This window comes from Hyperolius riggenbachi, chromosome 1, assembly GCF_040937935.1.
Source record: "Hyperolius riggenbachi isolate aHypRig1 chromosome 1, aHypRig1.pri, whole genome shotgun sequence".
NCBI classification, from domain to species: domain Eukaryota; kingdom Metazoa; phylum Chordata; class Amphibia; order Anura; family Hyperoliidae; genus Hyperolius; species Hyperolius riggenbachi.
The window spans coordinates 195747401-195891579 of NC_090646.1; the positions used below are offsets into that span (position 1 = coordinate 195747401).

At 43.3% G+C, this 144179-nt stretch overlaps 1 protein-coding gene across 3 annotated transcripts; it reads left to right on the forward strand.

The window, feature by feature from the left end:
* Nucleotides 1–3082: 3082 nt before the first annotated feature.
* GAB1 (GRB2 associated binding protein 1) lies at nucleotides 3083–119262 on the forward strand. Of its 3 annotated transcripts, none has more exons than XM_068279535.1 (11): nucleotides 3084–3685; nucleotides 71008–71302; nucleotides 85008–85218; nucleotides 90874–91463; nucleotides 93840–93925; nucleotides 94021–94324; nucleotides 109961–110050; nucleotides 110411–110498; nucleotides 112354–112474; nucleotides 115737–115859; nucleotides 118393–119262. In XM_068279535.1, the coding sequence occupies exons 1-11, from the start codon at nucleotides 3602–3604 to the stop codon at nucleotides 118549–118551; spliced, it is 2151 nt and encodes a 716-aa protein (XP_068135636.1). In that variant the 5' UTR covers nucleotides 3084–3601; the 3' UTR covers nucleotides 118552–119262. The 3 variants fall into 3 exon arrangements, with proteins under 3 accessions (XP_068135650.1, XP_068135636.1, XP_068135643.1); XM_068279542.1 differs by lacking the exon at nucleotides 3084–3685 and adding an exon at nucleotides 4354–4372; XM_068279549.1 differs by lacking the exon at nucleotides 109961–110050 and having other exon boundaries at nucleotides 3083–3685.
* The last annotated feature ends 24917 nt before the right edge of the window (nucleotides 119263–144179 follow it).

A 144179-nucleotide genomic window follows, 5' to 3' on the forward strand; every position in this document is an offset into this window, starting at 1 on the left:
ATGGGGCCCCCGGGCAATAGGAGATTATGGGGCCCTGTACACCCTCAAGCAACACACGCCCATCCTCAAGCCCCACCCACACACAGCCCCATCCATATAACCTACACGTTACAAAATTTCTCTTCACTGTGTTCAAATAAATGTTTAGTAATTAAAATGCAACCAATACCTCCGACACATGAAATGCAAGAAACGGTTACCTCCGACATATGCAATGCAAGAACCGTTACCTTCAACAAATGAAATGCAACAATCCTTCCCTCCGACACATGAAATGCAAGAACAGTTAGCCCCCACACATGAAATCCTTTGGGTTGTTTGGGTGCTGGGTGGGTGGTTTGGGTGCTGGGAGGGTGGTTTGGGTGCATCGGAGGGTGGTTTGGGTGCATCGGAGGGTGGTTTGGGTGCTGCTTGGCTTGCGTGGGGTTTTGGGTGCTGCTTGGTTTGGGTGCCAGCTGTGGTGCCGGAGGGCCCCCCTCCCACCCTGCAGAGTTGCAAGCGGACTAGTTGGCTTGTCACAGGTACTTACAGTGGCTTGCAAAACTATTCGGCCCCTTTTGAAGTTTTCCACATTTTGTCACATTACTGCCACAAACATGAATCAATTTTATTGGAAATCCACATGAAAGACCAATACAAAGGGCTCTATTCTCAAAGAGCCAAATTTTCCGCAAAATTTTACCGCTATATTCCCGCCAGCGGTAAACTCCGCATTTTTTCCACATTCACTAATATTTTCCGCATGTTTTCCGCATGCGGGAAAAAAGATGCGGAAACAGCCATTATTCATGCGGGAATCATGCGGTAAAAAGGTCGCATGAAAAAGTGTTTAAAAAAAAAAGAAAGTCCAGCAAGCACAGCCCTTAAAGAGAACCCGAGGTGTGTTTAAAGAATGTTATCTGCATACAGAGGCTGGATCTGCCTATACAGCCCAGCCTCTGTTGCTATCCCAAACCCCACTAAGGTCCCTCTGCACTCTGCAATCCCTCATAAATCACAGCCATGCTGTGAGGCTGTGTTTACATCTGTAGTGTCAGTCTCAGCTGCTCCCCCGCCTCCTGCAGAGCTCCAGTCCCTGCCCCCGTCCCTTCCCTCCAATCAGCAGGGAGGGAAGGGATGCAGGCGGGGACTGGAGTTCTGCAGGAGGCGGGGAGAGCAGCAGTGACACTATAGAGATAAACACAGCCAGCTCTGACAAGCTGTTTGTCAGCAGCGTGGCTGTGATTTATGAGGGATTGCAGAGTGCAGGGGGACCTTAGGGGGGTTTGGGATAGCAACAGAGGCTGGGCTGTATAGGCAGATCCAGCCTCTGTATGCAGATAATATTCTTCAAACCCACCTCGGGTTCTCTTTAAGCCTCCACACTTCATTAAAGTCAATGGGATGCGGAATATATCACCTACTACTTGTAGGTGATAAAAAAAATCGGTAATTAACAACGAAATGATGCGCCTGAACATTTTTGAGCATTGATCTTTTATTGCGGAAAATACCGACTTTTGCGGAAATTTTTTCGCATGAATCCCGCACTTTTACCACACTTTTTCCGCATGCGGAAAAAACATGCGGAACATTTTGAGAATTCCAACTTGACGGTATTTTGGTGCAAACTTCCCGCATGTACTTTACCGCATGCGGGAAGTCTTTGAGAATAGAGCCCATTGTGGTGTACACGAGAGAAGTGGAACAAAAATCATACATGATTCCAAACATTTTTTACAAATAACTGCAAAGTGGGGGTGTGCGTAATTATTCAACCCCCCTTTGGTCTGAGTGCACTCAGTTGCCCATAGACATTGCCTGATGAGTGCTAATGACTAAATAGAGTGGAAAACTTCAAGGGGGGCCGAATACTTTTGCAAGCCACTGTATGTGCTCCAGGGCAGGCTCCAGCAATCAGCAGACCTGACTGCTCTCTGTTTGCTGCTAGCTTCCCATCTTTCGGCTGATGGCGCCTCTTATGGCGTCATAGGAGGAGCCGCCAAAAACATGGGACAGGACGCCAGAGGCAGAAAGAGCGGGGCAGTGCTGGAGCCTGTAAGTACTAAAAGTATCTGTGTCAACTAGCTCTGCTCGCTAGTGATGGGTCGTTCGCGAACGAGCCGGTGCATTGCTGTGAACGACAAGAGCCCGCTCTCAGTTTTAAAACAGCCGATGCCTCAGCCGCCCCACACAGCTCTGCTTTGCTATGTAATAAAGGGCGCTGAGGCATGCTGGGAGATGTAGTCCTGTAGTTGCAGCTTGTAGGACTGTATGGGGCAGAGCAGAGCAGTAGGGATTGCCCGAGTCAGAGAAGCAGTCTGGAGTTGTCATGGAGACAGGGGCCGGGGCTTTTACTCCGATTCTGAGTGGTGTCCAGTGTGTTTAATGAAGAGCCGATTGAGAGCCGTAAGAGCCGGCTCTTTAATGGGAGCCGATTCTCTGAGAAGAGCCGGAATTCCCATCACTACTGCTCGCAAATCGGTAGGGCGGGGGGGGGGGGGGGGCTTAGGCAGCACCACAGCCAGTGCCCAAACCAAGCAGCATGGCACCCAAACCTTCGGATCGGAGGGGCGCCAGGGGCGGGTCCCCTACTGACCACGGGTCCTCGGTTCATGCCCGAGTGGTCAGTCCACCTATCTCATGGTATGTAAGAAATTAGATCATGCAAAGAAAATTGGTTCTCAAAATACACACAACATTTATATTGCACTTTTCTCCAGGCGGACTCAAAGAGCCAGAGCTGCAGCCACTAAGGTGCACTCTACAGGCAGTAGCAGTTTAATGGAGTCTTGTCCAAGGTCTCTTACTTAATAGGTGCTGGCTTACTAAACAGGAAGAGTAGAAATAGGAATGTCAAATTCTAACTTCTACCATTTGTTATGAGTCATTATGAAACGCAAGAGTGGAACAACGTATCGGTTATAAATACCACTCTGCAATCCTTTTATCACAACTTCATCTTGGACAGGCTGTGTGGAAAAAATTGCAGGCGAGCTCAAGCGAATCAAGTTTCTTCGGTGAGAGACTTCTGAGATTGGAGGCGTGAGAGGACAAAAGGGAGGAACATCAGGAGGACGACGCTCGCATGGATGGGCGGAGGAGAAGAAGAGGAGGGAAGAAGAGGGGAGAAAAAAAAAGAGACAAGGAGGAGGGAGAAAGAAATATTCACTGTTTGGGGAAAAATGTGTCTCCCGCACATGAATCTATCAGCTGCTAGATCGGAAGGAGACTGGACATAGGGCGGCTCCAGCAACAGCAGGAACTCCCCTTTCCCAAACTACTCCTGGAGCCTTCTCAGCCACACAGAGCAGCTTCTCATCTGGAAAGGGGGAAACTTGCGGTGAAGCAAGAAGCGGAAGAGCCCAAACAAGCGTCCAGCGACTCCTGCCGGGGAAAGGGGCGAACTAAGCGAAGAGGGTGGGGGTCGCGGGCTGATTCACTCGCCCCATCCCAGGAGCGTAATTCCTATTAATAACAGCGGAGCGGGGCTGAAAGTTTCTGCGAAGTTTGCCAGTGGCCTGCGCTGCTCGGCAGGAGGAGATCTGCCCTGGAGTCCGTGTCTCTCAGCCTGCTCTCCGAGTCCAGGAGGGGTCACCCCGCCGGGCTGAGCAGGAGAAGCATGATGAGCTCGGGGGGCGGCGGAGAAGTGGTCTGCTCGGGATGGCTGCGGAAATCGCCGCCGGAGAAGAAGTTGAAGCGTTTCGTAAGTATCGGGACTCCTTGTTCAGAAGCCTGGCTGAAGTTGCAGGGAGTGGGCCGCAGCGTGCCTGGGCTCACCGGCTGACGCCAGGACTAGCAAAACAACTGCACGGGGGGAGGTGGCTCCGATCGCTAAGCAGGGGGATCAGACGTTACCGCTGCTGCACAAGTGTGTTGTGACGTCACACGCTGCCTCTTCTGGGACAAGAGTTGGCTCAGGCTTGGGAAGTGTCACTGCACAGGTTTACCTTTCAGGAACAATCACCTTAGTTTTACTGTTGAGGGAAAGTAGTTAGAACATTTTTTCTTTTTTGGGGGGTTGTGTTTTAAGTGTACCTGTGAGAAGGAAAAACAAACAAACAAGATAGTTACCTCAGTAGAGGGAAGGCTTTGGATAGTCCAGAGACTTCCAGCATCCACTTTCACGCCACCTATCCAGGGCTTGAAGCCCTCTGAACATTGGACAGGTCCTCGTTGAATATGTTCATGTGGATGCGCTCCCGTCTGTGTATGTTGTATGGAGTAGCATACGGTAGCATGGAGCCACTCGTGCAAGGCTATTTCCTCCGAATAGCTCCGGCATTGCGCTTGCGCTCATATACGGTTGGGAGCACAGCTGTGAAGAGGGTCCCAGCAGCGGTGGTGTGCCAACTCCATGGGGTCACCTGTCCACTACTCATGCTGAGCAATGGTAAGCACCTTGCCAGTAGGCGGGAGTAACTGACAGTCTGTGAATTAACTGTCTTCAGCTGCTTGTGGATATGAGGCCTAATTCTATGTAAACGTTGCCACTTCCTGTTCATGGGATGGTCATGGCCTTAAAGGACAACTGAAGTGAGAAGAACATGAATGCTGCCTTATTTATTTCCTTTTAACCACCCTGGCGTTCTATTAAGATCGCCAGGGCGGCTGCCTGAGGGTTTTTTTTAAATAAAAAAAAAAACTATTTCATGCAGCCAACTGAAAGTTGGCTGCATGAAAGCCCACTAGATGGCGCTCCGGAGGCGTTCTTCTGATCGCCTCCGGCGGCCAAAAGTAACACGGAAGGCCGCAATGAGCAGCCTTCCGTGTTTGGCTTCTCCTGTCGCCATGGCGACGAGCGGAGTGACGTCATGGACGTCAGCCGACGTCTTGACGTCAGCCGCCTCCGATCCAGCCCTTAGCGCTGGCCGGAACTATTTGTTCCGGCTGCGCAGGGCTCAGGCGGCTGGGGGGACCCTCTTTCGCCGCTGCTCGCGGCGGATCGCCGCAGAGCGGTGGCGATCGGGCAGCACACGCGGCTGGCAAAGTTCCGGCTGCGTGTGCTGCTCTTTATTTCATCTAAATCGGCCCAGCAGGGCCTGAGCGGCACCCTCTGGCGGTAATGGACGAGCTGAGCTCGTCCATACCGCTAAGGTGGTTAAGCAATACCAGTTGCCTGGTAGTCCTTCTGGTCTATTTGGCTGCAGTCATATCTGAATAACACCAGAAACGAGCAATCTTGTCAAATCTGACAATGTCAGAAACGCCTGATTTGCTGCATGCTTGTTCAGGGGCTATGACAAAGTATTGGAGGCAGAGAGCAGGATGCCAGGCAACTGGTATTGCTTAAAAGGAAATAAATATGGCAGCCTCCATATGCTTCTCGTCCCAGTCGTCCTTTAATATTGAACCTACACACAGACGTCCAATTGGTGTTGCCCAAAATGACAGCTTAGGTGAGAGATTTGCAACAGTCAGTGTACAGGTACTATTCTATGGAGAGAGAATATGGGTAATATGAGCGAGGGGAAGTGCTCTGGGAGGACAGTAGCATTTCAATATTGGGTTTCCAGCTCCCTGGATCAATAAGGTGTCATGGAACACCTGTGCTGCTGCTAGATTTTCACCTGTGATGATCAGAGAATTCTCTTAGATGAAAATACAGAGTATATAGCTTTATGTTTTATGACTGTATGAATATAATATTTTGTTGCGGTTTGTGTCACTGGTGTGGGAAATGAACACAAATGAATGTGCCAACAGTTGTAAAAACTGTCAAGGTGTTCTATCACCCAGTGACAGCATCAGCTATTAAAGTGTTTGTTTTCACAGTATTGGACTTGCAAGTGCTCCTGTGGCTTCTGTATATTCATTTGTTATATAAGTGTACTGTGATGAATAGGAAAAGTTGTTGTTTGTGTTTTTGTTTTTTTTCTGCATGGTGTCACTTATTGGCTAAATTAATAGATAGAAAAAGGATGACTATGAAAGCTTGCATCAACTTAACCAATAAATTGTATCATTCATACTCAAAACTTTTGCTGATGATTAATGTGGTACAATGGAATGTTGTGTGTAATGTCATACCCCTGGTCTCTTTTCAATTACTTTGAACATACTTTTTTATCCTCTGGAGATGCCGCCCCCCCCCCCCCCCCCCCCCCATGAACTGCTAATGCACTGCACCCCTATCCCACCCCATCCCATGACTCCCATTCCCCCTGCTTTGGCAATGCCTGTATTGAAGATTGGCCATGCCAATAAAGTTATCTTTGATTTGATTTGATCTGTGTGTATTGATGTTGTTTTTCTTTATTTTTTAAAGTGCTAACCTCATTAGGCAACAGTGATTGAGGAGAGACATTACAACATGAAACAATGTTGCACAGTGGCAGTACTTTTTGAGGCTACCGCTTACAGTGTAGCAGTTGTAATACTTCGTATCAAAGCCAGTTTTAGAGTATCAGTTTGTGTTGTTTGGATTCCTCATTACCCAGACAGACATGCATTGCATTCCTACAGGGACACTTGACACCTATGCAGGGGGTTGGGTGCTATCTGTGCCAGTTGTTGCTGCAGGGAGAGGGTGAGAGAGAGCAGGGCTTGCTGTGTTTGTAGTAAGCACTGCTTGTTATTCACATGGACGAATTCCATTTCAAAACAGTGTGCTGTTGTGAGTAGTAGCCTGTGTGGGAATTTGGCTGGCAGGGTTGTTGTCAGGAGGAGGCTTCACGTAATACTGGCTGTTTGCTGAGAGGGCAGATTCCGGCATTCAGTGGGAAGGCTGAAAGTTGAGCACTGGTTTCAGGCAGCATGACTCGACCTTTTCTGTACATAATATACCACTTTTATGACAACAGAGTATAGGCGGTATTCTCTGGCTGCATCATGCCATGTGTCAGCATTCCTTGTAATGTGTTTACCTGTATTTCCACTGGCCTGAAAATCTAAATGAAGGGATCTGAAACAGACGTTGTTAGTATAGTTCAGCTGGAACCTTCATGTCAAAGCCATGTCACTGTTGAGATACAAAAACTTGCTTATAAATGTGGGTCAGAGAAAGAAAGATCATGAAGCACTCCACACCAAAACGAAGTACAGGAAGGGCTTGTTCACACTATGTGTTTGCGGATATTTTAAGTGCTGGCGATTTTTGGAAATTGCTCTAAAAGATCTTGTGCAATGATTTCCTATGGGAGTGTTCATATATGAGCACTCGGCTTTCTATTGAATAGTAAACGCGGCTACTGTACCATTTTTCTGAGCATTTGTGTTCAATAGAAAGTATAAGGAAATCGCAAAGCGTCAAGCGCTTTAATGACTAAATACATTTTATTTATTCATTTCCTGACTTCAATTCATTGTTAAGCAGAAGCGCTTTTCTAAGCGCAAAGTGCAGGGAAAAGCACTTTTTTAAAATCGCTCAACAAATCGAAATCGTTCAGCGCTTGCGCTTTGTAATGTGAACAAGGCTGAAGATGACATTTAGTCACCTGAAATTGTCGATCAAGATAATATCTCCCCTGGCTCCTTATTAATTCATCTAGTTGGATCTTGAAGCAAGATGCTGGTACACACTTTTAAATATGGTTGGCCAACCACTGACCAATTTTGCCACCTCCAGTATGAAGGTTTACCTAGATAATCTGCTCATAGTATTTAATATATGTTGACTCTCAGGCAGGAAGCACACTTAGCAGTATCACATGCAGTTTCCCCATAGCACATAGGGTAAAACGCGTGTTGGTAAAATTGGTCAGTGATTGACCAATAGTAAAGTGTTGCAGGCTTTAGTGACTGGAGAAATGTTACCTGATATGATGCTTAAAGCGGAATGAAACCAAGCATTTCTACTTTGCTCTAATAGATTATTTACAGCATTTTTTTTTTTTTTAACTAGAACAGCATTCAAAGGGTTGACACAGGCTTTTGAAGCTTCCCTTGGCCGCTTCCGAACTTTACATAATGTTATCTTGTTTAATTGTATCAAGTGAGATATGTAAACAAAGCCTTCTCTCACACTGCCGGGTCCCCCTGAACCAGGTCAGACAAGCATAAATGCTTTCTGATTAAGTTAGAGGATGAATAAAGCAGGTATAAATAAAATGCAAAGTCAGCTCTCAGAGTAAAATAAGTGTACTTTAGGAACGTATACTTTCTAAATTAATACTAATACTTGTGCACAAATGAAAATATGCTAACCGTATGGCATATAAAAAGGAGGAAAACATGTTTTTATTGAATATTTTGTCAGTGTTTTATACCGCTTTAAAGAAGATTTCACTTTAATGGGTCGCATACCGACCAAATCCATCTTGGGTTGTGAGGCTGTTTTTCTTGCTTGACCTTTTTCTCTTTTTTTTTTTTTTTTTCCCCTCAGTTTCTCTTCCCTTTGATTGGTTCAGAAGGTTGGGCATAAGTGCTGAAGCAGCCTGCCATGCCAGGCTGTCCCCTAAGGCCTCTTTCAGACAAGAAGCTGAACTGCATGCTTGTCGCAGACAGGAGGCTGAACGGGCACCATTTGGGTGCAATTTAAATGCAGCTAAGTGGCAGCGGTTTTAACGATACATGTCAGTGCTTGATACACAGGGACTTTATCCAGCGGGAGAGAGCTGTGACTTGTCAGGTCTGAGAGCTGCTGCGGCCTCATCCATGTCTGCAATGATCTGCTCATTGCAAGGGACAGAGGGGAATGCTCCATCCTAATCCTGTTGGATCTCTCAGCAGCTTTTGATACAGTTGACCATGAAATCTTGCTCTACAGACTGCTGGAGTACTATGACATCAATGGCTCGGTCCTCCAGTGGTTCAGATCATTCTTGACTGACAGAACATAGAGCATCCCTAGGACCTGTCATGTCCAACCCTGCTTCTCTTGGAGTGCCACAAGGATTAGTCCTATGCTGTTTGCAATCTACATGTTACCGCTTGGTACAATTATCCAACAACTTGGCCTGACGTACCACTCCTATGCCGATGACACGCAGCCGATGACTCGATGGTCCTTCAAACCTGGTGGAACAGCCCCTACTCCAAAAATAAATCTCTTGCTAAGCTACAGGCGCGGATGAATGACAACTGGTTGAAAATGAAAGCTGACAAAACTGAGGTCCTTGTTGTCCAAAGCCAGCACTTTGCATCAAAACGGCTATATCCTAAATCGACACCAATCAGTATTTGGGAATTCAGATTTAAACCGCACCAACCTTGTGCGCAGCCTTGGTGTTGTAATCGATGGGGAATTCAACTTCAGAAACCAAATTCCGTCTGTAGTCAAATCTTCCTACTTCCATCTGAAGAAAATGGCAAAAATTAAAAATGATTCCCCCAGAGGATCTTTCAACCCTAGTTCACACCTTCATCACATCACAGCTGGACTAATGCAATGCTCTCTATGCAGACCTCTCAAACAAGGACCTGTACCACCTGCAATTAGTGCAGAATGCTGTTGCCAGATTGCTTACAAAACCAGCCTCGCCACTGTCACATTACACCGATCTTTCGCTCACTGCACTGGCTACCAGTTAAATGGAGAATACTTTTCAAGATTGGACTGTTTGACATTCAAATCCCTGCACTATTTGGGCCCTGTAATCATGAAGGACTTGCTGAAGCTGCACCATGCCTCACATCAGCAGGATCCATAAACCTGGTCACTCCTAGAATGCACCTCAAAACCTTTGGAGCCAGAGCTTTCTGTCAGGCTGCCCCTACCCTTTAAGCCGCATCTACACGCGTAGATGCGGCCGCGATGCTCCTTATCAATCGAGCCGCTGATGCGGCTCGATTGATAAGATCCGACAGGACGGATCTTGCTTCCGCCGATTCCCTGCTCGCTCCCCGCTAGGGGACAATGGCAGGGAATCGAGCGGAAGATAAGCGGCGCAGGGACGAGCGGGAATCGAGCGGGTATTGATGCCGGTGCACGCGCGGCGAGCGGGGATGCGGCGGGCATGCGGAAGAGGCGATCCGGCGGCTAATCGAGCCGCCGGATCGCTGCAATGTCCCATCGTGTAGATGGGGCTTTATAACTGTCTCTACATTTACAAATGTTGTTTGTTGTTGTTCATGTTCCCTTGTAAAATGCACATTATGTGCAGTGAGTCAAAACTCGCAACTGTTGGTGTGAATGAGCCCTAATGGTATGACTGATCATTACATCACCATATAGTTTGAGTAATAATTTGTGAGTTTTATTACCACAATTCCCAAGCTTAAAGCAAAATTCTGCTGCACAATCCTGCTATACTCTTGCAAGAACACCTTCCTCATCCACAATGGGAGGTGCTTCAATTTGCTGTGGCAGAATGCTGACCAAAGTTGCATCTTATGTTAGTGTGATGTAAAGCATACAGTACCCCTGATGACGGCGTAAGGCCGAAACTAGTCGGGACGAGAGCGGGCCGGGCACCACTGATACCACTGATCGTGTTTTTCTGGCTCAGGGTACCACAAGGGTGGGAAGTGAGGTTTCCAGGAGAGGGTCCTATAAAGGCATAGGACCCTCCTTATGTGAGTGTTCGATTTTGTACCTACTGTGCCTTGTTTTGAATAAAAGGTTGTTTTATTTCCACTGAGAGAAACTTTTCTCTGCTTCCTTTTTTGAGTGCATTCAGCTGCACTATAGGACTGCAGAGTAATGCCTGGAATACACGGGTCGACCGCAACCCCAGCCGCGCCCCCCGCTCGTGGATCGATTACCGCTTTTCCCCGCCGGCGCTTCCTTATCAGTGCTCGATTCCCTGCCATTGTCCGCCGGCGGGGATTGAGCGGGCGAGGGTTGAGCGGCATGATCGGGTATATGAATATTTATCAGCTGGCCGGATCAGCTGGTCGGTACACGGTACAGAAACGTACCGTGTACCCCCAGCATTAAGGTGCATATCTCTGGAGGTGGATGGAAGCATATGCAAGCGTATAACCTCATAAGTCTTGGCGCTGTTATCCTATGAACATACAGTACCATATGCTTCACTGCCACTGTAAATGCTCTGTATGCTGCGCGGCGTTATCCCACTGATACGTCTATGTGAACTCTAGGTGCTTTTTCATTTTTTTTTTTTTTCTGTCTGTTTACATTTTCACCTTAGCTTTGTATACCATAAAAACAAAGTAAAATCTTTTTTTCGATGTACATTTTAGTTGTTATCCAGAAATTTTCAATGTAGCTACCTTTAGCATTCCCTCTGTCCTCCTGCCTGACCCTTCTCATTGTTTCTCTGGCCTCTTTGTACAGCAGAGGCAGAGCAATACATCTCTAAAGTCGCATCTGGGTGCTCTTAAGTCTAAACCTATTTCTTGCATTGTGCAGTTCTGATAACTCCTCCCAGATTGATTGGGTGAAAGATGGGATGATGAATTGGTGTTCAGGACACTCCCAAATAGAATGGGAAACTGTCCATTTACTTTTATGTCCTTGGGTGTTCTGTGTGAACTTGACTAAATGCGTGAATCCTTTCATAAAGTTAGAGCTCTTGTTAGCATAACAGCAGATGGCCCAGCCTGTTGTAGGAGAAAACAAACTGACAGCTTGCAGCTTATTGAACTTTGCCTTATACACTTATTTCATATGCTGCTGACCGTCTAGTCTTAACATTCTCATTCTAGAGATTTGGCTGTCTTCCACCACTCAGCAGGTCTTATTTTAAGTTAACAATATCCTGATAGGAAATGTAATTGCTGTGCTGGCATCTCTGTTGCCTCAGGGTGCAGTGGTGAGCAAGGACTGCATAGTTCCTCAGGCAGAGAATAACAAAACTATTCTCATAAAGGTGACTTCTAGGTAGCATGTGTCCCCTTTTGAGAGATCACTGTCGATCCTACTTTCTGGTGTGGCTTTCAGCTCGCGTATTTCCTCCTCAGATGGTTACTATTCTAGCTCTTAGCAGAAGGAAATCTCACTTTGCCTATCTGTTCTTAGTTCAGATCAAAATGATGAAAATAAATTCTGGCCATGTTCTGCAAAGAGGTTTTAATGCAAAGTGTCATGTATTGATGTATTGGAATCTTCTTTTTTTTTTTTTTTTTTTTTTTTCCCCTCTAGGCACAGATCGTTGCAGTCAAAGTGCTCAAATGGCAAAGACAGGCAAAAAGAGTTCTGGGAATTTGGGCGCACCATAATGTAAATTATGGCTATAGTGGCGCTCAGTCAGTAATTTGGGCACCATCAGAAGATTGCGCCAAAATTTGCTTTGAAAACCGCATAATCTCTCCACCATCAATAGCTGGCAGCTGAATTACGTCTGAGGGCTGGTGCACACCGAGCGGCTTTTTCAGCGTTACTGCAGCCACTTGGTCAATGTATCTCAATGGGGTGGTTCACACCAGAGCAGGAGGCGTTTTGCAGAAACACATACTCCTGGGGTGAGGCATTTTTTGGATTGTGGATGCGTTTCTGCCTCAATGTTAAGTATAGGAAAAACGCAAACCGCTCTGAAAAATGGCAGTTCAGAGCGGTTTTTGTTACAGAAGCTGTTCAGTAACAGCTTTACTGTAATAATATCTGAAATCTACTACACCAAAAACTTCACAAAACCGCAAAATGCTAACTGAAACGCTACAGAAAAATAACAAAAAGAGTTTCAAAATCTGCTAGCATTTTGTGTATCTGCTAGCGGGTTTTGGTGTGCAGCAGGCCTTCTGACTCCATGGCTGCCTGTAGTGTGAATAGTAATGAACGCCGCCTTTTGCAGGAGCAGGGTGAGCAGTTTTTCAGCTTTACCCTGCACACAAATTTCCCAGCACCTTTCTTGCATAAATGTGCTTAAATGTTAGTTTTTATCGGAAAACAAATTTGCAACTAATACTGCAGGATGTGAAGTGGCTTCGCTGAGGGAGTTGGCAGTGGTGAGTGGAGCTGCTGAACTCTGGATTACATTAACCTGCTGCTCAGTAGGGATGGTCCAGTGAGACACAAATGATGCAGAATTATGCATCTTGAAAATGGACTAATCGGATCCCATCTTGGCTTCACTCGATTGGTCTAGATTGAAATGCATACTTTTGCATTTGAATTAACTCAGAATTATTTGCATCTAATTCACCAACCCTGCTGCTTAGAAGGGTATAGGCCTAGACTGAAGATTGCAGCCTATAGCAATATAGCCTGTGGTGCAGTTAGTGGCCGTTGTTTGGGCACCTGTTTATGTACTGTAAGGGCTGGAACCCACTAGCGATTTGTGCTTTAGTGAGTTACAGGCCTTACACTGATTTTTGTTTGGGTTTAGCTAATGAAAGAATGTCTAAAAAAAAAAAAGATAAAAACTTGACACTGTGCCAGAACAGATCGAGCTAAATATTTCTGACTAGAGTGAAACAATTATTGCTTAAAATGAAATATGGCAGCCTCTATATTATTCTCATTTCAGTTGTCCTTTTTAAGTATATAAAAAAAGTCGCCCATGGAGAGGGAAGCTTTAGATCCTAAAGAGCCTTCCTGTTCCTCCCTCGGTGTCCTGGTTCCAGTGCTGTCACCGCCCCCCCCCCCCCCCCCCCCCATTTGATCAACTAGTTGAATACACCTCCATGAGCCCTCGGAAAGGCTTGAGTCCTCAGGCGCTCCTGAACACATGCTGCACATGCTCCTACCCCTGCCCCTGTTTCATCAACATTGTCCCTCTGGTCAGATCAGTAATTTTCTATGGATTTTGCTGAAATCTGCATGTTAAGGCATCCATTTCTGGCAGATTTTCAGCAGAGTGATTGATCTGCAAGTAGTTGATGGGGAAAATCAACAAGTGTATGGACTTCTTTTTGCTTTGTACTGCACCAAGCTGTAAAAAATCTGGTAGTGTAGATATTGGATCAGTATTGGGCTGACATCTGATCAAATATTAATGGTTTACCACATCAAATAGTGTATTCCTACCTTAGTGCAGTGTTCTCTCCAGGCTCTTTTAGCTGGGTGCTCTACCCGGCTAGTTTTGGTGAGCACCCGGCTGTCATCGGATCACCTCCTCCTATTCTGTAAACAGAGTTATGCACAGGCCCTGCATTCTCTCATCTCGCCCCACCCGGCAACTTTTTCATTCCACCCGGCTGGAAAAAAATTCTGGGGAGAACACTGTAGTGCTAAGCATACACTATGCAGTTGTGGTAGTTCAGGTAAATAACAACATCCTGATATTGTAATGTGTGTGATGCAAAGGCTGCAGAAAAATTTAGGTCAGGCAGTAATGACATTTGGGAAGGGAGGAGACTATAGTCAAGTAATAACTGGATTGTGCTGACTGACTCGTAGGTGTGACTGGAATAACATGAAAGACCCACACGTGATGCTGCCACAGTTAGGCCTCTTTCTGACAAGAGGCTGAACTGCGCGCTTGGCAAGCGCTCACAAGCGCCTAAATCGGACAGCTTTCTGCTACACTCTCCCATTCAAATGTATGTTGCTGCATCCCAAACATTGTAAATGAATGCAGAAAATTGCTTATAAAAGAACTGTAATTCACACGCCGAAACGCCTTGTCAGGTGTGCTCCCTGGCTTAAGGTAGCCATACATCTAACAATGTAGCTGTAAAATCGACTATTCGACTCAATCATTTTATAGATTCGAGAGAGAATCGAGTGTGTTCCAGAATTCCCAATCAGTGAAAAGTGGCTGATTTCATGTCGAATCGACCATCTTAGTCAGTCGAGCAGGATGCAAGATATCAGTCAATCGCGCAGGAATCGGCTACTGTTCACCTGTCATTCAATCGACTTTGAATCAATTTTTGCATTCAGAGCTTGGAGACATAACATCAGTCAAATCAAATGTGAAGGTGAATGGCATAGTATGTCATGTCTAGTGTGTGGGTTATTAGTCGATCAACCATGCTGAAGTTGATTCCTTAATAAAGTTGATCACTTTGTCAATTGAATCAGAATCGCTAGATGTACCTTTAGTCATTTTTGTGTAAATACTGCAATGCTCAGGGACAGTATTAGTTTAAGTGTATGGACAGATTTGCTGTTCACTGTTACCATGTTGAATGCTTCCATCAGGGCTGTGGAGTCGGTACAAAAATCCACGGACTCAGACTCCTCAGTTTAGGATTCCACCGACTCTGACTCCTCTAATTTGCATATTAAAATCTTGTTGATTGAAACTATAACATGAAATCCGTCTCTTAACTGCCACCGCTTAGGAATTTTAAAAGTCAACTGAAGTGAGGATACGTAGACTGCCATATTTATTCCCTTTAGTCATAGACTAAAACTAGTCCTTGGTAAGAGTACTTAGTAAAAGGTACAGACCAGAACAAAGAACATCTATCAGGCCCTATGCAATGTAACTGTCGGTACGAGTGATGTGCAGGTACTCTGCAGGGGAATGAGCCTTTTTTTTTTTTTTTTCTCCCCTCAAATTCCCCCCCCCCCTCCCCCCAATTACACATTCTTCATCTACAATCTGAACCATGTTTTTGGGTGATGGACAACACCTCTGTGTTCAATGTGCACAACATTCTCGGTGGATTCCCTGCAGCTCTGTCGGGAGTGCATATGTGGAGTATAGTACTACTATATAACAAAGTAAACCTGAGACAGATGATATTCAAGTTTTATACATACCTGGGGCTTCCTCCAGCCCCCCTCAGGCTAATCAGTCCCTCGCTGTCCTCCGCCACCTGAATCTTCTGCTGAGTCCCAGGTACTTGAGCCAGTCTGGCGTAGTGCGCATGCACAAACCCCCTCTGCCGAATGCAGAATGCTCCTGGCTGTAGGAGCGGCATGTGGCTGGACGGCGCTGACTGGCTGAATTATCGGGACTCCTAGCAGAAGATCCTGGTAGTGGAGGAGGACAGTGAGGGGCTGACTAGCCTGAAGGGGGCTGGAGGAATCCCCAGGTACGTATACAACTTTTTCTTTTTATCCATCTCCGGTACCCTTTAATTCGTAGTCCCCAAACTAAATTTTAGTAACGCATCAAATTATTTGATTTCATGAGCAAAGAGAGTGCATACATCAGCATCAACGGAGAATTATTTCCATCTCATTGACCATCTCTATTAATTACATGGCTACACATCAGGCTTTATTCTTACAGCATAGATGTTATTTAGTATATATGAGATTCCTGTGTACACATATATACAGTCACAATCAGATATGCATATCTTAACTTTAAAAATACAGGTGTAACGGTTGGGTGTCGTTGCTCAGATGTCTGATTATATGATGATCTGCAGAATCACCAATACAGACGCTATAACTGATTATGGGTGATCTGCAGAATCACCAATAATACTAGTATAGCAGACAAGGAGCAGAGTGTGTAGAGATTTGGTGCCACCGTAACTTTAATGGTACAATGAGACCTCACCAGAGGGGCTGGTGAGGTATAAACAGTACACTGACCGTGCACTAACGTACAACCTCCAGCAAGCTGGAGGAACAATACTGAAGAGGCTGAATCTCCCGAGGAGCGGGTGATTCAGAATATGCTGCAGGCAAATGAACACCCGAGGGGCGGGTGAGTCAGACTGTACTGCAGCCTGCGAGACACAGTAATACTACAATGACAGGTTACCTAACGAGCAGGCAATTAAAGCTGAACTATAGCCTAGCAGAACTGCTTCACCAGCGGAGCTGACGTAGTTAACACCTCACCAGTGGCGAGAGCCCACTGCTGAGTAGAATGGCCAGGTAGGCAAGGTTCGGCAACAGAGAGGTAAGTATCAGTACAGGACCGTGAGACGAGAGTAATCCGTAATCAGGCAGAGGTTCGGCAACAGGACGGTACGTATCGGTACAGAATCGTGAGACGAGAGTAATCGGTAATTGGGCAGAGGTTCAGCAACAGGTAGGCAGATTAGCGAAAGTACAGGATCGGAAAGCAGGATCAGAGTCAGGGTAATTGCAAAGAGTCATACACAGGAGATCAAAAACAGTAAGTAATATCCTAGTCTGGGTGTGAAATCCTTAGCATCAACACCAGGGAACTAGCCTAAGGTCTGAGCGCTAACACGCAAGTATTCACGACAGCAGACACCTGCAGAATGAAGCCCGAGGCTTATGAAGCAGAGGAGACCCCACTGGCATGCCCCTGCTGAATCGGCCAATCCTGGGCGCCGTGGGGCTCCTCTGACGTCAGCTGACCAGCAGGTCAGCTGACAGGCTTTCTCCCCGCATAAAGGTCCCGTCTGTGTGCGTGCCCGCATGCTAAGGCGACCCCCGGCAAGAGAGAAGGCTCCGTCCTCGGCGTCCTGGACTCTGGACGGACGGATGGCCGCATGGAGGCAGCTGCGGCGGCGGTGCTGTTCGCCGCAGCTGCCCCGTATATTACAACGGGGACTGCTTTATTGAAGCAGCACAAGTAACTAATTTTGATTGGTTTATTTCTTTTTTGTGTACTAAGCACAGCTATTACTGTGTGTATAAATTATTTATGATGACTATTATCTGAGAAATAGAACATTTTATCATGTTTTCTATTTTAATTAGTTGAAGTTCATTAGGAGTCTGAGTCGGTGCATTTTTTTTTTTTTTCCCTGACTCCAGGCACCCAAAATTAATCAGACTCCACAACTCCGACTCCTACTCCACAGCCCTGGCTTCCATAACATTTTGGTCTAAGTGGGAAGTCTTATGGATCTGCTGTTACTAATGAACGAGATAGAAGCAGAAAGCTGAATAAGATATTGGAACCACAAAGTGGCTGCCTGCTATTATATAGGCTCATGAATATCTGGGAATCTCCTGCAATCCTATGTTAATGGTTTGCCAAACCAACCACATACAGTACTTTTTGTCATTATACTCATTACTACTCTGTGTGTCATTCACTTTTGTATAGCCTTCAAAATGTATAGCTCAAAACGTAGTAGTGCAATTAGCACTGAAAGGCTCTTAGGGCCATGCTCTATAATTTAAATAATAATAAAATAAAAAAATTCAGTTCAGCTTTAAATAACAAGAATACGGACAGTATCCATCCTCTGGGTTTGTCAGTGCTGTTTGGACAGTTGCTTGCAGTTATTATGAATTACCTGAGTCTCCTGGCGGCCTGAAGTGATGGTTAGCAATAGGGGATACAGGGGTTGTGACACCAGTTTTCTGACTAGGGGATCCACTTTGGGTTCACCTTCAAGTGCTGAAACCACTCATCAGTGGTGCTGTAGTGATAAGGATCATCTCTTTGTAGTAATAATGTTCATCATAAACTGTTTCCCTTCCCCCAGTCTCCCTCACTCTGGCTGTGCTTAATGATGCATAAGGCAGATTATAAAAAAAAAAAAATGGGGCCAGGTCAGCAGCTGTTCCCGGCGGTGGCTTCAGGTTGGTGAACACTGAGGAGAGGACACAGGACATCGGGAATGAGGGACACATAGGCTTCCTGGGGCTGGAGAAACACTCAGGTAAGTAAATCTGATCTCCACCTTTTTTTATAATTAGCCTCCTTTAAAGAGAACCTGAGCCGAAGTTTGGATTAAGAAACAAACACTTACAGAATAAGCGAGAAGTATCTGGACACTGTAAAGGCTTCCTGTACTCCTCGCCAGGACCCTCCAGAATTTCGGAGTTCTCTCTTCTGGCTGGTTGCACCTGGGCAATAGCACAGAGCGGCTAGTGTTTGGTTGTACGGACAGGTTTGGTCGTACTCTCACATGAAGAGGAGCGTGGCCCAGTTGTTCCTTCATGCAAGCCCGTGTCGGAATTTTTTGGAGGGTCTGCACACAACTGTGGTCCGGAGGATGGCATATGAAGCCCTCTGTAGGATCCAGAGGGTAAGTATGTGTTTTTTTTTTGTTTTTTTTTTTGTACCTGAGGTTTGCCTTGGGTACACTTTAAAGCGGTATTGTCACCATAAAAATGAAATTTCAACAGCAACTGGTCTGAGTGTATTAAGTGATAAAGATGCTAAGCCTGCATTCAAAACTTTAAAAACTTTTTCTGCTGTTATGATTTGGAGTTATCACATACTTAAAGAGACACTGAAGTGAAAAAAAATATATGATATAGTGAATTGGTTGTGTACTATGAATAATTACTAGAAGATTAGCAGCAAAGAAAATATTCTCATCTTTTTATTTTCAGGTATATAGTGTTTTTTCTAACATTGCATCATTCTATATTATGTGCAGATTACACAACACTCAGCATTCAAAATGAGTCTTTCAGAGCAGTCTGTGAAGTAATGAACTCTCCTCTGCCAGAGGAAAAGTAAACAGTTCAATTACAGTTGAGATAATAAAAGTCAGATAACAGCCCTCTCCACGACTATTAGACTAAAGGCCCATACACACGTCGGATTTGCGCGAACGACGGGTCGTTTGAACGTTCCGTCGTTCGCACGTTTCCGCATGAAATCCGGTGTGTGTACAGACTATCGTTCGGGAGATAAGACTGGTTACCAACGATCCGCCGGGCGGATCGCTGGTAACCAGTCTTATCTCCCGAACGATAGTCTGTACACACGCCGGATTTCTTGCGGAAACGTGCGAACGACGGAACGTTCAAACGACCCGTCGTTCGCGCAAATCCGACGTGTGTATGGGCCTTTAGTCGGAGAGTTAATGGCTTGTTTACATAGAGATAACAACTGGAGTTTCTTAACTCTTCCTGTACTGGAAACAATTAGACTGATGTATCTGATCTTAATGTTTTATTTCTTAGCTGTACTACACATACAAATCATAATATCATAATTTTTTTTTTCGCTTCAGTGTCTCTTTAAGGAACACTGGCCCTTTAGTAGTCGTGCCAAAGAATTGCATGCTGGGGGTTCTTTTTATCTATAATCTATTCCTCCTCTTCCCTTTATTTCCCTGCCAGCTGCTTATCTGAAGCCTAATCCCCTACTCACTTGTGTTTACAAGCAAGGCTGAGGCGACTCAGCGATTGGAGGAGACAAGAAAAAAAGTAAAGGGCAGAAATTACATCACGAGTTAGCCTTAACTGTGGGCAAAAGACATGGCCCCCACCAGGAACAGAATTCTCGTCATTTACTATAAAACATTCACTGAAATCAAAACGTGGACAGTATAATACATGTGTTATGTAAGTAGATCAAGTATTTATCTACTTATATATGCGTTTTTTTTTTTCCCTGGCATAGTATGGCTGATCCTACTGCTTTAAAAAGCAGGTGTTGGTTCGGAAGAATGCGATAATTTTGAGATTACACAAATGCACACACTGCTGAAGAATCCCAGTGTAAATCCTGCACTAGGGCGGCGGGCCTGTGGTTCTATAGCTACGTCATATGCCTGAATCCATTGTTGGCCACCTTGAAAGTGGTGTTGTGTATAACGCTTACTCTGCGTAGCGACACAAAATATGTTGGCGCTCTATAAATGAGAACAAAAATGTCAGCTGGGGCTTCTCTTACAGTAGCACTGCAATTTTCTGTGCACTTTTTTTTTTTCTTCTTTTTTGGGTATGAATATAATTTGCCTTCTTAAAGGGAACCTCAATTGACTTAATGTTTCTTACCTGGGGCTTCTGTCAGCCGCCCTGTGCCTGTGTTCCCCTGCCGTGGCTATGTTTCTTTATCGCCAACTTTCAAGTCGATGGTCACTGTGCCTGGTCGTGCGCATCCTCTTTTGTGATACCATCGTCGGGAGCGTCCTGCGCAGTACGAGAAAACCTCATACTGCACCTGTGCAGCACGCAAACGAGGATGTGTGCTACCAGGGCTGCGCAAGCACATTGGCTATTGACTTGCAAGGCGGCAAAAAAAGAAACTTGGCGGTGGAACGGAGGATCATTTTGTGATGCGTGGGTGCAGGGGGCTGGTAGAAGCCCCAGGTAAGCCCCTCAAGCAGGAGATGCGCGCAATCTCCTGCAGTAGCCGGCTCCAGGACTTGATGCCAATTGGTGTTAGGTGGTCCTAGGGCTGCTGCCGTGGCCACGCCCATTAACGTGACACAGTCTTTAGGTAGTGTAAAAAAAAAATGCCAGTTTAACTTGCTTGGGGCTTCTACCAGCCCCTTGCAGCGAGGGAACAAACTGATCCTCAGTCCCCCGCAGTGACCTAGTTTTGTTTACTGCGACTCAGGCAGTTGATGACCACTGCACCCTGGCCACATGAATCCTCAATCACACTCCCATCGCCCTGTTCGTCCTGCACAGGCGCAGTGGCCATCGACTGACTGAAAACAAAACTGGGTCGTTGCGAGGGACTGAAACATTGGTTTGTAAAACTGGCTTGTTTTGAATCGCTTTAGGTTTCCTTTTAGCGAGCAACTGTTTCCCATGATGCATCACTCCCAAATCTGTAAATCTCTTTATGCACCTAAGCCAGGCACACATCCAAAACCGCTTGTGTATAGCAAGCCCATAGCAGGCATAGCTTATGCATTTTACAGAGCCACACCAATCTAACATGCGTACATCTTGTTTCAGATTTCTTTTTTGTAATAAGCCACTATTTTAGTACTATAGAAGGTCTCTTTTTCTCTGGTGTCTCTGCTTTCTGAATGTGGAGAAAAAAATGAGTGGTACAGAGGGGCAGATTTATAAAGCGGTGGTCAGCACAGCCCTCAGTTTTAAAATCCTTTCTGGTTTCATCATTGCTGTTTATATGATTGTCATACAGATGCATCTGAAATAAATTGGTGACCTTCAGGAGTATAATAAATACATCTGCATCCAGCTGTTTTTATGAAGTGAGACTTGAGTTGAAAACTATGCCCTCCCCTTCCTCCTGCACTAAACTGCTTCCATTGGCCAAATGTCACTAAAAGTGCCCATTAATCTTATCAGTATTGCATAACTAGAAATGTTATGCTGGATCCACCCCATACAACTTTTGGCCGATAATTTATTTCCAGCATGTATGATCTGAAGATTGATTTTTTTTTTTTTTTTTTTTTTTTTTAATTTAGCTATTTTTCTGACAGATTTCCGTTCATTTCTATGTAAATCGGTCAGAACATCGCTCCGATCAATTTTCAGATCGAACATGCTGGAAATAATCGATCGGCCAGGTCATTCGGCCAAAAAATTGTATGGTGTGGATCCAGCATTAGGAGTTGGCCAATAGGAGCTGCTTAGTGAGGGAGGTTATGGTGGACACAATTTGGAATGAGGACAGTAGTCGCTTTATACACAGGTTCACAGTTAGTATGCTGTATTTTGGATTTCAGCAACATGTATTCCCAGCATACTGTTCTCCTAGGACAGAAAGTACTTGCAGTTGGAGCAAGTCAGGCTGTTGTGAGTTGCATAGTACTGTCACTGAAGTCACATGCTTGTGAGTTGTTGCATTGTATCAGGTTGAGTATTCTTTCATGTATTGTATCTAGAAACTTCAAAGTATTTGTGGTGATTATTCATAGTGCGAGTCATTTGTCTGGCTTCTGCTACTTTTGAGGTTTGTTGGAATATGTCATTATTGCTTTATATTGCCCCAGCATCTTCTGCGCCGCTGTACAACAGAATACAGAGTATAACCATACAAAATAATTCAACAGTTAACAGTACAAGACAATGATAGAATACAGCTTATGCAGTGAATAGAGATGGCCCGAATCTCCGAATTTTAGGTTCGCGAACGTCCGCAAAAGTTTGGTTCGCGCAAACGTTTGCGAATTGCAATAGACTTCAATGGGGAGGCGAACTTTGAAAACTAGAAACGCTTATGCTGGCCAGAAAAGTGATGGAAAAGATGTTTCAAGGGGCCTAACATCTGAGTTTTTGCATGGATGAGTGGGATAGACGCCAAAAGTCCTGGGGAAAATTACGGATTTGACGCAAAGCCGTGTTTTAAGGGCAGAAATCGCATTGAATGCTAAATTGCAGACCTAAAGTGCTTTAAAACATCTTGCATGTGTATACATCATTTAGGGAGTGTAATTAAAGTACTGCTTCACACTGACACACCAAATTCACTGTGTAACACACCGCAAACAGCTGTTTGTGTTGTGATGGCCGTGCTGGACTGGTGCACACCATGGCGAGATTGCTCTTCCTCAGTGATATCAGGTAATGTCTGACTGCCTTATCAACTATCGATGGTTCTTTCTCTACCATTGTTAAAGCTTAAATCTCTTTTTTTTTTTTTTTTTTATTACATTTTCTGCTGGCTGTTTAGTACCTGTAACGAGAATCTGTTATGGAGGTCAAGTCTGCCATTGTGAGTGACCATGGGTAATGGCCAGGGAATCGGGGTTTGATTCCGGTCCGGAGTGGGAGCCTAAAACTGCTACCACCACCACACATCCAAGGAAGGCAGCAGGCACGCTGTGGGCAAAGGAGCAGGAACGGCTACCACACATCCAAGGAAGGCAGCAGGCACGCTGTGGGCAAAGGAGCAGGAACGGCTACCACACATCCAAGGAAGGCAGCAGGCATGGCATGCATGTCCCGAGATTGTGTCCTAAAATAACAATACAGGAGGACTTTCGAGGCCCTGCTGTATATGAAATGAATCAACTTTAAATCCTTTAACGAGAATCTGTTATGGAGGGCAAGTCTGCCATCCATTCAAGTGAAAGGTATGCACCGACTGCCAGATATAATACAATGTGCAGTCAAAGATGCAGTGAAAGGTATACAGTGACTGCAAACAGCTGTTTGTGTAGTGACGGCCATGCTGGACTGGTGCACCCCATGACGAGAGTGCAGGTGATGGTGACTTTCCAGCTCATATGGTCGCTGGGCCAGATGATCAAATTTGGTCTGTCCACAAATAAGCAATGACCTTATGATCATGAGTGTGCACCCCCTCCCTCCCGAGACACTCACATAGCCGGCCTTCATTGTGATACGTAAGCCCCTTCACCGCGGCAAGGTAATGATCATGAAGGGGAATTGGCACATGTACTGTACATGCCTTTTTGTTTTGTTGTTGGAGCTGCAGTGGCCTTAAAAATTCAGGAATCCACCTGGAGTCCTGCACCCTGTTGGTGGTGGCGGAGAAGGCAGTCAACCGGCCTGCGGGCAGAGATGCTGTGTGGGGAGCGACTTAGTCTTCGGGCAGGCCTGAGCGTGCTTTGCAGACCAGGCATCCGTGGTCAGGTGGACCCTGGACCCAATGCTGTGAGCCAGAGATGTCACCACTTGCCTTCAACATCAAGGTACAGTTTAGGTATCGCCTTGAGAAAAAAAAATGTGGCCTGGTATCTTCCACTGCGGTGTGTGGCTTTGCTTTTGTGTGCTGCTTTTCCTCAGGTGGTCATCCCATTGCAGTTTGTGCTTTTGTAATAATGTGCCTTCGTAAGGTAGTTGTCCCTACACGGGTCTTGGTCTTTCCACGGCTCAATTTTCGGTGGCAGAGAGTACCAATGGCATTGCTCTCATCTCAGGCAGACAAACAAAAAAATGTCCACACCGCTGAGCCCTGGGGTGATGGCACTTTGGTGGTGGCAGCCGACTGATTGTTAAGTGGAATGCCAGAATCAGAGCAGGAGGAGGAAGATATGTCACGCTTCCATGCGGAAGCTGAGAAAGATGGTGTTCTGTGTTAAATAGTCAACTACGTCCTGACAATATTGGGGGTTGATGGCACGTGCCTTCTGAACACTGTACTTTGGTCCAGGGCCGCACGAAATCACGACAGCGCGACCTCCAACAGACCTGCCAGGTGGCCTGCCTCTGCCTTTTGTTTTGTCCATATTGGGGGGATGAAGTGAAAGGCATGCACTGACTTGACTAATACAATGTGCAGTCACAGGTATGCACGGAGTGGTATATCACACTGCGTGCACTCATGTAGGAAGGTGGGTGCATTGAACACAACAGGTAGGTATATGCAGTGATGGGTATTACAAATGTGTGTGCACATCCCCCCCCCCCCCCCCCCCGCTGTGAACAGGTGCAATGACTGGTGGTACTAACAATGCGTGCGCTCACGTAGGTGCACTGTGCAGTGATTGGGATGGGATTACAAATCTGCAAAAAGCACGCACACACACACGCACACGCACACACACACACACACACACACACACACACACACACACACACACACACACACACACACACACACACACACACACACACACACACACACACACACACACACACACACACACACACACACACACACACACACACACACACACACACACACACACAGTCACTGTATGTGCTGGGCCTGGCAGTGGCACAGTAGGAATTACACCAAAGGCCAGCTGCGACTGACTGACAGGGCTGTATATAATGCAAGTGGGCCACACACAAAAAAAAAATCACAAGAACAAAGTTAGCTCTCAAAAGAGCTGTTGAATGGTGGGGGGTTTTTTTCTGTTTTTTTTTTTTCTTATAAGGGGGTGGGGGTGAGTGGCTCCAGGAGGGAGTATAGCCTGATTGGCTACAATGTGCCTGCTGACTGTGATGTAGAGGGTCTAAGTTGACCCTAATGATGCACTATGGGGCGAATTGAACTTCCGGAAGAGTTTCCGGTTGCTCCGCGAACCACGGAAGTTCGCCGGCAAACCGTTTGGGCCATCTCTAGCAGTGAACAAATAAGCTACTGATTTTTCTTTTTACCCTAAAGTAGAAGATATGTACACATATTACATAGCATTGTGAGACAAAAGGGGAAGAGAGCTTAAAAGCCCAAAAGGCCTTACAGTCTAAAGGTTTAAGGGATAGGACGGTAGGTAAAGGGAAGCTGTGTTAAACATGGTGGTCAGTGGCAAAATGTCCTAGGTAGGAGAATATGCTTGCCTGAAGAGGTGAGTTTTCAGGTTGCGCCTAAAAAATGGTAAGAGTGGGTGAGTGGCGGATATGTTGAGGAGGAAGGGTGTTCCAGAGGAAGGGAGGATAGAGAGAAGTCTTGTAAGCAGGAGTGAGGAGAGGGGACCAGAGAGACAGAAGAATATTGTTAGTAGACTGGAGATTGCGTGTAGGGTGGGATCTGGGAAAAAAAAGTTTTATTTAGATAAGGAGCTAGGTTGTAAAAGGTGTGTGTGTGTGTGTGTGTTTTTTGTTTTTGTTTTTTTTTGTTTTAGGTGAGAGTCGGGATTTTAAGTTGTACCCTTTGTGTAACTGACAACCGGTGAAGAGACTTAGGGTGCATATGGTCTACCTTCCATGTAGACCATAGTCTTTGGAAAATGAAAGATCACAGACTAATTTTACCCCCTTCCATGTAGTATGAGAGCCATACCTATACAGTCTATTCTATGGAGCTGAACTCCCCATCAGATAGAAATCTTTTCAAGATGCTGCACACAAAAATGCTGTAAACATTCAAAAGATCAGTATCTGCAAAAGATTAGTTCCTCCAAAATGCATTCATAGTCTATCTGCAGATCCTCATACACACCTTGTTTAACAGACATTCATCTGCCGATCAGACAATCATCTGCAGATCTGAGATCCATCCTGGTGGATCTGATCTGCAGATGAATGTCTGTTAAACAAGGTGTGTATGAGGATCTGCAGATATAGACTATGAATGCATTTTGCAGGAACGGATCTTTTGCAGATACTGATCTGTTACATGTGTGCAGCATCTTGAAAAGATTTTTATCTGATGGGGAGTTCCGCTCCATAGAATAGACTGTGTAGAGTATGGCTCTCATGGAAGGGGGTAAAATTGGTTTGTGACCTTTCATTTTCCAAAGACTATGGTCTGATTTGTGTATGTACCCTTAGAGGAGGGGGATAGGGCTGCAGAAGTGGGAGAGGTGGACGAGCCAAGCAACAGAGTTAATGATGGACTTTAGAGGGGCTAAACGGTTAGCAGGGAGGAAATATTTTAAGTTGTTTGTTTGTTTTTTTTTTGTTTTTTTTTAGAGTAGAAAGAATTTAGAACTTCTGTTGGGTTTTTACTGCGGTCTCTGGGGAGATGGTCTCATCACTTCTTCCTTTGGGATCTCCTATAGCTTTTACAAGAAACCTGGTAGCTCAAGTAACAGGAACGGCAATTAAAACATATAGGGCTTGCAGCTTTTTGGTTTCAGCATGGATGTTTAGTGCCGATACTTTAGAACTTCCAGGTAAGCAATGCAGCTTTTATTGATTAACCCAAGCCAGCCGTTACCCAACTGTGAGAAGGCCTTACACTTCCAATGCTAACCTTTAGATTTACATCTGACCCTAAGCCAGGAGTCTAATGGTGTGTACACACTTTAAAGATAAATGACAGATCTAATGCTGGGAATACACAGTTCGTTTGAAATTATCAATCGAGTCGCTGATGGCTCGATTGATAATTTCCGACCTGTCTGATACCCCGCCGGATCGATTCTGCGCTCGATACCGGCGGGAAGAACAAAAGAAGAAACGCATGGAAGATTAGGAAATGCCCGCGGGGACGAGCGGGAATAGATCCGCACACCCGGGGGGATGTGCCGGTATCAAGCCAGCGTCTCTATTCCGGCTCATAAACGCACCTTGTATTCCCAGCTTTAGACCAATTTTACCACCTTCCATGTAGTATGAGAGCCATACTCTACACAGTCTATTCTATTGAGCTGAACTCCCCATCAGATAAAAATCTTTGCAGGATGCTCTACACAAAGATGCTGTACACACTCAAAAGATCAGTATCTGCAAAAGATCAGTTCTTGCAAAATGCATTCATAGTCTATATCTACAGATCCTCATACACACCCTGTTTAACAGACATTCATCTGCAGATCAGATCCACCAGAATGGATTGTCAGATATGCAGATGAATGTCTGTTAAACAAGGTGTGTATGAGGATCTGTAGATATAGACTATGAATGCATTTTGCAAGAACTGATCTTTTGCAGATACTGATCTTTTGAGTGTGTACAGCATCTTTGTGTAGAGCATCTTGCAAAGATTTTTATCTGATGGGGAGTTCAGCTCAATAGAATAGACTGTGTAGAGTATGCTCTCATACTACATGGAAGGTGGTAAAATTGGTCTAAGATATTTCATTTATCTTTCAAGTGTGTACACACCATTATGAAAGATATCAGACCAATTTTACCACCTTCCATCTAGTATGAGAGCATACTCTACACAGTCTCTTCTATTGAGCTGAACTCCTCATCAGATACATTTTTTTGCAAGATGCTGCACACAAAGATGCTGTACACATTCAAAAGATTAGTATCTGCAAAAGATCAGTTCCTGCAAAATGCACTCAGCCTATATCTGCAGATCCTCATACACACCTTGTTTAACAGACATTAATCTGCATATCTGACAATCGTCTGCCGATCTGAAGATCCATCCTGGTGGATCTGATCTGCAGATTAATGTCTGTTAAACAAGGAGTGTATGATTATCTGCAGATATCATAGACTATGGATGCATTTTGCAGGAACAGATCTTTTGTAGATACTGATCTTTTGAATGTGTACAGCATCTTTGTGTGCAGCATCTTGCAAAGATTTCTATCTGATGGGGAGTTCAGCTCAATAGAATAGACTGTGTAGGTATGGCTCTCATACTACATGGATGGAAGGGGGTAAAATTGGTCTTATATCTTTCATTAATCTTTCAAGTGTGTACACACCATAACTCAAATACATAGTGGGACATAATTGAAAAATGGGATCAAGCCATGGTCCAACCTAGATGCCTCATAGACACCTCCCTCTTTATAGTGTTCCCTGCAGGGCTGTAGAGTTGGAGTCGAGGAGTCAGTCGAAGCAATTTTGGGTACCTGGAGTTGGTGGTTTCATAAACTGAGGCGTTGGAGTCAGAAGATTTTTGTACCGACTCCACAGCACTGGTTCCCTGGTGTCCAGTGGTTCCCCTCCCCATACAATTCCGCTGTGTCTAGAGGTGATCCTCCCACCCTTATACAGTTACCTGGTGTCTAGTGGTCTTCCCTATGCAGTTCCCTAGAGTCTAGTGGCACCCTCCCTACCCCTACAGTACCGCAGGCTAAAATCATTACTTCTAGCTTTGGTTATTATAAGCACACCTGAAGTAAGAGGGATATGGAGGCTGACTTATTTCCTTTTAAACAATGCAAATTGTCTTGCTTATGATGTGCCTTTTTAAGGTGGCCATACATCTGGCTATTTTGTGCCCGATTTGACCATGCAAAATCTGTTCCTCAGCAAGCATGCCCGGTCATCGATATGAAATAAGGCAATACCAGCACGCTACGAATGATATGCAATGTAGTGTACATTCCATGTGTCGTGCTTCCTGGTGCATACCTGTAATAGTAGTGGGGAGGGAATTTACCACCAATTATTTTTCAGACTTTATTTGCGAAAGTTCTCTTTTAATGTCCTAGTCCATGAATTATCTTTTAGGATGTGCAACATGTATACATATGCTCAGATGCCAGGTAAAGCCATCACACGTCAAACGTGACGCACGTAGTGTTACCAAATGCTTCCATTCGGCTGCATCTAATTGCAAGCGAATGGCGCTTATGGCTAGCAGCCAGGTGGCAGAACTGCTCGACAAATGAGCTGTTCAGCCATCCGTGAAAAACTAAAGCCAAAGAGTCTCGTAAAAAGAATAGGAACTATAAGTATGGTGTGTCTTCTGCCACTTCCACTTCATATGAACAGTTTTGGCCCCTCGAAGGTTTTGAAGATGCTTTTTCAGTCACTTTGTGTGCAAAAGATGACAAAGCAGTCCTTGAACATTTCGGGGGTAGTTCAATCCAAGTATGTATTTTTAAAGGTCAGCAGGCCTGAGAGGTATATGGAGGCTGCCATATTTATTTCCTTTTTATACAATAGGAACAGCTAGCCATCTGCATTGTTTAAATGGAAATAAATATGGCAGTCTCTATATTACTCTAAGGTTTAACTGTCCTTTAATTGGCAGGCAGGCTGTGGGACCTCCCACAATGCTCTGCATGGGGAGAGCGAGAACTTCTGTAAAGGAGGCCACTAACCATTCAATTTCTAGCAAAAATTGAGGGATCAGAAGTGAAATATCGTAATACATTGTTCACTATACCATTAACGAACCAATCTTTGTGTTCTGTCTATCACAACCAATAATAAAATCTAAATTTTGGTTTGAAAATACAATCGGACGACTGTTTTTATAATCGTTCATTATTGATTGTGTCCATCAATGGAAATTATTTACAACCAGTCCGATCACATGAGATGATTATTTCTAGCGTAAACGGTTTTCACTAGAAATTGGACTTTTAGTGGCTACCTTAAATGGAAGGTCCAAAGGTAATTAAGAAAAAAAAAATATATACTTACCCGAGGCTTCCTCAAGCCCCTTGCAGCCATCCCGTGCCCTCGTCGCAGCTCCGTTCCCAGTCAGTGGTCCAGTGGCCCCTCCGGTACAGACGACCTCGCTAGGTCGGCATCTACTGCGCCTGCACGAGAGAGCCGTTCGGGGTCGCGCTGATGTGGTCAGAACACTCCAGATGCTTTGCAAGAATCTTTCATATCACTGCTGCTTAAAAAGCACTAACCCTGTGTGAAAACCCAAGGAGGTAGGTTGCAGGTTGTGGACACCTACTTCTTAAAGGGAACCTAAACTGAGAAGGATATGGATTTTTCCTTTTAAAATAATACCAGTTGCCTGAATCGCCTGCTGATCCTGTGTCTCTAATACTTTTAGCCACAGCCCCTGAACAAGGATGCAGATCAGGTGCTCTGACTGAAGTCAGACTGGATTAGCTACATGCTTGTTTCAGGGTGTGATTCAGCCACTATTGCAGTCACAGAGATCAGCTGGACTGCCAGGCAACTGGTATTGTTTAAGAGGAAACATCCATATCACTCTCAGTTAAGGTTCCCTTTAAGGACACCTTATCTAAGTGCTCACCACTGCTCCTGTGGCCGGGAGAGTTATGCGCAGGCGCAGAAGATGCTGACCTAGCGAGGTCGGCATCTGCATGGAGGGGACCCTGAGACACCAGAGCTGCGGCAAGGAACAGATTGGCTGCCAGGGGCTGGAGGAAGCGCCTGGTAAGTAGTGTGTGTGTGTGTGTGTGTGTGTGTGTGTGTGTGTGTTTCTTCCTCTGACCTGTCCTTTAGTAGTCATTCATCTGTACTCTCTGAACTGAATGGTCGTACACTGCAGCACTATAGAACATTGTATATGTAAACAGAACAGTTGAATAAAATGAGCTTATATCTTGCAGATTGTCCAGTATTTGGTTTTGTAACCTTAGCTCATCTTTCATTTTAAATAGACTGCTAATTTTTGTCATACAGAAAACTAGTGTGAATGGATTGTAGTAGTGTATGTGTATTGGCGGTCAGAAGCGGCTGTTGTGCCCCTGTAAACCTTGGATTAGATTAGGCTTACTTTCAAATGTGGAAGCCATCTGCTGCTAATTGTAGTTTTCAGATGTTGCTACAATTGTGGCTAATGTTGGGAAACTCGCAGAGACATCTGTGTGAATTTTTACTAATCTGGCAAATGTTACAACTTGCCACAGCTTTTTGTCCTTAGACCTGTTTACATACTGTGTAATTCAAACTTGAATTTCTGGTTTAGTTTGCTTTGTGAAGGTCTAAAAAAGAAGAAAGGGGAAAAGACTGTTCACCTATTCACCTAGTCAGATATGTCAAACTTTGTGGTAAAGAAATGGCAAAATGCGGGCATTTCTTTGAAAGCTTCAGGCTAGGTTCACAGTGGTCAGTTGCATACAGCACACATTGAGTGTGAACTGCAATCCTTTACAAAGCAGAATTGTATCTCTGAGCACTGTGAACAGGGCCAAACTCCGCTATTTAAAAGCAAATGCCAGCAGTGTTGTATGCTTGTATGTTACCATCCTGTGTGGAAAGTTCCAGTGCCTGGAGTGTTTGGCTGCAGCTACCTATGCTGCTGCTTCTGTGTGGAGGGTTTGGGGAAGGTAGTGGGCACATACACAACTTCTTGAGGCCAGACTTGCACAGGAACGCTTACAGGACATTTGTAGACCGGGTCCTAGTAATCGCTCCTGGAAGCACTAAATGTGGACAGCTAATCTTTATACAGAAGTGTTGCACATGTTACTCTGCGGCGTAGCAATACATACTGTATTTTTCAGAAAATTAGATGCTCCGGCATATAAGACGCACCTAGGGTTCGAGGGCAAAAATCGGGGAGGGGGGGGGGGGTTCTGGATTGAAACTAAACCTAGACGTGTCTATAATGCAGGAGAGTCTTATGGACTTTTTATCCCAGTATAGGGGGATAGCAGTATAGAGGGCCCGGCTGTTCTCATCAGCGGTAGGCGGCTGGAGTCCCTGCCTACCGCTGGCACTGAAGAGGAGCACGCTGCTAGGAGCCAGAAGAAGAGTATGGGAGGAGGCATGCTGCAGAGGATTGCAGAAGATGCAAGATGCAGAGCCAGTGGGAGAGGATTGTGGCGCCAGGAGCAGGTAAAGCATAGCGAAAGCTTCCCTGCACACTCTGCATTCATTGTCTTCCAGATTTTTGGAATATGACGCACCCACTTTTCTCCACAAATTGTGTGGGAGAAACAGTGCGTCTTATATTCCAAAAAATATGCTAAATACCATACCATTTGTAAAACTCTTTTCTGCCATAGGACTCAAAGCGCATGTATGTGGTTACCTTTTTTGAGTTCTCTCAAGTTTTTGCTTAGAAGTAAAGATCTGTGGGACAGTTTTGTAACATGACTGTATACTTTGTAAAGTATTGTGGAAAAGATAATAATATTGCCTCTGTCATTTATGTATGCATGTAACAGTCTGTGTTTGTGGGCAGAAGATTTATGTGGTAGAATTGCCTGATGTCCTCTTGTGGTACAGACCACAAGGCAGCACTCTCTTCTATTGCCCTGCTGTGCTATAAATCCTTCTGCCATTCTATCCCCATAAATCTCTACAGACAACTACTAGAAGACAAACTTTGAGCATGCAGCTTTCAGTAATGTTGCCCACATGTATCATGGTCAGCCAGGGCAGGTGTGCACAGGCATGTGCAGCGTTCACCTGGAGGTTCAAAGACCATATGCTTTTGGCAGACACACTTGGACGATAAGGGCACAACAGGCGACCAGCAGTGAATAGGATATATGCCAAGAATTGGGTAGTCTGGGACCTAGGCCTAAAGACCCGCTAGACCTGTCAATAGTCTGTAATGTGTAGGTGACTTCTGGCATTTCCTGGTGAACTGTTTTCACTTTTTTTTTCTTCCCCCTTTCGCCTCAATGTTAATACTCAAATAGATCACAGTATTTGTGCATTGCACAATTTTTTTTTTAAAAAAAGCACAGTTGTGGCAGACACAAATGCACAAGCCTGGTCTGAGCCTGCTAGTGTTTGTCTTTACCTTTTGGTTACAATAATATTGGGAAGATCATTGAAAAAGTTTCATTTTTCAGCCATACCACTGTCTTTAGACATAGTGCTGTTGTCCTTGAAGCTGTGATGCATTCATAAAAAAAAAGCAGTTGTCTTGGTTTTAGTAGAGGTTTTTATAATCTGTGTAATCGGCTATTCAGTTTTTTGCTTATTCCTATATAGAATTCAGGTGATAACTTGAATTGTAATTTGATCTCTCCCGTGTCACATCCACAGCAGAGATGGCAGATAAGCTCATTTGAAAGCACGGAATGTCAATATGTCTGCTTCCATGAAAGAAGGAAGTAGAAACAGTGCAGATTTATTTCAGGATTTGTATCGGTTGTAATAAAGAAATCCTACATATTTTTTTTTTATTCTATATTAAATGTGTACACACACACACACACACACACACACACACACACACACACACACACACACACACACACACACACACACACACACACACACACACACACACACACACACACACACACACACACACACTGGGTGGGGAGCTTACAATGCATTGAAAATAAGCAACCCCATTCTGCACTGGCTTTTTCCATATAGCTGTTACTTTCTGGATGACTCTAGCACGCACTACAGGGGCCCCCTTCCAGAGTCTTTCTGCCAGAGGCAGGTGGTTTGCACAGTGTACGTGTGAGCAGAGGAGGCCCTATGAGATGCTGTAGAAGGTAAATCTAATGCTCTACTGTGGTGCACTACAGAAGGATGAGGAGGGGTTCCCTTAGTCCCCGGGCGCCCCATGGTTTCAGGGCGATTGTTGCACCTCTGGGGGGTGATTTGTAATATCAGGAATGAGTTTACAATAACTTGTTGCGTTAATCTTTATTTGTAGCGCAGCGCTAAACTGAAGGATTGCTTCTTTCTGAATAAAAATGGTGCTTCCCATTTACATGTGGTAAAGTAATGCATATTGCATTATTGATCAGGGTCCACTTTAACCATCCATAACTGGTACATTAAAGCTGCATTATAGATGTTTGAGCTATGTGCTGTTTCTGCTCTGAATAAGCTCACTGTACCTTTAAATGTTCCTGATGCGATGTATGAGCTTTGAGTAATAATCTAAACATGTTTCACCAGCACTGTACTTCTGTAAGCAGTGTGTGGTATAGCAGACAGTATATGAACACATTACAATGCATGTCCATTGGATGGTAAAACTTTTTTTTTTTTTCTCATGAAAAATTCTAATGCTTTCTGCCCTGGCTATCCATGGGTAATGAACTCTGTAGTGAGGGACGCACTCTCCCTGGCTATTTCTACATTTTTTACGTTTACAACTGCAGCTAAAACATTTTTGTCTCCGGAAGCAGACAAAGGAAATGAATTCCTCAAATATAGTAATTGCAACTGCAGTTAAATTTAGTTAGGAGGTGGGGAGTAGCCTCGCCATTCAAGTATTCTGTCTTCATGTGGAATTGCATGTTCTGTTGTTCTCATGTATGGTGCAAGGAGTCTAATTTTCTAAAATTCAGGTGGGACAGGAGGCTGATTTAAGCAGTTGCTGCACAGTTCAGCAGCCCAGCTACTGGGGATATGCTGTACAGGGCAGGCATCTGTGGGTATCTCCACAAGTGACTCTGACTGGTAGTGGCTGGGTGGTCCTGAATAAAGAGTTATGCTGGGAATACACGGTTCGTTTTTGCCTTCGTTTAAACCTTCGATTCGTTTGGTAAACGAATCGAGTGTTGAAAACGTATGTGAAAATAGTCATAATCTCATTATAGTTTCGATTAATAGACCCCAAAAACGAACGACTAGTGATCGAACATGTTTGATATTATCTCTCTTTATCCATCTAATCGAGCCATTGGTAGGCTTGATGGCTGTTCAGATCGATTATATATTCGTTTATGCTAGTCCGTCCCTGTAAAAAGGGATTTTCGTTTCGTTTCTTTGCAGCCTTCGATCATTGGAAAAACGAAACCATCAGAATCGAAAAAAAACCCGAAACCGTGGGTGGTGATATTAACCGTATGACCGATTATTTCGGGATCGAAAAGGACAAAAGGCACAATCGAAACGAAGGTTTAAACGAAGGCAAAAACGAACCGTGTATTCCCAGCATTACTCACATGATTCCAAATTGCTGCATGCAACATCTGCTGGACGGTACCTATGAAAATGCCATATGTAGAAATGGGCGCAAAATAATGGCAATAGAATATCGGTAATTTCACTGATGTTCTATTATCCACTATGGTAAAATATTGGAAACTTTATTATTTTACCATTTTCACACAAAACCTTCCCTCTTAACCTAAAACCAACCTTAAAAACACACACGCCTAACTCTGAAGACCCCTCCCCCCCACCCATCTAAAGCTTAAAACCCCCTCCCCAGTCTTGCGCTGTGGGCGCCCAAATGTCCCCTCTTTGCCAATATTTTAATGCTTGCACCCATAACCGGTGCTATGCGCCCAAAGAGTATGCGCCAGGATTCTCCTTATAGCACAAAAATCTCCTTGTGGCTTAATTGCCGTAACCATTAAGTGCTGCTGTGTATACACCATACCACAGTTACCTCCAGCCACCCACTGAACACACCTGGGAGCAGAGTAATTCCACTGCCTGTCAACTTCCCCTTTGAACTTGGCCTGGTAGAAATGATAGACTCAGTTGGGCAGAGACTGCTGGTCAGTGCTGTCTCCAATGTGAATCTAGCATGTGTACAGTTGTCCTGATATGATGTTCAAGGATCTGGCACACCGAATTTTAAGGTTACTTTTACACTGCCATGGGATCACTGCACTGCACTAATCAGTATTATTATTATTATTATTATTATTATTATTATTATTATTATTATTATTATTTTATAAAGCGCCAACATATTCCGTGGCGCTGTACAAAGTAAGAAACAAACATGGGGTACATAATTATACAGACAATGGTGTACACCAATATACAAGATACATAATTAGTGACAAAATACAAAGAATGATACAAAATACAAATTATAGAATTGGTAATGACAGTGATAAAATTAACATGATGAATAAAATGTATAATGGTTACCAAGACACAAAGGGGAAGAGAGCCCTGCCCTTGCGAGCTTACAATCTTTAAATGACCATGTGGCAGAGTGTGCCGACAGGGTCACATGCATAATCCCTACTGGACTTGAAGTACGTCACTGGGATTTTTGTCTGTGCGCGGTGCACTGCGCCATCACCACTTGACTGCGTTGCCATAGACTTGCATTACTGCACACCCGCACCCCTGGTAGTCACATGGAACCCAAATGCAGAAGTTTGCCAGACACTAGCGGGTGGTGTAACGCATATAAAATTTGGGGTTCTGTTGCTCGCGTTACTGCAGAGCACCCAATTGACAGTGTCGGCCTGAGATTTCCCAGTGTGTCTGATCAATACATTTGACCAATTGTGGCCCTGATTGTTGCAGCATTTTTTTTTTTTTTTTTTTTTTCAATTAGATTCGATAGCCATTATGGAATCAGATGGTGCATTGGTCGCCAATTCGCTAGATGTATGGCCACCTTAAAATGTACTGAGATGGTACACTCCCTTGCTGTCTTCCTCGGCCCCTCCATTCTAATGCCATGACTCCGGCCGAGCAAGCGCCCCTGCTGCGCTCTTGTCCCCGGTAACATTCTACACCTGCGCAGTATGCTCCCGCAAGGGGTGCACGGCCAGGCCACGCATGCGTAGAAGAGCGCGGCTGGGTGTATTGCCGGGAGGTGCGGTGCAAGGACAGGGCCGAATAGGACTGCAAGGGGGAGGCCATGGTGCTCATGGGGCTGAATGAAGCCCAGGCAAGTATAAATACACACTGTTTTTTGCATCTCAGGTTCACTTTAAGGAACACATCTGTAAAACTCTGGCGGTTTGCAGGGCCAAAATAACTTACAGATTTCCCCCAGGCCCCGTTTTTCTGTGCATCCTGCAGCTCCCTTCGGCTGTCCGCCGCCCATATGTGGTTCCCGGCATGTCTCCTGAGCCGAAGTGAGTTGGGTGACCTGCGAGGAGCCATAAACTGAGGATACAGGAAAGCCTCTGTGAGCTGTTGCATGCGTAGAAGATGGGCCCGGAAAATCAGTAAGTAGTTTTTGCTGGGTGGGGTGTGTGTGTGTTAATCTAATGCCGGTTCAAGTAATAGGCAAGTACATGCATTAGGCAATCCCTGCCTGTGCTGGATAATGGGTACTTTGCTGCACATCTTCACTTTGCAGATGCTCAGATGCTGTTGTCTGGAGATGCAAAGTGGTCACCTGAAGTTTTTTTTTTTTTTTTTTTTTTTTTCTGTGCGTTAATTAGTAAATAAATCTATTTAGAAATGTTTTTTGTTGGATAGACAGCCATGCAAACTGGATCTGCAGGGACCTCAAATACATGGAGTGCACATTCTGATGTTTCCATTCATGCATTGCAATTCACAGCAGAATTGCAACGCATAGTGCCTGCATTTCTGCTATCCCATTCATCACAAACGACTTGAATGACTAATGCTACGTACACAATTGCGATAACTATCATTTACAAGAAACGATAATTACCAGACTAACAATAATACAACGATTTGGAATGCAACCAGGGCTGTGGAGTCGGAGTCGGGGCAATTTTGGGCACCCGGAGTTGGAGTCTGAGTTGTTGATTTCATAAACTGAGGCGTCGGGGTCGGATGATCTTTGTACAAAATCCACAGCCCTGTTAAGTATTAGACTAAGGAGTCGGAGTCGTGAGTTGGAGCCGTTTTGGGTACCTGGAGTTGGAGTCGGAAATTTTTTGTACCGACTCCACAGCCCTGAATGCAACAATGGGCTACAGCAATCATCATACATATATTAACATTCGTTCTCGCAGAAAAGAACGAGAAGAGGGAAATGTTGCGTATATATTTATATAAAATATTAAACGCAAACATGGGGTTACAATTGATAAAAAAATAAGTTAACTTGAAAACAGAGTTGATTTGAAAGTAAGTACGGAAGCTGGGCAAAATCCAACGCAGGAGCATTGGCCCTTGTAACGATCGTGCTCGGCAGAGAACTGTACACACTATAGTTTTGTAACAATTGCCATTCAATATGATCTGTCCTGTTGGATTTTTTTCATCATGTTTGTATCGTTCGTTCATCATTGTACTTAATGACCGTTTGGTAAATTTCTTTACTCGATTGCCGGCAGACCGATCGTTAAGCTGCTGCTAGTAACGACCATAGACGCAAGTGTGTACATAGCTTAAAAGATGCTATGTCCCTATTTTAAGTCTAGTACACAAATCTAATCTTAAATGGCCAAAAATTGGCCATTTCTACCATTTCCAAGTAGTACGAGGGCCAACATTTTTTGAATACTACGACCAGATTGTGTAGCTAAGATGTCATACTGCACGGAGGTGGCAAATTTGGCCACTGATTGGCTAATCAAAGTTGGATGTGTGAATGCACCCTATCAAATTTTGTCTGCTGAATATCTTTAGTTTTCCAAAGACTTACGGTATATCATGTATGATGCAGCTTTACACTGGCTTCTCTTGTGTGGCACTGTATCTCCCTCTCCCCACCTATTTCCACATTGCTTGGAGGGACAGGGGAGGTGAAGACCAAATGGTCTCTTTTTACTGAAGGGTTATAGTATTACAGTACAGCTAGAAGGGATATCCTCTGACTTCCTCATTTAAAAGCTATGGAAGGAGGAATTCGGTTCGGAGTACTTCACACACAGTAACGTGAGAAATGCAAAACTGCTTTCATCAAAAATCTGACTGGAATTGGTCGAAGGGAGATCACAAACATGAATGGCAAGTAACTTTTTAATCTTTCTGGTAAAATTCTGCTATAGAAGAAATGTTTCAAATAAAAACAAATTACAGGGCAAATTGTATGTAGTTATGCATGATGGCTAGAGCATACAGGAGTACTGTATAGCCAAAAATCCTATATGGACACACCTATATCCGCACTAATATGGTGACCTAAAACTCCCTACATTACCCCAACATGGGGCTTTGTCAGAGGATACAAAGTAAAAAGGGATGAGTGCTAAGGTGCAAAATACTTTAAAAGTGACGTAAGGTACAAAGAAAACGAGTCTGTCCATTTAATATGCAGTATTTGTACATTGAGTATAGCAAGCTCATGATAAAGCTGAAATTCATCAAAGCCTTGACCCTGCTTATTTCGCTCCCTGTCTGCCAACCATAAGTTAGTAATGTTGCCAATAAGAAGAATTTATTTTATGAGAATGATCTTTTTAAATTGGACACAGAAACCGGAGATTACGATGTTGCATGGCTGCTATGCAAAGGAGAGCTACCTCAGTCCACCAATCCCGTATTCTCTAGGGCCCCTGGGGTATGGCTCCATTTGATTTATTAGTACTAAGTACCGTAGTTGAAGTCATAACTTTGACCAAGGTCAGTCTTCCATTTTCACAGCACTGCTCTAGCTGCGTGATGCGATGCTGATATCTTAGAAAAATCATGGAAAGCAGGTTTGTCTAAAGCTTTGATATCTCCTTAAACTGTGTGACTAAACTTACTACTGTTATAACATGCTAACCAGTTCATATAACAGATTTACATTACTGCTTTTCTTTATGCTTAGTTTATGGTGTCTGAAAGCTTGAAGCTCGGGTTTCCAACCTATCGTCTACTTTGAGAATATTATTGTATTGCATTTGCATGCTTTTTAGCTAGCACTTCACTTGTTGTCCAGAGCTCATAGAATTAATTGCTTTAAGGGTTTTTAATTGTAATAAGTGTTATGCTAAACTTTAAACTTTGAGATCTGGAAATATAGAAAAAAAAATGTAATGTGGTTACTTGATTTAATTAATGCATTGAAACTCTTGAAAACAGTCATGGCATGGGATGGTGATTATGGGCAATTGCCCTTGACACTTTTTTTTTTTTTTTGTAGTGATTGGTTTGTTTTTTGTTGTTGAATTTGTTTATTTTTTTCTCTGACTAATTGCTATTGGCCACTGTTATTTGCACGTGTTTTTCTCAGTGAATGAGGTTTGTATTTTTAATTTTAAACAATATTTAACTTTGAGAGGGTTCTAAGATTTTGTTATGATTTGTCCGCCTCTGATGTGTGTAAATAGACTTTTGTCTAGTTGTGCAGATTTGTATGGTAATTTAGCACAAGTGGAAATCTTTACGTTTCTGAAAAACTGTCATGTATTCCAGCAAATCACTTTAACTGTACATCTGTATATGTTTTTAGTGTTAATCATGTCTTCTGTTTGTTCGGTGTTTGCATCTGGTTGATATTTAATGCACTTTATCTCCTGGGCTGATGAGAATCTTTTTCAACCTTATACAATTTTAATGAGCATTATGGCCTTTCAAGCATCTGTAATGGCATTAGAGTGTGCTGCTGCTATGCCTGTTGAAACAATTGCTTTCACTGTTTTGATAGATTTGTGAGGTCCTGATAGATGTCTCTGTATTTTTTTTTATCCCTCCTCTTGTATTTGTTTTTTGAACAGAGGATGGCTGTCATTACCTATTTTAGCATGAAGAAACTTAGAAAAATCATTCATGTAACTAGATAGTGTTGAAGATTAAAGTGTAGTCACACCCATAATAAATCCATTATGCAGTGTATGATAAAATGTGTTCCTTTTATTCTATTCTTTCCTCTTCTCTCTCCCCCCCCTCCCATGTTACAGCATGCTATGGAGAAAGTTTAACACTAAAGCCTCAGGCTTCTTTCATGTGCACATGCAATCTGGGTCCTGGGAGAAGCCGCCAGTAGAATATATGGGCTATGACCAATACTGATGGCATACTAGTAATTTTTTTTTTTTACCAACATTTCACTATCCCTCTACCTAACCTTCCTCTCACACTAGCCTTTTCCCCTACCTACACCTAGCATCAACCCCCCCACCCCCCCCCCCCACCAGCTATTACTTTAGTAACTATGTGGGGTTCTGCTACATAATAGCCGAACATCATTCCCACCCCCCATCACTTACCCTGCCACTATCTGTCCCTCCGCCACTAGTTTCCTCCTTTTTCACCACCATCTGTTGCTCCACCGATATTTTCGATGCTTTTTTGGGGGGGCATAGAGATAATTTGCGTATTCAGTAGCAGTGCATTGTGGGTAACTACAGATGTTCACTTGAAGCTGAATTATCGCAAATTCCTTCTGTTTTAAGAAGGCAAACAGCTAAGCACGGTTTCTTATTGGGGGGCTTTTCAGTCTCTTTTAGTCCCTTGTACTTGTGGCTTTGGGTCAGCCTGAGTTTCTTGGTTACTGTGGTGTTCAGCTATCCTGTCACCTCTGGTGCTCAAATTGTCAAAGTGTGCCTGCGCAGTAGCACAAAGATGCTTGATCATGTAGGTAAAAGCTGTACAAGCGGGCTTCCTGCTACTGTGTAGGTACAGGCTATTCTTGTACCTGTGTAGAGTGGCGTCGTACATGGATGGGAGCGCAGCCACCAGAACATATTCTACAAGGCTTGTCAAATTATGTTCCAAGGGTCCCAGGACTGGATCGGTGAGGTTGAGGTGGATGGGGGAAGCCTCTGGACTATCTAGAGGCTTCATACTACTTAGGTTAGTATCTAATTAGATCTTAAAATTTTGCTTCATGTACACTTTAAAGCTAAAGCGAGGCCCCGCACAGAATGTTGCAGTCACATAGATTTTACAGATTTTGTTAATAGAAATGCAGAATTCTTCATTTTGCTACAGCACAGTAGATGGAAGGGCACTGTATAAAGACTGTACTTCAGGGTGGACAAATTAATATGGACTCTTGAGTCCACTATCCACTTAACATGGAGATCAGGAGGCCAAAACACGAAGTCTTCAACTCCTAATAAATCGACAGCTACCTATGTGCTCAGAATGCTGGCACTTCACAAGGCAGGAGTTAAAGCATTGTGACTTCTATGTACTGGAAAGTTTTCTTTACTTGGCATTGCTTTTAAGTTTTCCTATATCACCATTTTTCTGTCGTGACTAGGAATAAGCTCAAATTTTCTCCAAAGTAATTTTCTGCCCGTCAGTAAATGTTTGTGAAAATATGTCATGGTTTTCTGAAATTTAATTTTTTTTTTTTCATGAAAACGAGCACTTTCTACGGAATGTTTTCTCATGCCCATTGACTTCAATGCATTTAGCAAAAATGTATTTTCACATGCCCATTTTGTTTTCGCATTCCTAATTTGAGCAAAAATTACTTTCCTTGTACCCATTAACCTTAATGTATTTGGGGAAAAATGTTTTCACGTACCCATTTATTTTTATACGTATTCTTATCTGTGCTAAAAATGTGAAAAATGCAGCAATACTATAAAGCTAAACCCCACCCACTGTTGAAAATTTCTGATAAGCAGGTTGCAGTATCAAATTCAGGCTATCACCATCTAGAAATCTAAAATGCAATCGCAAAATGCAGACACATGCGTTTCGTTTTTTTTTTTTGTTTTTTTTCTTCCTTCCCGTTTGTGGTTACAGGAGCACCTGTGATCTTGGGACCAGGAATGCTGTGGCGGTTGGAAAGATTGTGGGGAGTAGTAATAGGGAGGGATTTTTTTTTTTGGGGGGGGGGGGGGGGCTTTTAAATATATGTAAGGAGGATGTTGGTGATCACCTTTTATTTTGTATCTACTTCAAGTGTTTGAGAGCAAACATGACTATAACATAATAAAGAATGAACATTACAGCAATAAAGGGACAGATCTCTCTTTGAGCAGCCCGTACACTACAGGCCGATCCAGCATGAAATCTCTCGGTAATTGACCTTGCAAAAACCTCTGCCATTGTGTGTGTCCCCCACCCCCCAAATCTAATGTGCCCATGCATTGGAAATTTCACCTGCTCCAGCTGCATTGACTCCCAGTCTCGTCTGTGCTGCCCTTACGCTGTGACGCATATGTGACGTCACACACATGCCTGGCAGCACTCGGGGTAGTCGGTGGATAAGACTGGGAGTCTTCACAGCTGGAGAAGGGGAGATTCCAAGGCACGGGGTTAGAGGGCACATATACATTTTGGGAGACAGCAGAAGGGGATCCGTTGTGGTCGTCAAAATATAGCACACCTGCCACGCACCCGATTGACCACATGGGCCCAAGATTTTACAGCATAATTGATATTGATCTTTTGGGCGATTGTGGCCGGGGCATTTTTGTTGTGGCACCGATTTTTATCAGATTTGATAAAGAGATTGAATCGCATGGCTGTTTGGGCCGTAGTATTGCTAGATATATGGCCAGTATTATGCCTTGATAACCCGGTTATGGCAAGTAATTGATCACTCCCCGCCAATATACTGTAGACTGAGGTACTGTGTGTGTGTGTGTGTGTGTGTGTGTGTGTGTGTGTGTGTGATATGGATATGGATATGTATGTGTAGTGTCCTTCCCAGGCTCTTTTAGCCGGGTGCTCCACCCGGCTAGTTTTTGTGAGCACCCGGCTGTCATCTGCTCACTACCTTCTCTGCTGTAAGCAGATTTGTGCAGTAAAGCGCCGGCCCTGTATTCTCTCAACTTGCCCCACCCGGCTACTTTTTCATGCCACCCGGCTGAAAAAAAATTCTAGGGAGAACACGTGTGTGTGTGTGTGTGTGTGTGTGTGTGTGTGTGTATACAGTATATTTCTATATGTGTGCGTGTATATACAGTTTATATTCCCGTGTGTGTGTGTGTGTATGTGTATGTCTATGCATACATGTGTATGTAACTTTATTAGTATTTGTTTAGTCTAGATGCGATATGACTCTGAATTATTTAACTATTCATTTACAAAGTCTGTCTTCACAAGGAACTTGAAAAAAAACTGTGCTTATTAAAGCCTTTTTGCTGAACACTGCTGTAGTAAGAAGATTAAAGTACGACACTGCTACAGTTGGACGTCAGGGGATTAATGTAATGGCCTGCCATCAAGCCAGTGCTATGAAACCACACGATTACCTCATCTTATTAGCTGATTGAATTCAGACTCATGTAACTGCAGGATTTACACTGCTAATCTGCACAACAAGGGAGATTTCACAAAGTATCAGTGTGTCTAGTGTAGATAGACTTGTTGGTTACAAATAGCCATGGACCATAAAGTTACCTTGTGAGTAACAAGGTATATGGAGGTTGCTATATTTCCTTTCAAACCATGCATATTGCCTAGCTGTTCTGCTGATCCTCTGCCTCTAATACTTTTAGCCATAGACCCTGAACAAGCATGCAGCAGATCAGCTGTTTCTGACATTGCCAGCTCTGACAAGATTAGCCGCATGCTTGTTTCTGGCGTGATTCAGACACTACTTCAGCCAAATAGATCAGCAGGCCTGCCAAGCACCTGGCATTGTTTAAAATGGAACTGTTGGGCATAAAATCAAAAATCAATTCTTTATTTTTATCTGGTAAACAAGTAATAAGGATGTTAATCAGGCAATCCAAAAGTTAAAAATCACTCTTAATTTTATTGTTGATAAAAGATCATTCCCACGTTTACCTGTCTCTAATTTGGTACACAAAATGGAAATTGCAGGGCATGCTGGGTTGTCCTTTTTTTGCTTCTGTACTTCCCCCTCAGACTTAAGCCTTGAGGTTTATTTTTTTTGTTTGCTTTTCCTTTTTTCCCACTCTCTGCTAGGCTGCTTTTTTGGAGTTGTGGTACAAATCAGAAGTGTGGCTGAAAATAAAATACCCCGGCAGATGTAGTTTTCATTGAAGAACTTGCTAACCATAAGTGCATTCTTGCAGCAGATGGTTGGCGGTTTCATCCAAGCAAAATATAATTTCTGTTAGTACTGTTAGACCTGGTGTTGCAGGTACAGTAATATTCAGTGTACCATTATTGTGTGTACCATTGTTTATTGCTGTAACACACCTGTGTAAAATGGTTTAATGTTGTTGTAATTTTTCCTCTATATATTATTCAACGCTGTGTAATATGTTGGCTCTTTATACATTTTAATAACCATGATTTTTAACTTTTTTTTAAATACTAAATAAAGCTCTGGTGTTCCAAAGAGTCCCATTTAGGATTAGGATTATAGATCCAATTATTTCATAAGTTTATTTTTACATCAGGTTTGCTTTAAAGGGAAGAGCTGAGCTAAAATAACAGTTTTATACAAGGCTGTGGAGTTTGAGTCGGAGCAACTTTGGGTACTTGGAGTCAGCGATTTCATAAACTGAGGAGTCGGTTGATTTTTTTTTTTTTTTTTTGTACCAAATCTACAGCTCTGGTAAGAATTAGACATTTTGGGTACCTGGAGTCAGAATTGGTAGTTTCATAAACGTCGGAGTTGGATGATTTTTGTACCGATTCTACATCCCTGGTTTTATACAGGGCTGTGGAGTCGGAGCAATTTTGGGTGCCTGGAGTCGGGAAAAAATGCTCCGACTCCTAATGAATTTGTAACTGTAATTAAAATAGAAAATATGATAAAATGTTCTATTTCTCAGATAATAGACATCATAATGTGTATATATACAGTAAAAGCTGTGCTCAGTACACAAAAATGAAATAAACCAATCAAAATTAGTTACTTGTGCTGCTTCAATAAAGCAGTCCCCGTATTTTTAAAGTCAGATATACACATCTGATTGTGACTGTATATATGATGTGTACACAGGAATCTTTTATATATACTAAATAACATCTATGCTGTAAGAATAAAGCCTGATGTGTAGCCGTGTCACTAATAGAGATGGTCAATGAGATGGAAATAATTCTGCGTTGATTCTGATTTATGCAAATGTACTCTTTGCTCATGAAATCAAATAATTTGATATGTTGTTAAAATTTGGTTTGGTGACTACAAATTAAAGGGTACCTGAGACGGATGAAAAGAAGAGTGGTATACATACCTGGGGCTTCTTCCAACCCCCTTCAGGCTAATCGGACCCTCACTGTCCACCTCCGCCACCTGGATCTTCTGCTATGAGTCCCGGTAATTCAGCCAGTCAGAGCAGTCTGGCTACGTGCCGCTTCCACAGCCAAGAGTATTCTTCACCTGCGCAATAGTGCTACGCAGGTGTAGTACGCTCCCGGTGGCGGAGTGTGTGCATGCGCACTACACCAGACTGGCTCAAGTACCTGGACTCATAGCAGAAGATCCAGGTGGTGGAGGAGGACAGCGAGGGACTAATTAGCCTGAAGGGGGCTGGAAGAAGCCCCAGGTATGTATAAAACTTCAATTTCATCTGTCTCAGGTTTACTTTGTTACACAGTAGTACTATACTCTACATATGCACTCCCCACAAAGCTGCAGGGAATCCACTGAGAATGTTGTGCACATTGAACACAGAGGTGTTGTCTGTCACCCATAAACCTTGTTCAGATTGTACATGAATAATGTGTAATAGAGGAAGAATCTCCTCATTCCCCTGCAGAGTACCTGCACATCACTCTGCCATGTACCCACAGTTACATTGCCTAGGGCCTGATAGATGTTCTTTGTTCCGGTCTGTACCTTTTTTTACAAGTACTCTTACCAAGGACTAGTTTTAGTCTAAAGGGAATAAATATAGTAGTCTACATATCCTTCTCACTTCAGTTGTCTTGTAAAATTCCTAAGCGTTGGCAGTTAAGAGACTAATTTCACGTTACATACTGTTAATCAACAAAATTGTAATATGCAAATTAGAGGAGTCGGAGTCGAGGAGTCTGAGTCGGTGGAATCCTAAACTGAGGAGTCGGTGGATTTTTGGACCGACTCCACAGCCCTGGTTTTATACATACTGTACCTGGGGCTTCCTCCAGCCCAATGCACACGGATCGCTCCCAAGCACAGTAGTAGTAGCAACACTTCCCAAAAAAAGCAATTGCTCAACACGCTCCTGGAAAAGCCAAAAAAAGAGGGGAGGGACAGGAAGTTGTAGCTTTAAAAAAAAAAAAATGAAAAAAAGAGCACATGCAGATTTAACCACTTCTGGATTTCCGGATTGCAGCCTGATCTGTGCTGCGGGGGCTCTTCAGCCCGCAGCACAGATCAGATATCGGGCAGGGCGATCAGACTCCCGCCCCTCCCCCCTTTTTTCCCCCTGCTAGGGGGATGTCCTGCTGGGGGGTCTGATCGCCGCCGCGCTGCTGTGCCTAGCGGGCAGGGCTCCTCAAAGCCCCCCTCTGCAGCGCTATTCCTCCCTCTGCCTCCTTCCCTCCCTCCCCTCTTCACTATGGGGTGCGCAGGACGGAAATCCGTCCTGCGCCACCTCAGATAGGCTTCAGCCTATCAGATGCCGGCGATCCCCGGCCACTCAGAGGCCGGGGATCGCCGATCTCCTCTACGGCGCTGCTGCGCAGCAGCGCTGTATGTATGTAAACAGCGGGGAAGAGTTTCCCCGCGTGTTTACATTTACCCTGCGAGCCGCGATCGGAGGCTCACAGGGTGTTCACGGAGTCGCCCTCCGTGAACTGACATGGAGCATGGAAACTGCTTCAGGATTCAGGGGCGTACTTATGCGTACGCAGAATCCTGAAGTGGTTAAATTTGTGAAAAAGTTTGTGAAAGTCACTGACAAGTGTGAAGGCACCCTTGGGGTCCTTTTACACTTATTGCGTTGGTATGTGTGTTTTTTCATAGCATTGCATTGGGAAAAAGCTTTCAGTTAAAATGCGTATAGTGGGAACTGTGCCATAGGGAAACCTGGACATTACTTTGAAAATCAGTTTTCCTTCAGTTATCACTGAGGGCAACTCATTAAACGGACACTATGGCGAAAAATTGTAAAATATGTGCAAACCTAAACAAATAAGTATGTTTCCAGAGTAAAATGAGCCATAAATTACTTTTCTCCTATGTTGCTGTCACTTACAGTAGGTTTTAGAAATCTGACAGAAGTGACAGGTTTTGAACTAGTCCATCTCTTCATAGGGGATTCTCAGAGATTTATTTATTTTCAAAAGCACTTAGTGAATGGCAGTTGCTCTATCCAACTGCCAAAAACTGTGTAGGGAGCAGGGAAGTTGGCCAGCATCATTGTTTAAATCATTTTTAGGGAGTATCTTTATAAAGAATAAAAGCATTGCTGACAATTCCCTATGAAGAGATGGACAAGTCCAAAACCTGTCACTTCTGTCAGATTTCTACTACCTACTGTAAGTGACAGCAACATAGGAGAAAAGTAATGTATGGCTCATTTTACTCTGGAAGAAATGTACTTATTTGTCTGTTTGCACATATTTTAAATTTTTCTCCATAGTGCCCCTTTTAAGTGTAAAAGGGCCCTTGCACTTTTCGCTCTAACTTTTTATATCTAATCTCAAGGATGCCTCTCAATTGCACAAAGAGAGCAGAGCAGTGATTGCCATTTGAGATCAGATTCGATTAGAGAGAGACTTGTCTCTTGGTCGAATCTGCCCATCATCACTAGATGTATGGCTACCTTTAAAGGGAAGCTGAAGTGACAAACTTTATGAGCTGATTTGTATGTGTAGCACAGCTAATAAGTATAACATTAGTAGCACAGATATGAGACTAATATTGTTTCAGGTACAGGAAGATTTAAAGGAGGTGTATTATTTTATACATACCAGGGGCTTCCTCCAGCCCCATGCTCACGGATCCAGAGAAAGCCCCAGACATGTATACAAGTTTTTTAATAAGTCTCTGGCACACTTTAAGAAACTTCAGTTGTGATCTATGCAAAAGAGCCTCTCTGAGCCCTCTGTTGTTTTTCTGGAGCACTTGTACATCAAAGATACAGGCAGATTTAGATAAGATTTTTACTGCAGGGAAGTTTGTAATTGCAAATATGACAGAATTATGCAATGTTTAAAAAAAAAAAAAAAAAAAAAAACTTTCTGAAAATTAAAGACTATTTTCTCTGCTAGTAATGTTCTATTAATTATCAGTACTACCATACAAATCATTGCATCATAAGCATTTTTTTCACTTCAGTGTCACTGTAACATTCATATATAAATGTTCTGTTTTTGTTTGTTATGGGGTGGTAAGGTAATTAATTCCACTACGTTTTATGGCTTGATCATGCTAGCAAACACCATTGTCTATAGAGGAAGCCCATGCAAGTTCAGAAATAACATTAAAACTCCATACAGGTATTGTCCTGGCCAGGAAATGAATGTGTAACTAGCTCTGCATAGCACAGTATTTTTCTTTTTAATATGGCATTTATGTGACACTTTGGGCCGTCTCCCAAAGAAACTGCCAGGCTCCCTCCCAGAATCTCGTGGATCCTTGCTGTATCTGTGGTAGTGCAGACGGAAGTTTCCTCCTGCGCAGTGCTGTTGACAAATGGGTAGAGGGAGGGGAGTAAGCCTCTGGATTTCCCTCTACCCAGGTAGGTACCCAAAGTAGCCACCTTTTTCACTGCAGGTACACTATTTTTTATTGGCTCCGTTCCAAAATGCAATGAATTTAAATTTTGAACTCTATTTGGTCTCCTAACAACCTGGGTATGCAAAGTTTAGAGAGCCCAAGGCCAATTTTTTTTTTTAAAAATCTTAATAGGACACAGAGGCATGTTCTATGCACAATGACTTGCCTCTGTGTCCTCCTGCTGCCGCTGCCAGTCCCCCGCGGGATCTGCTGTTCCCCCAGAAAAATACAGACTGGTTAGCGACAATCTGCTTGTCACTAGCCTTCTGTTTACCTGCAGCCTGTCAATCAGTGTCTTCCGCATTGCCTCCCCCATTACATGGCTCTCCCGCCGCTCCCAGACTCCGCTAGCTTCCTCCAATCAGAAGCTAAGCTGCGACCCAGGACGGGAACATGGAGGCTGCCATATTTATTTCCTTTAAACAATACAAGTTGCCTGGCAGTCCTGCTTTCCACGCATTAGTACTGTCTGAATCGCACACCTGAAACAAGCATACGGCAAATCCAGTCAGACCTCTTATCTGTATGCTTGTTTAGTGTCTATGGTTAAAGTATTAGAGGCAGAGGCTCCGCAGAACAGCCAGGCAATTAGCAGGGAATACATGCCTCCATATTCCTTTCACTTCAGGTGTGCTTTAAGAAAACTAATCATTCCTCTTATGTGCTGTCATTATCCACTTCTATAGGTAGGACCAGGGGATGGACTCGTTCTGTCATTTGAGCCACTTAGCCATGTCCTGATGTCTATATTTGTCTTACTGTCTACCTGCAAGCATGGTCTGTGTGCTCGTGCACTTGTAAGCATGACAAGTAGCTCACCATTTTCCAGCTAGTGAAAGCTGTCATTTAATGTCACTTGACTGTCTATGCATGAAGAGATGCTTTTTCCATCACACCCCTGAGTTGCCAGGGGGAAAGCATACTCCCCACCTCCCATGCATCAAATTATAGTGGATGATTTCAGCCACTGTTATTTCCACTTCCATTGTGTCTGCTTCCTGTTGGTCAAAGGTTATTAGGATGGGGTGCTGCATAGAATGGAAAGCTGACAGGAAAGAAAATCTGGGCAGCCTGTTTAAACACCAGTCACTTAGATATAGGAGAGCATTTCATCGTTCTGCTGAAATCGAGAGGTAATGTGGCTGCTCTCCCTTTGTGTTCTGCACTTTGCTTTGCAGGGAAAGGATCCTCATGGCAAAGGATGCTGCGGGAGCTGCTGTTTGCAAATGTCCTTTTTTAGATGAGCACTTGAAATGTCCTGTTGCGTTACTGAAAGCTGCCTTTCTTCCTTGCTCTTTTAACTCCCTAGCTGCCACGGAGGAGAGTGGAAGGTAATGTTTGTGCTGCACACAGCAGTGTGACAATGTCTACTCTCAGCAAGTACAAAATCTCCACATCTGCCAAGTGAATTTTTCTGTATGAATATTGGCTTAGCTGAGAAACTGAGCGGTTGAATGGGCTCCACCCTTGCTTTGTATTCCAGTTTCTCTGCTGGATGGTGTTGCTGGACTGTATTATCTGGAATGTGTGAGTGGTTTACTTGCATATTCATGTATGTTCTGCTGCTGCATGTATCATTTGTTTGCCAGGTTGTTTATACTCAGAATGTCATATTGCAGAGCACATTCTGTTGGAAGAGTTGTGTTGTTTTTTTAATTGTAATAGTTATCATTCTTCTGCCTGAAAGGATGTTGAATTTCTTTTTACAGTTTTTTTTTTTTCTGAAAATCAGGTACAGTGCTTTCTCTTCATTTTGAGTGCATGTGAGCTTTATATAGAAATAGATGGTTTTGTGTACCGGTAACTGTCAGCAGTAATCTCATCAGGGACTGAGAGAACTTATCTGTATTGGCATTGCAGCTGTGTAAGTTGAAGGTATGACTAGGATAATACCCAGTGCTTGCATTTGTGGAAACCACATACCACTCCTCTTCCATAGAGCCTAAGCATGTACCGCAAGATGTATAGGAATATACATTTTACACTTTCTTGATGTAATTTAGGCTTCCACACTGCAGTGCCACATAGAGAAGTTCAGTATACCATTACCCAAATACAAGAGTAGCAGTAAACTTCCTTAAGTAGGAGGTTATGTTACTCAAGTAATTGTATGTAGGAATCCATGACAGCTGCCAGTCATGTGAAAGCAGAGTCTTAAAGCCTCACCTACACGGTACAATTTTCCATCAAATAGATTGATCTATTAGATAGATCTAATAAGAAATGGCATCATGTGTAGACGTCCAAATTGTTAGAGATCAATTTTGCGAAAGATTTTGCTTTGAGAAGTACACAAAATCAAATGCAATCCGATTGGACCAGTTGGAAATGATCGAATAGATCGGTCTAATAGATCCGATCTGATGGAAAATTGTACCGTGTAAATGAGGCTTAACACACAGTAGTAATCCCACTTGATGAAAGGTCATTGAGTAAGAAAGATCATGGGGGGGGGGGGGGGGGGGAGGAGATATACAGTGATGTGAAAAACTATTTGCTCCCTTCTTGTTTTCTTATTCTTTTGCATGTTTGTCACACTTAACGGTTTTTGATGAGCAGAAACATTTAACTATTAGTCAAAGATAACGTAATTGAACACAAAATGCAGTTTTAAATGATGGTTTTTATTATTTAGTGAGAAAAAAAACTCCAAACCTACATGGCCCTGTGTGAAAAAGAAATTGCCCCCTGAACCTAATAACTGGTTGGGCCACCCTTAGCAGCAATAACTGCAATCAAGCGTTTGCGATAACTTGCAACGAGTCTTTTACAGCTCCCTGGAGGAATTTTGGCCCACTCATCTTTGCAGAATTGTTGTAATTCAGCTATATTTGAGGGTTTTCTAGCATGAACCGCCTTTTTAAGGTCATGCCACATCTCAATAGGGTTCAGGTCAGGACATTGACTAGGCCATTTCAAAGTCTTCATTTTGTTTTTCTTCAGCCATTCAGAAGTGGATTTGCTGGTGTGTTTTTGGGTCATTGTCCTGCTGCAGCACCCACGATCGCTTCAGCTTGACGAACAGATGGTTGGACATTCTCCTTCAGGATTTTTTGGTAGACAGTAGAATTCATGGTTCCATCTATCACAGCAAGCCTTCCAGGTCCTGAAGCAGCAAAACAACCCCAGACCATCACACTACCACCACCACCATATTTTACTGTTGGTATGATGTTCTTTTGCTGAAATGCTGTGTTACTTCTACGCCAGATGTAACGGGACACGCACCTTCCAAAAAGCTCAACTTTTGTCTCGTCGGTCCACAAGGTATTTTCCCAAAAGTTTTGGCAATCATTGAGATGTTTTTTTTTAGAAAAATTGAGACGAGCCTTAATGTTGTTTTTGCTTAAAGAGAAACTCCGACCAAGAATTTAACTTTATCCCAATCAGTAGCTGATACCCCCTTTTACATGACAAATCTATTGCAATTCACAAACAGACCATCAGGGGGCGCTGTATGACTGATATTGTGGTGAAACCCCTCCCACAAGAAGCTCTGGGACCGTGGTACTCTGGGCAAACTGCCACAATGTAACAATGTTCACAGACAGGAAATAGCTGCTTACAGTTGTCTGTAACGGCCAGAACAGCTAGAAACCGCTACATAACCTGCCCACAGTAACAATGTCACCATGTAATGCATGTCAGAATGTGAATCTGGGAGAGGAAAGATTTTACAATGAGCAAACACTGACTAAATCATTTATACATAATTATTGTAAAAATGAAGCACTTTTTTTATTACATTATTTTCACTGGAGTTCCTCTTTAAGTGGTTTGCGCCTTGGAAATCTGCCATGCAGGCCGTTTTTTGCCCAGTCTTTTTCTAATGGTGGAGCTGTGAACACTGACCTTAATTGAGGCAAGTGAGGCCTGCAGTTCTTTAGATGTTGTCCTGGGGTCTTTTGTGGCCTCTCGGATGAGTTTTCTCTCTGCGCTCTTGGGGTAATTTTTGTCGGCCAGCCACTCCTGGGAAGGTTCATCACTGTTCCATGTTTTTGCCATTTGTGGATAATGGCTCTCACTGTAGTTCGCTGGAGTCCCAAAGCTTTAGAAATGGCTTTATAACCTTTACCAGACTGATAGATCTCAATTACTTTTGTTCTCATTTGTTCCTGAATTTCTTTGGATCTTGGCATGTCTAGCTTTTGAGGTGCTTTTGGTCTACTTCTATGTGTCAGCTCCTATTTAAGTGATTTCTTGATTAAAAAAGGTGTGGCAGTAATCAGGCTTGTGGGTGACTACAGAAATTGAACTCAGGTGTGATAAACCACAGTTAAGTTATTTTTTTTTTTAACAAGGGGGCAATCACTTTTTCACACAGGGCTATGTAGATTTGGAGGTTTTTTTTCCTCACTAAATACCGTATATACTCGCATACAAGCCGAATTTTTGACCCCCAAAAAGGGGGCCAAAAGTTGGGGGGTCGGCTTGTATGCGAGTCGTGGGTGGTGATCTGCGCCCCCCGCCCGCTCGTTCGCCCCCTCCCTCCCTCCGCGGCCGCCGCTGCTGCTAAATTACCTGCTTCAGCGGCCGCTTCCTAATCCGGGTTCCCCTCTTCATCCTGCGGACTCCGTAAGTGTATCACAGCAGCGCGCCTGGCGCTGCTGCTGTGACGATGCAGGGGGCAGGAAAGAGCGGTTCCCCTGGTAACGGCGCATCACCGTTACCAGGGGAACCGCTCTTTCCTGGCCCCTGCATCGTCACAGCAGCAGCGCCGGACGCGCTGCTGTGATACACTTACGGAGTCCGCAGGATGAAGAGGGAAACCCGGATTAGGAAGCGGCCGCTGCCTAAAGCAGGTAATAGCAGCAGCAGCGGCCGCGGAGGGAGGGAGCGTGCGGGGCAGGGCACTACACTGGGCAGTATACTAGCTAAACTGGGGCACTATACTAGCTATACTGAGCACTATACTAGCTATACTGAGCACTATACTAGCTAAACTGGGGCGCTATACTAGCTATACTGAGCACTATACTAGCTAAACTGGGGCACTATACTAGCTAAACTGTGCACTACACTAGCTATATTGGGCACTATACTAGCTATACTGGGGCACTACCTACCCATACTGGGCACTTTACTAGCTATACTGGGACACACTAGGGGAATAAGGCGGCCAGCATTTCCTACCCCCGGCTTATATGGGGGTCAATCATTTTCCCCTGTTTTTTTCAGGTAAAAGTTGGGGGGTCGGCTTATATGCGGGTCGGCTTATATGCGAGTATATACGGTAATAAAAACCATCATTTAAAACCTGCATTTTGTGTTCAATTATGTTATCTTTGACTAAGGCCTCGTTCACATCTGCTGCGCTGAAAAACGTGTGGAAGCGCGTGGTAAAAAACGCATGCGCTTGTGCGCGCTTTAGTGCCCGTTTCTGTGCGTTGCGCTGCGCTTCTTTAAAGCACGTTTTGCTTATTGTAGCAGCAGCAGCTGTCAATAAAACTTTGTTTTTGTATGTAAATGTATTTTTTTCTCCAATTAGGGGTAAAAAACGCATGCGCTTCTATGTGCTTGTACGCGCTTCTATGCGCTAAAAAAGCGCACCCATTCACTTGCATTGATGTGCGCTTTCCAGCTCAACGCACAGAAATGCATGCAACACTACGTTTCTGTAACGCTGCTCAGCGCAGCGCATAGATGTTAACCAGCTACATTTAGTTACATGGGAAAGTAAATACCTTGCTGATCGCACAGGGCAGTGCGCTGTAAATGGCGCACAGAAACGGCCCTGATGTGAACGAGGCCTAATAGTTAACGGTTTTTGATGAGCAGAAACATTTAAGTGTGACAAACATGCAAAAGAATAAGAAATCAGGAAGGGGGCATATAGTTTTTCACATCACTGTATGCACAAACCTCTAGTAATGTGCAGAAGTGAAATATAATGAAATCCTATTCTAATTGTGTTTTTGTGGATGAAGAGTGTAGCAGGGATTAAATATTTAGGAAGTGAACAAGTAAAGCCATAGCAATGCAAGGGTCATTTTGTTTCCAGCAGATGCAGTTACTTTGATAAGCTCTGCTTGTAACCCATGTTGATGCTATTTGTTATACATTTAGGCTGCTTTTGACCTGTGTTTGAAGACGTTTAGTCACAAGGGTCCAGTTTAGCGGTTTAATTAAGGTAAACTTGATATTTGTTCCAATTCCTACTTTATATTTTTTGGACACCAAGGAATGCTACTGTATACCAAATGTAACACGAGTAGTGTTACCAAATGCTTCCATTCGGCTGCATGCAATTTACATGCAGCTGAAAGCTGCTTGTGGGCAGCAGCCAGGAGGCAGAACCGCCTCAAAGCAAACAGTAAAGCCATCCGGTTGGCACTGTTTTGAGCGAATGCTGTGTATAAGTGCTGTTTGGCTAGTGGCTAAGCAATGTGTATTGTTATATGGAGCGGGGAGAGGGTTGGGCACACTGCAGGTGTTAGCATCCTTTGACATTCACATAGAGAAATGGGTAATTTTGGGGAGTGAGCTCCATCATCAGGAGCCTCAGTATATGGGGGGATGCTTGAACACAGTTCGTTTGTTTTGGCCACATGTGAAATGTGTGTAATTAAGAACTATTCAGCAGATTGGGGTCCACTTTACATTTCTCATTGGGAATGTACAGTGTGGTCTGGATGTGATTGGACTCACCTCAGCTACTGAGCTGGGCTTGCAGCCAGTGGTAATGTTCATTTGCAGAGTAAGGATGCACTGTACTCTTAATAATTCATAGAACAATTTCAAGGACTGCACAGAACTGTCTGTTAAAAACCCGGGTCCACTTAATGGATCAGCAACCAGAATGTAAACATCTGTATTAGAAAGCTGCTTCATGTTCCTTGTTTTCTGTGCATTATAGAGGGCCATGGATTTGCTGCAGTAGTGCTCTATTGTGGTGATGTGGTGCAGTCTGTTTCAGTAAGGCTACTTTCACACTGACACGTTGTGGTGTGTTGCATCTGCCAAAATAATCGCGATGAGGTTATATTGTTATGGGGCATTTACATTTGCATGTTAGTGGTACGGTGGAATCAATCGGAGTGGTGCAAGGCATGCTGTGCAGTACTGGACCATGTGTGAGTTTACAGGTGCAGTGAAGCATACTTTTCATGTACTGTATGCTTTACAGTACGTGGCGCATTGTGCGCATAACACAGGCCCCAATGTGAAACTAGACTAGGAACTAGTTCACACAGTCTTCATTGAAAGGACCTCTGTTGTTTAAAATCGTAAAATTTAAAATACACATAAAGACGTGCATTTCTTCCAGAGTAAAATGAGCCATACGTTACTTCTCTATGTTGCCGTCACTGAACTATGACAGAACCACCAGGTTTTGGGCTAGCCCATCTCTCCATAGAGAATTCTCAGCATGGCCTTTATTCTTTATAAAGACACTCCCTGAAAGAAATTTATGCAGAGATGCTGGCCAAGCCTGCCTGATCACCGTACACTTTTTTTTTTTTTTTTTTTTTTTTTTTTTTTTAGTTGGACAGAGCAACTATTATTCACTAAGTGATTTTGAAAATATAGAAGACCCTGAGAAACCCCCCCCCCCCCCACGAGGAGATGGACTAGTCCAAAACCTGTTGGTTCCGCCACATTTTTACTACTTACTGTAAGTGACCGTAAACCTAGGAGAAAAGTATTGTATGGCTCATTTTACTCTGGAAGAAACATACTTCGTATTTGTTTACGTATATTTTTTACATTTTAAGATTTTCGCAACAGGACCTTTAAACCTCTGGTAAACTGCATGTGTTTTCCAGGCATTTTCAAGCTGCCTGTCAATGTTTAACCTTTTCCAATCCTATGTCGGACTATGTCAAATATTGGAATTTTCCTCCATAGGACCAATGGTGGACACTGGAAAACTTGCTGTTGCTGGATGAAATCCATCACAACTTCAGCCCCTCTATAGATCAGAGGGTCGGACTAATGGTGCCCATACATAGTACAATTTTCTTTCCATCCAATCTTAACATTTCTATGTAATATAAGGGAACTGCCTAAATTATCTTTTCAGTATATTCTCTTAATTTACCCTTATACTACATAGAAATGGTAAGATCCAATGAAATTTTTTTTTCCATGTATGGGCGCCATAAGTCCGGTGCTTTGATCGCCGCCGGCCCCATTACCCTTGCTCTGGTGTGAGGAGGTACGAAGAACCTCCAGATCCCTGCGCTGCAGATTCCTGATCACTCACATCCTTCCCAGCACACCAGAACAAATGTAAGTGCTGGGGGTTTGGCCTCATGAGAGGGAAGTGAAGTAATATAGTTGAGTGTTCGCACGGAGTTAACCAAGGAAAGAAGGTTTTGGTTTGGCAAGGGATTGTTGGTTAGTTAGGAAAAAACAAACTGCAGCAGACCTTGAATTTTAGCATTTGGGTACCCAAACATTGTAGAGTAGTAATTGTAGTGTTAATTTTTGTGCGTGTGAAAGGGATAAGGGTGATGCTATTTTTTCCATCTTGCGGCAAAGCATATGTAGCTTGGAAATGGGGTGATGCAACTGCATTTCATTGGTCCATTTCAGGCTGCATGCAGATTGCAACAAAATTTGCATTACGTTGGAAACTTTTGCAGTTCTTTGATCATTTCTGGTTTAGACTCTGCATCCTCAATTGCACCTTTGCAGAGTGCTTTTTTATGTTCAGGGTTGAAACTGTGTTTTAAAGAGAATCTGTATTGTTAAAATCGCACAAAAGTAAACATACCAGTGCGTTAGGGGACATCTCCTATTACCCTCTGTCACAATTTCGCTGCTCCCCGCCGCATTAAAAGTGGTTAAAAACAGTTTTAAAAAGTTTGTTTATAAACAAACAAAATGGCCACCAAAACAGGAAGTAGGTTGATGTACAGTATGTCCACACATAGAAAATACATTCATACACAAACAGGCTGTATACACCCTTCCTTTTGAATCTCAAGAGATCATTTGTGTGTTTCTTTCCCCCTGCAGCTATCTTCCACTGAAGTGTCAGGCTGTTTCTTCCTGCAGAGTGCAGACAGCTCTGCCTGTATGTAATTGCTCAGTATGTGAAAGCCCAGCCAGCTCAGAGGAGGATTTATCCAGCTTGTAAAAGATAAGAGAGAAGAGAGAAGCTGCCCTAATCTAAATAATACACAGGCAGTGTGCAGAGAGGGGCCTGGAGGGAGGAGATGCATCACAGAACCACAACACTGAAGAACTTGGCAGCCTTCCAGACACAGGCTGACAAGTCTGACAAGAGAGAGATAAGCTGATTTATTACAGAGATGGTGATAGTAGAACGTGCTGCAGTAAGCCAGAACACATTACAATAGCTTTTGGAACTTGTAGGATGATAAAAAACAGGATGCAATTTTTGTTACGGAGTCTCTTTAAGCCAACAGTTCAATAAATGCAAGTGTGCTGCGAACACTGTCTTTGTTATGACACAACTGTTTAGTGGGAATTACTTGGCTTGTGCATACTGCAGCAGGAGGGTGTGAAAGCCAGGATGCCACCAGTGTGTGTTCACTGTACAAGCTTTCATCCTTTTAAAAATCACTGGTGAGCTGGAGGTGTGGCGTTCTGCTCTGTAGTACATGTACAGTAGTTATGTTTTGCTTCGCCTTCTACAAAAGAAACCATGAAATGGCATCTTATTTTGCACTTGAGATACTGACAGAGTAGGCAGTCAGCAAAGTTATTAGCTGTAGAAGTTTTAAACACTTGAACACAAAGGTTGCTGACTCGCATATTGCAGTGAGTCTGGAGACGACGAGAATAAAGGTGCATGATATTTCAGGGGCTGAGTCCTAATGTACAAGACACTTTGTTCTACTTTAGCAGAGCACTGATCTGCTTCTATGGGGAGGAGGGACAATGCACGGCGTACAATGGAGTGGCTGCTAGTGGGAGGGTTGAAGAGATCATTGCGCTTAGGTCACAGTGGCTTTAAGATTTAGGGGGTTGGATCATTAAGTGAGCTCAGGAGATACAGTACACATGCCTAATTCCAAGCCAAGGTGGCCACAAACAGCTGGCTTAGCCATGTTTTAGTACAGTAGAATCTAGTTATAGTAAACTCCAAGGGACCAGGAAAAGTAGTTTATTATATCCGAAGTTTACTATATCAGAATTGGTCATACACTGTATATTTATACATGTTTTCTGGGACCAGAGGTCTGAGTTTACCAGGGCTGTGGAGTCTGTACAAAAATCATCAGACTCCTCAGTTTATGAAACCGCTGACTCGGACTCCAGGTACCCTAAATGGCTCTGACTCCTTAGTCTAATACTTACCAGGGCTGTGGACTTTGTACAAAATCATCCAACCCCTCTACTCCGACTCCAACTCTGACTCTACAGCCCTGGAGTGTACTATATTCAGAGGTTTATTATATCAGAGTTTACTATACCGAGATTCTACAGCATAACGAGTGTACTAACTTTACAATTTTTTTGCATTACAGCATGAACAAAAAGGTTCTCTTCAAACACAAAAAAGTGTCTGAGAGAAGAAGCTTAGTCTTCATACATGTTGTATGGTTAAGTCCACAACCTGCATTTTGGTGGCGGTGCGAGATGATAGCACTGTGACACACAAGGGGGGGGGGGGAATCTTTGCAATTAAAGATGAAATCTTTAAACGCTCCCTCAAAACCCACCTTTTCCGACAAGCATATTCTCTAGCTTAGGCCATGCACCCACTAAATAACCTAATTACGCACTGCCTGTACATATACTGTATACATTCCCACCTCTTGTTTCCACCCCATTCCTTTAGATTGTAAGCTCGCAAGGGCAGGGCTCTCACCCTTGTGTCATGGACTGTTATTAATTTAATTGCTTGCCCACTGTTAGACATTTATACATTTTAGTCATCATGTTAAATCAAATTGTAATCAGCAGTGCTGTATCTTGTATCAGTGTTTATATTTGATGTATATCATTGTCTGTATCATTATGTATCCCTTGTTTGTTTTCTTACATTGTACAGCGCCACGGAATATGTTGGCGCTTTATAAATAAATAATAATAATAATTACCTCCAGTAATAAGTCTTCATTTAATTCCTGGCAGTGATTCAAATCTGAAGTGAGGCTCTCAGACTCCCTTCATGTGGCAGAAATACACATTGCAAGCAAGTGCATTGACAAACGCAAACATAAAATATCTGTGGCGCCATTGACTTGCGTAACTTCCGGGCCAACACACCGCCGTGGAAGTTGACCCATAATGCACTGATTCTTTTGTGGCAGATGAAACCCTTCGGGTGCATCCCACTGCATCAGGTATGAAATGTCCCATACACTTTCATTGCTTTAGCGTCACCCTGCGGTAAAAACGGTTAACCCAACGCAATGAAACTGCGCTAGTGTGAAAAGGGCCTCAGTGTTTTCCACAGTCTTCTATTATTCTATATTCTGACCAGAGCACTATATTTAATAACTGACATGACTGATAAAATAAATGGTTTACTTCTCTGAGTTTTAAATAATATGGGGCATATAGTTGTGCTGCAGGATGCCAGGATTTGAAACATGAGAAGTGTTTCATGGAAATCAGGAAGGTTATCATTATTATTTACTGTAATGAAATGAAGAGCTGCTTTCATGTTAAATGATCCAGATTGCTGCTTTTTTGCAGTAAGCCTGTTAGCGGTAAAGGAATATGGGAGCACATTGCTTTCCAGATGCACAGAGCCCATGTGCATGAACCACAGGACAGTCACATCCTCTCAGCACAGCTGAAGAAAGAATGTCCTCATTCACAGCAGTGTCAATTTAAAATGAAAAGAGTTGATGAATCCGTGACTCAGAATCTTTTTAATCAGCAAAATTTTCACTTTAGATTGTATTTGTTTTGCACATGAGCTTCTGAGATCATTATTTTTAGTGCTTTTCACTTGTTTACACAGCAAGTCTAAAGTTAGAAGCCGGCAAAAGACTAGCAAGGGATGACAATAGTTCAAAAACAGGAAATGTTATCCGAATGTGCATGCGGAACAGATGATCAGGATGGTGGGTAGTGGAGTGGAAACTTCCATTAAGCCTGTTTTTTCCTTATTTTGCTCCATTATACATGAATTTTTACTTCCTGGAAAACCATTTCCTAAGGTATTAATGAACAGTAGGAAATATGGTATGTACGCTCTGCTTCAGCTTCCAGTCCTTCTCGGTAAAACTATAGGCTGGTTTCTTTTTTAAATTTTAAGGTGGAATAGGTCAAAATGCTCCCCTCCCCTCCTAAAATAGATTAGACACACCTAATTAAGTTAAGTTGTTTTTTCACACACAAAAATCTATAATGCATGAAAGGGTTAATATGCTTACTTTCACTTTCTGCTCCAACCTAAAAGGGCACTTAAGCAAGGAATAAAAAAAATCAGATTTACTTTCCTGGGGATTCTACCAAGCCACCTCCAGCTGTCCCGTGCCCTTGCAGTCACTCACAGAGCCTTTGGTCCCCCACCGCCATCTAGTTTTGTTTTCGCTGACAGGCCTGGCCATGCATATTTTTCTTTGTGTTCCCATCCGCAATAGCTATTGAGATCGAGAACATGAAGGATACACGTGGCTAGGCCTGCGCAGAAAGCCCCCCCGACTCCCTATCGGGGCCTGTCAGCAAAAATGGAACTAGCTGGCAGTGGGGACCGGAGGCTCTGTAAGTGACTGCAAAGGCACGGGACGGCTGTAGGGGGCTGGTAGAAGCCCCAGGCAAGTAAAACCTTCTTTTTTCTTTCTTTTTTTTTTTTCTTGCTGGCTTAAAGAGTAACTTCCTGGCTTAAAGAGTAACTGTCGGGCATAAAATCAAAAATCCGTTCTTTATTTTTATCTGGTAAACAAGTAATAAGGATGCTAATCGGGCAATCCAAAAGTTAAAATCACGATTACTTTTCTTGTTGATAAATGATCATTCCCCAGTTTACCTGATTCTTATTTGGTACACAAAAGAGAAGTTGCAGGGCATGCTGGGTTGTGTTTTTTTTTTTTTTTTTTTTTTTTTTCTTCTCTACTTCCCCTCAGACTTGACTAATGCAGCCTGATTGGCTGAAGCCTCTTTCCCTCCTGTTTTCCCCTCCCACACCTCTGTTCCTCTCTGATTGGCCACAATTTCTCAGGCTGAAACAATGCACTTTCTATAGTGAAGGGCAGGCAAATCAGGCAGAGGAGACTGATGCTACGTACACACATTCGACCACGATCGTTCGTTGTCAACAACGAACGAACTTTTAATTGACGAAAGAACGACCTACGTAAAGTTAGCTTTAAAAGGAGTGTAACGATCACATCGTTAGAACGAACGTTACATCACTTAAAAGCACCTATTGCGCCTGCGCATAAAAATGAAAAGTTCCATGGAGAAATAGTGAAATGCGCATGCCAAGCCTAGTACGAACGACCGTTTCCAACGATGTACTACTTTTGCAAACGATCGTCGTTGGGAAAAATCCGCCAAGCTAGATCGTTCGTTTTTAACGATCTAGCTCGTCCGTCAGACTTAATGGTCGTTGGCCGCTTTTTTTTAAACGATCGTCGTTTGAAACGATTGGGGACCGATCGTTTCAAACAACTATAGTCACGTGTGTACGCACCTTAACCTCCTTAGCGGTAACCCCGTGCTACACACGGGGTAGCCGCCGCGGAGGATCACATGGCCCCAGGACTTAAAAAAATCAAAGAAACTGGTGCAATATGCTTTAGCTAGCAGTTCGCTAGCTAAGCGTATGCACAAAGTTGCTCCGGTCCCCCACGATCGCCTGCAGTTACTTCCGGGATACGTATCCCCCAGCTTTCCCATGCAGGCGCAGCCGCCCAATTGGCTCCAGGCGGCGATCGGGATTGCGGCTGACGTCGATGACGTCAGCTCCGATCGTCGCCATAGCAATGCCGGAAGCCGATCGGGAAACTGCACTCTTCGTGGGTTCGTGGCGAGGTACGTATAGCCGGCGGCGATCAGCGGGCATGGGGGGGACCGGAGCAACCCAAAGCATACACTTAGCTAGCGAAATGCTAGCTAAAGAGGCAAACAAAAAATTTGGGGTAAAAGAACCTCCCGGCGGACGCAGAGTCAGAAACTGCGTACCGCCAAGGGGGTTAAGGGCGGATATTACATCAGGACTGGCTTCAAAATAGCCACAGTAAATATGGAAACTGTCTAGAATAGGGTTCTCTACTCTTCCTTTATAAAATTCACAGGAATCCTAACGTGGACAGTACAATACATAAGTTATGTAAGTAGAGCAAGTGTGTGTGTGTGCGCTTTTTTTCCCTGAGATAGTATGGCTGTATATGTGGTTTTTTTTTTTCCTGAGATAGTATAGCTTTTCTTTAAGTGTCCCTTTAAAAATGTGCACTGAACTCTCTAGGCTGTGAGGCTCCTTTCATACTTTGTGCGCCGCAATCTACAGTATAAATGCATGACAATATGATGCAATTATATTCCAAAGGGGGCTCTCACACTGGTACTTTGCGGTGCGACGAGTTCTGGTGGGCTATCGCACAACTGCTCTTTAACACATAAAGTCTGTGGATGGTATGCTGCTCTGTATGGGCTGGAACCCACAGGAGCGCTTTTGGCAGCACTGTGATACGCTAGCAGTTTGCCAAAACGCTGGGCTAATGGTAATGGATGGGGCAACTTCCACAGGAGCGTTTGCGTTTCTCAGAAACGCAAACGCAGGACATGCAGCATTTTGGGAGCGTTAGCGCTTCAATGTAAAGTATTGAACCGCTAGCGGAAACGCTCAGCAAACCTAAACTGAGCCGTTTTGCTAGCGTTTTGCGGTTCAGCACACTGTAACAAAATGAAAAATAATTCACAGGACCAATCAGGATAAAAACGCAAAACGCTAGGCACCCGCTGGGGAAAAAAATACAATGTTGCAAAACACGACCAAAAACGCGCATGAATCTGCTTGCAAACCGCTCAGACAAAACGCTAGCGGTTGCGTTTTGCGTTTGCGGATTTCAGTGGGTTCCAGGCCTATGGGTCTCATCCCAGCTATAGGCTGCAATGCAACTTTACAATCATCATTGCGATCCTCATTTCCAGGATGCACAGCGTATATAGTTTTAAAGTGGCCGCAGAGATGTTTTTTTTTTTCTGACTGCAGGGGATGTGGATGATTAAAGCAACCTGAACTGAAAATTAAAAGTCAAAATAAACATATCCACCTCATACATACCTCCTGTGTAGTCTCCTTATATTCCTCCATGTCCTGTTTTGTCCACTGTGATTGATGAAATTCTCCAACCTGAGCGTTGGGACACTCACCCTGACTAGGGATGGATTGTGATTTTCAGACAGTGGTATAACATTTAGGTCAGAGGCAGGTAGAATAAACTTATAATCAATAAGGAGTTGTGAAACAGGTTTTTAATTACCGTATGTTATGCCTGTAGTTTCGCATTAATGCCTTATTGTTTGGCGTAAATTAGAGCTATTCTGATGACTTGCTGTATGTCCTCCAGGCGCTTGTGTAGCATGGGGCCACTTGTGTGTATTCATGCCTAGAATGTGGCTGGATCGCTATCCATGTAATTTTTTTTTGTTTTGTGTTTTTGATTTGTATAGTGCTGAGAGAAATCGCCCTCTGAGAGAAATCAGGAGAAGCGTTAACGGAGTCAGTAGCCTTCCCGGTTCAGGCGGCAGGGTGACACTGAAAGTCCAGTGAGATGGTGTGTGCACTTCTGCCCCGTGCAGCATGACTCACACCACCAGCTAGTACATAAGTAACATCTCCTCTTTAAGAATAAAGCCCTGTGTGTTGTTGTGTCAGTGAGATGCAAATCCAAACTATTGCAGATTAATACCAATTTTTGCAATTTGAAAATGCATCAGACAAGTTCCCCCTTTCAAGCTGCATGCATTTGCATACAATATTTGCATAAAGGTTCTTGAAAAACTGCTCTCTCATCCTTGGTGATGAGCACTAGAGATGGTCAGTGAGATTCGAGTAATTCCAGCTTGGATGCAAGTTTTAAGCGGTTTAGGATTGGCTAGTCAAATTAACTGCTGAATTTGGTCCAAATCAAAGCTGCAAACTAACATGAATCGCATATGATAGTCCAGCCCATTCATGCAAAGAATAGCAGGAAAGAGGGTAAGTGTTGGCCATGCCCCTCCCCAGAACACACTGAGGTAGGGATTGAAGGGAGCAGCATCTTCTGTTCCCCTCATAGGGAACAGCGGGACAGGAGAGTGAGTGTAAGCCAGGGAGGCCCTGTGGGGAGGTAACAAGGCACTGCACTGACATAAGCCCCAGTCTCCAAGAGACAGTGAGAAATGCAGCCCAACCCATGGTCGTGATTGCCAGGGGGCGATTTAGGCCTTTTTCTATCCTTTATTTTTTTTTTCCCCCAAATTCCTGGAAATAAATATTTAAAATTTGGAAATGGCAACCAGGAAGCTGTGTACTCAGTTTTAATTTCGCACAATACAATGCTGGTAATTTCATGACTCATACCACGAGCAGCAATAGAAAAATGCATTATGGGTCTGAATAGGTTAAATCCCAAAATAGAAATGCTCTAAGAATGCTTGATATTCTCCAATAACAAAGAGTAGTTTGATTTGGTGTTTTCTGCAATGTGACAAAACAGAGACACTTTTGTACTATGATTAGTATGGGTGCTGATGTCAGTTTGCTTGTCTGGCATTAAGCTTTATACTGCTACTAAACTCTTCTTTGTACTCACAGCCAGGGGACCTTTGTATATGCCCTATTAAAGTGCACAGTTAGTGATTTGTTTTTTCAGCCCTTTTAGCTTAATCTGTGCCAGTCCCAATAAGTGAATCATTCAGAGAAACCAACATAAAGGCTATAGCAGGTGCTTCTCTACTAAAGTTAGCTGCATCTTGATGTACTGTGCAAAGCAACTGGGCATCTGAGGAAAGCACAAAGGGCTAAAAAAAAGTCATTTGGATGAGTAATCAAGCCGATTCAGACTTGATGTTTTGGGGAAGAGGAAGCTGAGGATGTGTTGGAAAGGATGACAGTCTTGTAATTAACTGACCCGATTGCCCTCGAACACAATTACAGAGTTTTGAATTGGTGTCAAAGTGTTTAATATGGGACATATTTTATATAGTTACTAAAGTGGAAGTGAAGCTTCTGTGTTTCTGTTTGACTTCACTGTCCGGGAGAGATTACATGGCATAGCGGTGTTGCTAACCTTTTATTTGGCCATGTAAAGTGCCCTGCCTGTCCACTGCACGGCTTGGTAAGGCTTGGCTCCCACTTGCTGCAAAAACATACCTGTCCATTTTTAGCAGTTCTGTGCAGCAGAGTCCCAGCCTGCTCCATTTTTCCAGACGAGTAGATGCGTTGCCCATAGCTACCTATGGTGCAAGGCATCCGCCCGAACATGACAAGAAATCTGAGCAGAAACTAAACTGGTCTGCTTCGACTGTTCAGGCCATTAACACACAGCTGCAAATGGGAACCAAACCTAAATGAAACCGTTGAGAAAGACCAGAGCCTGTGAATGTGGCCCTATGTGTATGTTGAAATCTTGTGAGGAAATTGCTGCCTAAAGGCCACCGTACACAACCAGAGTTAGATGTTGTTTTAGTAATACCGGTGAACACCTTAGTGTGTATGTGTGTGTAGATAGATAGATAGATAGATAGATAGATAGATAGATAGATAGATAGATAGATAGATAGATAGATAGATACGTACGTGTATGTATATATACACCCCACACACACCACACACACACCACACACACATCTATACACATACACATACATACATGTGTGTATATAGTTAGTTAGTTAGTTACATACTAAGGTGTTCACCGGTATTACTAAAACATCTAACTCTGGTTGTGTACGGTGGCCTTATATATAATATAATAATAATAATGTATATATTTATTATTGCCCCTTCAAACAGACTCATTGGCCCATATGCAGTTAACTTTTTCTCCTAGGTGATATAGTATATAGTTAGTTTGGTCGAAAAGACATACGTCCATCGAGTTCAACCAGTATAAAGTACAACACCAGCCTGCTCCCTCACATATCCCTGTTGATCCAGAGGAAGGCGAAAAAACCCTTACAAGGCATGGTCCAATTAGCCCCTAAAGGGAAAAATTCCTTCCCAAATCCAGATGGCAATCAGATAAAATCCCTGGATCAACATCATTAGGCATTACCTAGTAATTGTAGCCATGGATGTCTTTCAACGCAAGGAAAGCATCTAAGCCCCCTTTAAATGCAGGTATAGAGTTTGCCATAACGACTTCCTGTGGCAATGCATTCCACATCTTAATCACTCTTACTGTAAAAAACCCTTTCCTAAATAAACGGCTAAAACGTTTTTCCTCCATGCGCAGATCATGTCCTCTAGTCCTTTGAGAAGGCCTAGGGACAAAAAGCTCATCCGCCAAGCTATTATATTGCCCTCTGATGTATTTATACATGTTAATTAGATCCCCTCTAAGGCGTTAACACCTTAGCCATACAGCACCTTTTAAGCCACCAGAAAGCAAGAAAATACTCAATTTTGATAATACCTTTTCACCTACTTTTTAGTACCCCCTTTTTTTTCCCAATTGCGAAGCACTGAAAAGTTACTTTAAAGAGAAAATGGAAATGATCTCCTAGGAGAAAACTCAGTGGTTACGCTGGGCTTGACAGTAAGTTGTATATCCTCCCACACCCCATTTTGCAAAGGCTATTTTAAACTCTACATTCCAGGCATGACTGTAGATCATAGATGGGTTTTATGGTTATTAGTTTATGTGAGATTTCTGGGAAATTGCTTTTTGTTTTCCTGAGAAATTGTAGGCAGTTGAACGCTCCTCCAGGAACTTGTATGCTTTGGATCAGCAACTTCTAACTGCAATGAGTGGTGCAACATTCTTTCTCCCCAGCACAGGAGGTTCCCACAACAGCAGCCAAGTGACCATAACTTCTGTGGAGTTTTAAAAAGATCGTACCTAAAACAAGTCTATGAAATTGAGAGTGTTGGAAAGTCGGTTGGCCTGGATTTCTGCTTCTAGGACCCCCTTTCATGTTTCCATTAAACTATGGTTGGACTGTATAATAGGACTGTACTGGGGTTACAGTGTAGGTACCTCTAAGGAACAGCTAGTGATTCGATTATGTACTCCTAGCTGATGGTCTGGCGTTACTCGGGTATGTATTTGGCTGGTGTTAGCTCCACCCACTTTTTCTAACCATAACCATTAATTACTCAATGACCAAGTTTGTTAGCTTTGCGGTCTTTGGTCTCAATTTGCATTGGAATAAAACAAATCTGATTGGCTTTGGCTCCTCCCCCCCTTTCTGAATTTGAATCCCAGTCACCCGGTGACCAACTGTACCAGGTTTGAGGCTTGTGCCATTAACCGTGCAAGAATTGCAGCAATTGAATATTCCCCTTGAAAATCAATAGGTGAATTTTGCACTCTCCACCCACTTTTCTGAATATGAATCCCAGTCACCCAGTGACTGATGCAGTATTAGGCGATCCTGGGGGAGCCACTCTGCGACCGCCCATTGGCGTTAGGTGGTCACAGAGCAGTTAATTGAAAGTCTCTTCAGCAGGAAACGATTGGTTGGAGGTTCTGACTCTCGGTACTCTTTCAAACTTTATCGACTCGAGATATATATATCTTTGTCCTTCAGATAAAGTATAAACATTGATAAGGTTTCATCCAGCGCTTTACATATTTACCTGGGTTTTGTCTGTCCTGTGCCAGACCACGCTGAAATTGAATTGGGTGTGTTTGTAAATTGGCTGTGCGCAGAGATTTGGCATAATAAATCCCCTTCAGCTGTGCGCACACTGACCTGCATGAATGAAGCTTTCACTTGCAGAGGAAAAATTATAAAAATGCAATCTGGCGTGTACTCTTCTGCAGCCTTTTCCATAAAACAGTGGAATTTTTCTGTGAAAACTTTACATAGGTGTCCAAAATGTTTCTATGAACAAGAGTTGTAAATATTGGGATTGGATATTAGATAAAAATCATGTTTCCTTGGCGGTTTACAATTTTAGGCACAGTCTGTATTCTTGAAAGATCAACAGAAGACATTAAAGTTGAGTTAAACATAATTCTTCAGGAACTTCTAGAGTGATATTATCTTTCTTAGAATTTCTTTTTTTTATCATGTGTATAGAATTGCTATGTAAAGAACTTATGCAAACTTCTCAGAAAACTCTCTGGGCCCAGGTTCATTGGTCTAAGCTGCATAATCGTGCGTCCAGCTCCACCAATAAGTTGCTGTATAACTTCTTCAGCTAGGCTGCTTAGTCATGTGACTTTTTTTTCATGCAACAAATTAACATTTGAGCATTCTAACCAAGCTGTCACGTTATAATTAAATGTGAATGTTGGCTTTTAATTATGTTTTTTACTTTATTTTTGTTTTTCTTCAGCAGAGCAATTAGTTAAATTGTGTTTTACAGTGTATCTGACCTCAAATTGTAAAAATCGAAGCAGCTGTGAACTTTGTGAGAACATTTTCCATCATCTCAGGAAACGCAGCAGAAATTTTACTGATAATAGCATGTCTGCTTTTTGGCTACAGAAGAACCACACTGAAACACAACTTGTCAGATCCTGTGGCTTCTTTGATACTGTGCACACTGCGTTGTGAAAAAAAATTGCAATGCCATGGAGCCAAAAAGTCTCATCACATGGTCGCAGTGTGACCATGAGGCGTACAGTACAATGAAAGTATGCCTCACTGCCACTGTAAAGAAGGCAACAATGGCCGTGCATTACCCCAACAGAGCATGCCACTATCATTGTGATAGCCCCATAAGAATATCCTTGCATTGCGTTGTAGTCTGTTGCGACATGATGCAACATAAATGGTGCGACAGGCACCTGACCATGTAACCATATATCACGTACACCGGTCTCTCCATTCTCTTCCAGCGTGCCTGGTCTCTGACCTGAAGCTAGATTTGGGGACAGATATGGAGTAGTGCTGGAATGCACAATTGTTTAGAAAGGATTTTTTTTTCTGGGGGGATGGGGTTGGGGGGAGAATCTTGCTTGTCTGATTTGTTAGTCTCAGAATGCATGTCTGCTGATCTGCAGGTGATAAGAGAATTGGTAGAATTATGTAAGCTCCTATGACACAACTGTGTGAAGCCCCACCCAGACACCATAATAGTTCAGACCAAAATGATTGCATCATTTTGGCCAAAAGGCAGAGCAGTATGCATTTTCTTGTGGCTAAAGGCAGGAGGCTCCCTGCAATATCCAAGTACAAAGCAATCAGCTGAAATGTTTTTGCCATTGCTGCCTGCTTGTCCACCATGTTTTGACATACATACACATCAGATAAAATCACTGTCATGATTTCAGTTGTCATTCAAAAATGTAATGTTTGTACACAGTTTGACAGAAAATTGCTTTGTCAAAGCATAGCGAGAGGCAAAAAGGTTTGCCGGTTTCTAGGGACAAATTGGACGTTTCCTTGGAGATCTGGTGCAGCTTTATTTTTTGTTTTTTTTTTTCTCTTAATTTGCTAAACTACCACAGATATGACTATAATTTAGCAGATTTTGGAGTGTGTTGTGAGGTTGTGTTTTTTGTTTTTAGTGCTTTAGTTGCTGTGTATTATTTTTAAGACCGGGTTGCAACATTGATCACATAACCAAAGATAGAATGATAAACATTAAGTATTGATTTAGTATTTGATTTTTTTTTTTTTTTTTTTTTTTTTTTTATTTATTCCTAAGGCATGGAAACGAAGATGGTTTGTCCTTCGCAGTGGACGGCTAACTGGAGACCCCGATGTGCTAGAGTACTACAAGAATGACCATGCAAAGAAGCCTATTCGCATTATTGACTTGAACTTATGTGAGCAGGTTGATGCTGGACTGGTATTTCCAAAAAAGGAGTTTGAACACAGCTATATTTTTGACATCAAGACCATTGACCGCATCTTTTATTTGGTGGCTGAAAGTGAAGAGGAGATGAATAAGTGGGTTCGAAATATATGTGACATCTGTGGATTTAATCCCACAGAAGAAGGTAAGTCATCAGCAGAGCTACAATGGATTTTAAAATATAGATTTAGAGTTCTGCATTTTGGGATGATTTGTCAAACTATTTGGCTGGTTCCAGTTATGTATAAATGCTTATACTATTGTTTTCTTACAGTAGTCTAACCTCTCACAGGGTTTTGTGATGGAACTGTACATCTGGGATAAATGGATTATAGTTTTAAAGTTCACCTCACGTCCTGTTTATACTCTAGTATAAGTCTAGGAATATAGGTCTGATTCACTTCGTGAAAGTACAGGGGTCGACTTATACACAAGTCATGGCAACCCTGAGCACACTGAGCAATGTGTGTACCTTTAGTGACATTCCCATTTGCAGCAATTTTACCCTGTGGTAGGTGATACTTTGAGGAAAGGAAATGCCAAGAAAAAAAACAAGTCTGAAAGACCTAGCCAAAACAATTAACAAGGAAAGGGGCAAGGGGAAAATACTGGGCTGCATAAAGGGGAGTTAATGTTTGCAGCACTTGGGAGCCTGGAGGAGGTATTCGCTGCACTTAAGGGACAAGAGGGGTTAATGGCTGCAATACTGTATGCAATGCATTCATTAACCCCTCCTGAGCCCCAAGTGCAGCCATTAACGTTGCTGGGTAGACTTATACTTGAGTCAATAAAAAAAATTCCAGCTTAAAGGAAACATCCAAGAAGAAAAAAATATCCACTTACCTGGATTATATTATTATTATTTTTTTTTGTATAATTATGTATATTATTTTTTTTTGTATAATACAAAGTGCAAAGCTTGCTGCATGGCAGAGCATGATTGCTCAGGCTGGATCTACATTTTCTATCAGTTTTTTCTGCATCAGTGGTCTGACCTTGCTGCATTGCTGTCAATTGTATTTCTGCATGTGAAAAACAAGTGTGAACTAACCCATTGATTAACATGAGTTCAGTTTTCCTGTGCAGAAAATGCATAGAAAAGTGGCCCTAAAGCCGGGGTCACACTTAAAGGGGAACTTCAGCCTACACAGACATACTGTCATTAAGTTGCATTAGTTATGTTATTTTAAAACAGGGTGGGTAAGAGATTACCCATCTATTTTAATTAACAGGCAAATGTTTGTGATTTTATGGGGGCAGCCATCTTTTTCATGGGGGCAGCCATCTTTTTGGTTAAAAGGAGGGAACCAGGAGCATGAGACACAGTTCCCACTGTCCTGTGTCCTGATCAGCCCTCCCAGCTGCACGCGCTAAGCTTCAAATATCAAATTAAAAAGCTAAAAATGAGGCTTGGGTAAGAAAAGCAAAGTTCTGATGCTGTGAAACTGTTAAAGAAACACCAAGCCTTTTCTGTGCTGCTGAGTAGATTTTTAATCTGGAGGTTCACTTTAAAAGAATCGCATGAGTTTTCCAATATGTTCTATGGAGAAGATTCATGTGATTCTACTTGGTGTAACCCTGGCCTAAAGCGGTGCCTCCCTCATGACAGGGCTGTCAGTCTGTAGAAGGGAGGTGTGACATAATTTGGGAGGTGTGGATAGGAAGACTTCAGACTCTACTGCAGCCAAACAGATCAGCAGGACAGCCAGACAACTGGTATTGCTTAAAGAGGAACTGTAATGGCAAAACGTCCCCTGGAGGGTACTCACCTCGGGTGGGGGAAGCCTCAGGATCCTAATGAGGCTTCCCACGCCGTCCTCCGTCCCTCGGGGGTCTCGCTGCAGCCCTCCGTACAGCCGTGACGTAATATTTACCTTCCTGGCTCCTGCGCAGGCGCTCTGACGGCTGTCGGCTCCGAAGTAGGCGGAAATACCCGATCGCCGTCAGGTCCGCTGTACTGCGCAGAAGCAAGTCTCCGGCGCCTGCGCAGTAGAGCGGACCCGACGGAGATCGGGTATTTCCGTCTATTTTCGAGCTGAAAGCAGCCACAGCGCCCCCGCTGGAGCCAGCAAAGGTAAATATTGAAATTACAGTCGGGCCTGTCGCCGGCTGTTCAGAGGGCTGCAGCGAGACCCCCGTGGGACGCAGGACGGCGTGGGAAGCCTCATTAGGATCCGGAGGTTTCCCCCACCCGAGGTGAGTACCCCCCAGGGGATCTTTTTGAAGTTACAGAGTCTCTTTAAAAGCAAATAAATACGGCAGCTTAAATATTTCCCATGTTTCAGTTGTCCTTTTAAATTCAGCTTAGTCAGTGGCCTCTGTTCAGCATGATAAACGCTGTGCTTTCTGCAGGTGAAGTGGATAATTACTTATTTCAGAGAATTCTGCTTCATCATCTGCGGATTTCCAGCCACATTGTCAACTCTTCTAAACACATTCATTTATACTGAACTGTTGTGTAGCTGAGCCGGATTAGCTAAATGCTGTTGACTTTTGATTATCGCTGAACATCTGTTCTCATGTCATTCATATACCTCTCCAACTGTTTATTTTGTAATCAGCGCTTTTATTACAGCGAAGTAGGAATACTGCAAAGATCTAACGAAGTGTCCATACATGAGCCCGACTCCATCCAGTATATAAAAATGTACTTGTGGAGAGAAATGCTTATACTCCTCTCCTCAGTGAAAGTGTAACGCACATTACCACAGCAACGCTCGAGTTACTTATGTGCCAAGAGTTGCTCTAATGGTGCAATATTCGGTACTCTGCTGGTGCTAGTAGCAGTAATATTGCGCTGCATTCTCTGTGTATGGCAATATAAACAGCACTATGTGAATCTGGTCCATTGTCTCCTGTGGTAGCTATAAGGAAAAGAGAATATCTTCAGCCAGGTTTCCTTTGCCCCTGTCTGTATACAGCTACTCCTCAGCACAGCATATTATTGTCAACCTCCAATAACCCAATTGGAGATGGTGTTTTATGCTTCATGTGCTTGTCATATTAATGCCATTGTGATCAGAAACAGACACCGCATAGTTTACAATTAAATCAGTGCTGTAGCTGAACAGCAGAACAGGTCCCCTTACTAATGTGTTCCAAATTTTATAAAATGTAATTTTAACCCTGATAGGCATGTCTAATGCATGCAAAGCAGAGAATGAGGTGACACTGCTGCTTAACCCTGCTGTTGCTGCAACTGCTTTGCTGGATCCAACATCGCTGTGTTTAAGGCAGGGAACACACTTGACTGTTTTCGTACGCGTTTTCTGCACAGAAAAACTGAGAACTCATGTTAATCAATGGGCTAGTTCACACTTATTATTTTGTTCGCACGCAGAAAAAAACCTGACATTCTGCATCATGACTCTGCACATTTTGTCAGTTTTTTGTATCCATTACATCAGCTACTATGAAAAAAAGTGCGCTTTTTCCTGCATAGAGACACACTTGGTGTGCAGAAAAAGTATGCAGAAAAACGCGCGCGGAAAACTGAAAGTCAAGTGTGTTCCCTGCCTCAGGGTCCTAGTAAGCGATAGATCTCTCCGCTGCCCAACAACCTTAGAGGAACTGTAGTGAAAATAACATAATGAATCACAGTTCTCTTTTAGCCGGGTGCTCCATCCGGCTATTTTTCATGAGCACCCGGCTGTCATCGGCACATCTCCTCCTATACTATAAGCAGAGTTGCGCACAGAATCACCGGCCCTGCATTCTTTTATCTTGCCCCACCCGGCTACTCTTAGTTTCTGAAACTTATCACTGGTGGTGACCTCTCTAGTTCTGCCAGGTGATCTGTATGGAATGTTCGTTACTGAGAGTTCTATGCACAGAAGGAGATAGATTGCTTGGAAGTTAGAAAAAGTCGTTATTTCACGCAATGCAATGAGGTTTACAAACCGCAAACTGTCAAGACCATGATCATGACATTACACTGTGGAAGGGGGTTTCGCCAAAATATTAACCATACAGACCCCATCTTCCTTCACCTGTAACAAGGGAGAATCTCCACTAAAATAGAGATTTGTTTCCCAACTGTAGCCCCACGTGGCAGTAGTTCAAGCCTGTACAGAGTGTAGATTGATTACATTTCTAACCTCAGGTCTCCTCCTCTGCAGCCTGTCAGCAAATACAGAACATGATTCTCTGGCCGCATCCAGGTCTCCCCTGCTTAAACATTATACACGGTCTCCCTCATCAGCTGTGTGATGTCATATGCTAAATTTGTCATTCAAACCCTGATGCAGCACTAAGTCTAGTGATTTCTCTTTAGCTAGAGGCACGAGTCAGCTTGGACAACTGATATTTCACAATGTGTTATATTTGAGTTGCCCTGTGTGTGTGTGTGTGTGTGTGTGTGTGTGTGTGGAGGGGGGGGGGGGGGGTTAAGGTTAGGCTCCACCAAGGGGCTTCTGTGTGAGAATAAGGAGAGGTTAGGTCATGGTGAAATATCTGCAAATATTACCGATATTTCAGTATATAAATTAAGTAGTTTAGTAGGTTATTGGTAAACTAGTGACCTAAAGTCTCAGTCACAGCTGTCAGTGCAGGACATGCAGTAGCGCAAAAGCACTGACACAGGGACAGGACGCAGGGACACTTGTATATTAGATAGGATTTGCTGAAAATCTCCTGATGGCTTTTTACTGCGCCTTTTAAACTTAAGTTAGCTTGTGTTGCTTTGAAATGTACACCATGGAGAGGCCCAAATACAAAGATGTTGGCAAGCCTGCTACTCATGCTACTCTTCTGATAGCTAGACTGTGCCACGGTCATCCATAGGGTGCTTTTCAAAATAAAGGAATTCCTGAGAATCTCCCATGAGTAGATGGACTATTAATAAAAATCTAACAGCATTGACAGATGGACTACCTACTGTAAGTGATGCAGGGGCATGGGCTTATTCTGGACTTTTCCCCCACCTCCACATACGGTCATTTAAAGGGGTTATGTGGAGTGCTGCAATAAACACAAACCTACACTTACCTGGGGCTTCTATCAACCCCCTGTAGCTGTAATGTCCCACACCATCCTCTTCCAATCACTCGTTCTCCACCACCAGTCCCGGTCTAATTATGCTCCCGATCGCGTCTCCGGGAGTTTACTGCGCAGGCACAGTACAAGAAAACCTTGCGCAGTAAGCTCCCAGAGACGCAGGCGGAAGCGTGCACGATTTGTCTTGTCAGACGAATAATTGACTGGTGCCGGCAGCGAGGAATGGGAAATTAGCAGGATGGCACGGGACATTACAGCTGCAGGGGACTGATAGAAGCCCCAGGTACAGTGGTTTGCAAAAGTATTCGGCCCCCTTGAAGTTTTCCGCATTTTGTCATATTACTGCCACAAACATGAATCAATTTTATTGGAATTCCATGTGGAAGACCAATACAAAGTGGTGTACACGTGAGAAGTGGAACGAAAATCATACATGATTCCAAACATAAATAACTGCAAAGTGGGGTGTGCGTAATTATTCAGCCCCCTGAGTCAATACTTTGTAGAAGCAACGTTTGCTGCAGTTACAGCTGCCAGTCTTTTAGGGCCCGTTTCCACTATTGCGGTGCTTAATCGCCGCATATCACCACTGACAAAATCGCATGCGGATTTCGCATAGGCAGGGTATATGCGATTTTAACCATGTCACTGCCTGTGTCAATTTACATTACTTTCAATGCGAAATCGCGGGAAAAAACGCATGCAAAAACGCATGCGATTTCCCTATTAAATACATTGCCTGCGATTTGCCTGCATTCCACACGCAGCCGAATTCTGCAGGGTCTACTGTGCAGAAAAATCCTGCACAGAAAAACGCAAATGAAAACTGACAAGTGGAAACAGTCCCATCCACTTGTATTGCTTATGCGAATCCGCGTGCGTTGTCTGCATGCGGATTCGTGCTAGTGGAAACGGGCCCTTAGGGTATGTCTCAGCCAGCTTTGCACATCTAGAGACTGAAATCCTTGCCCATTCTTCTTTGCAAAACAGCTCCAGCTCAGTCAGATTAGATGGACAGTGTTTGAACAGCAGTTTCCAGATCTTGCCACAGTTTCTCGATTGGATTTAGATCTGGAGTTTGACTGGGCCATTCTAACACATGGATATGTTTTGTTTTAAACCATTCCATTGTTGCCCTGGCTTTGTTTAGGGTCGTTGTCCTGCTGAAAGGTGAACCTCCACCCCAGTCTCAAGTCTTTTGCAGACTCCAAGAGGTTTTCTTCCAAGATTGCCCTGTATTTGGCTCCATCCATCTTCCCATCAACTCTGACCAGCTTCCCTGTCCTTGCTGAAGAGAAGCACCCCCAGAGCATGATGCTGCCACCACCATATTTGACAGTGGGGATGGTGTGTTCAGAGTGATGTGCAGTGTTAGTTTTCTACCACACAGCGTTTTGCATTTTGGCCAAAAGGTACCATTTTGGTCTCATCTGACCAGAGCACCTTCTTCCACATGTTTGCAGTTTGCCACAAGTCATGTGGGGGACACAGCAAACGGGACGACTTATGCTTTTCTGTTAACAATGGCTTTCTTCTTGCCACTCTTCCATAAAGGCTAACTTTGTGCAGTGCATGACTAATAGTTGTCCTATGGGCAGAGTCTCCCACCTGAGCTGTAGATCTCCCACGCCATGGTTAAAATCGCATATACCGCGCCGCGTGTTGAGGCGACAAAAGTCCCTCGTGAGTATGGGCCATTAGACACTGAAAATGGGGGAGAAAAAGTGCATCTTGTAGTTAAAAGTTAATAGGATATGGTCCATTGTGTCTAAAAAATAAATAAAATGTCTACTTAATTGATTAATTGAAAGTGGCTGAAGGATGACACTGCTATAATTAAGGTGCTGGTCTGCCCAGTCAAATTGCTAATGGGAAGTCCTTAGGAATTGGTACCCTTATAGCGAAACTCAGACGTTTAATGCTAGATGTAATCTTTAAAGGGCATTGTGTTGCCAGTCTCCTGAGATTTTTGCAGCATTGGTAATGTTAGTTTTAGAGAACCCAGGTATAGTGACAAATGTGAAACCGAAATGTGGGTATAGCGGTCTACGTTCTGCTCACTCTGACTGCAATATTTATGGAATATTAGGAAGCCTCCCCAGTTTGTTATAAAACTCCCAGGCTGCTTGTTTTTGTGTAATAGGCTTTTGTTTGAAATGTGAAACGTGTTGTGACTAATCCTGTTTGTGTGCGGTGTGAGGGACTGCACATGGGTAGAATGGAAAGCTGCTGGGAAAGAGGAAGGGGAATTCCATCATACTAATGAATCAGGAATGTGTTAGGTATTCAATAATCTTTAGGTATTTTTATGATAAAGTTCAAACGCCATCATTACCAATGTTGGATTGCTTTTTATGGCGAGTACATTAGCTCTGCTTATAGTTTTCCATTATAATTACAGCATAGGTGTAACAGACTGACCTACTAATTGTACTACTGTTTCACTATGTAATAGGAATAAGATGACCTTTAAAGAGGAACTCAAGTGAAAATAACGTAATGAAGAAAAGTGCTTCATTACAGTAATTTTTAAATGATTTAGTCAGTGTTTGCCCATTGTAAAATCTTTCCTCTCCCTGTGTTCCAGTAACCTGTATTATATTACTAGTGGCAGGTGATGTCTGTGGAAAGAGCTGATGCGTTTTTGGCAGTTGGAAACAGCTGTTATTTCTCACAATGCAACAAGGCTCTCGCAGTGTGATGTCATCACCCTGGTGCTGACATCACACTGTGGGAGGGGTTTCACCACAATATCAGCAATACAGAGCCCCCTGAAGATCCAGTTTGTGAAAAGGAAAAGATTTCTGGTGGGAAAGGGGGTATCAGCTACTGATTGGGATGAAGTTCAATCCTTGGTTACGCTTTCTCTTTTAAAGGAGAACTCTGGGGGGGAAAAACTGTTTTGTTAGACTGGAAAACTGTTACACAATGGGCTCTATTCACAAAACGTCTCATAAGTGACTTATCACCTAATTAATAAAAATAACCTTTCAGCACAGTTTAAAAGAAAAATAATCATTCAGGGCTGATAAGAAACAAGCTGAACAGTGAAGAATGAAACAGAGAGCAGGGTAGGTGTTTTCTCTAATCTTCCCACTGATATATATGGTAAAATACATGGGGGCGCTTCGTCTCTGGTTCACTTTAAAGTGAACCAGAGAGCTTCCTCCAGCCCCATAAGCATGGATGTGTCCCTCACTGTCGTCCTCAGCATCGACGTTCAGCCGTAATTTGCTTCGGTAAGCGGCTGTGTCACACGCGCAAGCACAGAAGACCTCGGCTGACGTCACTCAGGCTGAGCCGTCTACCGGGGTTTGATTGCGGCTGAACGGAGGATTCCGGGTGGACCACGGGAGGCACGTGTGAGGACGGTGAGGGACACATCCATGCTTATGGGGCTGGAGGAAGTCCTGGGTAAGTAAAAACCAGGCTTTTTATTCATATCTGGTGTTCTTAAAAAAGTAAAAAAAATAAAAAAAGTAACATACATAAAGTGAAAACAGGTGAAAAGCTTTGTGAATCATGCCCTATGTGGTGTTTAGTGTCATCTTGGCTAGAGATGGTCAATAAGGTGCATATTGTATTCTGCTTATAAGTGTGCCGATAAAAATCAACAGGAACTACATTGGATTGGCTGAAAGCCAAGCTGCATAGTCTGCATTCAATTTGCACGCAAGCTGGAACTTTAGCATCTCATTGAGCATCAAACAATCCGAAACAAATTAACAAGCTGACACATCATTGCATTCAGGCGGTTCTGGAGGTGTGTTTAGCTTCTAAGGGTACAATGGTTAATTTGCATATATTCAGCAGTGATTCCCTGGAAAACATCTCAAGCTCACTCCAACCTGAATTATCGCAAATTCTTTCTGTGTTAAGAAAGCAAACTTTTGTTTTTATTGAGCATCTCTAGTAGCAACTAGTGATCATTAATGAGGTTAATAATTTTGGGTTGATGCATATTTGTTAATGTTATGCAAATGTAAGCAGCTTGGAATTGAACCAATTAAAGAGACACTGAAGCGAAAAAAAAATGATGATATTATGATTTGTATGTGTAGCACAGCTAAGAAATAAAACATTAAGATCAGATACATCAGTGTAATTGTTTCCAGTACAGAAAGAGTTGAGAAACTCCAGTTGTTATCTCTATGCAAAAAAGCTATTAAGCTCTCCGACTAACTTAAAGGGGAACTGAAGAGAGCGGTATATGGAGGCTGTCATGTTTATTTCCTTTTAATCAATACCAGTTACCTGGCGGCCCTGCTGGTCTATTTCTCTGCAGTAGTATCTGATTAAAACCAGAAACAAGCATGCAGCTAGTCTTGTCAGATCAGACTTATAAGTCTGAATCACTGAAACACCTGATCTGCTGCATGCTTGTTCAAGGGCTATGGCTAATAGTATTAGAGGCAGAGGATCAGCAGGGCTGCCAGGCAACTGGTATTGTCTAAAAGGAAATAAACATGACAGCCTCCATATACCTCTCTCTTCAGTTCCCCTTTAAGGTGGCCATACACTGGTCGATTTGCCATCAGATTCGACCAACAGATAGATCCCTCTCTGATCGAATTTGATCAGAGAGGGATCGTATGGCTACCTTTACAGCAAACAGATTGTGAACCGATTTCAGCCTGAAACCGTTCACAATCTGTTGTGGTGGTGCTGCTGCTGCTGCCCCCGCCCGCCCGCATACATTACCTGCTCCGCCGGCGCGACTCCAGTCCCCCGGTCACCGCTGCTCTGTCTGCACTCTGGTCTCCAGGTCCGGCATGCCTCACTTCTTCTAGCCCGGCAGGAAGTTTAAACAGTAGAGGGCGCTCTACTGTTTAAACTTCCTGCCGGGCTAGAAGAAGTGAGGCATGCCGGACCTGGAGACCAGAGCGCAGACAGAGCAGCGGTGACCGGGAGACTGGAGTCGCGCCGGCGGAGCAGGTAATGTATGCGGGCTCTATTGCGTCGGTCGTCGGGCACTTGAACGCCGCTAGCGATGCGCTCTTTACCCGCGGGCGATTGACGGTTATTTTCCGCACGGCGCGATCGACGGGATCGGATGAAATGGATCGAAATTCGGCGTGTAGCGTGAACAATTGGCAGCAGATTCGATCCCAGTGATCGAATCTGCTGTCGAAACGGGCGCAAATCGGGCCAGTGTATGGCCAGCTTTAGTCGTGGAGAGGGCTGTTATCTGACTTTTTTATTATCTCAACTGTAATTGAACTGTTTACTTTTCCTCTGCTAGAGGAGAGTTCATTACTTCACAGACTGCTCTGAAAGACTCATTTTGAATGCTGAGTGTTGTGTAATCTGTACATATTATAGAATGATGCAATGTTAGAAAAAACACTATATACCTGAAAATAAAAATATGAGAATATTTTCTTTGCTGCTAATCTTCTAGTAATTATTCATAGTACACAACCAATTCATTATATCATATATTTGTTTCGCTTCAGTGTCTCTTTAAGTGCATATGCTGATGATTTGATTGTTCCAATTTTTACTCCGCATTGATTTGTATAATTTAAAATTAAAATTTGGATTTACTCAAAATTGCCCCTCATTGACCATCTCTAGCCGCAGACCTCCACAGAGTTCCTTGCACCCTCCCTACACCGATTAATAAAGCGTTCTGGTAGCTCTAGTGCAGTCCTTGTATTGGGAGCAATTCAATCACTGAAGGTACCAGGAAAGCAGGTTTCACAGTGGGTGTTGCGTTTCCAGTAACAGCAAGAATGGGAAGTGGCACGATATCCCTGTGTTGCATAGCACTCGGTCAATGCAAAGTATGTGTCAATGCGCGTGTTTTGCGGTAACGCAACATACCCACCACACGATGAATATCGCATAGGTGGAGCATTCCAGTGCAGCAAGCCACGTTACAAATTGTCCGTTAAGCCACATCGCTACGCACAACTGTGTACATGGCCTTAAAGTGGACCCGAACTCTTGCACAGGACAGAAGGAAAACGTAGAGAAATGCACCCTGTATGTATTCGGAGATGTCTAATTCCCCCTCATTTGTGTCTAATCTCAAATTGTAATCTGATCACTCCCCTGTGTCACATGACTGCCTATGGCAGATAAGCAGATTCGCTCATTTGAAAGCACAAGCTGTAAACAATGTCTGCTGCATTGAATCAGGAAGTAGAAATTGTGCAGACTTATTTTAGGATTTGTATCTGCTGTAACAATTTTTTTTAGTTTAAAGGTTATTATGCTGTTGTGTATCGTTTAGAATTCTGAGTTCAGGTCCGCTTTAAAGTCCTCCTTCTACATATATTTGGCAAGTAAAATATTACATTTGTGCCATTTGTAGAATCTTGGATAAATTACAGTAAAATATGTCGACCTGACCTAATCAGTAAGTGTATTGTGAGGACTATAATATCGTAACACACTAAAATGTCAGAACTTGGCACGATTAGTACATGCCCTTGACTAGTCAGAATAGATACCCTGTCAATAAATCAGACTACTAAACTGTAACTGAATGTATACATTTTTACAAATGGGTTAAAAGCCACTCTATTTTTAATTTGAAGATTTTTGAATCTGCTTTCAGAATTTATTTTGTCGTTTGTAACACTGTGTTATTATTCTGTCAAAATACAGCAATTTGGCAGGTGACATCTGATGGGGTACTGATCACCTGCTGATGGGCACTCTTGTCTGTTTGTTTAAAGGGGTTCTTTCGCGAAAAAAGTAGGCAGTTAAAAAATGTGACAGATGACAGGTTTTGGCCCAGTCCATCTTTTTAAGGGGGATTCTCCTGGCTTTCTTTGTTTTCCACAGCATTTCCTGAACAGCAGTTGCAAAATCTAACTGACATAATAGTGTGCAAGTGATTAGGGAGGCCGGCTGGTATCTTGCTATTTTGGCAGTTAAACTGCTGTTCAGGAAATGCTGTTGAAAACAAAGAAAGCCCTGAGAATCCCCCTTAAAAAGATGGACTGGCCCAAAACCTGTCATCTGTCACATTTTTTAACTGCCTACTTTTTTCGCGAAAGAACCCCTTTAAGGCTGCTTTCACATTGGGACGTTAAAGTCCCACGTTAGAGCAGAGTAACGCACAGCAATGAAAAATCAATGGGCTGTTCACAGTGCCCATGCTGCGTTACATTGTAGCGCTGCACGTTATTGGAAAGTGCAGCATGCTGTACGTTGTTAGACTGTGTGCACATGGTCAATAATGGCCTTTTTTTTTTTTTTTTTTATATCTTGCTGATGTAGCCAGCCACATGGCTACTTAATATTCACTGCACTTGCAGTGTTGTCTTCCTGGAGCGGCTGCTGACTGGCTGGCAGGACCACGTGGTCCCGCCAGCCAATCAGCGCGGTCTCCGCAGTCTATACTGCGCAGTGCGCACAAAGGGCTACATAACGCGGCTCACTCTGGCGTCGTCCTCCAACACCACCAGGCGTTGCGTTAGGGGTACGTTATGCGACCTATCACGTCCCCTTATACGCAACGTCCTGGTGGGAAAGAGGCCTAAAGGGAACCTAAAGTCAAACTAAAAAAACCTAAAGTTTCACTTCTACCAGCCGCCCTGTGGCAGTGCCATAATTTCACGATTCTCCCGTCCCCCACAGTGACTAAGTTTTGCTTTCGGGCGACAGAGCCAGTTGCCGGCCACTGGGCCTGCACAGTCCTGGCCACACGCATCTTCGATCACAATCCCGCCGCTGGGGGCGTCCTGCACATGCGCAGCACAAGAAAATATTGTACCGCGCATGAAGCCCCAGGCAAGAGAAGCGAGTTTTTCTCTTTTTTTTTTTTTTTTGACTTTAGGTTTCCTTTTAAAGTGAACATCCGGACTAAAAATCGACTCCGCAGCACTGAAAAGGCTTTGTGTTTCTTTAACAGTATCACAGCATCAGAAATTTGTTTCTCTTATCCAAGCCTCATTTTTAGCTGCACAGAAGAAAACTGCCCGGGCTTTTTTCCCCTGATGCTGTGCAAAGCATGATGGGATTTCTGAAGTTGTTGCTCTCGTTCTGCTGTTTTGGTGCAAATTTTGTTTTTTTTACATTTTGAATTTGACATTTGAAGCCTAGCGCATGCAGCTGGGAGGGGTTATCAGGACACAGGACAGTTGGAACTGTGTCTTCTGCTCCTTGTCACCTCCTTTCAACCAAAAAGATGGCTGCCCCCATGAATCACAAACCTTTGCCTGTTCTTTTAAAACGGGGTGGGTAAAAAATTATATTACCTATCTATTCTAATTAACATAACTAATGTAACTTAATGACAGTATGTTTGTTTAGGCTGAAGTTCCCCTTTAAGCTGCATTTGTCTTTATTTAACAAGCCAGTGATCAATCTTCCATTATTTCAGACACTTTTTTTTCCAAGTGGGAATGTTGGCACACTATGTGCAAGCAGACTGTTTATAGACCTGGCATAGTCACACTGCTTCATAGAACCATTATAGGGATTGAAGGGAGAGCGCACCAGAGATGTGTGAGGGACGCTGAACAACACACGCTTTCATGTACTTTCTGTGGCATTTCATCCACAGAGTAATGGGAATAATACTGGAAGGAGTATCAATTCTCTGCGGTGTAAGTCTGTCTTACACCGCAGCCTAAAAAGATTTTGCATGCTAGGTCTTGCATATGTTGACCTGGTCCTGTTCACTTTGATTAAACTATGCCTTTGCTTTTATTTATCCCAAGTTTCACAGTTCTCATGATCCTGGTGAAGTTAGAAGAATGTGTAAAAACTTATGTCGGATGAGAAAGTCTGAGGAATGCAAATGCTCTTATATATCTCTGTGCAAAATAACTGCTGGTCTGGACAGGCCCATGGATGAGAACTGGATGTTTACATTTTCCATTTGTTTGCTTTTGCAGATGTGAAGCCTAATGTTCCTGTGACAGCTCCCATGGAGATTCCCATGGCCGTAGGTTCGGAATTCTCCAGTCAGTCCGGTTCACACCCTGGTCAACTCCCTCCCCCCTACCAGCTTCTCAATGTACCTTTAGAGTCTGCCAACAGCCAAGACGATCCCCAGGACTATCTGCTATTAGTTAACTGCCAAAGCAAGAAGCCAGATCCAGCAAGGTAAGCATTATAAATGTAAAGGAGTAAGCAGTAAATGAAATATTCTGAAATCGTGGTAGTAGCTTAGTATGCGTTAGTTTTAGTTAGCCTTTTACAAGACCAAATCATAATTATCTGATCTGAAACCTCAAAGCTCAGATCTACATAGCTTTAACTATTGTATTTCCAGTCCATACAAAATGACTGCAGCCAAAATAATTATTTGCTGTTGGTTTCTGAGATACATTATCACTTGCAGGCAACAGTTTATTATCAGACTTGGTATATTCCAAACCAGATTTTACTGCCTTTGTAGAAATAGGTTGTTAGGCACTTAGTTTGTGACTTGTTACACTTATCACATGGCCCTGTTAAAATTGTTAAGATAGGTTGATGAACCGCTATAGCACTTTTTCAAATCGGTCATGGCGCCTTGCCATAAACGTGTATTCAGTATGTTTATGCAAGAGCCTATACAGACATGAGAGCACAGGTAGGCTTTTCAGTGACTGAACTAAAGAGGAACTCTAGAAATGATGGTGAAATCTGAGGACAGATCTAATGATCATCATTTTATAATGTGTTTGAGGTATTAGAGTACAGAATCAATCTTTGCAGTATAGATAGGACATTTTGGAACTAAGCATCTTATTCAAAAGCCAGGTTGCTAATTTTGACAGTTGCATAATCCAGAGTTACAGCTGTGTCCAAGACTGTGGAGTTGGAGTCGGGAGTGGTTTTTGGGTACCTGGAGTCTGTGGTTTGATAAACTTCAGATGATTTTTGTACCCACTCCATAGCCGTGCAAGGACTGTGGAGTCAGAGCAATATTGGGTACTCTGAGTTGGTGGTTTCATAAACTGAGGAGTCTCATGATTTTTTTGATTTTTTTTTTTACCAACTCCACAGCCCTGGCTGTGTCACTCTAGCAGCAAACTGACCTCTATGGCTTCATAGTGCTATTACAGACTTGGAGGTGAGATAGAAGTTTGCTTAGGATCTTAAATCACAATTTGCTGTGCAATTATTGCTCATGAATTATTACTGATGTATAAAGCACCCACCTATTCAGTGGAGCTGTACAAAGTAAGAAACAAACATGAAGTACATAATACCAAAATTGGTGTACACCAAATATAGACACTGGTACAAAATACAGATTAGGAAATTACAGTGACAAACCTAACATGATGACTAAAATGTATAACAGATTGCAAGACACAGAATGAATATCAAATTCCAAGAGTCTAGCCCTTGCGAGCTTAAAATTTTAAAGTGAGGTTGGTTTGTATACAATATGCATACCTAGAGCAGTGTTTATAGGTAATCCTGTAAGGAGTACAACTTGGCCAAAAGGTCGAAGGGGTAATGACCTATGTTAGAGCATGTGCTTGTCAGTTAAAGTCAGTTTTGAGGCAGCATTTAAAGATTTCAAAGGTTGGAGAATTAAGTAGAGATTCATGCTTGCATCTTTATTCCTATGTAATGCAACTTCTGTTCACAAATCAGACAAGGGTCATCATCTATCGCATCAGAAGAGGATTATCTACTGCTGGAAGATTTTGAGAGCAAAAAGATCTCTTGGCAGTGAGTCTACGATTACAGCATCAGGATTGCACTCTGCATGATGTGTTTTGGATCACTCAGTTGTGGACTCAATATATAAATAACTTTGGCTTCATATTATGGATTTGCAGTTTGCATCCCTCCAGTTGCATCAACCATCATCTCCCATAATGCTACACTGTTCATTTTTTCCCATTTGTACTAACAGGACATGGTGTTTGTGAAGTGTTTGACTACAGACTTAGTATCCCCTCCCCTTTCTCCACATTAAAGCAGGGCTGTGGAGTCGGTACAAAAATCCACTGACTCCTCAGTTTAGGATTCCTCAGACTCCGACCCTAATTTGCATATTACGATCTTGTTGCTTGAAAGTATGTAACATGAAATTCGTCTCTTAAAAGGGTTCTTTCGCGAAAAAGGTAGGCAGTTAAAAAATGTGACAGATGACAGGTTTTGGGCCAGTCCATCTTTTTAAGGGGGATTCTCAGGGCTTTCTTTGTTTTCAACAGCATTTCCTGAACAACAGTTGCAAAATCTAACTGACATAATAGTGTGCAAGTGATTAGGGAGGCCGGCTGGTATCTTGCTATTTTGGCAGTTAAACTGCTGTTCAGGAAATGCTGTTGAAAACAAAGAAAGCTCTGAGGATCCCCCTTTAAAAAGATGGACTGGCCCAAAACCTGTCATCTGTCACATTTTTTTTAACTGCCTACTTTTTTTAATGAAAGAACCCCTTTAACTGCCAACGCTTAGGAATTTTAAGAGACAACTGAAGTGAGGATATGTAGACTGCCATATTTATTCCCTTTAGTCATAGACTAAAACTAGTCCTTGGTAAGAGTACTTGAAAAAGGTACAGACCGGAACAAAGAACATCTATCAGGCCCTAGGCAACTAACTGTGGAGCTGTGGATACATGTAAGAGTGATGTGCAGGTACTCTGCAGGGGAATGAGGAGATTCTTCCTCTATTACACATTCTTCATGTACAATCTGAACCAGGTTTATGGGTGATAGACAACACCTCTGTGTTCAATGTGCACAACATTCTCAGTGGATTCCCTGCAGCTCTGTGGGGAGTGCATATGTAGAGTATAGTACTACTGTGTAACAAAGTAAACCTGAGACAGATGAAATTAAAGTTTTATACATACCTGGGGCTTCCTCCAGCCCCCTTCAGGCTAATCAGTCCCTCGCTGTCCTCCTCCGCCACCTGGATCTTCTGCTATGTGTCCAGGTACCTGCGCCAGTTGGGTGTAGTGCGCATGCACACACTCCGCCACTGAGAGCGTACTACACCTGCGCAGCACTATTGCGCAGGTGCAGAATGCTCCTGGCTGTAGGAGCGGCACTTGGCCGGACTGCACTGACTGGCTGAATTATCGGGACTCGTAGCAGAAGATCCAGGTGGCGAAGGACAGAGAGGGACTGATTGGCCTGAAGGAGGCTGGAGGAAGCCCCAGGTATGTATGAAACTTTTTTTTATTTTCATCCGTCTCAGGTACCCTTTAATTTGTAGTCGCCAAGCCATCTCTATTAGTGACACAGCTACTATATAAGAAATTCCAGTGTACGCATCATATAAACTGTACAGTCACATATGTATATCTGACTTTAAAAATACGGGCACTGCTTTATTGAAGCAGCACAAGTGTCTCTCTCTCTCTCTCTCTCTCTCTCTCTCTCTCTCTCTCTCTCTCTCTCTCTCTCTCTCTCTCTCTCTCTCTCTCTCTCTCTCTCTCTCTCTCTCTCTCCTCTCCCCCCCCCCCCCCCCCCCCCCAAAAATGCTGCGACTTACACTCCACAGCCCTGCATTGAAGTGACCATAAATCCCATTTTAATATTCCTACACCTGTTGCCTTGATCTAATCCTTTTTTTTTTTTTATCAGATTTATTTTCAGGATATTGTAATATTTTAGATTTAAGCTGCAGCTAAATAAATGAAAGGATATGCAGGTTGCCATCTTTACAGATGTGCTTGGGGAAGAGGATAGTGATGGCACCATAATAATACCGCTGTAGTGGGGAATGTTGGGATTTCCTTATATTCTGACAGGGAGGTATGCATGAGGATGGGGGGGTCAGCAGTAAATTTCTGGTAATACAGAACATTTGATGTTCATGCTCTTTGTAGGTCAGTAGCCCAAAGTATAAAGGTACTTATACTCTGTTTGACCATTTACTGCAAGAAAGAGCCTTAAAGGACAACTGTAGGGAGGCTGCCATGTTTTTTGTTTTCTTTTGTGCAATACCAGTTGCCTGGCTGTCCTGCTAAACCTCTGCCTCTAATACTTTTGTAGCTATAGACTCTGAACAAGCATGCAGCAGATCAGGTGTTTCCAACATTAATGTCTGAACTGTCCAGATTAGCTGCATGCTTGTTTCTGGTGTTATTCAGACACTACTGCATCCAAATAGATTAGCAGCGCTGCCAGGCAACTGGTATTGTGTAAGGGGGAATAAATATTGCAGCCTCTATGTACATCTCACTACAGTTGTCCAATTAACCTTCCTGGCGGTAAGCCCGAGCTGAGCTCGGGCTATGCCGCGCAGGAGGATTTCTCAGGCCCTGCTGGGCCGATTTGCATACTTTTTTTTTTTGCAACACGCAGCTAGCACTTTGCTAGCTGTGTGTGCATTCCGATCGCCGCCGCTCCACGCTGATTCGCCGTGTCGCCGCGCCGCCCCCCCAGACCCCGTGCGCTGCCTGGCCAATCAGTGCCAAGCAGCGCTGAGGGGTGGATCGGGCTCCCATAGACGTCACAAAGTCGGTGACTTCATCCCGCCCCGTCGCCATGGTGACGGGGGAAGCCCTTCAGGAAATCCCATTCTTTGAACGGGTTTTCCTGATCAAAGACCCTAGGCTCGCTACATGATTTAAAAAAATGAAAAAAATTGAAATAGTGCTGCGCTGCCCCCTGGCTGTTTCTAATAGACCGCCAGGAGGGTTAATTTGCTGCTATCTTGTAGTTCATCCGAATGGTGATTGTCAGGGGCGTAGCAATAGGGGGTGCAGGGGTAGCGACCGCATCGGGGCCCTTGGGCCAGAGGGGCCCTGAAGGTCCCTCCCTCAACTACAGTATTAGCTCTCTATTGGTCCTGTGCTCATAATAATCACTTCTATAGATACATTGAATAGTGGTAATCACTAACAAACTGTTCCCCATCCCCTTCTTGCATCTCTGACACTGTAGTTGCCATTGGCAGGTTTTGGTGCGCCGTATCAATTGTCATGTATACAGTGCTTGGGGGGCCCCATGTAAATTGTGCATCGGGGCCCACAGCTTCTTAGCTACGCCACTGGTGATTGTAGAATCTCCATGCAAGCCTACATTGCTCTACCTTCAGCTGAAGTTAGTCCTTGAGCCAGGTAATTTGGGCAACACATAGGGTGCATTGTTAATTGTGGCTATTGTGGCACCCAGGGAGTAATTTAGATTGCCATGGCACCCTTTTACAGGTACACGCTGGCTACAAGAGGGCCCATTGGCTCAGCTTCACCAGAGGCTGAACAGTTTCTGCCGATAGTCTATGCAGTTGCTAGGTGTTGTTTGGTTTACAATTTTCATGTTAAATGATCGCAACTCTAATTAGCTGTAGCGGCAGAGGATGCCCATGGCAGCCAGGAAATGACAGTCTTGCAAGGTAATAGAGATGGCAGCCTCTGTATCCTTTTGCAATATTTTTTGAGAAATTTCTAACTTTGTTTTTTTTTTCCTTTAACACTAACAGGGTTTACTACTGTAATGGCGTTGCATTTCTAACCTGTTTTCTACAGGACATTCTTTTCTCCTGTGCTATTCTCCTACTGTAAAAGCAGAGTGATTTGTATGTTCCCTTTTTCTTTGGTTTTCTCCCTCTAAGGATCTGCCATGAGTTAAACTGGCATGTTTTAGGGATTCACAGGTAGTGAACTCTGTAAAAATAGCAAGCTGAAAGATATTCACGCTCTGTCAAAAAAGGCACATCAGAGAAATGACACATTTTTTTTATTTTTTTGTTTTAACAAATTAAAACATATTTTTTATATATTTTTGGACAGCTTTTACATAGAATTTAATCATTACATTAGGTTATATTTCTCCTTTTATTTTTTTTTTCTGCATTCAGGTCTCATGCGGATTCAGTAAAATCGGTACCATCAGAAACGGACTGTAATGACAATGTTGCCAGTCACAAATCTTCGTCCTCCCACAAGCATGCATTAAATGGTTATTTCCAGCAATCTAGTGTATATGACTCTCCATCCCGCGCTGGCTCCTCCTCGGATTCCAGTTTTTACAACCTCCCTAGAAGTTACTCTCAAGACGTTTTACCAAAAGCAGTGTCCCCTTCCGGTATGGACATGGATCCAGATCAGAGTGTATTCAATATGTCTGGAGCCTCCTTATTAGAGTCACAACTAAGGCAAATTTCATTAAGCTATGACATTCCTCCTAGTTCAGCAAGCACTTATCAAGTACCCAGGACTGTACATGAAAACTCATTGGCACAATCGTCAACAAAATTAGAAACCATAACAGATGTTCCTCCGCCCAGACCACCAAAACCTTTTTACTCCTCAGAACGTTCTCCTGCAGAGCACAGTTTATCTCGTACTGCCTCAGAGACTGATAGCAACTACAGTGTTCCCACAGGTGGGATTGCATCATCACGTAGTAATACAATTTCAAGCTTAGAGCTAACCAAATATAGGAAAGGTAAGGAAGACCTCTTTCAATTGTTCAATGTATTTTTCAGTTTGACTTCTTTCAGGTTAACAAAACGGACTGTGTTGTTCAACCTCCCTGGCGTTCAGTTTCCCCAGGATTTTTGTATAAAAAGTGATCCAATTATTTTTTATAACTTTTTTTTTTTTTTCTGTAACTTGCCAAAATGTGTCAAGCAAAGGGTCTAGTATACAGTGCAGGAGAATATTAATGTGTATGCACGTCAATACTGTTCACAGCATGTTTTGTATGGACATGTATAACCATCAATACTGCTAGGGAGGTTAAACTAATGTGAAAATAGATATAGGATTTGGTTTACATCCGCACATCGCACAGAAGTTCCATTAAGAAGCAATTAAATAATGGATCAGTGGATTTTGGCACGGACAGTCCAATCAAAGCACTGTGAGATCCCACCCGTTTTTCATTTTATTCACTGTTTGAAAAAGTTTTTGTTAATGTTATGGTTAGGATTAGCCTAAAGCAGTGGCCCTCAGCCCTTTCATCTAAGGTGTTCCCTTGCAGGTGCTTGTTGGGCAAGGGGCAAAAAAGTAGGAGAGGCAACATGAGACAAACATAGCGAATGGAAGCCCAGGGACTAATAATAATGGGTTCCAAGTTTCCACTGTTTCCTAAAATGCCTGTGTGCTTCTCAGTGTTTTTTCTCCCCCTTTTGTGTATACTGCTTGCTGATTACTGACAGAGACTTTGCTAGAATTGGCCTCAGTCACTGTCAATAGGGCAGAGATTTTGGCCCACTTTTAGTCTGCCCACAGATATTTTGGTCACTTAGACTTTTGGAAGATATTTAGGCAAATGGGTTATGAGATCCACCATATTGTTCATGATATTTGAAATACTGCCATGTGCTGATGTACCCCTGGGGATAATTGTACTTGGAGTATGGTACATGTAATGTAATGGTTAGTATCAATATTACATTACCAGTTACATACTGTACTTGAAACATTTGTTGCTAAAAATTATCATTGGAGATGATTTTTAAGTGGTAGTTAGTGCCAGACGCTGTGCAGACATACTGCTTGGCTCCCGGCTGAGCAGCGTCTTCTGCCTATGGAGGGGAAGGGCGCAGACCAGGTGTGAAGATTTTCTTTCAAAGTTCCTGAAGTAGCTAAAAACATTGGATGAGGTTGATCTGTTCTGGCGATTCACTTACGGTGACGTAAAAAGATAGACGTGTATATACTAATGCAAGCATAGTGACAGTTTCCGTCCAGTCGGGGTTTAGTCGGATTATAACGCAACCCTCATTGATGAGGAAATGCAGCCACAAAACTCCTTCCTGGCAGAGAACTCGGGACTCAGACTATCATTGTGCAGAGATAATAAAACCTGAAATTTATGTTTTTAGTTGTTTTGTTTGTTTTGTTTTTTTTAGTTAATGGGAACCTAAAAAACAACAAACAGATACTTAAGAAAAGGGAATGCTCTGGGTCCTATGGAGCTTTCCTCTCCTTTCACTGTCCTGGCGTTCCACCGCTGTCACACCGGTAGCAGTATTTGACCTATCGGTTAAATACTGCTGTCTGCCAATGCAGAAGGCTAGGGGAAGCCTGCAGGAGCCCGAGAACTCCCTAAGACAGGCCACTCCGTACTGCGCAAGTGCAGGGTATTCAAACGGGGGTGACATCACTGCAATGAGGGGACTGAGATAAGTACGGAAAGGCTCTTTAGGACCCAGAGCCTTCCCTCTCCTTAGGTAAGTATCTGTTAGTTTGTCACTGACTGAACTCGCCAAGATATCTGACGTTTCTTTGACTTGGCGAGCTATCTAGTTATTGACTTATGGAAGTCCAATCATGATGATTGTATTGCCCCTTCATAGTGATAAGATCAAATTGCTTGGTAGATATCCAACAGACGTTTGTTGGATAGAACAGAAGAAACCTTGTCATCCAGCCATGTTATTTTATTACATATGTTATGAGGATTACATTCTCTTAAAGGGTACTTGAAGGGAATAAACAAAATTGAATTACATTATTAGTGAGAAGCCTCTGAATAATTCAAAGGCTTCCCCCATCCTCCTCAACACCACTGATCCAGTGTTGGGACCCTCTGAACATATTTGACAACGGCTTGTCTAAAATGTACTTGCGGCTTTGCTCCCATGTGTAAACGAGCGCAGCCACACTACTGTGCAGGCTGTGCTTACGCAGTGCAGCCGCAAAGAGGAGGAGGGTCCTAGTGAGTAGTGGTGGGGTTAAGAAGGATCGCAGAAGCCTCTTTGGATCATCCTGAGACTTGACCACTACCCCCTCCCCTACCCTTTTTTTTTTTTTTTTAACCCCCTTACAGCTTTGTTTTAAATGTTTCTTACACTTGTCATTTTTTCTTTTGTAGAAATGAGTTCTCAAGATTTCTATGACGTCCCTCGTCCTTTTACTGGTGATAGATCAAATTCTCTTGAGGCCTTTCATAGTCATTTTGTAAGTTATTTTAATACATTCTGTATTCCTGTAAGCAATTGTGTATATCCAGTCTGACCTACATTTGAATTGAATGCATACTTGGTTTCTTTTAGAAAAACAGAAGCACGTTAACGGTGGGAAGTTTCTCAACTGAAGAATTAGATGAAAACTATGTCCCAATGAACCCAAACTCTCCTCCTCGGCAGCACTCCAATAGCTGTACAGAACCTATCCAAGAAACAAATTATGTACCTATGACTCCAGGTACATTTGACTTTTCTGCATTTGGAATGCAAGTTCCACCTCCAGCACATATGGGCTTCAGACCTAGTCCACAGACCCCACCAAGGAGGTCGGTCCCTTCTACAGACTGCGAGCCACCACCCGTAGACAGAAATCTCAAACCAGATAGAAAAGGTACGTTGAGGTTTCACAATGAACTGTTGCTTACTCCTGCCGCTGCTAAGCAAGCCTACCATCTGCTGCTAAAAACCTAACCTGCTTCCTGTAAAGCTTGGAGACTGCTGGTGATATTTTGGCTTAAAATAAGATCAAGTCACAACTAAGTGGAACCCTAATTATACATTTCATTCCAACATAAATACAGATGGATGAGGTGTTAACCACACCTTAATTTTTCTAAGAGGATATAAGTATTTTGAATGTGTAAGACAATGTTGTGTTCTCTGCAATATTTGATGCAATCAGTTCTAATTAAAGGCACATACAATCTGACTGACTATAGATGTTGGCAACTGGTTGGTCATTAAAGGGGAACTGAAATAAGAGGTATACGGAGGCGGCCATATTTATTTCCTTTTAATCAATACCAGTTGCCTGGCAGCCCTGCTGGTCTATTTCTCTGCAGTAGTATCTGAATAACACCAGAAACAAGCATGCAGCTAATCTTGTCAGATCTGACTTTAAAGTCTGAAACACCTGATCTGCTGCATGCTTGTTCAGGGGCTATGGCTAATAGTATTAGAGGCAGAGGATCAGCAGGGCTGCCAGGCAACTGGTATTGCTTAAAAGGAAATAAACAATGTCCGCCTCCATATACCTCTCTCTTCAGTTCCCCTTTAAGACACTTTGGGCATTATGATAACACATTTCTTTGTTGAATGGAAATATTTACCTTAATTCTAGGGTAGAGGGATAATCAGTGACTAGGCAGCTGATACTGCTGGACTGCTCGGTTTGAAAGAGACTAGTACTAGTAGTAAAGCAATGTTTGTAAATCTGGTGATTGAGTTTTCACCTTCAAAACTGCTTTTAACTTGTCTTAATTTTCACCTGATCTTTCAAAACTTGACCAAGTAAGGCCATTGATATCTAGATATCTAATACTTATGGGCACCTTAACTTATTTGATGCTTCTGGACTTAGCTGATTGAAATCTACGCCCTGTTTGGCACCTGTTATCACTTTCAGGGTGTAGATTTCAATTACATTGGCTCACAGGGTCAGGAGCCAATAATATCTGCTTCTGACCAGTTCACGGAGATCTGCTATCATAACGACAGCAGAGCGATTGGGCTTCAGTGACTGGAGAGTGGCTTGAATGGCGAGAGCTACAGGTCCTTGCGGCGTGACAACGGTGAGCCCTGTTTTTGTCCCGGCAGTCTCTGGTCCTTAAGGGACCAGAGACTCTTGGTATTCAAGTGGTTAAATGGATTTATCCTTGACAGCCTTACACTTACTCCTGGTCACATGAGACCTCATGGATTTCCAGTCAATCTCGATGTAGAGAGGTTCTGGAACATCCTCTGTTACACTGGACTTGCCCCAATCAAGTGTTTTTATTTGTATCCTAATAACTGAAATGCTCACAGTAGCCCCTTTTGGTAGATAAGAGTTTGTAACAAAAAATTATCTACTGCTATCTGTACACAAGCAAAAGATTCCCCAGAGTCTGTCATCTATGGCTACACCCAGGAATTGAAAAAAAAACTAACTATTGCTTAATGGGGCATGGACCGCAATAAAACCTAAAACGGTATTCCAAAGCCTGAAAAATTGCTTTCGTTCTCCAAGTCCATTTAGCAACTCTATATGAGCCAAGAGAACTATGTGGGGCTGGAAAAGCAAATATTATTGCAATTATACATTTTTATTGAGACAAAAAGGTTTCACAATGTATAAAATTAACTGAAAATGATTTAGCCTTTCATTTGCCATGAAAAAAATGCTACTTTGCTGAATATTTGCAAATCATGCAGTTTTGAATTGATGAAGATGTTACCGTATGTTTTATGCAAATTCATGGAGCTTGAAAGTTGGCCAATCAAAATAATCAGCTACTACATTTTATTGGTCCAGTTCCAATTTGCATGAATTTTTATGTAATTGGCATAAAATCTGCATCAGCTCGAATCTATTTCATTGAACATCTGCAGAAAGAAGTATAAGTGACATTGTGCAAAAGAAGGTGTACAGTCTGATCAGGCTTTGATTACGAAGAGAATGTGTTTTTTTTGTTTTTTGTTTTGTTTTATTTGGGGAGGGAGGGTGCAAGGTATTCAGCAGATTGAATGCTATGTATTTTGCATAACTTTTTTTTTATGGGAAAGAAGAATAATCTTAACGTCCCTAGGGCCAGACTAGGGGCCTGGTTGACACTAACCCCCACTAGATCTTTTCCAAAAAAAAAAAACAGCGGCCATCAAGGGTGGGCCCAAAGTAGTTGCTTGCCTAGGGCCAGTATGCACATTTACTTCTGGACACACTATTGTTTAAATACCTTTTCTACCTGTAACCTCTAATTAGGGGTCTAATTCTGTTTCAAACACATCTTCCCATTATTCTGGAATGCACTATAGGAATAATTATTCAGATTTCACCACAACCTCAGAAAATATTTAGGCGGGATAGTTTGCAGAGGGTAGAAACAAAACCGCATGTTATTAGATTAGGGATATCTTCCACAACAATTATCCAAATCCATAGGACAATGCTGATCTCCTCATCATTTTGTCTATATACTGTGGCCTTTATTCCAATCACATTTTCTCCTAGGAGAGAATTTTAAGTAGGTGAAAAGGTACTATTAAAATTATATTGAGTATTTTCTTGCATGCTGGTGGCTTAAAGAGCATTTTATTGATAAGGTAGGAGAATACTTAGGAGAATGCTTAGGCATGAGCACGGCCGCATGTTTGGATTAGCACAGAGCCGCTTGTGCAGCTCCAGCTTACTGTGCAGGTGTGACCGGAGTCACGCAGGTGCAATACCAGCATGCTTGTGCTTGAAGAGGAGTGTGGCCCTAATTAGATTACTGACAAGCTATTATAGAAAATCTTTGGCGGGGCCATGAGCGGCAACGCAGGACTGGAGGGCGCAATGGGAAGGCTCATTAGGATCCAGAGGCTTCCTTCTTCTCAGGTAAGTATGTGATTTTGTACCAAAGCTTTGGCTCTGGTAAATTTTTTAAATGCGAGTTAGAGAATTATGGTCTCATCAAAGATTGCCTTCAATACTGTATACGGAGAATTCTGAATCCCGTATAAGATTATTCAACCAGTGATGCTCTAACCACACGCTTCAACACCTTTTATATTCGTAATCGGTGCTTTAACATGAGACGTTCACATTGATGTGCCTTTAATTCTATACATATCAATTAAACACATTTTAACTGGGGTAAAATAGCCCAATAAATATGTACAGTAGCATTGAGCGGCATAACACTTCACCCATCTGTTGATTATAACAACTTTATATCTGCGGTTTTCTCTGATGTATAACTGGTTTAAAAGTACCGTCATTTCCCACACTCCAAGCTGACCTGATACCTGGCATTCTTGCACACATACTTCACATTTTTCCCAGCAGGCAGACCTAGATTGCTGCTCCTTCACAGGAAATTCTGTCTAGCAAATAGTCATTTTTTAAGCAATCTAAGTATACATGCATAAATCTGCTCCATTTTCATTTTGGTTTACTTAAGTAAATTGACACTGTACCATTTACTGTTCTATATGGTAAGAGCAACTCTTGCGCGTGTGCACACACATATGCCTCTTAACTACCAAGGTTTCTGCAGCCTTGAAGTAGCAATAATGGATTGCTGTTGCTTAGAAATCGGTTTTGTCTATTGTGAAAATTCCAGGTATTAGGATTGTTAGCTTGGAAGAAATGTTGTTTTTTTTCTGTTTTTATTATGTTGCTAGGTGATGGCACGTATTTTTAAGCAAAAAAAAAAAAGTTTTTCATTTTGGCAATCTGATGCTCCAATGATTTCCACTTTTTTGTTATGTTACTGTGTTGCCAGAATTGTACTGCATCTAAGCTCAGCGCATAATTTCAAATTAATGAAAAAAACAACAAACTAAAATTATTTACCAAAATATCCAGAATATTAATTATTTAAATCTTTAAAACCTATCATTATACTTGAGAGAAAACGGTAGATTGAAAATTGCATTTGTTTTCTGTAACTGATAACATTAACATCATATTGTCCTATCCAAATGTCCACGTTTGTCATGTCCTATGTAAATTGCACTAGTGCTTTTGCCTTTTATGTTGTTGCAAATTTTGTACATGGCATAAAATTGACCAAACATTTGTGGCTTATTTATTTGCAAAATACCGTGTTTGTTCTTGTATATGTAGTTAAAGGAATAGTGCTTATACTCTTGAGATCTAAAATGATTTATAAAGTACTCGTATCTGTAATATTCAGTGGTCCAAGTATTGGACTGAATTATTCAGGAGTGTTAGTATAGAACTGTAAAACAGTATAAAGCTTGTAAACTGAATCAAACAGGAGTCATGATTTTCATGTGCAGGTACATGTTAAGGTGGGGATAGACTCCTTCACTCTACTGCAGATAGGGGGTATTTTCTGTACCGTATAACATTGAAATGTTACCTTTGGGACAGGGCGTATTTTGAACAGCACGACTGGTTGTTTCCTATAACAATGATACATGAAAGTACATCATTTTTCATCCACTGGACTGAATTTGTATTCAGTTTTTAGCTTTTGAGATGTTAAGTTTTCCCCTTTATCAGATTATTTGTTTTTTAATTGGAAAAAAGTTTTTAATGGGAATAAATGTGATTAAAGGAAACCGGAGACTAAGGAATAAACATTTTATACATACCTGGAGCTGCCTCCAGCCCCTTTGTGCTGATTAGTCCCTCGCTGCTGTCCTCCGCTGTCCACAGCCTCCGCAATCCGGCAAGAGTCGGGGACTCACTGCACATGTGCGGCCCCACCATGCTCCCATCACTGGGAGAGTTCTGCACAGGCACAGAACACTCCCAGCTGTGGAAGCGAGACAACAGGGCCGACTGGCCCTGACTTGCAGATTTTACTGGGAAAGATTGCGGAGGCTGCCGGTGTCAGAGGAATGCAACGTGGGAGAGATCAGGTCCAAGGGGGCTGGAGGGAACCCCAGATATGTATAAAACTTTTTCCCCTTTCGACTCATTGTAGCCGCTGGCAGGACTGTGCATAGCATAGTGTGCAGCGGGCGGTTTCCCTCACCTCCCGGGGGATCCAGACACTGGCAGCCATTCTCTCCTGTGCTCAGAATTTCTTCATCCCCCCAGGTAAGATCAGTTTGTCGTCATGGCAACAGCCGGCGATCTCACTACATGGTCACATCGGAGGGAGAACTGCAGCACTTGAGTGAGTAAGTGTTGGGGCTGCTGCAAATCTCTCTGCAGTGTGATTCCCCCCCCCCCCCCTGGTTTTAGGGTCTAAAAGCTTGCAAAAAAATGTCACCGCTTTTTAGACCCCAAAATCCAGAAAGAATCAGACCGCCAGGGCTTAAGGAAGAAAGTAGGGGTGGGGAATCTGAAGCTAGAAGCTCTGAAGCTAGAAGTCCAGTCTTTCTTTCATTCAGGTATTTTGTAATTATTTTTTTTTTTTAGTATTCAATGCTAGTATTTAGTATTCAATGCTAGTATGGGAGAGATGGAAGCACCTTTAGTTTAGAAATGGAAAAATAACTTTTTAAGACCTTTTTCTGGTATTAGTTGATGAAAAAGACCTATTCTTGGGTTATAAAGGGTTAAATTGTCTATAAACAAGTGGTAAAAGTCAGACTTGCCTGGCACCTTCTTGTAAATTGGGAAAGTTTATTTGCCCTGATCTCACAATGTGAGAGGGATATGGAGGCCACCATATTTATTACCTTGGAAACCATGCCAGTTGCCTGGCAGACTTTTTTATTTTCTGGCAGAAGTAGTGTCTGAATCAAGACTCTGGAACAAGCGTATGGCTACTCTGTTAAATCCTGAGTCGTCGGTGCCTGATCTGCTGCATGCTTGTTCAGGGTCTATGGCTAAAAGTATTAGAGACGCAGGATTAGAGGGACTGCAAGGCAACTGGAAATACATATGGCAGCCTCCATGTTCCTCTCACCTCTGGTTTCCTTTAGGCTACTTACACACCAAGACGTTGCGTTTTAGGAGACGTTATGGTCGCATAACGTGCCCCTAACGCAACGTATGGTGGTGAAGTTGGACGTCAGATTGAGCTGCGTTATGCAGCTCTCAAACCAGCCGCTCCAGGTTAGTCATAGGAAGTCCGGATCTTTTTAAGGATTCGGATCATTTGAATCGGATCTTTGAAAAGATCCAGATCTTTGAAAAGATCCGGATCTTTGAACCGAATCATTTGAATCCTTTTACTAGGGAAGCAGACTGGGGGTGAAATGACTAGCAGGACAGGACTTTCCCTGCACTGTACATTCTGTATGTTCCGGTTTCTTCCAGACAGACATCCACTGGGAACTGAATCTTTCATTGTGATGATCCGGATGATTCGACTCATAAAAAAGATCCGGATCAAATGAACGATTCGTTCATGATCCGGACAACACTACAGTCCCACCACGAGTATCTGCAGTGCAGTGAATATTAATTAGCCATGTGGCTGGCCGCGGAAGAGGAGGGGAGACCTCCTCCTCCAACATTACTGAGCATGTGCAAACAGTCGAACGTGGCTTAGCCCAGTATAACGTACAGCATGCAGCACTTTGTTTTTAACGTGCTGCGTTACAATGTACTGCATCGTGTGCACTGTGAACAGCACATTGATTTTACAGTGCTGTGAGTTAGGCTGCGTTACTGGCTGCTGTAACGTGGGACTTTAACGTCACACTGTGAAACCAGCCTTAAACCAGGTTTGCTGCAAGAAAGTTTTTAAAAAATGTGCTGATTAATATCATAGGATCTTCATGTGCAAACTGCTAGAAATATTAATCTAACAACCAGTAGGTTTCTTCAACTTTTGTTATTGGGGCAAAAGACAGGGCTGATGACCGAACTGAAACTATGAAATTTACTCTTTAACACAAGCGATTCCTTCTTAAAATTAAAATAGGCAGATTATTCCTTCCATTTAAAGAGTGTCCCTGATCCCCCAAATCCCCTCCATAATGCGGGGGAGCGCTTCCTGGTTGGGGCAGGGCTAACCGCCGCAGCCCTGCCCCACGCGCGTCTGTCAGCGCGTATCTCCGTCTCTCCCCCGCCCCTCTCAGTCTTCCTTCACTGAGAGGGGCGGGGGAGAGGCGGCGATGCGCCGCTGACAGACACGACTGGAGGCAGAGCTGCAGCCGTTAGCCCTGCCTCCAGGAGCGACCAAGTCTGCGACCAAGTGTCGCAGTGGGGGGTCTGGGGGTCAAGGGACCCCCGTTTAGCGGGGCTATTGCGGCGGTTTAGCAGGGGCACACGTGCCCCTGCTGACTATGAGCTCTGAAGCGAGATTTATTCTCGCTTCAGAGTCTCTTTAAGAAGTGTGCAGGTCCTTGCAAATCTGAAAAGTGACCATTTGCAAAGCTCTGGTCGGGATTTGCTCTTCCAATATCATTGACTAGATTTTTTTTTTTCTTTTAAATTTAGAATTGCAGACTTAGTGCCACACACAACTTTTATAACTTTTTTTTTATCATGCCATGTACTATTTTAGATGTGTATAGAGGGAATAGTTAGGATTAATATTTTATATGTACCAGTAACTTTATTACTGTGCCAGTAACAATGGTACTTCTTGCCAGAATCAATCAACTCTATAAACCAGAGATGTGGGCATTGACAAGTAGTGGAAGCAAAATACATAATCCCCTGTGATCTCAACAATAACACAAGACTCCAAACCTTGTGTAACAAAAACCCTGATCCCTTTGATTACCCTTTGACCATCATTTGTGTCTAAAACTAATTTACCTTAACTGACCATAGACTATCTTCTTACCTTAAAGGGAACCTAAACTGAGGATGTAGAGTTTTTCCTTTTAAAACAATACCAGTTGCCTGACTCTCCTGCTGATCCTGTGTCTCTAATACTTTTAGCCACAGCCCCTCAACAAGCATGCAGATCAGGTGCTCTGACTGAAGTCAGACTGGATTAGCTGCATGTTTGTTTCAGGTGTGTGATTCAGCCACTACTGCAGCCAAAGATCAGCAGGACTGCCAAGCAACTGGTATTGTTTAAAAGGAAACATCCATATCCTTCTGTTTAGGTTCCCTTTAAATGAAATTTTGATTGAAAAAAAAAAAAGGCAAGTTACTTACCTGGGGCTTCTTCCAGCCCCCTGAAGTATTCCTGGTCCCTTGCAGTCACCACGCACTGCTCGGCTCCCCGGTGTCACCCTCCAAATGCTGGATGTGCAGGCCCATGCTGTGCGCCACCTCCAATGTGGTCCCATTGCTGGGTGCACTCTACGCATGCGCAGTAAGCAAAAATGACTGTCGCACATGCGCAGAACAAGCGCAATGATGGAGGCGCGGACATTTTTGGAATAGAATCCCAATACTCATCTTGACTTTTTTTTTTCTGACCTGTCCATTTTAGTATGTTTAAAAAAAAAACCTGTAACCTCAAAAAGTTCCCCTGGGGGGTACTCCCCTCAGGAGAGGGAAGCCTCAGGGTCCCATTGAAGCTTCTCACACCGTCCTCCGTCCCTCAAAGGGTCTCGCTGCAGCCCTCCGAACAGCGGTGATGTAAATATTTACCTTCCCAGGCCCTGCGCAGGTGCTGTGTCGGCTCTCGGCGTTGAAATAGGAGGAAATACCCGATCGCCGTCGGGTCTGCTCTACTGCGCAGGCGCAAGTCTCCGGCGCCTGTACAGCAGAGCGGACCCGACCGAGATCGGGTATTTCAGTCTACTTCGGAGCTGAAAGCCGCAACAGCGCCCCCGCTGGAGCCTGGAAAGGTAAATATTGAACAAGCTGACTGATTTGTCGGGCCGCTGTTTGGAGAGCTGCAGCGAGACCCCCGTGGGACAGAGGATGGCGTGGGAAGCCTCATTGGGACCCTGAGGCTTCCCCCTCCTGAGGTGAGTACCCCCCAGGGGAACTTTTTGATGTTAGTGTCTCTTTAAGTATCCCTGAATAAAGCCTGTGTACCTTATGTAGGTTATAGCAAGCTGAGACTGTTGTTTTAAACAGAGATAAAGGTCGCCATGCATTTCTCTAGGCATAAAATCTGAAGATCCCATTTATTGGTCATGCTCTAATTCGTAAAACCCGGATAATGCTGTCCAGAGCATTTCAGGACCATTACTAGTAAAGAGAGAGTCCTGAAGCTGCTTTCCATGTGGTGCTTCACAAGACCCTGATGCATCCTCCTTCCAAGCCAGAAGGAAGACGCATCGGGAACATGTGAAGTGTGAGGTGGAACGCAGCTTAGTGACTCTATACACAAGTAATGGTCCTGAAGTGTTGCAGACGGTATTATTATTATTATTATTATTATTATTATTATTATTATTATTATTATTATTAATTCTGAAACCCGGATTTGAACAGCAACACTAGTTATTGGATTTCAGCTTGACCAACAGAAAACTGTGCTGTCCTTTATCTGTGACCAGAGATACTGTGTCATTGGGAAGCTGGATTTCATTTCTAACTTTGAAACGTCCAAAAATGAGCCTTCTGTTGTAGCTTACAGGGAATTTTTCCCCCCTAGTTTTCTTTTATTGCTTTTATTTTGATTTAATGTTACATTTTACTGCCTTATTAAACTTAAGTAGTGAAAATCTAAATAATAATCAAAACCGCTTGTACCTGTGTATATGGATTAATTTGGTTTGAATAAAAATAAAATCAATGCTGTTTTAAAGTGACTTTTTTATTTTGTTTTTATATATACCGTATTTTTTTAATTTTTTTTATTATTGTTACATCCTGTTGGAATACTAATAATCATCGAAATTTGATTGCTTTTGATTTCCCTTTACCACATCTATGTAGTTGCTAAAAAAAATAGAATTTCCAAGCTTTATTCTTATAGAGTTAATGTGAATGTAAGTCATTTGTAGTTGGTGCAAATTTAAGTATAGCAAGGGAGATCTTTTCCCACTTTGGTATATTTCATACAGAATGCTTTTAATGTTTACGTTCATATTTTAGATTTAAGAAATACAAAATGGTAATGATCTGTGCAATAAGATGTGTGCTTAGATTTTAAAAGTGGTGCAGCAAAGCGCAGCACTGGACTCTATAGCTTGTACCGTCCTTAGGCGAGAGAGCATGCATGTCGGAGGAGGTGTGAAGAAAGGCATGAGCAGAATATTCAAGTTTTAAAGCATAGCTGTACTGACGTGCCATGAGATAAAAATCAGTGTATATATACTACTAAGTTAATGTATTTATCTTTTTGCATTGCAAGAATTAGTAAAGCAATTTTATCTGTTTGCATATGAGCCAGTTGAATACAGTCTCTTATCTGACTTGACAAACCATTCTGGTAACACAGGAACGCTGAATTTGTTTTTGTTGGGAGTTGACTGAACAAGATTTTGTCACACTGACATGGCTGCTCTGCAAACTTCAGAGATCAACCCCTGAAAGTGGAAATAAGAATATAAGACACGGGAAGTTAGCGGTGTGTAAATACCACTGCTACCTACTCAAACCATCATGTTTTAGTTTAGGTGTGCTAGGTTTAATATAAAAGGCCTTTTATATAACTTTAACATTAAACGTGCACTTTACAAGAAGTAAAGACACCATCATCATGTTTCACCAATAACCGACTTGTCTGTCATTTTTAAAACCGATGCATTTTAATTTTAACCTGCTGGGCGTTCTGATTCCCGCGGCCTTGTGGCCGCAGGAGGGTTTTTTTTCGCCTGAATTTTTTTTATATCATGTAGCTAGCCTAGTGCTTGCTGCGTGTTTAAAAAAAAAAAAAAATATTCAAATCGGCCCAGCGGGGCCTGAGCGGTGCCCTCTAGCATCTCTGGACGAGCACAGCTACTCCAGAACGCTAGGGAGGTTAATAGCTGTTTATTAGAGCTAAAACAGTGGGCACTTGACCTATGCATTTATAATCTATGAAGCTTTGACGAATAGTGCAGTTTACTTTCCTAATTGATTTTCCTCCTGTTTTGAAATACAAGCTTGGCCTTGCCAAATTAATTTATATATTTCAGCCAGTGATCGATTGATTCTTTTGCATAGATCAATCGGAAATCTATTCAATCGAATCAGGCGATCGATTGATTTTGAGGTCGGATCGATCTGACTGGATGGAAACTCTAGGTTGATTTGCTGCTGGCAGCAGATCGATGGCTCATAGAGTTGCATTGCATCTAATGGTCCAATAATGCATTTAGATTGATTTCCAATAGATTTTATTCTGAAATCTGTTAGAAATCTGTTCCTAGTGTGTGGCACATATCAGATAAATTTGACTTGACAGAAATCTGACAGGAATCTGATGGTCGAATCTGCTGCAAATCTAAGTGTATGGCTACCTTTATCAGTAATCTGGTCTCCTGTACAGAGGGATGATAAGAAATGTAGAGCGACAAAATACAATTGGAGAAACTGTGGGAATAGTTTAAAACCATGATTAAAGCACACACTAGCTAGTTCATAAGAAGTGTGTGTAGAGTAATTATTACTACTGTACATACAGAACGTAACATGCTAGCATGTTAAAATATTCTTGCATTGCTGATCTTATCCCCTTTTTAAGATTATATTTTAACGCATTTAAATCTTATTTAAATACATATTTTTATTACAAATAGTATCGTTCTGGAGGTGTATGATTTTGTTTTGGAATATTGCCTGGTGTCAAGTCTCATCTTTGTGCAGAATCAGTTGACTTTACTCAGGATGTTGTAGGTAACCACTTAAAGTGAACCTAAAGTCACTTAAAAAAAACGAGATTAACTCACCTGGGGCTTCCCTCAGCCCCCTGCAGACGATCGGTGCCCTCGCAGCTCCGCTCCGATGCCTCTGGACCCGCCGGCGAGCACTTCCGGTTTGGCCGTCATCACCGGCCGACAGGGATGGGAACGCGAGTGATTGTTCGCGTTCCCAGCCTGTATATCGCCCCCTATGCTGCTATTGTGACCTCCTGGCCGCAATAGCAGCATAGGGGGCGATATACAGGCTGGGAACGCGAACAATCACTCGCGTTCCCATCCCTGTCGGCCGGTGACGGCCAAACCGGAAGTGCTCGCCGGCGGGTCCTGGGACATCGGAGCGGAGCTGCGAGGGCACCGATCGTCTGCAGGGGGCTGAGGGAAGCCCCAGGTGAGTTAATCTCGTTTTTTTTTAAGTGACTTTAGGTTCACTTTAAGGGGAATGTACTTCCTCACTTTGAAGGACATCTGAACTGAGGCATATGGAGTCTGTCTTATTCATTTCCTTTTAAACAATACCAGTTGCCTGGCTGTCCTGCTGATCTCTTTGGCTTCAGTAGTGTCTGAATTACACACCTGAAACAAGCATTCGGCTAATCTAGTCAGACTTCAGTCAGAGCACCTGATCTGCATGCTTGTTCATTGTCCATGGCTAAAAGTATTAGAGGTAGAGGATCAGCAGGACAGCCAATGCAATGTGCATTGTTTAAAAGGAAATTGATATAGCAGTCTCCATAGCCCTCTCAGTTCAGTTGTCCTTTAATTTGTTTATATTCCAATAGCCTTTTTGTGGCAATGACAGCAGCTCTCTGTAATCTGTATTGCTGCTGTTGCATTGTACCCCTACAGGATAATTTCCGTACTGATACATGATGGATGTTCATACCAATTATTTAAATGCATGGATAATTGTGCTATAGTGTCTGACTTTGTCATGAACATTTTGGTAGGTTTAAATTAAGGTAGGCAAATCTGTACATGCTTGGGTAAATCTATCTTTGTATAATGGGATGCATGGGATTGGTCAGTCGTCCTGCCCCCATTCTTTTTTGGATTTCATTTTTTAATTATTAGAAATAATTCCTGTTCAAGAAGCAATACATTTTCACCCATTTCTTTCATATACTTTTACCTGTATGGCTCAGTCACTTTATTTGATCTCCAAATAAAAAATTAAAATGAGCTGTTCTACATCAAATATAAGCCCATGACATTAGACTCTGGATCACAAACTTGCAACCCTACATGGGTTGTGTCCATTATTCGGATTAATGGACTTTAATGGACAACTGAAGTAAGAAGAATTTGGAGGCAGCCATATTTTTCCTTTTAAAGAGACTCTGAAGCGAGAATAAATCTCGCTTCAGAGCTCATAGTTAGCAGGGGCATGTGTGCCCCTGCTAAAACGCCGCTATCCCGCGGCTAAACGGGGGTCCCTTACCCCCCGAAATCCCCTCCGTGCAGCCGAGGATCTCTTCCTGTTTGAGGCAGGGCTAATGCACGCAGCCCTGCCCCACGCGCGTATCTCCGCCTCTCCCCCGCCCCTCTCAGTCTTCCTTCGCTGAGAGGGGCGGGGGAGAGGCGGCGATGCGCTGCTGATAGACGCGGCTGGAGGCAGGGCTGCGGCCATTAGCCCTGCCTCTAGGAGCAGCAAAATCTATGACCAATTTGGTAGTTGATTTTGCGGGGGGGGTTGGGGGGGGGAAGGGACCCCTGTTTAGCCGCGGGATGTCGGCGTTTTAGCGGGGGCACACATGCCCCTGCTAACTATGAGCTCTGAAGCGAGAATTATTCTCGTTTCAGTGTCTCTTTAAACAATGGCCTCAATTCACTAAGATCATGCTGGAGATAAAGCAAGAGAAAACTTGCCACCACACAGTGGCCCATATGCAATTCATATTTTTTTCTCCTGAGTTTTCTCCTAGGTGATATTTTTAAACTTGTCAATAAAATGCCCTTTAACCCACCAGAAACCAAGAAAATACTCAAAATAATTTTATTAGTACTTTTTCACCTACTTTTTGGTACTGTTTTAATTGAAAAGTGCTGGAAAGTTATTTAAAATCAAAGATAAAAAATTATCTCCTAGGTGAAAACTCAGGTGAAAAAGAGAATTGCATATGGCCCAGTGTGAGAGTTATCTTCTCTCTTCATTCCTTAATTTACCTCCTGTCTTTAACTTTAGAATTCTGGAGTTATTTTAAGGATTGAAGAGTTAACTCTCTAGGTTTGACTGAGATAAAATGTTTCCTGAACACTACATGCCTCATCTCCATGGTGATAACTCTAGAAATGTTATTAAAACCAGGAGATAAGCTTAGTGAATTGAGGCCATAGTCCGTTGCCTGGCAGCCCTGCTGATTAGCTGCTGAAGTGTCTGAAGCCTCATACACAGTGGGGCGTTGTGTTGTACTGCGACGTTATAGTCACAACACACAAAAAAGGTGGTAATGCACATTAATGCTGCATTACCGTTGCAAACAGTAGGTACAGGAAAACATACAGGCAATGAAAAGTATGCTCTTCAGTACCTGGTAATATGTGCGTTTAGTGGTCACGTTCCCATAACGCAACACAATACAATGCGACGCTAATGTCTCACTGAGCATCCCATAGAATTAGCATTGCAGTGCGGTAAGCTGCGTTATAAGAGTTTATAACGCAGCTCTGCAACGTCTCACTGTGAATACGGCCTCAATATCGCCAGAAATAAGTATGCAGCAAATCTTGTCAGATTTGACAAATATCTGATCTGCTGCATGCTTCTTCAGGGTCTATGGCTAAAGGTATATGGACAACGATCAGCATGTTAGCAAGGCAAGTGGTATTGCTTAAAAGGAAAAAAAAAAGGCAGCCTCCATATCCCCCCTCACTACAGTCTTGCAAACAGTCCAGAGGTCAGGCACTATAATCAACATATAATTAAGAAACCAAAGGTTATGAGAAGCTGGGACTGTCTACACCGAGCACTACACTGAGAACCACCCCACTGTCCTCTATTTTGCACAAGAAGGTAGACAAATGGCTTACCTTCTACTTAAAAGCACTACTTATAGTGCGGAGCGATTGGTGACCTTGATCATAAACAAAGCCTCACCTTTTGCGTTCGCTCCGCTCCTGATGCCTGCACGATGGCATAAGGTGGGGCCAGATTCTCTGCCCCTGATGCCTGCAGGATGGGATAAGGTGGGGCTAGGTCCTGGGTAGCGGGTGGGTGGGGGGGGGGGTAGGCTTTTCCGAGGCTAAGGGGGCAGTTTTAAGATGGCTTTGTAATAAAATAATAAAAAAAATCTGCTTTCAGTTCACTTTTTTAAAGTGCTGTAAAAGTTTACTGGAATTTCAGTGTAGATGGGACACTAATCAGTCCTCCCTTCACCTAACTATATGGACACGTGTGGCAGAGAGATTTTCCCACCTTGGTCTTCTATCTTGCCTTACAACTATGTCCTCCTGTTGCTAGTGTATAAAATAAATTAGGAACGCAAAGGCAATAGCAAGATTCCTTTTTCAAACCCTGTGGGAATTAACCGTGGCACTTCCCCGGGCATGCCAGTTGCTAACAAGAGTTGGCTGGCTGTGGGAGGAATTATGCTGTAAAGACGTAGTAGTGATATGCTGAAAGAGGTGAGTACTGTATACATAGCCGTTTACTGCTTGACATGAAAGTGAAGAATTAAAGCGATTTTAATTCTGGTGGTCTGCTGGCTTCAGGCAAGCTTTTGGCATGCAGCCTTTTTCTTTAGTTGGGTGCTTTCACTTTCAGCATGAATGCAGCTCAGCTGTAAAACTATTCTGGACAGGGTTGCTTTTGCTGATCAAATTAACCCTGCTGTGCTGGACTCCGCTGCTTTCCATGCAGAATTCCTTTTTTTTGTGATTGCCTATTTTTTATTACAGAAAATGATCTTAAGAAAGTCTTCTTTTTACCAATCAGGTCAAAGTCCTAAAATTATAAGAAATAAACCCCATGGTTTAGAGAGAACAGATTCCCAAACCATAGGTGAATTTCCCAGAAGAAGAAAGGGTATGTATTTTAGCTGTCCACGCTGTCCTGTTTACAACTATTGTGCACACTGCCATAGTGATGCTGAGGTAACAGCGCTGTAGTATTTGGTGCCCCTAATGCATTCAAAAGCTGTATACTCATTAATTGATCGTAATATATTTAATGTTCAGGCTACATTCGCCATAGTGAATATATTTATCATTTTCAATTTGTTTGTCCAGTGCTATGTACTTTCACATATTTTTATTTAAACCTGTTATACTATATATGAGGCTTTTGCGAGGTAGACCTATGTTCTCCTTTTATTCTGGTTTACTGGTTGTGTGATTTGATTATTATGACTGTTTATCAATAGCATGTTTTAATTTTTTTGTGCAGCAAGGCCAGCACCTTTGCAAATCACGCCTGTTCCAGAGTGGGTGGAATTGCCTGTACGTTCTCCTGTAACAAGAAGTTTCACAAGAGAGTAAGTTTATAGTTTATCTCTAGTATGTTGTAGGCAGTATTATTCTGTAAAAATTGATGTTTCAAATTAATATGTGAAATAGTCAATCGTTTAATGAGTAGACTCCCGAATGTTGTTAGAAGTCCGGAAAGTAGGGCTTTCTTCCATTTCTAACACCTAAAGTGTAGTTCCTATTAGAAGAGACAACAGAATATAATGTGTGAACAGTAGCTGTTAGGACATGGCAGGACAGGCATTGGGTAAATATGTTCTGAAATGTGTCCTGGACTAAAACCAAACACCCAGTATGACATCACGTGGCACAACATTTTTCCTGTCTGTCTGGGTCAGGTCACACAGGTGGCAAACGGGAGTGCTGAATGAGTACTCCTGCTCTACGCTGTCAGTGTAGAATACAGTGAGCTGTATACACAAATCAATATTTAAGTAGCAGTGTGGGGCCACACTGTTGTAAAAAATGTTATTTTCAGTAATTGGGTTTGGGGTTTCAGACTTAATTAAAATCCTTATCAGAGGCCATGACACAGCCAAAAGGGAGCATGCATGGGCTGTGGATGTTTGGCAGAATCCACCTCCCACGTAGGTAACACTTTTTGTCACATTGAATCTGGGCTAGGACATTATCTTCATTGAGTTTGTATGTTCTCTCCCTCTGTGTTTGTGTGTTTCTTTTGAACACTCAATCCCAAAACCTAAATGTTAGAGGAACTTTTATGAATATAACTTAATGAAAAGGTAGCTTGCTTTTATCCGAGATGCTGGTATTTTTACTGCTGACAAGGTGAATCACTGAGATTGAGATTTTTTTTCTCTTCTCTGTGAAGTGAGTTGGAGCATTACCTGATCTCCTAAAACCATTTTTTTTCTTTTTTTTTCTTTTCTGGAGCAGAGCATTGACATTGTAGCCCAGGCTAAGCATCACTGGGACAGCATGGTTACATACATATATGCAGCAGTATGTAGATATCAGAAGTGAGTTTTGATGCCGAAGTCAGAATACTTTATGCAAACCTGTAAGGTTTAGAGAAGAAATGACTTACATCGGTAGAGGGAAGCGTTTGGATCCTCCAGAGGCTTTCTACGTCCTACTCGAGACCACTGATCCAGTGCTGCACCCTCTGGAAGTTGGTGTCCATTATCTTGTCCTTGAATGTGTCGCACTGCACTGTATGCCGAGGCAGTAGAATGGAGCCTCGTTTTTTTTCAGTGGAGAAAGCAGAGCCCCGTTGGCTCCAGGCTACTGCGCAGATACAAGGTATCTTGCACCTGCATAGTGTGGTCGCACACATTCATGGAGAAAGCCCTGGTCATGTGGGTTCCGGGGTCTCAGAGCTGGACTGGTCGGGAACGAGGGGAATCTCTGAATTATCTAGAGGCTTCCATCTACTGAGGTAAGCACCTGTTTGGGGCACTTTTTTTCCATCAGGTACACCACTTTAAAAAAAAAAATTTTTTTTAATTATCCCTAAATTTATTACATGCTACCATTTGTCATTGTGGTTTTTCTTTAATTGGCTCACTTATATTCCCCACCCCCACCAATGACTTTAGACTAAGGTGCCAGTTAGGGACATTACTTTATACTTTGTAAAGTGCTCTAGAAGGTGCCCTTGGTATTTGAATATTAAGACTAAGATCATCTTAAAGTAAGGGAGTCATTTTGAACTGTACTAAAATTGATTTCTAAACAACCTTTTCTTTGTGTTTTGTGGTTTGGATCTTTTGGCTTTATTTGAGTAAAAAAAAAAGTTTAGTAAATGCTCATTTAAAACTTCAAATACCACATTTCTCAGTGTCTTTTCTGTATAAGTATGCATTCTAAAACAGATGGTTTGCAAATTAACGGTCTAATTAGTTCCTCCAGGTTCCCTATGCCTTCCAGGCCGGATTCAGTCCATAGTACGGCTTCCAGCAGCGACTCTCAGGACAGTGAAGAGAACTACGTACCAATGAATCCTAGCCTGTCTGATGGCCCAGTATGTACCTCATCATTTTTCTCTTGTTTGATGGATCACATCTTAAAAATAATTAGACTAGTTTGGGATTCTTATTATTGGTTACATCTATATTGTGATTGTAGCTGGTGGTGTGTATAGTGTATGTGACTTAATCTATAAAGGTCCATGGTTACTCAGGATGTGGCCCATAGGTTAAGAATGACAAGCTATCGTCTTTGGGCTACCTTAGAAAATGTTTGACTAGCAGTTTCTGCAGTCTTAAACCTCTTGAGTTTTCAGTTTTTTTCACTGTTAGAGATGAGGTTGGTACTGGGTTGTGTCTACAATGAATTAAGACACATGCTTTGCTAGTGTAATCATTTAAAGTAGAAGTGAAGCGAGAGAAAGATAGTCAGATACTTACCCATGGAGAGGGAAGGCTCTGGATCCTATAGAACCTTCTTGGTCCTCGCTTGGTGTCTTTGTTCCAGCACTGTAATCTCTGTTGCATGTATTTGACCAACTGGTCAAATATTCCTTCTGGTACCCTCAGAAGACTTTATGCGCACATGTGCCGTACGGAGTCTTCACAAGCACAGGAGGACAATTTCTTCCTGGCAGAGCCCTTTAACTTATTGTTAGTAGAGGTGTTTCTGTTGGCTGTGGAGCTGTGGATAACGCACAGTCCACATCTTTAAAGCTATGTGACTTATTCCTGTAACTTACAAAACAACGTACGTTTTGGAATATGAAAAAAGTCAAAACGTTTTTAAATAAACAAAAGCCTAGTTGATGGTATGATACAATGCCCAATCTGAGTTGACCCCATTAAATTTTAAGCAAACTACTTGCTTTATATCAGGGGTGTCCATACTTTTTAGGCCAAGGGCTATATGGCCATTCTCGAGAGTGCTAGGGGGTCAAATTTAGTGAAATTAAACACCATTTTTGTTGATTGCTGTTAGGTACACTATACCTGTTACATTCTGTCAAATAAGATCTTTCCATGGGAAATAACCCATACACAATCTGCAGGTAGCACAGTGGCAACTGTTAATCAGTGGGTGTTACTGCTACAGTGGTGGCTGATAACCTACAGGTGAGCCAAAGGGGAGGCACCACAGATATGGCCTGCGGGCCTTATGGAATTAATAACCGTAGAGAGCTTTGGGGGCCACCAGAAAAGGCTTGGCGGGCCACATTTGGCCCATTGGCCCAGACTTTAGACATGCCTGTTTTAAATGAATGGAAACGTGTGTCCAAGAGCACACACACCAGGCCCAGTTTTTAGTGTGTGCCCAGATCCTCACCCTTGTACCTCGGGGTCCTCTTGCAACATCAACTTGAAGGATCAGCACCACACAGAAGAATGCATTATAAGCTCTTAAACTTTACTGTGTCAAATGACATAACATGACAGGCAGCGACAGCCTGCAGTTTCGGCCTCTGTGGCCTTTCTCAAGTTGCCAAAGTGTCAAATGCATAACATCACAAAACCCAACACCATTGAATACTCTTAACCCCACCCCTCAGGGCAGGTAACTGTAAGGTGTGCCAGAGGAGAAAAGTCGGATCTGATGGGAGACTATATACTTTCAAAACGCTCCAATGAAATGCAATTTATTCAAACTCACCAATCCGGTTTCTAGTCCCATCCGGAAACCACCAGCTTCACCTTTCCATAACGACTAGCACAGGACTGCATCACACTCTCCTAATCGCTGCTGTACAAACAGCAGCTAGACACCTCTGCCGGTCACGTAACGTCAGTCACGTGATCAGCTATAAGAGCCAATCATATGCATCCCTGTGCCGGCCAATAGGGAGTAACTAGCCTCGGCTTATGAGGCAAGGGGGCGTGTAATAGACTTAAGAAAAGCTGCTATGGGCAGCGGTAAAACACAGCCCCGTCCCATAGCAATAATGTAAACACAGCCACTTACATGCTCACATGCCTCAGCCAAGTAAAAGATTATCCGGTTGCAGATAGAAGAGAACTAACTTCACTCACACTGTCGTCTGTAAAACAAGGAAAATAAAAAACATACATCAATACAGTTCAAGGTAATAACACATACTATACAAAAGTGTACAGCAGATCAAAATGTGTACCTCAATCAATATACAAAATAATGTTTAAATACAAAAGCTCAAGTCACACTCTATTCAGCCCGCTGGACCCATGGCACCCAATCGCCTAATCCACCCTGCCTCCCTCCACAATAATTCTTTCTGTTGGTCACATCCTCTTGGTAGGACCTCATCCTCATAGTCTAGGACCAATTTAGGGGGAAGCCAATTACCTTATCTGTATGTTTTTGGGATGTGGGAGGAAACCAGAGTGCCCAGAGGAAACCCACGCAGACACGGGTAGAACATACAAACTCCTTGCAGATGTTGATCTGGCTGGGATTCAAACCGGAGACCCAGCATTGCAAGGCAAGAGCGCTAACCACTATGCCACCGTGCTGCCCATGATAGAGGCATGATAGGATTTGTAGTTTTCTCACAGCTGGAGTGCCAAGGTTAACCATCACTGCTTTAGGCTGTTTTTTCCCTCGCCACCCTCCTGGACCACCTATAACCTCCGCTAGTCTGCCCAGTCATTCCTCCAGTCAGGGTGTACTGCGCATAAGCCGCACATACCCTTCATGCTCCCGTTGCCATAAACATTCTGCGCCTGCTCATTACTACTGAGGAAATTACTAGGCCAACTAGCGGAGGATCCAGGCAGCTTGGGAGGATGGTGAGGTAGCGAACAGCCTGCAGGGGGCTGGGGGAAGCCCCAGGTATGTATACATTTTTTTTAATTTTTTTTTTTTTTCCTTTAGTCCCCAGTCTCCGGTACACTCTAAACTGGGGGGAAATGTACTTAGACCAACTTAATGGTCATGATCAAGTCTAAAAACCCTAATCTGCGAGTCACTAAACTCTGCTTTCCAAGTATACTACATACATTAAATATGATCAGTGCATGAGACCTACACAAGTTATTCTTGTTTTGAAGATTTAGTCTAGTCCTCAATTAGTACATAAAGTAGAGCTATATAATACATAAAAAAGGTATTCTCAGAAATCGTCCCCAAATGAATATATTTTTAGTTGGCATTTGTAAATTGTCAGTTCTGCAATTTTTAGGTGTATTGACTGTGAGGCCTGTAAATGAGTTTTTTCCTTGCGCTCTCATTTTCCTCCAATTTACATTGACACATATTGTAGCATTTTGTTATTTTTTTTTTATTTTTTTTCATCATTGCTCTGCTTATAAGTAATGATGTGATCACTATTTTCATAATTCCAGGGTTTGTTTGAGAGCAACAGCCTTGATGGAGGGAACAGCCCCATGGTGAAGCCTAAAGGAGACAAGCAAGTGGAATATTTAGACCTAGATTTGGACCCAGGCAAATCAACACCTCCTAGAAAAGTAAGATAAAACAGCTGTACAGATTTAAAAAAATGTTGTACATACTGAATGTGCTTGTTTGTTGTTGTCAGGTAAATGTGATTTAAAAACATTGTGGAATGGAACCTACTCATCTGGTACTCTTATTCATTAAAAGTAAATAAATATGGCAGCCCCCATATTCTTCTTATTTCAGTTGTCCTTTAACTACCCACTACGTGACTGCTAGCAATTTTTTTCCGATGACCTGCCTTTTTTGAGCGACCGTTTCTGCGATCTTGCGGCGTGGGTACAGGTGCACGATTGCGTGAACTATGTTTGGCGTCGCACAGTGATAATGACTGTTACAGCGGATCAGATCTTTAAGATACCTGACGACTCCTGCGCAAAGTGTCGCAATCGTTTGAACTCTCGTTCGAGCTGTCGTGTGCTGTCACGTGACTTCATTTGTACCGGCTGGCCGGAAGATTGATTGGGAAAACTCCTTGTCGGGGGACGTCGCTGGGATGCATCTTCCTGTGTCGGCAGGTGAGTATTCAGCTTTACACTCTACCAGAAGGCGAAAAGATGATTGCAGAGGTCATCAAACAATTGGGTTAATTAAAACATGTAAAGATTTTAGTTGTAGCATATTGACAAATACTATGTTGTTTTTGGGGTGAACTGCTGAAACCAAAGTTTTCTTCTTGTAAAATTGAATCCCTTTGTCATGTCACATACCAAATTAAAGCCCAACCAACAAAAAGAGCTTTAAAATGACACCTTGTCCAGGTCTGTATCTCATCTGTTTTTTGGGGAAATTGTTTACTATTTCAGGACACCGCAATTTTTAATGAAAATGTGTAAAAAAAAAAACAAACAAAAAAAACACACGATATGTCTTTAGTAATTTTTTTAAATGTAGAGTTCTGAAAAGTTATTTTAAAAATTATCTCCTAGGAGAAACATGACTTGAATAAGGGCTTTGGCTTCCAAATTAAGATTTACCCTAAACTGGCTTTCACCCCCCAAATAGACAGTTCTGTCAAATCCTCTTGATAGACATTCTCTGAACCCAAAAATAACAAAAGATGGTCCTCTTTATTTTATCCTGGTCCATACATTAATTAGGTTTGGTTCACATTGGCATTTTAAGCCAAACTGATCCGGTAAAGTAGATCCGATTTCCACTTCACCGGATCCATATGGCTTGGTCCACACTGGCATGTTCTGATCACCAGTCGATCGGATCAGTTTGCCACGCCAGCAGGTGAGGGAGGGTTAAAAACGTACCCAGGCATCTTCTTTATTGCAGCCGGGCGGTAGAGAGGGTTTCTTTCAGGCTTCAATCTTCTTCCGCATCATGTGACGACACACATCATGTGACTATAGTCACATGACGCATGTAGCCACATGACGTGGATGAAGACGGAAGCCTGTAAGAAACACTCTACCGCCCGGCTGCAATAAAGTAGATGCCTGGGTAAGACTTAACCCTCCCTCACCCACTCGCAAGGCTGCAGCACCCTCACCACCCATGCTCAGGTAGAGCCCAGTTCGCATCCCCCCACTCCTCGACCCCCAGTTGATTTTGCCCTCCAAACGGTCCGTTTTTTCACTAGTGTGAAGAAACGTTCCATACTGTCATTGCTGCCCCCCACCCTTCCTATGCAGGGCTTCATCTTCCGATCCTGGTCCACTGGGTTCAGCGGTCCAGAAAAAATGGTGCTGTAGCAAAGTTGCATTCCGTTCATCAGAACATACGCAACGGATCCATACAAATGGAAGCATGTGAATGGTTCCATAGGTTAACATTGGATCCGCTCGCATCCGTTACGTTTGTACAGTATCCGTTCCCCGTACGGTCGACTTTTTAACTCTGTGGACCGGGCCTAAATGGCATCTTTAGTAATGTTTCCCTTAGAAAACCACTAAAGAATTCCGGTGAAAAGTCCTTTTTAGAACGGTGAATTCCACTATTGAAATAGCTGTTCTGCTATATTAAAATGATAAACTGCCACTGGGAAAACACAATGAATAGTAAACTGCATACAAGGTTGCTGCAGAAAGTGCATCTGCAGTTTATGAACATGGCCTAAGGTCTGGAACCCACTACAAAGCGCTATCGCTAATCTCAATTGATTGCGTTTTTAATGAGCGTTTTGTAACTGATTTTATGAGCGGTTTCTGGTGATTTTTATTGTAGCGTTTTAGAAAAGCCTAAGCGTTTTGCCAGCAATTGTGTAGCGATTTGCGATTAGCGTTTTTAATTCTGATTGGTCATTTTAATTTTTATACAGTGTGCAGTAATTTAAAAACTCTAGCAGAATCGCTCTGTTTAGCGATTTATGAGCGATTACGCCAGCGTTTATATACTTAACATTGCATAAACGCTAACGCTAAAAAAATGTTGCATGTCTTGTGTTTGCGATTTTGCTAATCTCAATCGCTCCAGTATAATAGTTTGAAATTTTGAAAATTATTAAAAAATTTTTTTTTTTTTTTTATTATATAAAAAATGTGGTTTATCTTTTAAGCAGACTCTTGATAGTAACTGCTTCTTTTTACTCCACAGAAGAAGAGCAGTGGTTCTGGAAGCAGTGCAGCAGAAGAAAAAGTGGATTACGTTGTAGTTGATAAGGAAAAAACCCTTGCTCTGACAAATACAAGAAAAGCATGGACTGATGAAAGACAGTCAACAGAATCTGAAACCCCAACCAAGAGCCTCAAGTGAGGGTTGAGCAGAAACCATCTTCTTCCTTCTTGACAAACAAACCATGTTTGAAACGGAACGACAGTACTTTGTGTTTTCACTCGTTTGGGTATGGAACTTGCATCTCTAGGAACTTTTACAGATTACTCAATGAGACAGAGACTTTTGTGCACTGCGGATTCTATATCATGAATATGAGAATGTATATACTCTATAATGTAAAAATCAACAAGGACCATTTGTTTAACACATTTAGCCATGTTTTGTAGTATTACAATGTTTTATGCACTTTTTGTTGTTCAAACAATGGTTCTTGTTCTTACCACCGGTTTTGCTGTTAACATAGCTAACACCCAAGTTTTACTTTACAAACTAATACGACTTTAAAAGCTATGACATTTTAAGGAGGTAGATTGGTCATTAGTGCATTGCAGTGCATGGTAGCATAACAATGGCCATCTGTCACCAAAAGACAAACTGTAATTAGTGTATTCTCTGATTGTGACTTTTATGCTTCCTTTTATTTTATGTTCATATGTTATATGTGTGACAGTTTGTTTTAGATTTCAGATGTTATCAGCCTTTTGTGTTTTTTTGTTTTTGTTTTTTTTTCAAAAATGTTGAACATTGATTTCTGCCATGGTCACCGAAACTGCAGAACCATTTGCTTATGGTTTTATTTTTTTTATACAACCTTGTTGCCTTGATAAATCATTAATCAAAATCTATGTATTTGAATGTAATTGTATTTCTTTCTTAAATTGTAAATTAATTTTTTTAAAATTGTTTCTAATTAAAGGGCCACAAAACCTAAAATGCAGGTTGAACGAATTAGAGAATCAACATACCATGCGAATATATTTGTAGTGTTCTGTAGGACCCTTTTCCACTGTATGCATTCCATTATGATTTTTGGAACGGATGCGTTTGACCGGTAATGCTCCATTAAGAAAATGGAAATCACTATGATTCTTTTCAATTATGCTGGATCCACACCACACAATTTTTTGGCAGATTTACCTGCCAGATCGATTATTTCCAGCATGTCCGATCTGTGATTTTCTGATCGATTTCTGTTTTTCTATGGAAATCGATCGATTATTTCCCAGCATGTCTGATCTGAGGATCGGTTTTTGTTGTGCGATTTTCTGATCGATTTCCATAGAAAAACAGAAATCGATCAGAAAATCACAGATCGGACATGCTGGAAATAATCGATCTGGCAGGTAAATCTGCCCAAAAATTGTATGGTGTGGATCCAGCATTAAGGCAAGTCAATTTTTTTTATTCTCAAAACCAATTGTAGTACATACTGCATTTTTTTTTCTTGCATTTGAGTGAAAGTCATTAGAAGTGCAAAAAAATCTCATCCCAAGCACAGTGCTAAGTGATTTTTTTTTTTTTTTTTTTGCAATTCACCTGAGATAGAGATGATTATTTTTGTTAAGTCTGAAAAAAAAAAAAACACGATCGCACTAAAATCCCACTGGAACGAATGGAAAATCATATAGTCAATCTTTTCAAGCCTGTCCTGCAATTATCATTTGTCATTGAAGAGTCTGAGTGGCATGTAGAAAAATTATTATAAGGAGAAGTGAACTGAGAAGTCAATTTATTGCCATCACGTTGCAGCACATTTTAAAGTGAAATTTCAAGAATTTAATTTTCTTTTCATAGTCTTTATGAAAAACATCTAGTCTGTCAGCAAATTGCTTGCTATTCAGTCTCCTCTTGCCTGAGCTATATTTTCCGTTATTAAGCTACAGGAAGGAGTACCGTATTTTCCGGCGGAAAAGATAACTTTTCCCAGTTAAAATATAGAGTTTGGGATATAATCACCCTATGGCTACCCCTCTTCCTAAGCACACCACATAATTTTTTTTTTAATTATATACTGGTGCTATGTATGAACAGATACTGGTGCTGTACTGTATGTGGTACCCAGTATATAACAGTATATAGACTATTTACTGGTTGGATTGGTCAACTCTCCCTGTTTCCCTGTTTATCAGAGCGGTATGAAAGAATAGATCGCGATGAGCCCATAAAACACGCCTCTTTCACCCGTTTGGCCCACTTTTGTATTCTATTTACCTCCTTCTCTGGCTCTCAGATCTCACACATGTGCGCCTGCGCCGCTTTACTACAGTACTCAGCAGCGAGATCGGAGGATAGGGCGTATAACCCGGCTTCAATGACACCCGGTGTATAAGACGACACCTGACTTAACAGAAATTTTTCAAGGGTTAAAAAGTAGTCTTATACGCCAGAATATACAGTATTTCTTGTTTCCTTTTTCAGTTACTTTTCTTAGGTACATTTAGGCCTCTTTCAGACAGGTAACTGACAGGCTTTGAATTCATCACCTGTCAGCTGCTCTACTGCACTGGATGAGGGCTTGTTAGCACCTGGTACCAGCGGTAGACAGGAGTCCCCCCGTAGAGCAACAACTGAGCGTGGCCGCAGCCGTGCTCAGGCACAACTTGTTGCATTCTTTACCGCCGGGTAACACCACTGCACATCAAGTGCTGACACACCTGGTGTTGTATCTCCTGCAATTTGGCTGCATTTAAATTGCACCCATATTGTACTGGCCGGTGGCAGACATAACTCTGAACTGCCCAGGAAGCGTGCAGTGCTGTTGTCCGTCTAAAAGAGGCCTTCAAATCAAAAACTGCCTTTACTTCCTATTTTACATGTTTCCCATGATGGAGTTTCTATGTTGTGAGCTCTTGATTTAGAAGTGGGTGGAAGTTGCTTTCTCTAATACAGTTTACATAGTATACCTCTGCATTCTCCAGTTTTATTGAGAACTCACATTTTTAACATTAGAGGAACAGAAAGGAGGCTTCTAGTTCTTTTGTGTAAGATACATAATAGTATAAGTGATTATAAGTCACGGAGCGGTGTTGCACATAGTTTGTCACGTGACGCCGATGCCACCGCCTTCCGAAGGAGGAAGCATTAGAGTCACATGGAACGCAGCTCCGTTACTCTCCGCAAGTGATGGTTCTCATGTACTTTGCACAGCATTATCCGGGCTACCAAAAAAGGAAATCTGGATTCAATCAGCAACAACGATGAAACATTTTGTAAAAGCATTTTTCTCCCATAGCACCGAAAACGTAACACTAATCACAAACATTTTCTAAAACACTAGGCAACTTGAATGTAACTTAAGGTGGCCATTAACGGCCCAATTTCTAGTGAAAAATCATTCGAGCGATCAGAAATTCTGATTGGACGAAAAATCGTTCACTACACCATCAACTTAACCAATCATTGCTTCCTATCTATCACGACCAACAAGAAAATCCAAATTTTGGTTCGACGAAAATTCAATCGGACAATTGTTTTTAGAATGTTCATTATCGATTGTGCCCATCAACTGAGATTATTTACAACCAATCCGATCAGAATTTCTGATCGCTCAAACGATTTTTCGCTAGAAATTGGAGTGTTAGTGGCCAGCTTAAGGCTTCTCTTCCATGGGCACAAGCACTTTCAGGTGCAATTTCATTCAGCCGAATGGCAGCGTTTGTAACCACACGTGTTATCGTTTGACACACGATAGGGTTACACGGTAGAGAAAAAAAGCATCTCTTCATAGTCTGGTTTGTTGCACCGCACTGCTATGAATGCAGTGTTGGAATACACTAAAAATTCCTTGGTTAGTGTAAATTGCCTTTATAGTCTATCATTTTTTTAATCATTCAACAATCTAGTTTTATGTGTACTAGACCTCACACTCCTTGCATAAAATACTATGGAGAGATCTTAAATGTGTTCCATGTTCTAAAACCATAGCAATATGTGGCAGAGCTACTACAGTTTACTCAGAAAACTTTCCCCCACGCTGCTTGCTAGAACAGAGGAAGACCTGCCATAGACCACTTTAATATCACCGGAATCAACGTTGTTTAGTTTGATGTCTGCATTTCTGCTTCTCTACTAACACTGGATCACACTTCACCAGCCAATCGTGCACCCAGGTGAACAGAGAGCTGAAGCTTTAGCATGACATATTGGTGCAAAGTCTATAAATGTTCCCTTATGGGTTTGCAGGTACAGTCTCTGAAAAATATAGCAAAAGGTGACTTAACATCTTTGTAACTTGCAAAAATAAGGATGCAATATCAGTCCGATTGCACTTAAATGACATTTTTGTAAGACTCTTAAATTAATGAATTTTAGGGGGTTTTAGTAGATCCTTAATATAACGAGGCCTGCATTTTGGTTTTGTGGTCCTTTAAATACTGATGTTAGATATGATTATTTTTTTATGGTCTTTATTTTAAGTTATGAGAGCAGTACATTTATGTATGCACTCATAGCACTACTGCGCCTTCTTTCTTTTTTTTTTCCTTTTTCTTTTTCCTTTTTCTTTTTTTTTTTTTTTTTTTTTCTTTTTTGTCAAGTGCTATGAATTAGGGATGGTAAATACAATGCAAATACATTTGAGATGATGCAGGATTATGCATATATATGCAGCTTGAAAATGGACCTGGCTGCATAATTTACATACATAATTTGCATAATCTTGCATCAACTCTTAATTCTTTGCATATCATTGGCCATCCTAACTATGAATGACATGGCCAACGGCTATAGATTTGCCATTTTTTTTTCTCAATAGTGTATTTTTTATGACCTGTATTAAGTCCTGTTGGTGAATAATCTGCAGGGTCAGATATTTCACTGAGAGCAGCCTAATAATACAGAACTACCTTGCACACAGCATATGGTTTCTGCAGTCATGTTATCATGTAGCCTTTTTATGTGTCGTACAAAAAATAGCTTAATATTAATCAGGTACTAAAAAAAGCACTGCTGTGCCATTACACTGATCAGGATTTTGCAGTGACGTTAAGCATGCAAGGCTTCAAGGATTCTAATGCTGTTATTTTTTATTAAGAAGCTGCCATTAAAATGTTTTAGTGCTAGCAAAATACTGTGATTTTTGTTTCCTAGTAGCCAGGATTAGAATGTTTTTGACACCACTGTGCCCAACGCTTTTATATTGTTTAACTTAACGCCCGCTTTGCCTTATATTTAAATTTCCTATGCAACCTGTTTGATATCACTAGTAAACTAGTACCTACTCAATCTTTTTTCTAAATGTTATTTCATCCTTTTTTCTTTCTGGAGATGTAACATGTGTGGATGGGGCCTTTCTACTAGCTGAACTTGGAACATTCCATCAAGCATATCTTTGCATTGATTTCAATATTCCTAACTTGTATGCAAATTTGATGCAAATTGCATGCCTTTTGGAAATGTCCCAATCAAAATTTGCTGCAATTGCATTTGGCCCAATTCCAAGCGCCCTGTAATTTGTATTAATGGGCACCTAATGTGAGAGGGATATGGAGGCTGACATACCTTTTTAAACCATACTGGTTGCCTGGCAGTCCTGCTGTGTTTTTTTTTTTTTGTTAGTGGTGTCTGACTCAAACACATGAAACAAGCATGCAGCAAAATCAGTCAGATCAAATCAACACGCTTGTTCAGGGTCTATGGCTAAAGGTATTAAAGGCAGATGATTGGGAAAGCCAGGCAATTTGCATTGTTTAAAAGGAAATAAATATGGCAGCCTCCATATCCCTCTCGCTGCAGATGGGTTTTCTCACAAATTATTTTGCACCCCATTATTAAACGCCACCAGCAAGCAAGGTCTTAAAGAGAACCCGAGGTGGGAATTACTTTTACTATTGGGGCACAGAGGCTGGTTGTGCGCACTAAGACCAGCCTCTGTTGCCCCATCGTGTGTCTCCATGTCCCCCCTGCTCGCCGCTATACCCCCCGCATTGCTGGCGACACGCAGCGTGTCGCCAGCTCAATGTTTACCTTGCGCTGTCAGTCAGCGCTGCTCCCCTGCCTCCTCCGCATCGGCGCACCCGCCCGTGTCCCTTCCCTCCCGCTGATAGGAGGGAAGTGACGCGGCGGGTGGCGCCGATGCGGAGGAGGCGGGGGAGCGGCGCTGACTGACAGCGCAAGGTAAACATTGAGCTGGCGACACAGCCAGCAATGCGGGGGGTATAGCGGCGAGCAGGGGGGACATGGAGGCACACGATGGGGCAACAGAGGCTGGTCTTAGTGCGCACAACCAGCCTCTGTGCCCCAATAGTAAAAGTAATTCCCACCTCGGGTTCTCTTTAAATAAGATACAGCTTGCAATTTGGCCAATGAGAAGCATTCCCTGCTGAATTTAATTGGCCTAACTCCAATCTGCACATAAGTTGCATCTCATTGATCATGCCTAATGCTTAAAGTGAACCTAAAGTCACTCCAAAAAAATGAGATGAACTCACCTGGGGCTTCCCTCAGCCCCCTGCAGACAATCGGTGCCCTCGCAGCCCCGCTCTGATGCTCCAGGACCCGCCGGCGAACACTTCCGGTTTGGCCGTCGGCCGGTGATGGCCAAACCGGAACTGTTCGCCGGCGGGTCCTGGAGCGTCAGAGCGGGGCTGCAAGGGCACCGATTGTCTGCAGGGGGCTGAGGGAAGCCCCAAGTGAGTTCATCTCATTTTTTTGGGGCGACTTTAGGTTCTCTTTAAGTTTAGTAACTGAATGTGTGTACTGTTGCCTGCAGGGATGGGGATTCAGGGCTCGTTTCCACTATCGCGAATCTGCAAGCGTCCAACGCATGCAGATTCGCACATGTAATGCAAGTGAATGGACCTGTTTCCACTGTAGCGTTTGCGTGGTGCGTTTTTATGAGCGGTGAAAAAAACGCACAAAAGAGCCAACGAATTCGCCTGCTAGTGGAATGCATGCGAATCGCCGCTAATGTATTTAATAGGGAAATCGCATGCATTTTTTTTTTATGCGTTATTTTACGCGATTACGCATGCGATTCCGCATAGGAACCAATGTAAATAAACACAGGCAGTGACATGGTTAAAAACGCACATAGCCTAACCTATGCGTAATCGCGTAAAATAACGCACCTGCATGCGATTTCTTCTGCGGTGGAATCCAGGCGATTCCGCACCGCTACAGTGGAAACGAGCCCTCAATCAACAGTTTGGGGCCCAGTGCTGTACAGACTTATTGCCGGCTTTCAGGTTGTCAATGCATTCTATTTCTATGGGGAGGGAGGGGAGATAGGGTGTGGCACTTGACAGAATGGGGGGGGGGGGGGGGGGGGTAAGGAGGGAGATCAATAGAATCCAGGGCTGTAGAATTGAAGTCGAGGAGTCGGAGCAATTTTTGGATGCCTGGAGTCGGGAAAATGCGCTGACTCAGACTCCTAATGCATTTAAACTGTAAGTAAAATAGAAAATGATATAATGTTCTATTTCTCAGATAATAGTCATCATAAATAATTTATATACATACAGTAATAGCTGTGCTTAGTCCACAAAAATGAAATCAATCAAAAATTAGTTACGTGTGCTGCTTCAATAAAGCAGTCCCCATATTTTTAAAGTCAGATATACATATCTGATTGTGACTGTATATATGATGTGTACACAGGAATCTCTTATATATACTAAATAACATCTATGCTGTAAGTATAAAGCCTGATGTGTAGCTGTGTCACTAATAGAGATGGTCAATGAGATTGAAATAATTCTGCGTTTATGCAAATTTATGCACTCCCTTTTCTCATGAAATCAACCAAATTTTAACATATCAAATTATTTGAATGACTATGAATTAAATGGTACCTGAGACGCAGGAAAAGAAGTGTTATACATACCTGGGGCTTCTTCCAGCCCCCTTCAGCGCTAATTAGGCCCTCGCTGTCCTCTGCCACCTGGATCTTCTGCTATGAGTCCTGGTAATTCAGCCAGTCAGTGCAGTCCGGCCGTGTGCTGCTCCCACTGCCAGGAGCATTCTGCACCTGCGCAATAGTGCTGCACAGGTGTAGTATGCTCCTGGCGGCGGAGTGTGTGCATGCGCACTACGCCAAACTGGCTCAAGTACCTGGACCCATAGCAGAAGATCCAGGTGGTGGACAGCGAGAGACTGATTAGCAAGAAGGGGACTGGAGGAAGCCCCAGGTATGTATAAAACCTTAATTTCATCTGTCTCAGGTTTACTTTGTTGCACAGTAGTACTATACTCTACATATGCACTCCCCACAGAGCTGCAGAGAATCCACTGAGAATGTTGTGCACATAGAACACAAAGGTGTTGTCTATCACCCATAAACCTGGTTCAGAATTGTTCATGAAGAATGTGTAATGCAAGAAGCATCCACTCATTCTCCTGCAGAGTACCTGCACATCACTCTTACATGTATCCAAAGTCACATTGCCTAGGGCCTGATAGATGTTCTTTTTTTCTGTCTGTTCCTTCTACAAGTACTCTTACCAAGGACTAGTTTTAGTCTATGACTAAAAGTATTAGAGGCAGAAGGTCTGCCGGATATCCAGGTAACTGGTATTGTTTAAAAGAGAATAAATGTGGCATCCTCCATATCCCTCTCACTTCAGTTGTCTTTTAAAATTCCTAAGTGTTGGCAGTTGAGATGCATTTCATGTTGCATACTTTCAATCCACAAGATTGTAATATGCAAATTAGAGGAGTCTGTGGATTTTTGTACTGACTCCACAACCCTGGTAGAATCCGTCAGGGTTCAGGAGATATGAGCTGGTATGCCAGATCTTTTGACAATGCTTTGGGGAAGGCTGAATACCACTGTACACACACTTGATTCTAGCAGAGATGGCCCTAAATTACCTTAAGTTTCATACACACCTCAGATTGTTCTTTGCTGAGGTGGTCATTTTTAGATAAGGTGAGAAAACCTCTCCTAAGAGTAAATTCAGGAGAAAAGTTTATTGAACCAGGGATTGGTCATGATGGCGTTTACAATTCTTACAAACCAAGGTTTCGGTTTGTAAGTATTGGTTGACCTGTAATTTTTGTCAAATGCCTTTGAATGGTATGATGAACTTATTATATGTATATTGTATTGAATATTGTATGTATATTAGTAGTTGCTGGCTGTCAGATTATAGATTGGAACATTTAATTCTTTAGCAGTAGATGACTGTAATATGCTCACACTTGGATCAGCAACCGTCAGGCCCTTTTCACACTCTAAACATGCTGTTGCATGTTCCCGAAAGGTAGTGCGGTGCTGTGACACTGTGACCATACAGTGAGGCATGCAGTACAGTGAAAATGTCTCCCCGCCACTGTAAATGCACATAATGGAAGAGTCTCTTGCATTATTCCAATAGGACTTTCTGCTTCTGCCTTGGGATGCAATGTATTTGTGTGATTTAATGGCAGCTGGGCTTTGGCATTGCTTCTGATTGCCATCCATTTTTGATTGGTCAATCGCTGACCAATTTGAACCACATCCATGTAGTATGAGGGCCAGCGAATTTTGAAATCCTATGTACAGGTTGCACAAGTAAACTCATCCATATTAAGGTGGTTAGGGCTTGTTCACACCTAGGGCGTTTCTGCTATGTTTTAAGCGCCGTTGATTTGCAAAATCGCCCTGGAAGCGCTATAAGAGAGTTCACATCTGGGTGGTTCGTTTGGTACAGGCAGTGCTTTGATGAGCCGATCAGATTTTTAGGGCGATTTTACTACAATGGAAAGTATAGGAAAAGTGCAAAACGCTCACAAAATCACTTTGTGTGGCAATTGTGGTCACACTTTCATGAATAAATACATAGTATTTATTCATTTCTTGGTCAAAGCGTTCACTTCCTGACTTGCTTCAGGAAGTGAAGAAACAAATCGCACTGTAAAAGCTGTTTGAAAATGCTTTACACAAAATTGAAGCATGCAGGCAAGTGCCAGGAGGAGAAAAAAAGGTGCAAAAAAAAAAAAATCAAAAATCGCTGGCGTCAGCAATTTCGACTTCAGACGTGAACAAAGCCTAAAAGCTTTTTTTTTTTTTTCATGGACGGCTGGACTCTGGGTCCTTATCAGGCTGTTTAGCTCCCTGGCCACAAGCGTCTTTTGGTCAATTGGCAGAGTATGGTAACACCAGGTTTGTCACTGTTTGACATGCAATGGTGTCACTCTGTGGCAAAAAAAAAAATGCAACTCGTCTTAGTAAGGCCATGTTCAGATGCAACTCTGTGGGGGTGGGGCTTTCCAACACCTGTCCTGCCTGCCGGAGTGGGAGCAGGGGATGAGCAGCTGAGCAACACCTTTTTGTGATTTAAAAAAAAACCTGAGACATTAAAAAAAAATTCATTGTGGACAACTGCTAATCCCCCACTAAGTTTCAATGTGACCTGGGTGATTATACCAGAATAATTTTAGTGCTGTAAATCCACTCCAGCTTGGTTATATTTAGATGTTCAAAGTGATGTGAATCCATCTTACAATTCAATGGTACTGAGTAGTCCCATCGGATGATAAAATTGCATGATGTGCGTTATTCTGGCTGTCGCTGTGAAAATGGTCATTTTCACTATCGCTAATTTATACTTACACGGGGCTTCCTCCAGCCCCATGAGCAGTACCGAGTTCCTCGCCGTGCTCTTCAGCCCCTCCGTTGTGGCAATCCGGTCAGTTGCCGCCAGTCGAGGGCTTCTACACATGCTCGGCCACGTGCACGCCCTCCCATCCCTTGGAACGCTCTGCGCAGGGGCAGAATGCTCCAGGGTATGGGTGCGTGCAGGCCAGCCATGCATGTGCAGAAGCCAGTGACTGCCCGGATTACCAGGAGTCGTAGCAGCTTAACGGAGGGCCATAAGATGACTGCTCATAGGGCTGAAGGAAGGTGAGTATAATTTGGCGATGGTGAACAATCTCAGGTTCACTTAAAATTTTTATGGATTTCCGTACCTGCATTGGTCAGCTCTTTACTTCCTGTGGTGTCACCAGGACCTTTGTCAAAGGTAGTCTCAACAATTAGGACAGATGTGACATTGAGGGTGTTTTCACATTCCACATGTTTCATTGTGCGGTAGCACAAAAGCTTACATGTAGAAAGGGTGCCGTGGGGAAAGCCACTAGAAGAATATTTGCTAAATTACCAATATTCTAATATTCGGCAATGTAGATAATATGATCCATATAAAATATTTGTAAAAATTGTCATTCTATTAACCCATAGTCAGATTATCCACCAGGCAGCCTAGCCTGGTGCTTGGGGCCTAGTGGGTGTCAAGGAGCCCACCGGCCACCTTCCCTGACCTCTCCACTTCAGCTTACCAAAAGGACCACAAGGGGGTACCAAGTCTACTACCTTGCCTAGGGCCCCATTACATCTTAATCCATCTCTGGCTAAACCCTACCCTATTCTCACTTGCACCCTTTTATCAATGCATAACCCTAACCCTAAATGGGAACAAAGTTCCCATTCATTAATCTTCCTTCTGTGCCACCGTGATCGCAGGCATTTATCGATGCCTGTGTCACTTCCTTAGTTACAATGTAGCAACACATTACTTCCTATAGCGTGCTTATTGTACGCAAATAGGAAGTACTGGGTGAGGACATCTTGTGGCCAAATAGTAAAATTACACCTACTGACTTTAGCGAATACATTTTTTTTTTTAATGTGTATTTCAAGAGGGCATATTGTTGTTCAATTATGGGCTAAAAATTAGTGATGGATGTAAAACTGAAAAAAATGCACCAAATAAAATATTGTCACCATACATTATACCAGGGATATAATTTTAACGTTCGAATAACTGGGACAAATGGACAAATAACATGTGTGGTAGCATGTATTATTTTAAAACTATAATGGCTTGAAAACTGAGAAATAATGAATTTTAAAAAAAAAAATTATTATTATTCCTGTTAAAATGCATTTAGAATAAAATAATTCTTAGTATAATGTACCACCCAAACAAAGCTTAATTGTTAGAGGAAAAAACAAGGTATTGATCATTTTGTTGTGATAAGTAGTGATAAAGTTATTGGGAAATGAAAGGTAGGAGCGCTGAAATGTGACAATTCCTCTTGTCCATAAGGTGAAAAATACCCACAGGCTGAAATGGTTACACTCCTCCCCCCCCCCCTTCCCCGCTGATATCTGCACCATCTTTTACTAATTACTCCCTGGGTGCCACTATAGCCACAAATAACATTACGGGCTATGTGGCATCCATTTTTCCAAAGCACCGCCGGAAACCCAAATTACCTGCTTTGATGCAATGTGCTCCTGCACGTGAACACACTGCCCATAAAACTATATGGACATGTTTACACGTTATATGGACATGTTATAATGGATTGCTTTATCTAAAGTGTGTTTCTGAAAAAACTCAGCTGCACAGGTTCCATAGCAATTGACCATGCTATGAAATAATGCACACTGTTTCTATGCACACAGTGTGTGTTGTGCTATGTGCATGTAAAATGTGCACGCTACCCAGTGCACATAGTGTGAACATACCCATAGGCTTCATTCACACTGGGCATACAATACTGTAACAGTACGATCATCGGACGTTAGCAGTATGGTGCAAGAGATTCATTGCTATAACTCGAGGTATGCGATGAAGTATTGGATGTGGAATTACAGTTGTGGCCAATATTTTTAAACCCCCACCAAACCCCAAGGAATTATGGAACATTTTCCTAAATTCTTAATGTTTGCAGCATTGATAAAACTTGATATAATCATACATTCACCAGTGCTATTTAGCAGCTTTTGAGACATCTTGTAATATAAAATACATTTTTAGGCTTATATCAAATATAGTAAAATGGGGTGGTCCATGTGAATGTTTGCTCAGGTGTGGTTCCAAATTTGATTAATTACTTTAGGTGTGTTTTGAAAGCAGTCAATTGGCTTCCTAACAACACCTGCAGTCAGCTAGTTTCCTAACGACATTGAATTAACATAAAAAGACTCCAAGGAACGGCATCTGAACACAAGGGGACTACTGTTAAGGGGCTCATACACTGGTCGATTTCAGCCATCGATTAATTCTATAGAATCGATCGATTGATCAGAAATTGATTCTATCCAATTCCCCATTCGATCGATTTGTGGGCGTTTTCGATCGATTTGATCTATCTGACAGGATGAAAAATCTAGGTTGATCTGCCAGCAGCAGATCGATGGCCCATAGCATGGTTCCGCGTCCAGCGCGGCGGGTGGTACACAACATATGTCTGGTGTGGCTGGGACTGATAGTCCACACAGGTTCAGAAGGACGCGCGCTGAGAGGCAGAACTTTTATGACAGCCAGAAGGGAGTCAGCTGACCAAGCCGGTCAGCTGACTATTCAACCAGTTCCCATTGGTCCAGCGCTTAGGGGAGGCGCTGGAGAGCGCTGTGCTATATATACTGGGTGCTGGTCATTCGCTGGTTGTCTGCCGTTGCGATCACTACGTGGAAGCACTCAGACCTTTTGTTAGATTCTGTGTTACCAGTTGTTATATCCAGACTAGTTCCAGGGTGTTGATGATCACGGACCTCACACCCAGACTAGGGAATTGTATTACCATTCTGTTATACTTCAGACTAGTTCTAGGGTGTTGATGATCAAGGACCTCACACCCAGACTAGGGACTTGTATTACCATTCTGTTATACTTCAGACTAGTTCCAGGGTGTTGATGATCACGGAGCTCACACCCAAGACTAGGCATTGTTTATTATCTGTTATGACCTTCTGCTTTCCTGACCACTCTTCTGATTACTGATTTGGTACTTCGCTATATCTGATATTCTGTTGCCAAACTCTGCATGTCTTAGGATTACTGAATCTGTCTCCTGTCTTTGTACTTATCTGTCCGTGTGTTGCCGACCTGGCTTGCCCGACCTCGAGAGCTATCTCCCCACCTTAGAGATAGTTCACAGATCATTAGTGACACCCTCCTATTGGTGTCACTCACGCTCTGGTCCTTCCATCTCCTTGCCCGGCTCCTCCCTTCGGGAGATTCTCAGGTTACTGGAAGGCACGTGTTCCCTTTTGCAGTATAGTCTACTGCTCTGATACCTGTTCTCCAGGTATTGTCCTCAAAGTACTTACTGTTGCACCAAAACACTCATATCACTCCGGTGTCCAGAGGTTAGTGATATATCTGATTATCGGTGATACTGCAGATCATCAATAATCGGGTATATATCTGTATTCTTGGTGATACTGCAGATCACCAATAATCAGACCCTCTCTGTGTTACACCGATCGTTACACCATGCCAAAAAAATCAGTTTGGAGCTCAGAAAGAAGATGAAGGCTCATGATAAGGGGGAAGGCTACACTGCCACTTCCAAGCGATTCACAGTGTCTAGAACTGCTCTGCGTTGCTTCATTGCCAGAGACAAATTCTGTAAGAAACAAACCCGTCTATGGCTGTAAACGCAAGATTTCTAGAATTCTGTAGAAGAAAATAGAGATGTCAGCAAGGAGTGCTGAACATCTGCCAAGATTATTGTTGCTGACCTGGCCTCTTTTGGATTTGATGTTTCAAAGAACACAGTTGTGAGGGCTCTTCATTGTAGTGGGCTTCAGGGCCATCATTCCAGAAGCACCCCCTTTACTCGGAGTGGCATATCACAGCCCAAGTAAAGTTTGCCTGTGAACATTTGAAAGGTAAGGATGAATTTTGAAAGTCTGTGCTTTGGCCTGATGAGATTAAACTGGAACGGTTTGGTCACATGGATGTCGCTTATATTTGGCGAAGAAAGGGAGAGATTTTAAACCCTACGAACGCAGCTCACACAATTAAACATAGTGCTGCAAGCATCATGTTGTGGGGCTGTTTTGCAGCCTCAGGCACAGGGAGCCTTGTTTGGGTGCATGGAATCACGAAAAAAGAAAATTATTTTGAGGGAGAATATGCAGAAATCTGCTTGTAGTCTCGGCTTAGGTCTTCGCTGGGTCTACAAGACAATGATCCAAAGCATAAATTGAAATTAGTCCAACAGTTCCTCAAGGATACCAAAACCAAGATCCTGGAGTGGCCCACACAGAGCACAGACCTCAATACTATTGAGAATCTGTGGCAGGTGCTCAAAGTGAATGTTCAGGCTCAGAAACCATGCAATTTAGACAGGCTAGAACAGTTTTCAATGGAAGAATGAGTCAAAATCACCTCAGGAGACCTGTGCCAACCTAGTAAATAACTAAGAGTTTGTCAGTTGTGGCTCAGAAAGGGTACACTATTGACTATTAATGGCCAGGAGGCTAATTATTTTGGATGTCTTTTTTGCTCTTTCTTGTTTCAACTCTGATTAATACAATATCCTAATTAAACTTAGTGGACATTATTTGTTTCCAAAATAACACACTATAAAAAAAAACAAAAAACAGACTTGGTGTTAATGGTCATTTTCACAGAGAAATGTCTAATTTCATAAGGCGGCTAATAATTTTGACCTGAACTATAGAGTTGCTGTGAAACATACTACTTTTCATTGACTTTGATGGAATAACAATCCAAGGTGTTTTCTTTGTTCACTTCGGATGTATATATTTATAAATCCACTCTACTGAGAAACTTCGGTCAGGTGCAAAAGTCGACGTTTAAGACCTCCTGAGACAGTCCTTTTCTGTGAGCAGATCGTGGTCGTATAATTGCCTAGCATCTGCTTCCTGTCTGTGTTTTCGATTTTAGGATTGAATGAGGCCTTACAGATGAAAATGTCCTCTACCAGAGTGCGCTTTTTTCCTCCTCCCGGCGCTCCAGTGCACGCTGTGTTTCTGGTAAAAGCGCTTTTCTACGCACTTTTCCAGAGCAGTTTTGAAATTCACTCTGACGCAAGTCAGGAAGTTAATTCTTTGACCCGGAAAAAAATAAATACAATGTATTTACTCTTAAAACCGCTCATACAATCGTTGCAAAAGCATGTGAGCATTTTGCGTTTTTCCTATACCTTCTATTGAGGCAAAATCACCTTTAAAAATGGTACAGGCATAGCTTTGCTGAGCGGATCACAAACGAACCATTCAGATGTGAACTCTCTCATAGGGAATCAATGCACAAACATTTTTGGGGCAATTTAGAAAATTGCCTGCGCTTGAAAAAAGGGCAAAAACACCCTAGTGGGACTGAGCCCTAAAGGAGGGATTCTGGCATACAGTATATTGCTCTTCAACATTGGGTGCTCCATAGTTACAGCTGACTTGTCAACCAGCTGTAACCAGGGTATTATTTTCTACCTCTTTGCTTTTATACACCTACATATCCAGCCCCCATATGCCTCTCTTCAGGTGTCCTTTAATTATGTGTGTGTGTGGGGGGGGGGGGGGGCTCAATACTGTATGTCTTTTGTTTTTCCTTTTGGAAAGGGGGGGGGGGTATGCTGCAGAACTATGTGGGTTTTGCTTTGGGGGATGCCTCCTAATTAAGTTTCCTTTTGGGGGGGGGGACTGCCTACAATGCAATCTCTGGCATCATGCTCATGCTCTGGCCCTGATGCATGAAACTGCGGTAGACTGCGCAGGTAGTATACACAAATTTTAGTGTTCCTACCACTGGCAGCATAGCATGAGTTGCCTAGTTGGCATCACCTATGTTACCTAAGTAACACGAGCATTGCTAGGATTGACGTGTGCTAGAGTGCGCATTACCTAGCACGTTACCTTAGCAATGCTTGTGGCACAGCTATTTGCTGGAGGTGAACTAGATGGCCTGGTGGCAATCATGCCAGTCAGTATGGATATAATGTGCCATTCCTGTGCAGTCCCACCCTTTTCTCTTTCCTGACTGTACTGTGGCTTGTGCTAATTGCTGTGCTGCCATTTCACACACAAGAAATAAACTTTACAAAACTTGCCAAGACCTTGTGGATCTGAGTTTGTTGCTCAATTTATTGCAGTTACTTCCACAATGCTTTATACACACAAACTTCCCAATATGAAAAAGACTATATTTACGACACATTCCAGGGCACGGGGTACTTCATGACATCTTTGCTTTTATATACTAAACAGTATTATTTTGTATGGTGGCTTTGCTTCCTTAAAGAGAACCCAAGGTGGGATTTACTTATGCTAGTGGGGCACAGAGGCTGTTGTGCACACTAACACCAGCCTCTGTTGCCCCATGGTGTGCCTCCAAGACCCCCCCCCTGCTCGCCGCTATAGCTCCCGTAGTGCTGGCAACATGCAGCGCGTCGCCAGCACAATGTTTACCTCTGCCTGTCTGTTAGCGCCGCTCCCCCGCCTCCCCCGCATTGCCGCTACCCGCCCGCCTCCCTTCCCTCCTGCTGATTGGAGGGAAGTGACGGGGGTGGGTAGCACTGATACGGAGGAGGCGGGGGAGTAGTGTTGGGCGAACAGTGTTCGCCACTGTTCGGGTTCTGCAGAACATCACCCTGTTCGGGTGATGTTCGAGTTCGGCCGACCACCTGACGGTGCTCGGCCAAACCGTTCGGCCACATGGCCGAACTAAGAGCGCATGGCCGAACGTTCCCCGAACGTTCGGCTAGCGCTGTGATTGGCCGAACGGGTCACGTGGTTCCGGCCCGAACGCGCTCTGATTGGCCGAACGGTCACGTGGTTCGGGTAAATAAATACCCGAACCACGTCATATCTCCGCCATTTGTCTGTGGGTTTAGCTTTGGGTAGGCAGGCAGGGTAGTTCGCTCTCCAGCCACGCTAGCCAGGGTCCCCCCCAGTCATTGTGTGTCGCTGCTGGGAACAGTAGTACACCGTTCGCTCAGCCACACTATATATAGCATTGTTTACTGCCACTGTGTACCTCGCTCAGCCGCGCTATATATAGCATTGTGTTTTCTGACACTCTGTGTACACGGCTTAGCCTGACTATATAGCATTGTGTGTACTGCCACTGTGCACCTCGCTCAGCCACGCTATATATAGCATTGTGTTTTCTGACACTCTGTGTACACGGCTTAGCCTGACTATATAGCATTGTGTGTACTGCCACTGTGTACCTCGCTCAGCCACGCTATATATAGCATTGTGTTTACTGCCACTCTGTGTACACGGCTCAGCCAGACTATATAGCATTGTGTGTACTGCCACTGTGCACCTCGCTCAGCCACGCTATATATAGCATTGTGTTTTCTGACACTCTGTGTACACGGCTTAGCCTGACTATATAGCACTGTGTGTACTGCCACTGTGCACCTCGCTCAGCCACGCTATATATAGCATTGTGTTTACTGCCACTCTGTATACACCGCTCAGCTAGACTATATAGCATTGTGTGTACTGCCACTGTGTACCTCGCTCAGCCACGCTATATATAGCATTGTTTACTGACACTCTGTGTACACCGCTCAGCTAGACTATATAGCATTGTGTGTACTGCCACTGTGTACCTCGCTCAGCCACGCTATATATAGCATTGTTTACTGACACTCTGTGTACACTGCTCAGCCAGACTATATAGCATTGTGTGTACTGCCACTCTGTGTACACGGCTCAGCCAGACTATATAGCATTGTGTGTACTGCCACTCTGTGTACACCGCTCAGCCAGACTATATAGCATTGTGTGTACTGCCACTCTGTGTACACGGCTCAGCCAGACTATATAGCATTGTGTGTACTGCCACTCTGTGTACACCGCTCAGCCAGACTATATAGCATTGCGTACTCTGCCAGTCAGTGTGTATATTGCTGGGATCAGTAATACTCCACTCACCGCCAACCACTATATGAGCTCACCATGAGTTCCTCAGAGACCTCCGCTGTGAGCAGCACTCCCAACAACAGCAACAGCCAACGCCCCACGCAAGCTATAACATCCACCCCAGCAGCCAGTGGTCAGCAGCAGCCCTCTCCGGAGGAGAATGTTGTGTCCATCGGTCCGTCGCCAGAACGATTAATGAGGGCTGCCATTGAGGAGATGATGGGGCCTGATGTGGAGGAGGAGGTCTGGCTCAGGCCAGCATCCCAAGTTAATGTTGAGGACGATGAGGGGTCTGTGTCTGGGGATGTTGGGGTGGCAGAGGTGGTGGGTGGGTCAGACTCAGAAGAAGAGTTGTATGATGAGGATGATGATCGGGACCATCTGTATGTGCCTCAGAGTCCGACCCCGGAAAACATGTTGTATCGTGTGTTTAGGTACTAAAATCTGCGTTCCCACTTCCCAGTACTGCCCGCAGTGCCCGGGTCCACGGATCCATATAATTTTTTGGGCAGCACTATCAAACTGTGGTACTATGAGTGAGTTGCCATGGTCCTTCTGTGCTGCCTGTCACACTCACCGTCTGTCTGCAGATGGATTGTTCAACACAGCTACGCCATCTGACATGTAGTCCTGGACCTTGACCATCTTCTCCAGGCGATTGGTGTTGGAGGACGTGGAACTGCCCGATTGCTGTTCTGTGGGCTGCTGCATGGGTGTCAGAAAATGTTCCCACTCCAAGGACACTGCCAATACCATTCCCTTTTCGGCACTAGCAGCAGCTTGTGTTCTTTGCTGCCCTCCTGGTCCTCCTGGGTTTGCTGAAGTCAGTCTGTCGGCGTACAACTGGCTAGAGAAGGAGGAGGATGTCAATCTCCTCTCTAAAGTCTCCATCCTCAAGGGCCTGCTGGAATTGTTCCATTTTTGACCTGTCTGACACTTTCTTCAATCAGTTTTTTAACATTGTGTTTGTATAAACTGGGTATAAACCCAGTAATTGGTGTTGTCCAGATTCCAGAATAATGAATAATAATGAATAGTGAATAATGCGCGGGCCGCGTTCAATGCAGTCTAGCATGAATTGAGCCATGTGTGCCAGAGAGTCCTGCCAGACTCCTCTGTCTTCATGTTCTTGTAAGCGTTGTGATTGTTGTGATGCACCATATTCGTCACCAGCATCACTTTCTTCCTCTTCTGCTGTCCTTTCCCGCTAAATTGTGGAAGTCCAACGTGCACCGCTCTGTCCCTCAGCAGTGGGGGCATCCAATTCCTGCTCCAACTCCAGCTGTTCCTCGTCCTGTTCTTTGTCATAGCTGGGACCAGCGTTTCCTGAGGCAGGTTGCCTGATGTTGGTATCATCACGCTGATCGTTTTCATCTTCAGAATCCCCCACTTGCATCATGCCAGCGGTTTCCATCTTCAACATTGATTTCTTCAGTAAACACAGCAGTGGTATTGTAATGCTGACTGTAGAGTTGTCACTGCTCAGTCACGCAACGTGGATTGCTCAAAATTTTGGAGGACTTGGCAGAGATCCAACATGGTGGCCCAATCAGATCCACAGAAGCTTGGTAGCTACTAGCTGCTGGAATGCGCCTCGGCACTGCGCAAAAGCGTGCTAGCATGTGCAGCGTAGAATTCCAGCGCGTAGGCAGGGACATCACCCAGCGAGCGATGGTGCGCTAGATTGAAGCGCTCCTGCATCTCTTGGTGAGTCCTTCAGAAGCGGTACTGGACTTTTAACAATGTTTGTTTTTTTTTCCTTCAACAGAAGATCTGCCACGTTGGAGTGAGGAGGACGCCGCCGACCCCGACACCAAGCTGAACCCCGGCGAACTCCAAGCAGAGGATCTTCAGGAACCCTCAAGGCTTTGAGCAAGCTGAGGAGGATCAGCAGTCCCGACGAGACCTCTCCTCATATGCGACTGAGTGCAGTGGAGCTCCCCAGAACAACCTCTCAGTTGTCACTTTGTCACTGGTCACTTTGTCACTTTGTCATTTTGTCACTTTGTCACTGGTCACTTTGTCATTTTGTCACTTTGTCACTTGTCACTTCTCACTTTGTCACTTGTCACTTTGTCATTTTGTCACTTGTCACTTTGTCACTTGTCACTTCTCACTTTGTCACTTGTCACTTTGTCATTTTGTCACTTTGTCATTTTGTCACTTTGTCACTTTGTCACTGGTCACTTTGTCACTTGTCACTTGGTCACTTGTCCAGATGATCTCGGTACACCTCCTGAGATTCAAATTCCTGCACACATTGCTCTGGGATTTGGGTGTGATGAATGATGCATCTAACTGGCCACCGGAGGCAATTAAGGCCTTCAAAACATTGAAAGCAGCTTTCTGTTCCGCCCCCATTTTGCGTCATGATGAGTTGTTGACGTCATGTTCATCCTCGGCCTCGCCTTGCATTTCAGTGCGAGGTGCATTTTCCACAGAAAAAGGTTGTGAATCATTTGTGGCTGTTCCATTGACCTTTCACAGGTAGAAGATTGTGGGGGTGGGAATAGCTCCTCCGAATAGCCCATTGTGTCCTGAAAACTACTCATTGCATTGCTTTGCGCACACATTTTTTTGTCCTCATGCAAGGCCTGAGTTGCACCTGAAAGCGTGGCCTTCTCCTCCTGCACCTCCTCCTGTTCCATCACGTCTGCTGCTGCTGGGTTAGCGTTGACGCCCGGTCCCTGTTTATTGAACCTCTTATCTTTATTACATTTATGACTGCATGGCGGTAAAAAGCATGCTATCCGCACGCTTCTTGTCCTCATGCAAGGCCTGGGTTGTTGTGTCTCAAAAAGCATGGCCTTCTCCTCCTGCGCCTGCTCCTGTTCCATCACGTGTGCTGCTGCTGCTGGGTTAGCGTTACCGGTCCCTTTTCCTGGAACCTCTTCTCTGTATTACATTTATGACTGCATGGCGACAAAAAGCATGTTACCTGTGCAAAGAAACATGACATTTTCCACATTTAAAAGACAGTTTTTCCTTTGAAACTTTACAATCAATTTTCTCAAAAACTATAAGCTCTTTTTCAAATATTTTTTTTCCTCTTGTACCCACTCCCAAGGTGCACATACCCTGCTAATTTGGGGTATGTAGCATGTAAGGAAGCTTTACAAAGCACGAACGTTCGGGTCCCCATTGACTTCCATTATGTTCGGAGTTCGGCGCGAACACCCGAACATCGCGGCGATGTTCGGCGAACGTTCGCGAACCCGAACATCTAGGTGTTCGCCCAACACTACGGGGGAGCGGCGCTAACAGACAGGCAGAGGTAAACATTGTGTTGGCGACGCGCTGCGTGTCGCCAGCACTACGGGAGCTATAGCGGCGAGCAGGGGGGGTCTTGGAGGCACACCATGGGGCAACAGAGGCTGGTGTTAGTGTGCACAACCAGCCTCTGTGCCCCACTAGCATAAGTAAATCCCACCTCGGGTTCTCTTTAAGCCTCTTTCATAGAAGCAGCTGTAGGCTGTGAATTCACAGCTGCACTGGCCGGGGCCTTGTTAGGGCTAGATTTGTCGCAAACCTCTGATTTTGGTTCGGGAACCGCAAACTCGAGCATGCGAAAAAAGTTTGCGAACATGCAAACTTTTCGAACCGCCATAGTGGTTGGGCAGGCGAACTTTAGTGATGGGCGAACATCCAGATGTTCGGGTTCGGGGGGGTTCGGCCGAACATGCCCCCGATATTCGGCATGTTCGGGCCAAACCCCGAACCCAACCCGAACATGTCCCTTTGGGGCCCTTATAGGGTCCCAGCATAAAGGGAGAGCATGCCCCGAGCGCGGGGGGGGGGGGGGGGTCGGAAATGCCCCCCACCCCTCCCCGGTAAGCTCTCCCTTCTGCTGGACCCAATAAAATTAAATAGAAGTCCCCCAAAGTACCTGTAGCAGGCTGGCAGGAAGAGGACAGCAAGCGGGCAGCCGGAGAGCATAGGCGCTAGTACCATCTGGTACTTCCGCCCTCTCTCTGACGCACTTCCTGTTTACATTTGTAAGTCGCGTCAAGAGAGAACAGAAGTACCACGATGACGTGTACGAGGGTACACGTCATCTACATGATGACACGTACCCTCGTACGCGTCATCACCGTACTTCTGTTCTCTCTTGACACGACTTACAAATGTAAACAGGAAGTGCATCAGAGAGAGGGCGGAAGTACCAGATGGTACTAGCGCCTGTGATCGCCGGCTGCCCGCTTCCTGTCCTCTTTCTGCCAGCCTGCTACAGGTACTTTGGGGGACTTCTATTTAATTTTATAGGGTCCAGCAGAAGGGAGAGCTTAGCGGGTAGGGGTGGGGGGCATTTCCGACCCCCCGCGCTCGGGGCATGCTCTCCCTTTATGCTGGGACTCTATAGGGGGCTTTGTTCGGCCGAACACAGAAGGCCTGTTCGGGTTCGGGCAGCGTGCCCGAACACCCTCCCGAACCGAACCCGAACAGGCCAAAATCCGGGCGAACCCGAACAGTGGCGAACACTGTTCGCCCATCACTACCGAACTTTCAAAACTACAAACATGAATTGTGGCCAAGATGGAAAAGATGTTTCAAGGGGTCTAACACCTGGAGGGGGGCATGGATGAATGGGATACACGCCGAAAGTCCCGGGGGAAAAACCCGAATTTGACACACAGCAGGATTTAAAGAGAACCAGAGACGACGCACCCTCATGTATTTTATTACATTTATCAGTGGGAACATGACAGTAAACACCTACCCTGCTTTTAGTTTCATTCTTATCTGCTTAATTAGTCTATTAGCAGCTGTGATAAGAATCCCGGACTGGCTCAGTCTAGGTTTGACCTGGAATCATTATAGCTGAGTCACTCTTCTGTGGAGTCTTTTCAAGCCCAAGCCTGCCACCTCCTGGCTCAAATTTCCTGCTTTGCATACTGAGAGCTGTGATGACATTGGAGGGGCTGCTACTGCTGAGAGAGAATCTCTGAAACAAAAAAGTGTGGCTGCAAGCCTGCAATATGATCTGTGTGCTCTCAGCATAGATACTAATGATGACTGCAGTTTCATTCCTATGATAGACACTTCCTACAGGCAACTGCACTTCATACCAAAATGAAAGCACATAGCCTAAATAGCAGCCTAGTCTCATATAGCCCAGACAGCACATCCAGAACAACTCATAACCCAGAAGCAGAACGAATATGAGCCAGCGGCCATATTTGATTTTTTCCTGGAGCAATAATGGATAAAAAACACTAAAAAAGGCACACCAGAGCGGCAAAATTATCAGGTAGAGCATTTATTCTTTACAAGCTATCGACTGATATGTTTATTTTGTGTGAAACGGTCATCTCTGGTTCCCTTTAAGTAGAGTGACCAGACGTCCCGGATTGCCCGGGACGCGTCCCGAATTCGGGGTCTGCTGTCCCAGGCAGCATGAGGTCCCGGGAAACGTCCCGCTTTCAGCAGCGGGACGTCCTGGCCTCGGGACTCTGGCCACTCTCCTCATGAACTAGCAGCGGCGTCTATAGATGCTGTGCCAGTTCATTGCCTGCAGCCCCGCCCCAGCCTCCTTACTGTCTTCCGGTGTCTGTTCCGACACCGGCAGGCGAGCAGGGCTACGGCAAGATGGCTGCCGAAGCCCTGTACTGGATTCTATTTGTGTCTCCAGTACAGGGCTTCGGGCGCCATCTTGCCGTAGCCCTGTCAGCGCGGGGGACGAGCAGGAGGAAGGTGGTCCCAGGAGCAGCGCGCCAGAGGCCGGAGACTTCTGCCAGGTGAGTAAATGCTTTCTTTTCCAGGTGAAATGTTTGCTTGCATTGCGTTTCTTTTCCAGGTGAAATGTTTGCCCGCATTGCGTTTCTTTTCTGGGGAAATGTTTGCCCGCATTGCGTTTCTTTTCTGGTGAAATGTTTGCCCGCATTGCATTTCTTTTCCAGGTGAAATGTTTGCCCGCATTGCGTTTCTTTTCTGGTGAAATGTTTGCCCGCATTGCGTTTCTTTTCTGGGGAAATGTTTGCCTGCATTGCGTTTCTTTTCCAGGTGAAATGTTTGCCCGCATTGCGTTTCTTTTCTGGTGAAATGTTTGCCCGCATTGCGTTTCTTTTCTGGTGAAATGTTTGCCCGCATTGCGTTTCTTTTCTGGGGAAATGTTTGCCCGCATTGCGTTTCTTTTCTGGGGAAATGTTTGCCCGCATTGCGTTTCTTTTCTGGGGAAATGTTTGCCCGCATTGCGTTTCTTTTCTGGGAAAATGTTTTCCCGCATTGCGTTTCTTTTCTGGTGAAATGTTTGCCCGCATTGCATTTCTTTTCCAGGTGAAATGTTTGCCCGCATTGCGTTTCTTTTCTGGGGAAATGTTTGCCCGCATTGCGTTTCTTTTCTGGGGAAATGTTTGCCCGCATTGCGTTTATTTTCTGGTGAAATGTTTGCCCGCATTACGTTTATTTTCTGGTGAAATGTTTGCCCGCATTGCGTTAATTTTCTGGTGAAATGTTTGCCCACATTGCGTTTATTTTCTGGTGAAATGTTTGCCCGCATTGCGTTTATTTTGTACTGACATGTTTGCCCGCATTGCGTTTATTTTGTACTGGCATGTTGCCCGCATTGTGTTTATTTTGTACTGACATGTTTCCCCCCTTTGCATTTATTTTATACTGACATGTTGCCCGCATTGCGTTTATTTTGTACTGACATGTTTGCCCGCATTGCATTTATTTTATACTGACATGTTGCCCGCATTGCGTTTATTTTGTACTGACATGTTGCCCATTGCGTTTATTTTCTGGTGTCCGGGGTAACTGTTACTGCATTTATTATTTAATGGTCATAGATGGCTATGTTTGCTGCTTTGTGGTTGCGGTATACTATTAGCATCACACAGTTTCTGCACACCCATGATGCAAAGTCTCGTTTGTCCACATCATGGCGTAAACACTGCTTTCTTATGCCTCGCTGTTACATCATTACGTTAGCTCCGCCCATACAATGTCATGGCCACGCCCATATTTCGCCGCGACGTCCCCCCCAGTCTTCGTCGCTGCGCACTCCTCAGTCCTCCCGACTTTACGCCGCGGCACGCATAGCCCCCCCTCCCCGCGCCCCCCCTCCCCGTCCCAGGTTGGACCCAAAAAAATCTGGTCACTCTACTTCAAGGGCAGAAATTACATTTTATTGCTGAATTGGAGGCCTAAAGTG

Coding starts and splice junctions, on each gene's coding strand:
- GAB1 (XM_068279535.1), top strand. CDS start 3,602: ATGATGAGCTCGGGGGGCGGCGGAGAAGTGGTCTGCTCGGGATGGCTG. Junction 91,464..93,839: donor GCTAACCAAATATAGGAAAG/GTAAGGAAGACC, acceptor TTTCTTTTGTAG/AAATGAGTTCTCAAGATTTC. Junction 110,051..110,410: donor ATTTCCCAGAAGAAGAAAGG/GTATGTATTTTA, acceptor TTTTTTGTGCAG/CAAGGCCAGCACCTTTGCAA.